Source organism: Pituophis catenifer, unplaced genomic scaffold (assembly GCF_029215685.1).
Source record: "Pituophis catenifer annectens isolate HBS135680 unplaced genomic scaffold, rPitCat1.0.hap2 SCAF_9, whole genome shotgun sequence".
Classification (NCBI taxonomy): Eukaryota; Metazoa; Chordata; class Lepidosauria; order Squamata; family Colubridae; genus Pituophis; species Pituophis catenifer.
The window spans coordinates 5,894,704-6,025,644 of NW_027256889.1; the positions used below are offsets into that span (position 1 = coordinate 5,894,704).

At 45.3% G+C, this 130,941-nt stretch overlaps 8 protein-coding genes across 9 annotated transcripts in view; 6 read left to right on the forward strand and 2 right to left on the reverse strand.

Moving 5' to 3' along the window:
- The window catches only part of CADM4 (cell adhesion molecule 4), a 169,042-nt gene extending 168,241 nt beyond the window's left edge, over positions 1-801 (forward strand). Inside the window, exon 9 of the mRNA XM_070949756.1 lies at positions 655-801. Within this exon, the coding sequence (XP_070805857.1) occupies positions 655-764 (110 nt within the window). The 3' untranslated portion in view covers positions 765-801. The remainder of the gene's footprint in view (positions 1-654) is intronic.
- Positions 802-12,589: 11,788 nt separating this feature from the next.
- On the reverse strand, positions 12,590-23,718 carry LOC139321245 (cell surface glycoprotein MUC18-like). The gene is made up of 8 exons (XM_070949903.1): positions 23,420-23,718; positions 20,113-20,237; positions 19,421-19,622; positions 18,780-18,922; positions 17,810-17,975; positions 14,939-15,074; positions 13,467-13,571; positions 12,590-13,020 (listed from the first exon to the last, which is right to left on the reverse strand). The coding sequence occupies exons 1-7, from the start codon at positions 23,493-23,495 to the stop codon at positions 13,481-13,483; spliced, it is 939 nt and encodes a 312-aa protein (XP_070806004.1). The 5' UTR covers positions 23,496-23,718; the 3' UTR covers positions 12,590-13,020; positions 13,467-13,480.
- Positions 23,719-54,954: 31,236 nt separating this feature from the next.
- Positions 54,955-62,718, forward strand: ZNF428 (zinc finger protein 428). Of its 2 annotated transcripts, XM_070949579.1 has the most exons (4): positions 54,960-55,022; positions 55,390-55,497; positions 60,191-60,289; positions 61,314-62,718. In XM_070949579.1, exons 2-4 carry the CDS (start codon positions 55,419-55,421, stop codon positions 61,883-61,885), a joined length of 750 nt encoding a protein of 249 aa, XP_070805680.1. In that variant the 5' UTR covers positions 54,960-55,022; positions 55,390-55,418; the 3' UTR covers positions 61,886-62,718. The 2 variants fall into 2 exon arrangements, with proteins under 2 accessions (XP_070805681.1, XP_070805680.1); XM_070949580.1 differs by lacking the exon at positions 55,390-55,497 and having other exon boundaries at positions 54,955-55,022.
- A 2,471-nt stretch (positions 62,719-65,189) lies between these two features.
- On the forward strand, positions 65,190-75,100 carry ZNF576 (zinc finger protein 576). The gene is made up of 3 exons (XM_070949854.1): positions 65,190-65,231; positions 71,268-71,472; positions 72,551-75,100. Exons 2-3 carry the CDS (start codon positions 71,274-71,276, stop codon positions 73,069-73,071), a joined length of 720 nt encoding a protein of 239 aa, XP_070805955.1. The 5' UTR covers positions 65,190-65,231; positions 71,268-71,273; the 3' UTR covers positions 73,072-75,100.
- Positions 75,101-76,141: 1,041 nt separating this feature from the next.
- LOC139320951 (interferon-gamma-inducible GTPase 10-like) lies at positions 76,142-81,317 on the reverse strand. The gene is made up of 3 exons (XM_070949511.1): positions 81,101-81,317; positions 79,070-79,771; positions 76,142-78,240 (listed from the first exon to the last, which is right to left on the reverse strand). The coding sequence occupies exons 2-3, from the start codon at positions 79,762-79,764 to the stop codon at positions 77,076-77,078; spliced, it is 1,860 nt and encodes a 619-aa protein (XP_070805612.1). The 5' UTR covers positions 79,765-79,771; positions 81,101-81,317; the 3' UTR covers positions 76,142-77,075.
- Positions 81,318-81,429: 112 nt separating this feature from the next.
- On the forward strand, positions 81,430-87,397 carry LOC139320894 (interferon-inducible GTPase 5-like). The gene is made up of 3 exons (XM_070949385.1): positions 81,430-81,569; positions 83,883-84,525; positions 85,313-87,397. The coding sequence occupies exons 2-3, from the start codon at positions 83,933-83,935 to the stop codon at positions 86,514-86,516; spliced, it is 1,797 nt and encodes a 598-aa protein (XP_070805486.1). The 5' UTR covers positions 81,430-81,569; positions 83,883-83,932; the 3' UTR covers positions 86,517-87,397.
- A 2,723-nt stretch (positions 87,398-90,120) lies between these two features.
- LOC139321377 (urokinase plasminogen activator surface receptor-like) lies at positions 90,121-102,079 on the forward strand. Its single transcript, XM_070950053.1, has 7 exons — positions 90,121-90,166; positions 92,890-93,009; positions 94,159-94,293; positions 95,476-95,616; positions 97,527-97,670; positions 99,496-99,633; positions 101,871-102,079. The coding sequence occupies exons 1-7, from the start codon at positions 90,121-90,123 to the stop codon at positions 102,077-102,079; spliced, it is 933 nt and encodes a 310-aa protein (XP_070806154.1).
- Positions 102,080-112,879: 10,800 nt separating this feature from the next.
- Positions 112,880-122,710, forward strand: LOC139321412 (urokinase plasminogen activator surface receptor-like). The gene is made up of 8 exons (XM_070950111.1): positions 112,880-112,970; positions 115,102-115,215; positions 116,322-116,357; positions 117,619-117,765; positions 119,356-119,493; positions 120,717-120,893; positions 121,463-121,594; positions 122,523-122,710. Exons 1-8 carry the CDS (start codon positions 112,880-112,882, stop codon positions 122,708-122,710), a joined length of 1,023 nt encoding a protein of 340 aa, XP_070806212.1.
- The last annotated feature ends 8,231 nt before the right edge of the window (positions 122,711-130,941 follow it).

The following is a 130,941-nucleotide window of genomic DNA, read 5'->3' on the forward strand; positions in this document are numbered from 1 at the left end:
CCTTTTTTTTATATATATATATAATTTGATTTATATGCCACCCTTCTCCAGAGACTCAGGGCGGCTTACAATGCATTAAGCAATAGCCTTCATACTTTTGTATATTTATACAAAGTCAGCTTATTGCCCCCACAAACTGGGTCCTCAATTTACCTACCTTAGAAAGGATGGAAGGCTGAGTCAACCTTGAGCCTTGGAGAGATTTGAACTGGTGTAATTGCAGACAGCTGGATGTTAATTATGGTGCTTTAGTCTGCAGAGCTAAACCAGGCTCTTATTTCCCCCCGAAAATAAGACCCAACCGGAAAATAAGTCCTAGCACCGTGATGGCAAACCGATGGCATGCGTGCCACAGGTGGCACGTGTAGCCATATCAATGGGCTCGCCAGCTCAGCTCTGGCGTGCATGAGCGTGCCAGCCAGCTGATTTTCGGGGCTTCTGGGCCCACCAGAAGTAGGGAAACAGGCTGTTTCCTATCTCCGGAGGGCCTGGGGGGGAGGGGGGGAGAAGGCTAACGGTTCGCTCAAACCGGCTGAATCCCACCTCTGGTTGGACACCCCTGAACTAGACAAGAGTGGAGCCAGTTTGGGGGACACACTTAATCCACCCCCTCTCTCTCTCTTCCCCCCTCACCCCTCTTTTCTGCCCTCACAGGTTCCTACTTGACGCACGAGGCCAGCGGTCTGGATGAGCACGGAGAAGCCCGCGAGGCTTTTCTGAATGGCGGAGATGGTCATAAACGCAAGGAGGAGTTTTTCATCTAAGCCGGGGAAAGGAAGAGGAGGAGGAGGAGGAGGAGAAGCGGGGGGAAGGGGTGTTGGGTGCTGTGTGGGGAGAAGCTGGCGAAGGAAGGAAGGGGTGCGTGCTGGAAAAGGGGAGAGAGGATTGGAGAAAAGCCGGCTTGGGGTGGGTGGGGAGGGCTGGCTTCAAAAACGGAAAAAACCCGAACGAAAAGATGCTTTAAGGAATACAAAAAAAAAAAAAAACCCCATCGTGTACAAAACCGACCACCGGCAGCTGCCACTCTTTTCCCGGTTTGATTTTTGAAACCGAGGACTTTTTAACCCCTCCCCTTATCCAGGAAGCTCCACCCCCTCCCTCCTCTGCCTTCAGATGCCTCTTTCCACCAAAACCTTTTCATCCCCACCCGGTTAATTTGGTAGGGCTGGGTAGGCATGCTTAGCTCTGTCCCCCACCCCCTCGAAAAAAAAAAAAGCGGGATGGGGGACAGAGCTGCTGCATATTTTTTTCCCCCCTTTGGGGTGGAATCAGTACTTTTGAGGGAGGGGGGGGAAAGGGACTGTTTGTATATAAAGTCCAAATGGGAGGTGGAAGCCCCATAGGATGTTGAAGGTGAGGGACGTCCCAGTGCCCCCTCCCCCCCCCCATTGCTTGTTATATCCGACCTTCCCAGGTATTAGCACTGAGATTCACAGTATCTGGAGAGGGAGGGCAGGGCTAATGGGGGGTAGCTTTGGGGGCCATCCCGGTCTTCTGGATGGATGGAGAACCCTTGACCTTGAGTTCCGGGTTCTGGATGACCATGTAGATACCTTGTGTCTGCGTCCCTCGCCCTCCGCCATCCCGCCATTCAGGAGTGCCGTCGTGATGGCCGTCTGCCCCGCGAGGCGTCTTGGGGATGTCTTTGGGGGGGGAGGGGTGTCTCTTCAGGGTGGGGGGGAAATCCTTTTCGGCTGCATGCTTTTCCCGGTCAGGGCCGGGCTGCTCGAGGACTCTTGGGCTGTCAGAAGCAGGTTTTATTTCTTCAAAGCCATGATAGTTTTGGGGAGGGCGAGGGAGGGAGAGGGAGGGAGGAAGAGGACGGGGGGGGGGTGTCTGTCTGTCTGTCTGTCTGTCTCATCCTTGTTATTGTGACATTCTTGGCCGGACGGCAGGAAATGGGACCCACAAAGGCCACCTGAGCATCCAATTCCCACACCATGTTCACCCCTCGTCATCCGTCCACCTGGACAGCAGCACAGCTTTGTTGGGCCAGCTTCTGCGGAAAGTGGAAGACTAAGTGGCTATTTTTTTATTGTTATGTTTTTAAGTCCGGCCGGCTTAAATATATTGGTGAATGCAGATTACTTGTCTCCAGCTCCTCCTCTTACCTCCCTCCCTTTTGTGTAGGTGGTGATGACCATCCTGCTCTCTGACCCAACACCCCAAGGTAGCTTAGATCAGGGGTCTCCAACCTTGGCAACTTTAAGACTTGTGGACTTCCGACTCCCGGGAATTCTTTCAGCCAGCTTTCTGGGAGTTGAAGTCCACAAGTCTTAAAAGTTGCCAAGGTTGGAGACCCCTGGCCTAGATTACCCTCTCCTCTTCCTCTTTTTCTTTCCTTCTCTCTTCTCCCCCCCTCCTCTTTCTCTTCCTCTGCTTTCCTTCTCCTCTTTTCCTCTCCTCTCCTCATCCTCTCCCCTTCTCCCTCTCCCTCCTCCTCCTCCTCCTCCTCCTCCTCCTCCTCTTCTCCCCAGTCCATCTCCTTCAGAAGAAGCTGATTTTGGCTGCTCTGCAAAATGAAACAAACAAACAAACAAACAGAACCAGAATGTTAGAGACTACTCAGCCCCAGGCTTGGATTCTGTTTCAATGAACTTCACCTTCTAAGATGCAGCTGTGGTAGAAGATGGGTTCAGGAGCCACTCTTAAAAACATCTGCTTTGCCCCACGGAGAATTGCAACGGACTGCTGTGGATTTTTTTAAAAAAATAATAATAATGCCTGGAATAGCTGAATTTTGGGGAACTTCCTTTCCTATCTCACCATTCCCAAGGCAGCTGCCGTTCCCTGGCCCCCTTCTTGTGCTTCGCCCTGGTCTACACCCCCCACCCCCCACCCAAGGGGCATTTCCAACACATTCTCTAAACGTCCTAACGCCTGGTGATTCCCGATGGTTCCTTCCAGGATTTTTGCCGACTTTTCTCATTTGTGCCAGTAAATGCTCACCCTTCCCCTCTTCCCTGCCGTTCTCTCTGCAAATCTCTCCCCCCACCCTCCCCACACCCCTTCCCCCTTTGTCTCTTGTCTGGGGAGAAAACTTGCAAACAAAAAAACAGAAGAAGAAAACTGACCATGTGATTCTGTGTCCGTCTCTGGCTCGCAGTTTTTTTATTTTATATTGTTTGTGTCTTGGAAAGAAGGGGAGATTAAAAAAAAAAAAAAGGAAAAATATAATAATTAATATATAACTGGGGATTGGGATGTGTATAGAGGGGCTTATTCCTCTGCAGCCCAAGACTGTTTCCCCCGTGCCCGAAAGTTAATATATATGTAAATATCTATGTCTGCCTTTTAACCACCTTTGATACTTCAATAAATCCCCCTGATTAATTCTTTTAACACCAGTGGTTGTGCGATCCTTGTTCATGAGCGTGCACAAGCCTGCAGTGAAGGTTGCAGAACGGGGGGGGGGGGGGGCGGAGGGGGGCAACCTGCACATAATGGGATACATCCACTAGGCCAGAAGTTGGGAACAATGGCTCTTTTATGACTTGTGGACTTCAACTCCCAGAATTCTGTAAGTTGAAGTCCACAGGTCATAAAAGACCCATAATTCCCCATGCTGGCTGAGGAATTCTGTAAGTTGAAGTCCACAGGTCATAAAAGACCCATAATTCCCCATACTGGCTGAGGAATTCTGGAAGTTGAAGTCCACAGGTCATAAAAGACCCATAATTCTCCATGCTGGCTGAGGAATTCTTTAAGTTGAAGTCCACAGGTCATAAAAGGGCCATATTTTCCCATGCTGGCTGAGGAATTCTGGGAGTTGAAGTCCACAGGTCATAAAAGGGCCATATTTTCCCATGCTGGCTGAGGAATTCTGGGAGTTGAAGTCCACAGGTCATAAAAGGGCCATATTTTCCCATGCTGGCTGAGGAATTCTGGGAGTTGAAGTCCACAGGTCATAAAAGACCCATAATTCCCCATACTGGCTGAGGAATTCTGGGAGTTGAAGTCCACAGGTCATAAAAGGGCCATAGTTTCCCATGCTAGCTGAGGAATTCTGGGAGTTGAAGTCCACAGGTCATAAAAGGCCCATAATTCCCCAACCCCCCTGCACTAAGCTATTTTCAATTTCAGACTTCACAGGTGCCCACAGTAAACACAGCAGTGGGGTCGTGTGGCACTTGGAAGGCCAGCCTCTGCCCAGCCTGATGCCCTCAGAAAGAGCCATCGCTGAATGGGGGCATTTGACTGCTGCTCTCTTGTGGAAGAGGAGACGGCTTTGAAGGGACCTGAATCCCTTTGAAGTACAGGTAGTTCTCATCTTACAACCGCAATTGAGCCCAAAATTTGTGTGGCTAAGCAAGTCATCTGTTAAATGAGTTTTGTCCCCGTTGTACGACCTTTTTTGCCCCATTTTGTCAAAACGAATTACTGCAGTTGTTATGCCAGCAACACGGTGGCTGAGCCAATCCGGCTTCCCCGGATTCTGACTTTGCTTGTCAGAAGGTCTCAAAAAGGCTCTCACAGGACCCCAAGATACCATGCAACTGTCATAAATACGAGTCAAGTTGCCAAGCCTCTGGACTTCGATCACATGAGCATGTAAGGGTCGTAAGTGTGAAAAAACAGTCATAAATGACGTTTTCAATGCCCCTGGAACTTTGAACCGTCACCTAAGCCCAGAGTACTACTACTACTGTAGTAGTAAGAGATTGCAACAATTTGGAAGAGGTTGACATTGTTACACACAACTCTGCAATACTCTGAGGACTTAGAAAGCATTGGGACTACCTACGTTTTAAAAGAATTAATGACAGCCCGCCTACAAGCTCCAGCACTGTTGGTACCTTATCCATAATTAGACATTACATTTATGCTTGTTGAGTCCTACCATAAGGTTTTAGTGGAATAAAATGAATAAATAAAGGTGGAATAAAATAAATAAATAAAGCAGGAACATCAGCTGTGCCAGATGAGTCACCCTTGGACTTTAATATTGGGCTGTTTCTAGAGATTAGTGCTATTTTCAGAAAGGGAAATTAGAGATTTGCTTGCTTCCCCAAGGATCCACACGGGAGGGGTAGATCACACTACAGAAGTAGATCAGTCTAGATCGGGGGTGTCAAACTCAAGGTCCCGGGGCCCGGATCTAGACGGTGCTTAGATGTGGCCTCCGGGGCTGGCCCGTGATGCCTTTGCCAGCAAAAACGGAGCTTGGGAGGGCTGCCCTCCCGAACTCCATTTTCGCTGGCAGAGGGTTGCAGGATGCTGTCACAGCCAAAAATGGAGCTTGGGAGCCCGTTTTCTCTGGCAAAGTGCTCGGGCTTCCACAGGTGCCTCTGACACAAGTGACATTGAGCTGGCCATGTCCATCCGGGCCATGTCCACCCCGCCTCCCACCCCCCGAGGTCAAGCGCAACCCTGATTCAGCCCTCAATGAAACTGAGTTTGTTTGACACTACTGGTCTAGATCCTTTTTTGCTCCCCGAAGCACCTTCCTGCGCATTCTCTTAATAACTTTGCAAGGGAGTTTGGATGAGTAGCAAGCTGTGTTCCTGAGGAGGGATTCAAATGAGGCCTCCACCACAGGTAAGTCCTTCATTTATTTATTTATTTATTTATTGGTTCGATTTATATGCTGCCCTTCTCCTGAGACTCAGGGCGGCTTACAATGCGTTAAGCAATAGCCTTCATACTTTTGTATATTTATACAAAGTCAGCTTATTGCCCCCACAAACTGGGTCCTCAATTTACCTACCTTAGAAAGGATGGAAGGCTGAGTCAATCTTGAGCCTGGCGAGATTCGAACCTGCAGTAATTGCAGGCAGCTGGTCTTAATAACAGGATGCTTTAGACCACTGTACTACCAAGGCTCAGGACCATTTTTCACACACAATAACCATTGCAGCCATTCCCCATAGTCATGTGATCAGAATTCGGACTTTTGGCAACTGGCTCGTATTTATGACGGTTGCAGTGTCCTGAGGTCACGTGTTCTCCTTTTGGCGACCTGACTAGCAAAGTCAACGGGGGAGGACAAATTCATTTAACAACTGTAGCAAGAAAGGTTGTAAAATGGGGCGAAACTATACTGTCTCGCTTAGCAACAGGAATTTGGGGCTCATTTGTAAGTGGAGGACGCCCTGTAGTATCCTTGGCGGGTCCTTTCCCTGCAACCGCCATGAATGTGCTCTTTGCTCAGACTTTACTCGAGGTCCTCATGTCTTCGCAGCTGCGTCTTAACCATCTTGCGGCCTTCGTCACTCCCCACACCCCTGTGGCCACATTTTGTGCTGCTGGTGGTTCAGCCGAAATCTTGCAACAAAATATTTTAAGTCCGATTCCGCTGGAAATAGAGCCGGCATTCTGGTGCTTTGCGCTTTCCGCTGCCTTCCGTTTCTTTCCTTCGCTCTGATTTTTATTACCCCAGAGGGTTCCTTCCCAGCGTTCCCATCTGTCATCCTGTACAAAACTCTTCTGCTGGAAAATATTTCAGCTGGGAACTCCCAGGAAAAATATATTTTAAGACAATCGGAGAAGTGGGTGGGTGGGGATTTAATGTTAAACAAGATGGCATAAATTCTATGGTTTGCAGCTCTTTTTATGGAAGCAACAACGGCACCGAAATACTGGGGACAAAGCAGCAGAAACTGTCCAACCATGCGGCATGCTTCACTGATGTTGCAACTATCGTTTCCCCACCAGAATTAGCCTCAAACGTCTTTGGCTGAATGTCCGTTCTTTGGATTATGTCATCATCACAACTTTCCTCTTGATTTTCATTCTAGATAAGTCTGGGCCCTTCCAACTACTGTGTTTCCCTGAAAATAAGACCTGTCTTATATATTTTTTTCCACCAAAAAAGGCACCAGGTCTTATTTTGGGGGGAGATGTTGTCCACTGACTCACCTCACTTGCGTGCATCACCCCCAGCCTCCTTTTCGCTGTCAGAGGCCTTACACCCATTTCTTCTACAGAAGGCCTCTGCAGCTGATAACAGTCTGTTAACACCTGTAGAGGCCTTCAGGAAAGCCTTGCCGGCCTTGCCGGCTGCAGAAGAAATGGGCCAGCAAGGCAGGTGTTGGGGTGGGCGAGGCCTGGCTGCAACTGTCTGAAGGTAAGTAATAGGGCAGCTCCATCCTCCTATCCTCACCCTAGCTTAAATTTTACCCATGCACCCTGGAGTGGGCGGGGTTTTAATTAGGGCTTATTTTGGGGGGGTAGGGTTTACCGTATTTTTCGGAGTATAAGACAAACCTTTTTCTCCCAAAAAAGAGGGTGAAAATCTGGGTGCGTTTTATACTCCAAATATATCCCCGCCCAGCTTCTCAAACGGAGGTTTCAGAGGCTGAAAAAAGCATCAGAAACGAAGCTTCAGAAAAGAAGCCCCCAAACAGAGCTTCAGAGGCTATTTTTTTCTGAAGCTCTGTTTTGGTGGCTTTCAGAGGCAGGAAAAAAAGTTTTTTCTGAAACAGAGTTTCAGAAGTTTCAGAGGCAGAAAAAAAAGCAAAAAAAAAAAAAAAAAAGCAAGGCACAGAGCTCACAACCAAGGAACCTGTTGCTAAAATTCACCTCTGGGAACAGCTGATTGGGGGTATTCGGGGAGGCCGATCCACCTGCCAATCAGCTTTTTTATTATTTTCCTACCCAAAAACTAAGGTGTGTCTTATACTCCAAAAAATACGGTATATTGGGCACACATGTAAAAATCAAGCTAGGACTTACTTTCGGAGTAGGTCGTATTTTCAGGGAAACACGGTAGTATCCCATGAACTTCATAATTTCAAGTGAATCTACTACACACAGTACAGAATTTCAGAATAATCGAGTTGGAAGGAACCTTGGAAGTCTTCTAGTCAAATTCTCTCCCAAATCTAACTTTTCCAAGTGATATTCCTTGTAAGTTTTTTCCCTTCCAACTTTCATTAGTCCCAGTCAATGCCAATAGCCCACCCGCAGATGGGAACTGTAGTCCAAGCAATCTGGAAGGCATCGTGTCAGGGAACGCTGCAGTAGCAGTAGCAATAGCAATAGCAATAGCAATAGCACTTAGACTTATTTGCTGCTTCTACAGTGCTTTTACAGCCCTCTCTAAGCGGTTTACAGAGTCAGCCTATTGCCCTCAACAATCTGGGTCCTCGTTTTACCCATCTCGGAAGGATGGAAAGCTGAGCCAACCTTGAACTGGTAAGGGTCGAACTGCTGGCAGTGAGCAGAATTAGCCTGCAATACTGCATTTAACCACTGCACCACCTGGACTCTGCATCCTTAGTTCCTCATTTGGGATTCACAGACTGTGGGTTCCTATTTTTGCTGCTTGCCAGTAAATTTATCTCAGTTTTATAAACTGTTATACACACCATATTGGAGAGGAAGAGCAGCTTTTCTAAATGGTTATTTTAGATGATCACTAAAAAAATAAATGCCAGGAGGATAGAAACGGATCCATCCTCCCTGCCCTTGTAGTGGCCTTTTGATTTGCAACGATTTCCCAGGTTTCCTGGTCCCATTTTGCTCTCCTGCCCTTTTCTGAATCAAAACCAATGGGCCCGTCTGTCCCTAATGCTAAAAATTATGGCAGCTGCCAGAGCCAAGATGGATGATGTCTGCTCACTGGGGCAGCAAAACTCATCTTAAGAAGGAAATTGTTCTTAACGAATCTCATTTCGCTCATTAACAGGTAAGCATCTTTGCAGCCTTCTGCTCTTTGGCTTCATTGGTTTGCCTAATCCAATCTACCTCCAACCTTTCGGTGGGGGTGGGGGTGTGAAGCCTCCAACATGAAATTGTGGAGTACGGGAGCCTTCCCTATCTAAACATGGGCCCCCTTCTCTATGAATCCTCATCAGCTCACTTGTGCCACGCTTGTGGGCATGGCCATGGCAGAGGTATAATAGAGCCATTTGCTCTTCCTCTTGTCATCCAGGATTAAAGTGCGAGGTTGAAACAAGAATTAAACTAAGCAGTGAGGTTGGTTGGCATCAGGGAGGGCAGGAGATGAGATGCCAGTTTGGCCTGGCCTAGAAACCAAGAGATGGTGAGTTCTAGCCCCACCTTAGGCACGAAAGACGAGTGCGTGATTTTTGGCTAAGCACCAGGACTGTGAGTTCTAGTTCCATTTTCAGGATCAAAATCAGCTGGGTGACCGGGCTAACCATCAGGAGATAGTAAGTTCTAGTCTGTGTTAGGCATGAAAAGTGGCTGGGTGGGCCCATCACTGGGAGACAGTGAATTCTAGTCCTATCTTAAGACATGAAAACCGGCTGCATGACTTTGGGTCAATCACTGGAAGATGGTGAGTTCTAGTCCTCTTTTAGGTATGAAAACCAGCTGGGTGACTTTGAGCCAATCATCAGGAGATAGTGAGTTCTAGTCTTGCTTTATATATGAAAACTGGCTGGATGACTTTGGGCCAAATACCGGGAGACGGTGAGTTCTAGTCCCCTCTTAGGGATGATTGGAGATTTTAGGCCAGTCACCAGGAGACAGTGACTTCTAGTCCTGCTTCGGGCATGAAAGCCAGCTGGGTGTCTGGCCTAATCATCAAGAGGCAGAGAGTTCTAGTCCCTCTCTAGGTATGAAAACTGGATGGGTGACTTTGGTCCAATCACCAGGAGACGGTGAGTTCTAGTCCTGCCTTAGGCATTAAAGCCGGCTGGGTGATTTGGGCCAAACACCAGATGGGTGGACGGTGAGTTTTCTTCTTGGTGGCCTCCTGGCAAGATTGGTTGGGCATATATTTTTGAAAAATATATATTCAATCTTAGGGTATTCATTCCTGTTGGGAAGCTGAATCTAGAAGCATGTTATATGTCTGCAGAACAGATCCAGAGTACAAGATGGGAAATGAAGGAGGAACTGAGGGACCTCGATTACGTCTTCTTTCCTGGCAAAGGAAGGGAAGTCTGGCAGATGGATTTGCTCAGGATGGCCTCATGTACAACCCATTCTTAAGTGCCATTTTTGCCAGCTACTATTCTAGCTTCACAATTTGAGAGGACACCCAGGTGGAGGGCGGAGGTGAGCCCAGGTGGCAAGGAACTTGCAATTTCGAGGGGCACCCGTTTCTCTGAATCTGTAGATGTAACCACCGCCTCTTAAAATGCATTGCTCTTTTATGATCTAATATTTTATACATCCGAGAGAAAATTGACCTAGGCTGTCAATCTTTGCTGTTGAAACCATGCCCACCTCCCTCCCGAAAGCTGAAAGGATGCCCTGTTGGGGAAAGGAATTTGGCTGCATTCCATTTCCAGATGACAAGCATGACATGCAAATCTGGTGCAGAAAACACACACACACACACACACACACACACACACACACACTTAACTGGCTTCATTGCTGTTAGTATAGAGCTGTCAAAGCACAGAGCCTTGATGGTACAGTGGTTAATGAACCCTGTTATTAACACAGCTGCCTGCAATTTCTGCTGGTTCGAATCTCTCCAAGGCTCAAGGTTGACTCAGCCTTCCATCCTTTCTAAGGTAGGTGAAATGAGGACCCAGTTTGTGGGGGCAATAAGCTGACTTTGTATAAAAAATATACAAAAGAATGAAGGCTATTGCTTAACGCATTGTAAGCCGCCCTGAGTCTCCGGAGAAGGGCGGCATATAAATCAAAAATTAAAAAAAAAAAAAAAAAAAAAAAAAGGCGCCTTGATAAAAGTGGATAATGTAAATTTCACAATATCCTAGGATAAGCTAAATGAAGACTGGGTAGTTTATGACTCAGCATTGTGGAAATCCAACATGTTGTCTTGTCCTCACATGCTTTACGAATCAGGTTATCACCTTATGTCAGAACGCGGTTGATTTCTCTGGCCGTTTCTTTTTTTACAGCCCAAATATCATGGCAGTTATCAACTCCCTAATAGATCCACATTTTTCTAGCTCAACAACTTTCAGAGGTGTGGACTTCAACTACCAGAATGCTGGCTGGGGAGTTCAGGTCCATGCTTGATGGCTGGAGAATGCTGGGAGTTGAAGTCCACACGTAATGAGTGGGGAATTCTGGGAGTTGAAGTCCGCCTGTGATGGCTGTGGAATTCTGGGTGCTGAAGTCTGCCTGTGATGGCTGGGGAATTCTGGGAGTTGAAATCCGCCTGTGATGGCTGGGGAATTCTGGGAGTTGAAGTCTGCCTGTGATGGCTGGGGAATTCTGGGAGTTGAAATCCTCCTATCTTGTGGCTCGGATTGAGAAACACTACAGCAGTGTATAAGACTCCACTCTGCTTATTATATTCCATGTTAACTTTCACAGGTTCCCTCTTCCCTGGGGATAAGACTCTTCTTAAAACAGGAGTTCATTTTGTTTTAACTATATTGGAAAAGCAAGCAATAGCTCCCCCCACCTTTAAAAAAAAAAAGAAAAAAAAAAGAACAAGAACATAAATTCTGAAAGGCAATCCAGTTATCCTGGATTGTCTATGGATAACTAGGGTTTACCCTAGACCAGGTGGTACACCTTGGCATAAGAGGGGTGCCTCTGGGGAAGATGCAAAACAACCCCTAACCGTAATCACCCCATTGCCCGATTTGTTCTCCCCGATAATGGGAGTACCGCTGATTTGGCATGATGGAGGGGCACAGCTTTTGATGTACCCAGAGATGGAAGAGACGGTGCGGGTTTTTTACGAGGACTGAATATCCAACAGAGGCCTTTTATGATTGGTTTCGGTAGAAGTTGGGGGAAACACCGCTCTGCGCTGTCTTTGGCTCAGCCTGGTTTATAGCCCCCTGGGGCGCCGTAGACAATGCGGGTGATAAAAGGGTGGGGGGGAAGCCCTGTTGCCACTCGCTCCGAACCGCTACCGTGGCAAGATTCTGTTATTTTTTATTTTGATGAAAGGAAGTGCCGGATGGGGGGACATTTAAACTGCATAGTGCGGAGACAGCATGATATATACTGGGTCCTCCGTACACCAACTGCCCTCCCCTTCCTCTGCATGCGCTTGTATGCAAATAATAGCAAAACACCGCTGAAATTCAAGGCATTATCACCTTAAGACTGAACCCAAAGCTCTAACAAAAACACCCCTCTGGGTCAGGGATGGAGAGCTGCAGGACGACTCTGGATCACGGCAAGAGTCTAAAAGGAGAATATATATATATATTCTCCTTTTGTTGGAGAATATATATATATATTCTCCAACAAAATGTTGGAGAATATATATATATTCTCATCCAACAAGATGTTGGACTGAACCACAGGCCAAAGAGAGGGAAGACTTTTTGCAAGGTTCGTAAAATAATAAGCGATTGTTTTATATCCCTCCGTGTTTCCAATGCTGTGTTTTGCAGAACAGGTGAGAATATATTTGCAGTCTCTTGCAAAGGGACTTACCGAGGACCATGCATGAATGAAATTGAGGAGATGGGGTGCAGAATACACTCCAAACAAGAAAAAACAAAACACCTTGATGTGGATACAGTGTTAATCTGCCTTCCCTTCCACCCCCACCCCCACCCCACCAATTTTGGAGGGTCTGATCCTCCTCTTGGTTATGGAATGTCAATTTTGTCTTTCATAATCGGAGTTTTCCTGTCTTCGATAGGATTCATTTTTTTTAAAAAAAATAAGGCTTCTCTCTTTTATTACAAATTTTCTTCTGCTGGAGAACAAGTACGATTGTAAAAAAAAGAGCAAATGTTTGTTTATTTTCAACAAACAAACTGTGTAATATCCCAGTGCCTTATTCTTCAATCATTGACTCGAAGTTAAAAAGTAAAAATATTAAAGAGTCAGCATCTGTCCAAACATGAAAGAAATAATGCTGGTCAGGGCAGATATTGGCCAAATGAGCGACAGGTAGTATTTTGGCCTAGAAAGGGTAACAGAATGGCAGGCAAAGAGCAGCTAATGTAGCCGGAAAGGAGAGATTCGTAGGAACCCCAATATCACTGCTGCCCCCCCCCTCAATTCTTCCAAACAGATTCCCCCCAAAAAGCCAAGATAACAATTCCCCCAAATATACACAAAAACAACCAGTTACTGTACACCAAAGATATTGCCGCCAGTCCATATTCAATACAGGAAGAAAAGTTGGATCTTGAAAAAGTTCGTTTCATCCTACCGAAAAGGGAGGAAAAAAAAGTTAACACAGCTGGTAGTTGTTGCAAAGAATATTTTAACTCCATGTTTTTCCAAATTTGACAACTTTTAACATGTGTGGGTGGACTTCAGCTCCCAGAATTCCCCAATCAGTGTGGAGGTTCTGGAAGTTGGAAGTTCACACATCTTAAACAGTGGTGGGATTCAAATATGGTGGATTTCACCCCTACCCACCACGGCCACATCCACCCAGCAACTGGGCATAGAACCCCTTGCTAAAATTTTTGAAGCCCACCCCTGAATATAAATCCTTCCATATCCCCACTATCCTGTCACAGCTGAAGAAGCTCCTCGGATGAGAAGCGAAACGTCTTCAAAAGGAAAAAAACCCAAGAAAATCCAGAATGAAGAGATCTTCCCCAGGATTTCAGAAGAAAGAGATCGCGCTGTACAAGTTTACTAACCGGGGGTATCTGCTTCACATCACCAGAGGCTGGGTGTCTCCCCCAACGGAAGGCACAGAGTCGAGGCTGCCTTTGTAAATGGGGGTTCGCTGGCCAGATTCCTCCCTATGAAGGAAAAGACCAACGTTAACCGTTTCTGATTCATAAACACACAATCTGAGCAACGCACGGCCTGGTCTGGTCTGAGGAACAGGGGCAAACGATGTTACTGGTTCCTCCGTGCTTGTTTATCCATTCCCACTTCCCAGAGGTAGCTCAGTAAGTCTCTGTTAAACTCAGCAGTAGGAAGACCCAAAGCAAGGGGTCTGGCTAGTCCAGGGGTCTGCAACCTTAAACACTCAAAAGAGCCATTTGGACCCATTTCCCACAGAAAAGAAAACACCGGGAGCCACAAAACCCTTCCCGTGCCTGACTATTTCTTGAGCAGCCACAAAACTAGCATATGTAGTTGAATTAAACATTCTGTTTTCTTCTGAAACTTTTCTTTTCTTGGATTTATCCATGGTTGGCCTACCAGGGGTTGAAAAGCTCAAGAAATCATGTGTCGGCGGGTGTCACACATTGGCGATTGCGACATATATTTTGAGTGAGAGGGAGCCGCAGCAGAGGGGTGAAAGAGCCACATGCGGCTCCAGAGCCGCAGGTTGCTGACGCCTGGGCTAGTCTAAAGAAAAGAAGAATTAGGGGCGACATGATAGTAGTATTCTATTCTATTCTATTCTATTCTATTCTATTCTATTCTATTCTATTTTATTCTATTCTATTCTATTCTATTCTATTCTATTATTATTCCTCATTCCATCCCACCTCCATCCTATATATTCTATAAAACCTTCTGTAAAAAACAATGTTTTGGCTGGAACTGAATTCTCTGCACCTGCAGAATCAACTTTAAGCTCTGCTTAAAGGAGAATTTTTTATTTTTATTTTATTTTTATTTATTTTTATATGCCGCCCTTCTCCGGAGACTCAGGGCGGCTTACAATGCGTTAAGCAATAGCCTTCATACTTTTGTATATTTTATACAAAGTCAGCTTATTGCCCCCACAAACCGGGTCCTCATTTTACCCACCTTAGAAAGGATGGAAGGCTGAGTCAACCTTGAGCCTGGTGAGAATTGAACTCGTAGTAATTGCAGGCAGCTGGATGTTAAATGCTGCCTTAGTAGGAGGCATTAGCCTCCTACGCCACTCAGGCTCCTCAGGTCGTGAAATGATCACGAACAATTCCATCTTCTGTGAGTCCATAGGTTAGATTCCGCTATTTGCGATGAGCCCCTACTAGCACTAACAGGAATGGTAGCTAATGTCCTTGGGTGGGACAGGCCAAATTTTGGGTGCCAAAAAAAATAATAAATTCAAATTTAATTTAATTAATTCAATTTATATGTCGCCCCTCTCCGAAGACTGCCTGGGACCAGAGCAGGCATGTCTCTGACCACTGCAGCCCCAAAAATCCCACCGGACACTCACAAAGCCATTTTCTTCTGGACAGCTGCCCGGTGACGTGGAATGAGGAAGGCGAAGATCAAGATCAACAGCAGCAACAGCACGGCTGGTAGGGCCACCGCCAGGGCCAGCATTGGGGTGCTGAGGGACATCACGGACTCTGGAGAAGACAAAGGGTCAGCGACAAAAATGGGAACCGGCCCCGGTGCCCTCCACCCATCTGCCTCCACCAGAGGACAGAGAAGGGCAGTCAGCCGTGCCCACGGGATCACCTGCAGGGAGACGGCAGCTACGCTGTTATTAAAAGAGGAGTGGCACCAGCAAGCCTTCAAATTAGGCAGGGCTGGTTTCAGAGGGTGGTTTTCATTAGGTTTCTCCCGTAAAGGACGTGCCACACTACATGGAGTGTCTGGATCCTAATAGGTTTGAGGGCGGAGGTTCATCCTCCGAACTTGTGGCTGGGTTTCTGAATGTTTCGTTACCAGGCTAGGTAACATCTTTAGCGGAGATTTAGGCAGGGGTGGGATTCAAAAATTTTAGCAAGGGGTTCTCTGCCTGGTTGCTGGGGGGCGTGACCTACTCGGCCTCCTGCATCACGACAGTGGGGGCATTTTTGCCCTCCCCAGGCTCCGGAGGTCTTTCTTGAGCCTCTGGGAGGGCGAAAATGACCTCCCCCAAGCTCTGAAGGCCCTCCGGGAACTTCCGGGAGGCCCGTTTTTTGCCCTCCCAGAGCCCTGCATCCAAAACAGGCCACGTGGAGACTCCTGGGAGGGGAGGGGCAGGGTGGGCAAGGCCAACCAGTCCTTGCAACTATTGGTTTACATCTGAACCAGATGTCAAATTAGCATCTGGTTTGCCCGAACTGGTCCAAACCGGCTGAATCCCACCCCTGGATTTAGGGGGTGTCAGTGTTCTGACATCCCCTAAATTTCCACTGAAGATGTTACCTAACCTGGTAACTATAAACGTTCAGGAACCAACCCACAAGCTCGGGGAACGAACGTTCACCCTCATCCTACACTCGAGCTACAGATATTCACCACTACTGCAAACCTAATAGGATTATTTATTTACTTAGCGTATGGCATGTCATACACGGGAGCAGCCTCTGTGGTTAAGACACTGGGCTTGGCAGCTGGAAAGCCGGCAGCTCAGGTTTGAGACCCGAGCGTCACTCAACGGGGTGAGGTCCCGTCCTCGCCCCAGCTCCTTCCAACCTAGCAGTTTGAAACCATGCAAATGAGAGTAGATAAATAGGTACCCTTTCTGTGGGAAGGTAATAGCGCTCCGTGACATCACATGCTGGTCACATGACAACAGAAATGTCCTCAGACAGTGCTGGCTCTATGGTCTTGCAATGGAGATAAGTACTGCCCCCTATAATTGGCAACAACTAGCGGACTCCTTTACCTTTATCATGCATGGACTAGCAATATATATATATTAACATTTCACTTAGATCTGTAAAATGTAATAAAATATAAATGTTAAAAAGATCCATGTTCAAATACCGATGTCCAGGCCAGGGGTGTTAAACTCATGGCGTCACGTTGTCGTCATGTGACGTATTGCGACTTTATCCCTTCGCTAAACTGGGGGTGGGCGTGGCTAGCATGTGACGCATCTGGCCTGCGGGCCGTGAGTTTGACATCCCTGGTCTAGGCCATCTAACCATTGAAACGCATCACCGTTTATATTGGGGGAAAAAAAAAATCAGATGCTGGAATAGTATATGCCCTCAGCTTATAGCCGGTCACAATCTACATGTGATCTACATGTGATCCTACGAGGCCTTTATATTTATTGCAATACTGCCATTACTAAAAGAAGGTTGTGTTACAAATTAACTACGTTGCCTGAGGGACACTGATCACTTCGAAAGAGTCAATCTGAGAGGAGCCTTAGGTAGAGATTCCCCTCGCACATCTAGTGCTAGTCGTTTTCGACTCTAGGGGGCAGTGCTCATCTCCGTTTTGAAGCCGAAGAGCCAGCGCTGTCTGAAGACGTCTCCGTGGTCATGTGGCCGGCATGACTAAATGCCAAAGGCTCACGGAACGCTGTTACCTTCCCACCAAAGATGGTCCCTATTTTTCTACTTGCATTTTTTACGTGCTTTCAAACTGCTAGGTTGTCAGAAGCTGAGACAAGTAATGGGAGCTCACCCCGTTATGCAGCACTAGGGATTCGAACTGCTGAACTGCCGACCTTTCAATCGACAAGCTCAGTGTTTTAGCCACTGAGCCACCATGTCCCTCAACGAGAGGAGCCTTAATTGGTCCTAAAAAGAGTCCTACTGAGGGGACTTGTTTTATGACTCTTTCAACTTTCAAGAAGATGAATGAGGAGGCCGGGCTGATGAAATCTAGATCCAAATCAGCCTATTTCCTAGATCATACTAAGTCATTGTTTAATCGTAGTCTGAGCAAACCACAAGAAGTTGGCTGCATGGCCTACTTACCAGGCCATACGAACTATGTTTTACAAACCAACATGGTTATGTCCACACAGCAAGCTAGTCTTAGCTGAAAACATTTTGGCGGCCTCTTTTTTGTGGAAAGCCACCTATGATCTCAATCCCGCAGAAACGTTGTCTGCAAGTAACTCCTACTAAATAGCAGGATTTAATTTCTAAGTAAATTAAGTATTAATTTCTAAGTATGCAAGGCTGGACTGTAAATATTGTTGTTTGTGGCAGCAGGAAATGAGAAATGGGCTTGATTGGGTCAGAGGGTCACTGCTGCGTGGAGAAGCTCAGATGTTCCTGGTTAAAGATGATGGAACTCAACAAGGGTCTCAACACCTGATGGGCTCTTTTCCTGGAAGTTCTCCCAACAAATATGGAAGATACCAAGTGGCCAGACTTCATATTGGACGTCCAAATTCAGGGCTTCTCACCGAAACTGAAGCTGTGCTTGGTGCTCTCCACCAGCAAGCGGATTGATTTGCTCTTGGTCAACTGAGGCAAAGTTGGATGGTGGGCCTGGCAAGTGTAGGTCCCGCCTTGCTCCTGGGTTATCTTGGAGAGAGTTAAGGAACCTGAGGGCAGGATCCAGTCATCTCCCTATTTATAGGAGGGGGAAAAAAAAAGAACCGTTAAGAGAAAGCTTTTGATCTACATCATGAAGCTATCAAACTCCGCTAGCTTTCTGACACCTGAAAAGACGACTTGGGAAAGTGTCTACGGAGATGCTCAATCATCCAGGTTATGGTTGTCCCAAAGGTGCTTTTAAAAAGGCAACTGGAGTTTCTAGGGCAGAGATGGCGAACCTTTTCAGCACCGAGTGCCCAAACCAGAACGTGTGTGCATGTACATGCATGCCATAGGATCGCCATCAAGGTGTTGGTTATTACCTTTAAAGCCCTACATGGCTCAGGGCCAGGCTATCTTCGAGACCGCCTTCTACCGCATAGCTCCTAGCGACCGGTAAGATCCCACAGAGTTGGTCTCCTCCGGGTCCCGTCAGCTAAACAATGCTGGCTGGCGGGCCCGTGGGGGAGGGCCTTCTGTGTGGCTGCCCCAGCTCTCTGGAACCAGTTACCTCCTGAGGTCCGGACCATCCCCACCCTATTGGCCTTCCAAAAAGCGGTGAAGACCTGGCTTTTCCGGCAGGCCTGGGGCCGTTGATCTCACTCTTGTGATCTGTTGAGATCCGGCCATGAATGGTGTGAATGAGTTTTTAATGTTTTTAATTTTTCAATGTTTTTTTATAATTATTTTTTAAAATGTATCGTGAGCCGCCCTGAGTCTTCGGAGAGGGGCGGCATATCAATTTAATTAATTAAATTAAATTAAATTAAGACCTCCAAGGTCCCTTCCAACTCTGTTATCCTACTCCATTCTGAAGTCTTGTTCCGTCTCTCTTACCTGTCGAATCCACTCGTAGAGCGGTGCCTTGGAGGCGTCCGCTGAACACTGAAGTTGCAGGCTGTCGCCTTCAATGACCGTTATGGAGTCTCCTACCGTACCACACCAGGAGTTGGACTGGCTGATGAAGACTTTGTGCAGATCTGAGGAAGGGGAAGAAGACACCGAAAGTCAGTCCTCCTCCTTACCCATCATCCCCGCCCCTTCTTAATTCGGAATGCCAGCCTGGTGGGGGTTCAGGGTCTCCGTTGCTGGGGCTCAGAAGCGGTTTTCCATCGATCCTCCCCCCCCACCCTCCCGCCTACATATATCATTCTGTAAAGAACCAGCATGGCTTCACATCAGTTGCTTCTGCTTTTAAATCTGTCCTGTTAATGGCACCGTGCTGATTGAGAATCAACCGTGCCTAGGAGAGTATTTTTTTCCCTCCGCTCATAAATGTGCTTTTTATTGGCATTTCAAATCCCTCTCTTTCCATTCTCGGTCTTCTTCAGCTAAACACTCTACTGCAGATCTGCGGAGTGTGAACTGCAGGAGCCTAGTCTTCTAAGAGGAAAGGGTAACGCAATCTCCTAGTCCTCATCTCCTGTTTATCTACTGCCCTCTGGTGGCTAGAGGGGGAATCCAAACCCCCCACGTACACTCCATCTGCAAGTCCAGTTCATCCGAGACGGTGGTGTTGTCGGTGGCATTCAGGCTGGCACAGCGGTAGGGTCCGGCGTGCCAAGATTGGATGTCGCTGATGGTCAGAAGGAGGCGCCCGTTGTCGTGACTCACGGCGACATCGTAAAACCAGCAACGCAAGTCGTGAGATTGATCCAAAGAGATCCAAGAACGGAGCCACTGGAGATGGGAGAAAGATCAATGTTGATCGGGAGCCTTAATTGGCAACAGCTCACTGTTTGTGGCTGGGGAATTCTGGGAGTTGAAGCCCACAAGGCTTAAGGTTGCCAAGGTTGGACACTAATAAGCTAAATCGTATTGGTATCGTCTTATGGTTATTATTACTCTGTTGATTTGAATGTACATTGAGAGCTTCTGCACCAAAGACAAAATTCCTCATGTGTCTAATCACACTTGACCAAATAAAGTACTGTATTCTATTCTGTTCTGTTCTGTTCCATTCTATTTTCTATTGTTTTGTTCTGTTCTATTCTATTTTCTGTTCTATTCTATTCTATTCTATTCTATTCTATTCTATTCTATTCTATTCTATTCTATTCTATTCTATTCTATTCTATTCCTAATTCTAATCATTCTAATTCTACGGTATCAACAGAGGCTTGCTTGTTAGAGGCAGGCATGGTCAAAGCAAATTCCTTGATTAACCTACCTTGCTGTATTTTTGGAAGGTGAAGTCCGACATATTTTCCCCATAACTGACCAGGCATTCCAAAGTCACATTGTTGCCCTCAAGGATAGGGCCCTCCTGGTCAGTCAGATGGATGGTGGTGAATCCTGGATTATAAAGTTGGAAAGATGATTAGGGGACTGGAGGTTAAAACATATGAAGAACGGTTGCAGGAACTGGGTATGTCTAGTTTAATGAAGAGAAGGACTAGGGGAGACATGATAGCAGTCTTCCAATATCTCCGGGGCTGCCACAAAGAAGAGCGAGTCAAGCTATTCTCCAAAGCACCTGAAGGCAGGACAAGAAGCAATGGGTGGAAACTAATCAAGAAGAGAAGCAACCTAGAATGAAGGAGAAATTTCCTGACAGTGAGAACCATTAATCAGTGGAACGACTTGCCTCCAGAAGTTGTAGGTGCTCCATAACTGGAGGTTTTTAAAAAGAGGTTGGATAATCATTTGTCTGAAATGCTATGGGATTTTCTGCTTAAGCAGGGGTTGGACTAGAAGACTTCCAAGGTCCCTTCCAACTGTTATTCTATATGGGCAGCAAGCAAATTAGATGATTGATAGATAGATAGATAGATAGATAGATAGATAGATAGATAGATAGATAGATAGACAGACAGACAGACAGACAGACAGACAGACAGACAGACAGACAAGAAAGGAAGGAAAAGATATAGATAGGTAGATAGATAGAAAGAAAGAAAGGAAGGAAGGAAGGAAGGAAGGAAGGAAGGAAGGAAGGAAGGAAGGAAGAAAGAAAGAAAAGGAAGGAAGGAAAGAAGGACAGTTAGAGATAGATACCCTGTTTCCCCTCAAATAAGACATCCCCTGATAATAAGCCCAATTGGGTTTTTGAGCACATGGCAATAAGGCCAAGCGCTTATTTCAGGGTTCAAAAAAATATAAGACAGGATCTTGTTTTCGGGGAAACACGGTAGATAGATAGATATAGATAGATAGATGATAGAAGATAGATAGATAATAGACAAGAAAGAAAGAAAAAGATTAAAAAAAGAAGGAAAAATAGATGACAGAAGATAGTTAGATAGATGGATGGATGGATGGATGGATGGATGGATGGATGGATGGATGGATGGATTCAAACATAGATAGATAGATAGATAGATAGATAGATAGATAGATAGATAGATAGATAGATGGATGGATGGATGGATGGATGGATGGATGGATGGATGGATGGATAGATTCAAATGTTGATTGATTGATGGATGGATGGATGGATGGATGGATGGATGGATGGATGGATGGATGGATAGATTCAAACATAGATTGATTGATAGATAGATAGATAGATAGATAGATAGATGGATGGATGGATTCAAACATTGATTGATAGATAGATAGATAGATGATAGATAGATAGATAGATAGATAGATAGATAGATAGATAGATTCAAACATGTCCCAGCCAGATTGGTTATGCTGTGCTAAAACTGAGGTCTCTGTGAAGGCAGGAAGAAGGTTGCCACCTTCAGTTTTGCTCCGTGGAGGAAAAAGAAAACAGCTCCCCCACCCCTCCACCCCATCTCTAAGTCATAAAAAACTCCTCCTCTCAGAAATGTCAACATTCAACTGTGAGTCCCTTGAAAAAAAAGAAAGAAAAAAAAAAAGAGAGGAAGCGCTGGAGACCAAGATTACACTTGTCCAACGACACAGCATGGTTTCTCACCTGACTCGCCTGACCCTCTTCCAGTGACTAAAGCCGGAGCGTTCTCTGCACGAAACGTCTGTCCTACACCCCCTGCCCCACCCCCCACCCCTGCAAACGGAGTCGGGTAAGCGGGTTCAAAAAAAAAAAAAAGGAAAAAAAAAAGGAAACCCAGCAGAAAATGTTTGGGTTTTGTTTGTTTGTTTTTTGCATTGCAGTCACTGCCCATTTTTTCCCCAACCCCCCCCAGCCCCCCCTCCCCCTTTATCCAGGGTTCATTGCCTTTCTGCACACACACACAAAAGGGGCTTGCCCAATCTTTTTTTGCTCGTCCGTCCAAAGGTTAGTTAGGGTTGCGCAAGCCCACGCACGCAGGGCATTTTCCCTGGGAAAGTCAACGAAAGTGAAAGTCGGGCCTGTAAAAGCTAAAAGAGCCTTGGTGGCGCAGCAGACTAAAGCACTGTTAAGTAACACCAGCTGCCTTCAATTACTGCAAGTTCAAATCTCACCGGGCTCAAGGTTGACTCAGCCTTCCATCCTTCTGAGGTAGGTAAAATGAGGACCCGGATTGTGGGGGCAATAAGCTGACTTTGTATAAAAAAGAACACCGCTTAGGGGCCCCCCGAAAGCCCTACTAAGCAGGTATATACAAAAGTATGAAGGCTATTGCTTAACCCATTGTAAGCCGCCCTGAGTCTCCAGAAAAAAGGGCAGCATATAAATCGAACTAATCAATCAATCAATCAATCAATCAATCAATCAATAGGAAAGAGCATTGGGAGTTTGGGATCCTAAAAAAACAGCCAGAAGGGATCATCATAGCTGGAGTTGCTCCTCTTACTCTCCCGGGTGACTTTTTAAAGGAAACCCCCCCCTTTTTTTTCCCCCTGTGCAAGAAGAAGAAACTGGCTGCCGTGGCCAGATATTCTTATATGCACCAATTTTTTTGCACCATTTCCTCCCACTTATCCTGCCAGAACTGAAGAAACCTCTGGTGATCAGAAGCGAAAAGTCTTCAAAAGAAATAACCAAGAATGTCTGGTTGCCTCTTGGAGGAAAAAAAAAAAAAAAGCACCTTTGGGGACAAGCAGGACCTGGATAACTGAGAATTTCTATAGACCCCAATTTCCATGCTTTTAGCCCAGGGGTCTCCAACTTTGGCAACTTTAAGCCTGGGGGACTTCAACTCCCAGAATTCTCCCAGCCAGCAAAGCTCTCCTGTCGGACTTCAACTCCCAGAATTCTCCCAGAAAGTTGCCAAGGTTGGAGACCCCTGCTTTCGACTACAGGTAGTCCTCGACTTACGACCACACTTTCCACGCTTTTAGCCCAGGGGTCTCCAACTTTGGCAACTTTAAGCCCGGGGGGGGGGGGAGGCTTTGCTGGCTGGGGAATTCTGGGAGTTGAAGTCCCCCAGGCTTAAAGTTGCCAAAGTTGGAGACCCCTGCAAAGTTTAGCCTCCCCCCCCCCCCGACCCAGCTTCTTCTGCCCGCTGGGTTCACACAACCCGCGCTGACCCTCCAACAAGGAGCCTCTTCCGTGGCGTGTGAACCCAGCCTGCTTTTCCTAGGAGCGGGTGGGGGGATGTAGGTACCCCCGCGATCCGACTCACCTGCACGAGAGAAGCGGAGGGTCGCGCTGAAGGCCGCGGCTAAGAGCCAACCCCGAGGACCGAACAACTGCGCCATGGCGCTCCGACGGCTGAGTTTCCTCCTCGGCTTCGGCGCTGGGGCTGCAAACAAAAGCAGGAAAGGCGGGCGATCGCGCGCGGAAGGGCTTGGCCGGGGCTGCCGGGCTCCGGCAGGGCTAGCTGGGCACAAGGGAGGCGAGAAAGTCGGGGAAGCAGGACCCGTCTGAGTGGCCTCGGCGCGTCCTCCTCCTCCTCCTCCTCCTCGTCTCGGCGCTCTGGGGCTTTTGGAGCGGGGGAGGCGTCTGCCGGGCAAGCGCTGGGCGGGAGGGGCGGGGAAGTGGAGTTAATCGCTAAACCGGCGAAACCGGTTCGAGAAACTCAAGATCGGGCAGGGCGCAGAAGGAGCCCGCGAGGGGGCGGACGGAGGCTGCTGCGTGGTTGGGGTTTTTTTTGTTATTGTTGTTGTTTTGGCTTGCTTGGTTTCCTTTTCCTGCCCGGGGAGCAGCGCCTCTACTGCTGTTGCTGCCTGCCTGAGCTTGCTTGGCTGATCTCTCGCTTGGATGGACGGCCGGCTGAGTGGCCAGTTGAGTGTCCGGCCGGCTGAGTGGTTGGACGGCCGGCTGAGTGGCCAGTTGAGTGTCCGGCCGGCCGGCTGAGTGGTTGGACGGACGGCTGAGTGGCCAGTTGAGTGTCCGGCCGGCCGGCTGAGTGGTTGGATGGACGGCTGAGTGGCCAGTTGAGTGTCCGGCCGGCCGGCTGAGTGGTTGGACGGACGGCTGAGTGGCCGGTTGAGTGTCCGGCCGGCCGGCTGAGTGGTTGGATGGACGGCTGAGTGGCCGGTTGAGTGTCCGGCCGGCCGGCTGAGTGGTTGGACGGACGGCTGAGTGGCCGGTTGAGTGGCTGGCCGGCCGGCTGAGTGGTTGGACGGACGGCTGAGTGGCCGGTTGAGTGGCCGGCCGGCCGGCTGAGTGGTTGGATGGACGGCTGAGTGGCCGGTTGAGTGGCCGGCCGGCCGGCTGAGTGGTTGGATGGACGGCTGAGTGGACGGTTGAGTGTCCGGCCGGCCGGCTGAGTGGTTGGATGGACGGCTGAGTGGCCAGTTGAGTGTCCGGCCGGCCGGCCGGCTGAGTGGCTGGCTACCTACCGCGACTCACTGCACCCCGAGTCCGGGACCGTCCGCCACAATCCCCCCCGCTGCCCGGGGAGCAGCGCCTCTGCTGCTGCTGTTGCTGCCTGCCTGCCTGCCTGAGTTCCCGCTTGGCTGGGCGGCTGGCTGAGTGGCCAGTTAAGTGGTTGGACGGCCGGCTGGATGGCTGGCTACCTACCGCGGCTCACTTGAACCCGAGCCCGGGATGCTCCTCCACAATCCCCTCGCTGCTCGGGGAGCAGCGCCTCTACTGCTGTTGCTGCCTACCTGCCCGCCTGCCTGAGTTCTCGCTTGGATGGACGGCCGGCTGGATGGACGGCTAAATGGCTGCCTGGCTACCTACCGCGGCTCACTGCACCCCGAGTCCGGGACGGTCCTCCACAATCCCCCTCGCCTTCATTCTAACCGCCGCCGGGCGACTTCCGAGCGTCTCTCGAGGCGTTGGCGTCGTCCGGTGGGTCGGTTGGTCCCCGCCGTCCTCGCCTTGCCCTGCCACTAGAAAGGGGCCAGTGGCCCAAGCTGGCCAGGCGAAGACCGCGGGGCTCCTCCGGTGGGGATTGCGCTTCCCCCGCCCCCGACAGCAATTCTCGTTGGAATCGGTGGAGTTTGATGATGGTGGCTTGTTTGTCCACTCAGGGGTGGCCGATGGATTCTTCGGGTCCCAGACTGTGGCTTTCTCCCAGATGTTGTGGGGGGCTCCATCACTGGAGGTTTTAAAGAAGAGGCTGGACAGCCACTTGTCTGGAATGGGGTAGGGCAGTGTATCTCAACCTTGGTAGCTTGAAGATGGGTGGACTTCAACTCCCAGAATCCCCCAGCCAGCAGCTGCTGGCTGGGGGATTCTGGGAGGTTTTTTTTTTCTTTAATTTATATGCTGCCCTTCTCCGGAGACTCAGGGCGGCTTACAATGCGTTAAGCAATAGCCTTCATACTTTTGTATATTTATACAAGTCAGTTTATTGCCCCCACAATCTGGGTCCTCATTTTACCTACCTTTGAAAGGATAGAAGGCTGAGTCAACCTTGAGCCTGGGGAGATTCGAACTTGCAGTAATTGCAAGCAGCAGATGTTAATCTGTTAATAACAGTGCTTTAGTCCACTGTACTACAGGCTCTGTCTACTCTAGTACAGAGTTGAAGTCCACTCATCTTCAAGCTTCCAAGGTTGAGAAACACTGATATAGGGTTTCTTGCTCGAGCAGCGGGGTTGGACTAGAAGACCTCCAAGGTCCCTTCCAATTCCGTTATTCTGTTATCTTCGAAGAAAAGCGGAGGTAGGATTTGGAGGAATGCTGGCAGTCCTAGACTTGCAACCATTCATTTAGTGACTGAAGTTACAGTGGCACTGAAAAAGCGACTTACGACTGGTTCTCACACTTGCGACTGTCATCACAGCATTCCCCAGAGTCCTGCGATCCAAATTCGGGCAACTAGCACATACAACGGTTGCAGCATCCTGGGGTGTTGTGATCCCCACTTGGGAACCTTCCCAGCCGGCTTCCGACAAGCAAAGTCAAGGAGGGAAGTTGGATTTGCTTAACGACTGCATGATTCGCTTAATAACCGTGACAAAAATGATTGTAAGATTGGGCACCACTGAGTTAATACCTGCCTTTCTTAACAATGGAAATTTGGGTCCCCTTTCTGGTCATAAGTCAAGGGCTGCCCCTTACAGGTAGCCCTCGACTTACAACACTTCATTTAGTGACCATTCAAAGTTACAACGGCTCTGAAAAAAAGTGACTTACGACCATTTTTCACACTTACGACCATTACAGCATCCCTATGACCATGTGAATAAAATTCGGACGCTTGGCAACTGGTTCACATTTACGACGGTTGCAGCGTCCCGAAGGTCACACGATCCCCTTTTGCGACCTTCTGACAAGCAAAATCCAACAGGGAAGCCCAGATTCGCCTCACCACCGTGTTACTAAATTAACAATTGCTTCACTTAACAACGGTGGCAAGAAAATCCCTAAGGGGGGGGGGTTGGATTAGATGACTTCCACGGTCCCTCCCAACTCTGTTACCGTTACTGTTAAGTCGTAAAATGGGGCAAACCTCATTTCACAAATGTGTCACTTAGCAACGTAAATGTTGGGCTGGGTTGCGGCTGTAACTCGAGGACTGCCTGTCTTATGACTTAAGGAGGCCAGAGAGAGGCCAGCGAATGAGCTGCTGGAATTGAGAGAAGAGAGAAAAACATTGCGGTTTTTTTCAAGGTGAAGTAATTCAAACCCAGACTCCTTGTCTCTGGGAATTTCCACCGGCCTAGAGAAGTTGCAAATTTCCACAACCCTCCCCTCTTCCTCCATTTCTGCTGGCACAAATATTGCACAGCACAAAATTGTAGGTTTTCTCCGTAAGCCTTTCAGATAAGTGAACAGAAAACAAAAGTGATGGCCGCACTTAAGATTTCACAACAAGGCTTATGATTTTTGAGGGATTTTTTTGGCCTTGAAATTGGGACTCCGGTGAAGAGACCAGACCGAATTCTGGCCTGATGAAACGAAGCTTTAGGGAAGCCTCAGTCGGCAAGCTAAAAATAATTAAAATGAGAAAATTATGTGCCGGATGCCGGGGGGGTTTTAACTGCCTCACCACAGAAAAGTCACCACTTCCTTGTTTTGACGAGAGAGACAAAGAAGTCATGTGTGTGTCTTTGTGTTTGTGTGTGTGTGTGTGTGTATGTGTGACTTATTTTGAAATCCCTGTTGGGAAAATGGTAAAGATGAAGAGAAATGCTTAAAGTCATGTTCAACTCCTGGGGATTTCAGGACAAATCTGCTGCATCTTGTTTTCTTGTCCTTGGGTTTTATTATTTCCTCTGGGGAAGCTTTTGGCTTTCCAGATTTTGACTTTTTAAACCTTTGCGGTCTTTTCTCGTGGTTGCCCATCCAGCTAAAAACCGGAGGAATATTGCTTAGCTTTTTAAATCAGCCAAGCTTTGTTTGTTGTTATTATTAAATTAATAAAATCAATCCCGCACCACTTAATTTTTTATCCTACCTTTATTCTTGTCTGTGGAGAATCTCAGTAATCCAGGTCATGGTCATCGCAAAATTGCGCTTTTTCCCAAAAGGCAACTGGACTGTTTTTTTATTTGAATAAAAATAAAACAAAAAAAACAAACAAACAAAAAATAATCCAGTTGCCTTTTGGGAAAAAAAAAAAGCACCTTCTGTTCTTGTTTATAAACAATGCAAGGCAGTCAACATACCGAATACTCCTTCCTCCTCTTATTTTCCCCATGACAATCACCCTGTGAGGTAGTTGGTGCTATAATGTCTTTGGTTTTGTCTAATGTCTTTGTAGCAGGAATGTTTGCAAAATACAATTTTTTAAAAAAAGAAACCAAAATGGCTGTGATGATGAAATCAAAGTGAGAAGCGCTTTAATTGCATTGTCGTGACTGCCGCCATCTTGACTTTTTTGCATGCATGAGGCATTAAAAATGTGTGGGGCTTTGATTGCATCATCCCATCTGTCAACTTGAGCTTTTGTATTATATCTTGCAGATCCTCTATCTTTTTACTGCGGTACAAATCCTGGGAAATGAGCCAATTCGGTGTAATGGTTAAGGTGCTGGCCTAGAAACCAGGAGGCTGTGATCTACTCCCGTCTTGGGCATGAAAGCCAACTGGGTGACTTTGGGCCAATTACCAGGAGCCTCTGAATTCTAGTTCTGCCTTAGGCATGAAAGCCAGCTGAGTGACTTTGGGCCACTTGCTCTCTCTGAGTCCAACCTACCTCACCGGGTTGTTGTGAGAAAACAGGAGAAGGAAGGAGCATTATGTATGTTTGCCATCTTGAGCTACGTGTAGTAATAAAGGCAGGATAAAAAAATCAAATAAATAAGCAAGTAAATAAGCAGATAGATAGATAGATAGATAGATAGATAGATAGATAGATAGATAGATAGATAGATAGATAGATGGATGGATGGATGGATGGATGGATGGATGGATGGATGGATGGATGGATGGATGGATGGATGGAGGGATAGATAGATAGATAGATAGATAGATGGATGGATGGATGGATGGATGGATGGATGGATGGATGGATGGATGGAGGGATAGATAGATAGATAGATAGATAGATAGAGAGATAGATAGATAGATGGATAGATGATATAGATGATAATGATGATAGATAGCTTGATAGATGATAGTTAGGTAGATGATAGATAAATAGATAATAAATAGTTGATAGATAGATGATAGATAGCTTGATAGATGATTGATAGATGAGATGATAGATGATAAAGATTGATAGAGAGAGAGAGAAATGTAGATAGATAGGTAGAGATAGATAGATAGGTAGGTAGGTAGGTAGGTAGGTAGATAGATAGATAGATAGATAGATAGATAGATAGATAGATAGATAGATTGTAGACAGACAGACAGATAAATAGATAGATTTATCAGGTTCATTAAACATTTCAGAGCTTTGTCAAAGAATGCTCACTTTTTGCTTTGGTTCAAGAAGCATCTGCCCCACCGTTCGTCATACGAGGAAGTACATACGGTATTCTATTAAAACGCAAAGCGGTTTGAGACCGGATCTTTAAGAACAAGTTGACTCAACTGTCTGGATTCTGCCTTGGGTGGGGAATTTTAGAGGCCAAAGTCTACGGATCTTAAAAGTTGCCAAGTTTGAAAAAGAGTGAGATGGGAGAAGATTGTCCACCTGACTCAAAGCAAAATATAAGAATCTCTTCCTGATTGAGCCAAGCACTTGAAAAATAATGCAGGCTCCTCCCGTATTCCTCTTGGCGTCTCCCAGCCACCCCATTTGTGGGGTTTTTTTTAACTTAGCAAAGTTTTTCTGCCTTTGATCATTTCACATCAAAAATACAGCACAGCTAGACAAAGGATCAAAAGCATGTTTAAAAACCAGGGTAGAATCCGAAAGCATATATAGCTGTTGGTGTGTGTGTTATCTATGAAGATAAAAATCTAGATATATGTAGATTCGTGTCTGTGTTTGTGTGTTTATGCATGCCTTCCAGATAATCTTGACTCCTAATAACTGCATAGACAGTTTTCTTGGCAAGTGATTTGCCATTGCCACCTTCCTAGGGCTGAAAGGAGGTGTCTGGCCCAAGGTCACTCGTCTGGCTTTGGGTTCAAAGAACTAGAACTCAGGATCTCCCAGTATCTAGCCTGGTGTCTTTAACAATTGCACCAAACTGATATAGAATATGCCGTAGCTATTTCTTGCCATACTGTAATTTCAGATTTTCAAAGTCAGTCTCGCCAAATACTACCAAGGATTACACCAAGCATTATGGTGCTGTTGTATAAATTATGTGTGAATCAGGCTTATTCAACAAACCATGGTAACCCTAACAATGGTTTATTGCTGCATATGAAGCTGGCTGCTGCTCATTCACACACAATGGACAATATAACCAAAAGGGAACAGAAAATCTAATACAGGTAGTCCTTGAATTACGACCATAACTGAGCACAAAACGTCTGTAATCTACTGAGACAATTGTTAAGTGGGTTTTGCCCCATTTTACGATCTTTCTTGCTACGGTTTTTAAGTGAATCACTGCAGTTGTTAACTTAGTCACACAGTCATTAAGTGAATCTGGCTTCCCCATTGAGATTGCTTGTTGGAACGTCGCAAAAGATGATCCCGTGACCTGGGACATCCATCATAAATATGTACAAGTGGCCAAGCATCTGAATTTTGACTGTAGGGATGCCGCAATAGTCATAAGTGTGAAAAATGGTCATAAGTCACTTTTTTCTCCAGTACCATTGTAACTTTGAACGGTCACTGAATGAGCTGTTGTAAGTCGAGGACGACCTGTACAATGATGTCTAAACGGTGGCTCATTCAGCAGACCATGGTAATCCTAACAGTGGCTTATATAACTGTTATTATTACTGTAATAAAATTATTATAATTTTGTGAAGGTCGCTGAGCTGCTCCTCATTTGCACACAATGAACGATATAGCCAAAAGGGATCAGAAAAATCTAATATATCTATAATTATACGGCAGTCTTTCTATCTAATGTGGCAGTCCATTTTAGACATTATGAAAGTGTTAAAATAGCTTTGGTTCTGTTATCTGGCAGTAAATCAGCTCCAGATATTAACTTCGGGCTAGCGAAAAAAGGAACTAGGCGATGGTGAAATCTAAAATTTGTTCCCACCGATTCTGTGGGCGTGGCTTGGTGGGGGGGGTAATGTGACTGGGTGGGCGTGGTCAATTTTTTTTTTTTTACTTTTAAAACCATTTTTTTTACATGTAAAACCATGTAAAAAAATGCTTTCAAAAGGCTCTGACGATCTCAGCTGATTGGCAGGCAACTCAGCTGGGATCGTCAGAGCTTGGCTCGTCAGAGGCATTTAAAAGAAAAAAAGCCTCTGATGATTGCGCAGCTCAGCTGCCTTCACATACAGGGATGGGGGAGCGGGGGCAAGGATTTTTGCTACCGGTTCTCTGAACTGCCCGCCGCCATCGCTACCTACTCGCCCGAGCTGGTCTGAACCGAGAGCATTTCACCCCTGGAACTGGGTTTGTTTAAAGTATTATTAACTTTACAGTGTCAAGGATCAACCGATGCAGGCCTGCATCCATCACCATTAGCCATTATCCTTTAAGATGGTCTCACGTTTCCAATTTGAGATTACGTTCCAAAGTGCTTCTTTGCAGTAAGAAACAGAACAATCCGTTTAAGACGTCTTAATAAACAGCATACTTTGTTGGTTTGTTTTTTAAAAAAACCCCACAAAACAATCATTCCATCCAGCTTATTGAGTTAGCGAAAAGCCACATAAAAAAACAAAACACAAGAACACGATTCCATAAAAACGGCACTTAATCCCATTCATTAGAGTTGCCGTTCGATCAAACCAGACTCCCATGATATTGCAGGGCAAACCAGAAGTCGTAACCCAATGCTTACAATTTAATATTAAAAAAAAAAAAAAAGCATTCGCTGCCTTTGCCAAGGAAGAGCGTTATGGGACGTAATAATAGTAGAAGAGGTAGAATTACTGGAACATAATAATAACTTGCTATTTCGCTTCTGTAAGAATTGCTTTGCTCCTGTAAGAATTAGAATTGCCTCTGCCATTTGCTTCTGCCATTTGACCTAACTCCTGTTATCTTGTTTTTGTGTACAAGTCGGTGCCTGGTGCGGGGTATGTCATGGTTTGGCAGGGTTACATCGGGCAAATACCTGTGTTGCTAAGCACTCAGCCCCCCTGTTCCTTGCTGCACGGCCAATGGGGCTATAAGGAAGGCATGGGCCAGGGGCAGAGGTGGGTTTCAGCAGGCTCTGACCAGTTCTGGAGAACCGGTAGCAGAAATTTTGAGTAGTTCGGAGAACCGGTAAATACCACCTCTGACTGGCCCCACCCCCATCTATTCTCTGCCTCCCGAGTCCCAGCTGATCGGGAGGAAATGGGGATTTTGAAGTAACCTTCCCCTGGAGTGGGGAGGGAATGGAGATTTTACAGTATCCTTCCCCTGACACGCCCACCAAGCCACGCCCACCAAGCCACACCCCCAGAACCGGTAGTAAAAAAATTTGAAACTCACCACTGGCGAGGGGGCCAGAATTGGGTACTACTCCTTACATGCATTATGTCTGTATGTTCTGGCTATAGTTTCACCCAGTGGTGGAATTCAATTTTTTTTACTACCAGTTCTGTGGGCATGGCTTGGTCGGCTTGGTGGGCGTGGCTTGGTGGGCATGGCAGTGGAAGGATACTGCAAAATCTCCATTCCCTCCCCACTCCTGGGGATTGGATATTGCAAAATCTCCATTCCCTCCCCACTCCTGGGGGAAGGATACTGCAAAATCCCCATTTTCTCCCCACTCCAGGGGGAAGAATATTGCAAAATCTCCATTCTCACCCCACTCTGGAGCCAGCCAGAGGTGGTATTTGCCGGTTCTCCGAACTACTCAAAATTTCTGCTACCGGTTCACCAGAACCTGTCAGAAACCCCTGGTTTCACCCAGTATTTTGTTTTGGCCAAAAATAAAATCTTCTTCTTTTTGCAAGCTTCGAGTCACATTCTCTTTGGCATCTCAGTGGCTCAAAGAAACTTTGGGGACCTTACAATGCCTTCTTCTGCCCACTATCATCACCCACTATCTTCTTTCAAGGGATGGTCACACAATCACTGGTGTGTCAGTACAACAGCGGGGAAGATGGACTTGGATGTTTAATAGTAGTGGAAAATACTCTTAGGGAGGTGGCTTTAGACCCCATTCTTTGAATAACTTGTCGAACCTGCTTGCAACAGAGTCAACAGTCAAGAAGAATGTTGGTACCAACACCAAGAATGATGATTTATAGCAGAGCCAGAAACCAGGTCTCGTTACAAGGTCGATTTTGTGAAGATTTAAAAAAAAAACCAAGATATTTGTAGATTGCCATAATCAGAAGAAAGGAAAAAACAGATCCTGACCTCTTAGGTAGGGAAGAAAAGAGACCATCCATCGGTGACCACAGGTCATGACAGTAGAGCCAAAGGGTTCCTGCATCTCCCTTGTCTTTCAGAAACCCTGAGCTTTGATGACATCACAGAGCAAGTGGGGTGGGTTGCCAGTGAGGGCTTGTGACCCAGATGTGGTCAGTTGCTGATGACCACACTGTGGTCATCATAAATTAAATCAAGAGACCACAGGATGGCCCGTCTAACAGAGGCTGCTGGAGGAAAGTAATGAGCAAATTCCACTGGATTCTTTTTTTTTTTTATAGTCAATTATATCCTGTTAATTCTTTTTTTTACTTTTTTTTTTGCTCCCCGTAGAATAACATGGTGAAAGAAGGAAGTTGCACATTGGATTTTTTTCAGAAGACGGGGGACTCTGATCTCCTAAAAGACACACTGTCCTTTTATACGTATCGTGACTCAACATATAACTGAATGTCTCAGTTTTCATTGTGGAATCGTCAACAAAGGGCAGTGTGTGCCTGATCTTGGTTGATCTCAAAGGCTTCTCCTGGAGAACACGTGGAGAGAAGGAGAGCACAGGAAGCCCCATGGGAAGATGGGGTGGGACGAAATGTCAAGAGGCAGATCAGTTGCCACCTAATTTGACCTTTTGTGGGAGCAGTTGGAAAGTCCAGAGTTGTATTTCCTGGAATGAGGAAGTGGACAGGGTCCTCACGATGTGAGCTCGACTCAGCGTTCAATCTTGTCAACATTCAGATGTGTGGACTTCAACTCCCAGGATTCCCTTGCAGACTGGCTGGGGAATTCTGGGAGTTGAAGCCCACCCATCTAAGATCCATGTCCCTCCTAGCTTGTTAAAGCATCTTGGAGAATATAGTGTGAGGGGGTTCTAGTTGCAGTGAATTCTTTGAATGAAGGAAGCCTGGGAGAAGGTCTCCAGGAAGGCATCACTGAACCTTACTATACTGGACAATTTTTGTCTAGCATCTAACCTTCCCTTTTTGGGGACAGGTGGTTGAGAAGGTAGGTTGCTCTACAGCTTCATGGGACCCTGAATGAAGTGGATTATCTGGATTTCTTTCAATCAGGAATCAGATCTTGTATGGGACAGAAATGGGATTGGTCTCTGGTGAGAGTAGCATAGGGGTGCATCCATCTTGAACTCCATTTGACCTTGATGGCCATAGAAGATGGTAGGGGGCTGGGGGCTAGGACGTACAAACCACAGTTACAGGAATTGGGTATATGTGTTTCCCCGAAAATAAGACCCTGTCTTATATTTTTTTTTTGAACCTTGAAATAAGAGCTTGGCCTTATTGCCATGCGTTCAAAAGCCCAATTGGGTTTATTATCAGGGGATGTCTTATTTTGGGGGAAACAAAAGGATTAGAGGTGACATGATAGCCACTTTCCAATATCTAAGCCATAAAGAAGAGAAGGTCAACCTAGTTTCCAAATCATCAGGTAGAACAAGAAGCAATGGATGGAAACTCGTCAAGGAGAGAAGCAACCTAGAACTAAGGAGAAATTTCCTGACAGTGAGAACAATTAACCAGTGGAACAACTCGCTTCCAGAAGTTGTAAATGCTCCAACGCAGGTTTTTGAGAAGAGATTGGAGACCCATTTGTCTGAAATGATATAAGGTTTCCTGCTTGTGTGGAGGATTGGACTAAAGTCCCTTCCAACTCTGTTATTCTGTTATTCTATATCCTTCTGGATTGACTCAGAGCATCGGAATGGGCTTTTCCAGTCTAATCATAGACTTCCCGAGTCACTTCTTTGTGAGGTAGGCACAGTCATATAAATTTAACAAAAATTAAATAAGAATAAATAAAACGAATTGACGCTTCTGATTATCTGGCAGGGCCCTGAGGTGTGAGTTGATTTACCACTCCATTTCAAAGGAGATCTGAGGAGTTCCAACAGAACCAAACATCAGTGAGAATTTAAAGGCAGTTAAAAGAATCTCATTAAGAGGAACGAAATTTCCGAGGCTGAGAAAGTAACATCTAAACTCAGATGGAGAGGGGGGGGGAAATCCCTTTGCTTTCAAGAAAAAAGGAAGGATTTTTTTCCCCTCTTTTTAAGTTCTGAGAAACAGTGAGACACAATGAAAATGCCCTGCTTAGTATAAGGTTAGCAAATATTTTATTTTATTTTATTTTATTTTGGAAAATGCAGACTTCCTGTCAGTGGAAGGTTTTGTCTAAGACAGGGGTGGGTTCTACTTACCTTTACTACCGGTTCGCAACAGGATCGTGCACGATCCCGTTATATTATTATATATAATATAAATATTATATTAATATTTATAACTTGCCCAGCTCAAGACTGCTGGGAGCTAATATCTCACTATGGAGCTCCCCTTGAGAAACATCTGCAAACTTCAAAGGGTTCAGAATGCAGTGGTCCATGTGTTACTGGCCAGTTGCGCTATTCCCACCTACTGAATACCAGTATATTTCTAAGTGCAGTTCAAAATACTGGTTGCAGCAGTTTCCAAGTGTTGGGAATTCATAGCATCCCAATCCTGGATGAGGAACAATTCTCAGATCTCCTAATCATTAGCCATTGTGACTAGTCCAGGGGTCTGCAACCTTAAACACTCAAAGGGCCATTTGGACCCGTTTCCCACAGAAAAGAAAACACCAGGAGCCACAAAACCTGGGTGGGCGTGGCCAACTCGACATCACTCACTTCCACCAGTCACATGACACCACCCCCCAGCCACGCCTACCTAGCTAGTCATTAGGGCAGAGAACCAGTTGTTAAAAAACACGGGGAACCACAAAACCCTTTTTTTTTAAAATTATTATTTTTTTATTTGATTTATATGCCACCCTTCTCTGGAGACTCAGGGCGGCTTACAATGCGCTAAGCAATAGCCTTCATCCTTTTTGTATATTTTTATACAGAGTCAGCTTATTGTCCCCACAAACTGGGTCCTCAATTTACCTACCTTAGAAAGGATGGAAGGCTGAGTCAACCTTGAGCCTGGCGAGATTCGAACCTGCAGTAATTGCAGGCAGCTGGTCTTAATAATAGGGTGCTTTAGACCACTGTACTACCAAGGCTCCTTTTGACACCTCCCTCTCTCTCTCTCTCCCCCCTCTTTCTCCCTCTCTCTCTCTATATCTCTCTATGTCTCTCTCTCTCTCCCCCTCTCTCTGTATCTCTCTGTCTTTGTCCTGGCCACTTCTCCATCCCCCACTGTCACCCTTACCTTCTCAGGCCAGGTGAGGAGTGACTGGGAGGGCGAGGGGCGGGCCCAGTCAGCGGTGGGATCACCCGACGGAGCCACAGCAGAGAGCCCAAAGAGCCGCATGCAGCTCCGGAGCCGCAGGTTGCTGACACCCGGACTAGTCCATTAGGCTTGTCACTCAGAAATCAAGATCATTAGTGTCTTCTCTGTTTTCAGACGTTCTTGTGTTTCTGGTTAATTTAGAATCTACAGGACAGGTACCAAAGTAGGAGGTACACTAAGGCAGGTGCCAGGGCTGAGATAAACAGACTCACAATTTTAAAAAATTGTCCCAATGAATAATTTACAGGACCCGCATCAGTGGGTCCTTTTTCACTCAACCGTGGTGAGCCCAGAGCAGTGAGGATGGTATTCCATGGAACTGGACTCGCCAAGGAGTTGTATACCTCTTCAACCTGGCTCTCTTCCTCCAGGCTTGAAATTGCTAATCTCAGGCAGCAAGGGAAGGTTAGATATTAATGATGATTAAGTGTCTAGCAAGTTATTGGGTGCCTGCCAGGATAAGAGAGGGAAATAATTATCTAAGTGGGATTAGAACAGAAAATTTGTTATCTCGCAACTCGTAAGAGAAAATAGAGCATCTCCCTCCCTCCCTGGTGTTAATTCAAAAATCTGGGTCATTCAATCTGTCCCCGGCAAGATTGGCCAAAATGTTTAGCAATATGTCCCCAAACTGTTAGAAATGTAAACAAATACCTGGCACATAGTACCACATGTGGTGGACAAGGCAAGGAAAATTTGGATACAAATGCATATGTGATTAGAACAAATGACCAGACAACATATAGAGTTTAAGCCAGAATTATTTTTTTACTAGGTATATCAGATGGTTATGATAAAGGGACAATACACCCAGAAGTGGGTTTCAGCAGGTTCTGATCAGTTCTGGAGAACCGGTAGCGGAAATTTTGAGTAATTCGGAGAACCGGTAAATACCACCTCTGACTGGCCCCGCCCCCATCTATTCTCTGCCTCCTGAGTCCCAGTTGATCAGGAGGAAATGGGTATTTGCAGTAACCTTCCCCTGAAGTGGGGTGGGAATGGAGATTTTACAGTATCCTTCCCTTGCCACGCCCACCAAGCCACGCCCACAGAACTGGTAGTAAAAAATGTTGAATCCCACCACTGAATATACCTAGTATTACACCTCTTGACTGCCGCAAGAATTGTGTATGCGCAGCAGTGGAAGTGCGAAAACACCCCCTCAGAGGAGGAGATGATAAGGAAGATACTGGTCTGTGCGGAGATGGACAGACTAATGCTAAAAATAAAAGAGAAAGGAGATACAGAATTCTATGCTACATGGGATAGTTTCTATCAATGGTTAGAAACACGAGGTAGAAGTTGGAATGCGAAAGAATTAGGTTAGGTGGACTTGGAAATATACCAGTAGGTATTAGAATGATAGTGTCAGGTTTTCAGGCCGTCTTCAAATAAATTGCGTCTCAAACAAAGTCTTTTTTGAAACAAACTTCCATTTTATTTAGCACGGCAACTTTTACACTGACTCCATGCAACCAGCACTAACGTGCTGACCCAAAATCCCTCCTCTTCCTTCCCCCACTCCTCTGCATTCATTGGCCATCTTCCCAATCATTCACCCCTAATCTACTGCTCCAACTCAAAGAATTTCCCCCCTCCCATCCATCTCCTAGGGGACATTATCTCCAGCTAAAATAAGTAGGTGAAAGGCAACCGTCCCGTTGCAGACACTTGCGTTCTCCTTCTCATGTCAGCACTGGGATAAATGCATCTTGACGTGCTGACAGATAGATAAATTGACATACTAGAATATGATGGTCAGAAATTACTGTACAATACTCGCACTGTTTAAAATAGTATATATGTTATTTTGTTTTTAGCTTTGTTTCACGGCAAGTGGAACTCCAGGACAATTACACTGTATTCAATATATTTATATGTAAACAATAAAAATATATTTTTTTAAAAAATGTGGATCACTCACAGGACATTTGTCCTGGACATAAATATTGATAGACGCAAAAACTCTTTAGAGTGGGTGTGTCCAACTTTGGAAACTTTTAAGAACTTGTGGACTTCAACTCCCAGAATTTCCCTTCCAAGTTTAGCCACCCTCGTCTACGCTGTTTTTCCTACTGTTTGACATCAATGGCAGATTGCACCTCCTTGCTCTATACTTGGGTTATTATTCTTCGGTCTTCTTTCTTTTAAATAAAGACTTAGTGGGCCTAAGGCGATCAGGAGTGGAAATACTTGCATTTTAAAACCCAGCATGTGCTTCTTGGGATTCTGGAATTCGACTGGTTTTCAATAGAAGGCAATCTCTCTAACTCAGGGTTGAACAGTGGAGTTCTTGGTCCTCCCTGAACTTGGTTATTGGCTTGCTGATTTTTCCTTCCCAGGTAAACCTCTCCAGTGCTAGAAGGCACATAAACAACATATACAAACAAAAGAGGCAATAAAAAAAAAGCGACAAAGGAAACAAAAAGATCAAAACGCCTCTTGCTTGCCAACAAACAACATGCAGATAAACGGGGATTAACTCCAGGATTAACACGAGAACAGACAGTCAAGAGGAAACCAATACTTTAATGGAGGAACTACCAAGGAGAAAATAACCCTCCTGCCAACAAGGACGAAGCAAACTACCAGTGGTGGGTTTTAACCGGCTTTACTACCGGTTCTCTTCGTGCAGATGCTCCGCGCAAGCGCATTATGAATCTGCCCGGCTGAGGTGCGGCAATCCACTCTGCTGCACTTATCAACTGGGCTAAAAAAGAAGAAATAAAAGGTAGGAATAATGCAGGGGTGGGCGGGAGAACCGGTTCGGTGACGTCATATCGTCACTGCTACCGGTTCGGTCGAACCGGGCCGAACTGGGAGAAACCCACCACTGCAAACTACTATATATAAATAGGGAGCGAACTCCAGTCTCTTCTAGCTCACTGCAGTTGTTGCCTAGCTGTATAAAGAAACATAAAGTCATAAATTATAAGTCATAAGTTTATTTTGTCAAGCACATATAGGATAACAGGTAAAAGTATAAACATAATTTGAATACATGAAAAGAGTAAGTAAAAACGAATATTAGGACAGGGACGGTAGGCACGCTGGTGCGCTTATTGCACGCCCCTTACAGACCTTAGGAATAGGGTGAGGTCAACAGTAGAAAGTTTAAGGTTAAAGTTTTGGGGGTTTGGGGAAGAAACCACAGAGTCAGGTAGTGCATAAAGGAGGTTATGTGACCCTGGAACACTGCAACTGTCATAAATATGAGTCAGTTGCCAAACTTCCGAATTTGGATCACATGACCATGGGGATGCTGCAATATGTCGTAAGTATGAAAAATTGTCACGTCATTTTTTTCAGTGCCGTTGTAACCTTGAATGAATTGGTGTAAGTCGTGTAAAGTAAAGGTAAGGTTCCCCTCGCACATCTGTGCTAGTCGTTCCCGACTCTAGGGGGCGGTGCTCATCTCCGTTTCAAAGCCGAAGAGCCAGCGCTGTCCAAAGACGTCTCCGTGGTCATGTGGCCGGCATGACTCAACACCAAAGGCGCACGGAACGCTGTTACCTTCCCACCAAAGGTGGTCCCTATTTTTCTACTTGCATTTTTTACGCGCTTTCGAACTGCTAGGTTGGCAGAAGCTGGGACAAGTCACGGGAGCTCACTTCGTTATGTTGCACTAGGGATTCGAATCGCTGAACTGCTGACCTTCTGATCGACAAGCTCGGCGTTTTGGCCACTGAGCCACCGCGCTCCTTGTAAGTCGTGTACCACCTATATATTCCTCCCCTTATAAACCAGCATGACCAATGGATAGGAAAGTTGCAAACACCATGTCTAAAATGCACTAGATTTGAGATAAGGATGATACAGAACCTTGGATGCAAAGTCTAATGCCAGAAATCAAGTCGGAGCTGATTGAACCTGATGACTAATTCAAATCCCCTTGATTTTAGTTGCTCCCTGTAAGACTGATGGACACGTCCCACTGAACTTGACTGACTGATTGATTAAAACATTGATGTATTGCCTTGCTTCAAAAGCCTTAGGAGGTTGGAAGTACAACAGAAATAAATCAGTAAAATTAACAAAACCAGACCTTGACCCACAAGGTCAGCCAGCTGAGGTCCATCATCTGTATTTAAAGCTGCTCAGAATTATGCCCTGTTTACAGCTTTATGGAAGACGAAGAAGATTCTCTTCCAACTTCTGGCCTCAGAGTTTCATAATATGCCCCCCCCACCATTCTTTTCATCTCATGTGGGCTGGGGACCCATAGAAGACCCTCTTGAGATCCCAGGAGGGCCTGATTCTATCATTAGTACGTGGCTCCACATTGTTGTATGCTCCAGGTTTTATGTCCAGGAGAGTTTTTGAATCTAACCAATGTGGTCATTCTATACAGCCGTGATGGCGAACCTATGGCACGGGTGCCACAGGTGGCACGTGGAGCCATATCTGTGGGCATGGAAGCATTGCCCTAGCTCAGCTCCAGTGCGCATGTGCATGCCAGCCAGCTGATTTTCGGGCCTTCCGGTCCCACCGGAAGTTGGGAAACGGGCTGTTTCCGACCTCTGAAGGGCCTCCAGGGGTGTGGGGAAGGCTGTTTTTGCCCTCCCCAGGCTCCAAGAAAGCCTCTGGAGCCTTGCGAGGGTGAAAAACGGGCCTACCGGGCCCACTGGGCCATCGTGTGCCAAAAGTAGGGGGAGTTGGGGGGGTGTCACACGTGCATTGAATTATGGGTGTGGGCACACGCACGTGCGACCCCACTGTGCTCCCCCCGCTTTTGGCACACGACGGCAAAAAGGTTAGCCATCACTGCTATACAGTATGATTGTCAAGTTTCTGAAAACTGCCCTAATTAATTCATGAGCCATGATCCAAACTTCAAAGGAAATATAGTCATTTATTAGGAGCACCATTCCGGCAATACTGGGATGCAGTTAGGACTGATCCTGCGTAGATTTACGTTCCCCTATGACCCTGTCTCTCGCCTCCTCTCTGGCCATGTCATAAATCACATTCTCCAATTACCCACTTTGGCTGGCTGTGAAACCTAACACCCTCCTTCTGGTTGCGGTCGGAAAGAATGTATGGAATTCACTTCAGTTCTCCCTCCCTCCTGCTCATGGCAACTTGAAAGCTTTGCAAGTTGACATTGGTTTCACACTTCTCAATCAATCAAGGAAAGAGCCGGAAGGGACCTTGGAGGTCTTCTAGTCCACCCCCTGCTCAAGCAGGAGACCCTACCATTTCAGACAGTTGGCTGTCCAGTCTCTTCTTAAAAACTTCCAGTGATGGAGCACCCACGACTTCTGGAAGCCAGCTGTTCCATTGGTTAATTATTCTCACTGTTAGGAAGTTTCTTCTTAATTCCAGGTTGCTTCTCTCCTTGATTAGATTCCATCCATTGTTTCTTGTCTCGCCTTCTGGTGCTTTGGAAAATAAATGGACCCCCTTCCTCCTTGTGGCAGCCCCTCAAATACTGGAATACTCCTATCATGCCACCTATTCTGCACCATATAAATTGAAGGGAGAAAAAGATTAAAGCCTCAGAGGGATTTTTTCTTTTTTTTAAAGGATTTGGGGGAAACGAGAGTATAATATTTAGAAGTCCCCTTCAACATCATTTTAAGAGCGGCTTATGCTCTTAAAATTAGAATGCCGTTGATTGGCAGTTTTTGCTCCCTGTAATCCTATTAGTCTATTTGTGTTTTATATTTCTGTTGTTTTGCTTTGAGTTTGGATTCTCTGCCTCTTTTGGAAAATGCAAGCAGGCCTTTTTTTAATAAAGAGAGACGGATGAACGCGAGACACAGTTGGAGAGCTTCGCGTATTTCATTTAGGATGAAAATGCACAAAGTGAGAAACTTTCACACCAGAAATAATGTTTCTGGGTGAAATACCAAAGCGGGAGCAGCAGATAAGAATGCATTAAATTCATACTGAGGAGAGCTGGGTTCGAATCCTAGTGCAGCTCAAGACAGGTGGTTCTCGACCTGACCTGGGGCCAGAATTTTCATCGTTAAGCAAGGGGGTGGTTGAGCGAGTCACGTCCGATTTTATGACCACCATTTTTTTTTTTGGTCAAGGTTGTTAAGTGAATTGTTGCAGTTGTTAAACGAAGCAGGTGGTTTGCTAAGCAAATCTGACGTCCCCCCGTTGGCTTTGTTTGTCGGAAGCTGGTTGCGAAGGTCGCAAATGCTGATCACGTCACCTGATCCTGGGATGCTGCCTGTTCTGACCCAGCTCCCCAGACACCACAAACCCTCTGAAATGAACTCAAAGATTCCTTTATTAGGAACGCCGGCAGCCCCGGCAAAAAGTTTCTCCTTCACCTCAGGCTAACAAGTCCGTCTGGCCGGGAGATGAATAGTTGTCTGGCACATCTATTCATCTCTGCCCCCTGCCTTTTATCCCTAGAGCTAGCAGCGGTGGCTCTTCCATCCTGAGGACCGGCCCATAGATTTCCACTGCTCTCCTCTCCTCTGCCTTCTGTGCATCGGCGCGTCAGGAACTGGACCCATCTGTTCCTCCTCCTCCTCATCAGCCACCTCCAGACCTGGGGGCTGTTGACTCTCCATCTGAGGGCTGACGGGCAGCCCAGGCTCCACCTCTGTCTCTCTCTCTCTCTCTCTGACAACTCCATTCCCACTTTCCCCTTGGATCTCTCAGGTTGCCTTGATGCTGACTCTAACTCCCACACCTCCTCCTCCTCATCTGATTCGGCTGTTGGAGGGACCGACAGCCAACAGGCCAAAACACTGCCACTTAAGTACGTGCCAGTTGCCAAGCACCCACTGGCCATGAGGACGCTGCCACTTAGGACATGTCATAAGAGCGAGGATTGGTCAGAGCCCTGGTGGCGCAGCAGACTAAAGCACTGTTATTAACATTAGCTGCCTGCAATTACTGCAAGTTCAAATCTCACCAGGCTCAAGGTTGACTCAGCCTTCTATCCTTTCTAAGGTAGGTAAAATGAGGACCCGGATTGTGGGGGCAATAAGCTGACTTTGTATAAAATATACAAAAGTATGAAGGCTATTGCTTAACGCACTGTAAGCCGCCCTGAGTCTCCGGAGAAGGGCGGCATATAAATAAAAAAAAAAATAAAAAAAAATAAAAATGGTTGTAAATCAAGGACTACCTGCAGTTTTTTCTAAGCCTGGCACATCCTCTCTAAGGCTACTGGGCTTTGTTAAGCTGCTGTAAAAATAAAAGCCAGATTTATGCTGCTTTTCCTGGCAGCTCAGAACAATTTGCAACTGTAAAAAAAAAAAAAAAAAAAAAAAAAAAAACCTCAGAAACCTCAATTAGAGATAACATAAAAAAGAACAATAACCCATAAAGGGATTTATGGGGCAGAAGAGAAGGGAACAGTTCATAATCCCACGTGTGATGCCCGGGGCAAAGATGAATGAGTTGAAATATGATTAATCATATGATTGTTATATCCCAAATATTTTATTGCTGCTAGGCCAAAATTTAACAAGGGAAGCTTCTCCTGTTGCTCTATCTGCTAATTTTATCCGGTTATTTTTTGCCGAAGGGATGGGAATGGGGTGGACGAGAGGGAAACGGGGTAGGGGAATTGACGTCCCTGGTGCTCCTGCCCAGAAGGCTTTTTGAGGATTTAGGTCTCACGTGGCTTAAACTTGGAGTGGGTATTGTTGGCAGCTAAGCCATGTTGAAAAACTCAAGTGGTTTGAAGCTGGAAGGCGCCAAATGCAATCTCCCGGCTTAGTACTGCCAGCAATTAACCCGGCATAATGGAGACCAAGGCTTGGCTGGCAAGCGAGGGAGGGAAGACATGTTCCCTGGCTCCCCAGCGAGGAAGACCCTGGCATGGAGAAAGAACCTGGGGTAGCGGAGACGACAAAGTGAGGACTGTTCAAAAGAGAAACCGATCTGCAGGCTGAGTGAGGTTGCGTCTCTAATGTCATCCCCGAGCAACATTTAGATTTCACGTGCTTTCTGGCTCTCCTTTGACACGAGATCAAATTCCCACCTTGACAAAACGGAGCTTCTTAGATGAGTTGTTTGAGATACATTCCCCCTGTCGACTCGTCTTTTTCTTCCTGGCAGGACTTTTGATTTGTTTCATCAGCAGAACGGGAAACTTAAGAGGAGCTCCCTTTCATACGCTGAAATGTTCAAAGCGCTTCTCAAGCTTCCTATCATTCAGTCCTTGATTTGGCACAACGCTGGGGTCACAAGGACGATTTAAGATGGATTTTTAATCTTTCAAACGCCTTTCTCCAAACTGGTGCTTTCCAGATAGGTTGAAGGACAGCTCCAATTTCCCCCAGTTAGCTGAGTCATGTCCAATGGACGCTGGACTGAGTTCATTTAGCAATGGCCACATACAACTAGTCCTCAGCTTACAACAGTTCGTTGAGGCACCGTTCGAAGTTACAACGGCACTGAAAAAAGTGACTGTTGTCCACACTTAACTTGTATTTAAGACGGTGGCAGGGTCCGCCTGAGGACAATAGGATCATGTTTTTGTGACCTTCTGACCGGCAAATCAAAGCCAGATTTGGTTGTTAAGTGAAGCCAGATTAACTTAACAACCACATTGCCAGAGGTGCTATTCAGCAGGTTCTGACCATTTTTGGAGAACCGGTAGCGGGAATTTTGAGTAGTTTGGAGAACCGGTAAATACCACCTCTGACTGGCTCCACCCCCATCTGTTCTCTGCCTCCCGAGTCCTAGCTGATTGGGAGGAAATGGGGATTTTGCAGTAACTTTCCCCTGGAGTGGGGAGGGAAAGGAGATTTTACAGTACCCTTCCTCTGCCATGCCCACCGAGCCATGCAACACCCACCAAGCCACACCCACAGAACCTGTAGTAAACATTTTTGAATCCCACCCAATGCGCGTTGCTAACTGAACGACTACAGCAATTCACTTAGCCGCCATGGCAGGAAAAGGTTGTAAAAATGGGGCAAAATTCATTTAACAACTGTCTCGTTTGGCGACAGGCATTCTGGGCTCTAATGTGGTCGTAAATCAAGGGCTCCCTGTAAGAGGGAGTTCTTGAGTTATGATTGCAGATGGGACTGGAATTGCCATTGTTAAGCAATGCACGACAATATCTGACCACATCTTTTAGGGACATAAATCAAGGCAGCTCGTTCAGTGGAAATGTGGACAATCCCAGGTGAAAGCGTGTGTGGGTGCCACATGGTGGGGGAGGTCCTGGGTGTCCCTGCATTGGCAGTGCACAAGACTTCTATATAGAATAACAGAGTTGGAAGGGACCTTGGAGGTCTTCTAGTCCAACCCCATTTAGGCAGGAAACCCTATACCCGGGATGGCGAACCTATGGCACGTGTGCCCGAAGTGGCACATGGAGCCATGTCACCTGTCACGCACTGTGTTGCCCGTTCCTCTTCCAGGTTTCTGGCGTGCATGCATGGCCTTTTTGCATGTGGCAGTGCTGGAAACTAGAAGAGCTGGTCTTCCTGCGTGAGCATGCACGCTGGCCAGCTGATCTTCACATGCGCATGTGCGCCAGAAACCCGGAAGAGTAGTTGGCTGAAACAGGAAGTTCAGTAGCTGAAACCGGACGTTCATTTTCAGGCGCGCACATGTGCCCTGGGCAGCTCCTCTTCCGGGTTGTGGCCCAGACATGCGCGAAGCGTGTGTGCGCACTCCCTTTTTGGCACTTGGTGCTGAAAAGGTTTGCCATCACTGCCCTCTACCATTTCAGACAAATGGGTCTCCAATCTCTTCTCAAAAACCTGCGTTGGAGCATCCTCAACTTCTGGAGGCAAGTTGTTCCACTGATTAATTGTTCTAACTGTCGGGAAATTTCTCCTTAGTTCTAAATTGCTTCTCTCCTTGATTAGTTTCCACCCATTGCTTCTTGTTCTACCCTCAGGTGCTTTGGAGAATAGCTTGACTCCCTCTTCTTTGTGGCAGCCCCTGAGATATTGGAACACTGCTATCATGTCTCCCCTGGTCCTTCTTTTCATTCAACTAGACATACTGGGCTCCAGCATCCATTCTTTATGTTTTAGCCTCCAGTCCCCTAAAGTATCCTAAGTCTGAGGGAAGAAGGGTGCTGCAGTGGGGTGCAAGCTCAGGAAGATTGGGGAAAGGGGGTGCAGGGTGCATACCAGCAACTGGGAGACTCTTGAAAGAGGGTGCAGGATTCGGGCGTGCATGTGTACAAGCGCATGAAGGCAGGGGAAAGAAGGCATGAGGTATGGAATCTGCTCACAATCCTCATAATTCAGTCATTGCAGATCTATTTCTCTAAAAAAGTTTTCAAGCAGGACATAAAGGAGTCATTGTTCCCAGCATCTGTTTCTCAAAAAACAGATCTAGGCAAGTTTGGGGTAAACATCACATTGAGTCCTGTTTTTTTTATTTTATTTTTTTTATCTTGCATGAATATTTTGGTAGTCTGCCAAACCTGTGACCTCCCAAAATGATAAAGAAACGTCAGAGCAGGAGAATGCGTGGAATTGAAACTCAAGTTCATCGTAACCTCAGTGAAGGGGCTTTCAAGATTTGTTTGAGTATCTCTGCAAAAGAGGAAGATACCAAGTCAACAGGAAGCGATTTAGTGCCAGAACTGAAAATACCTCCATCTTTCGCCCACCAGATTCTCAGGAACGGAGAGCTTATGGAAAGACCCCTGAAGAGGGAGTTGGGAGGTGAGAAGAAGAGAAAAGAAGAATGGGAAAAGGAGAGGAAGAAGGGGAAAGAAGAGCAGGAGAGAGGGAAGAGGAAAGGAAGTAGGAAAGGAAAGGAGAGGAGGAATGAGGAAAAAAAGAAAGGAGGAGAAAGAAGGGTAGGGAAAAAGGAAAGGTTGGTAGTAAAACAAAAGAAGGAAATGGTAAAAGAGCAGACCCGAACAAATAATTAATTAATTACCTAATGGAAGTTAAAGAAGAAGATGAACGAATAATGTATAAAGATGGATAAAAGACTGTACATTTAAACATGTTGATGAAAAATAAAAATAAAACACTTTTTTCAAAAAAAAAGAAAAGAAAAAGGAAAGACCCCTGAAGAGGATCAATACAGGTAGTCCTCGACTTCCGACCGTCGTCCAGCCACTGTTCAAAGTTACAAGAGTGCTGAATGAAGAAGGGAACCGGTCCTTGAAGTTCCTGCCGTTGCAATGTCCCGCAGTCACGAGAACAAAATTTGAAGCACTTGGCAAGCAGATCCCACAGTCACGGGATCTGCCACTCGGGACTTTTTCCCTGCTGACTTCCCACATGCAAAGAAAATGGGAAAGCTGGCAGGGAAGGTCAGAGGTCGCTCAGATCAGTCTCCCCTCCCCAGGTCTTTCTTTACTTGCTTTGACTTTACAGGACAATTTTTTTTTTTTTTTAAAAGCAGAAACATTACCTTCTTTGGGGGAAAAAACACCCCAAATATTGTTTGGAACATACTGCCTAGCTGAGCCCTTTTTTTCCTCGACGGAAGTCTGGAGCCTACACAAGCACAGGTAGTCCTCAACTTACAACCACAATTGAGCCTTACAACCACAATTGAGCCTTGATAGTACAGTGGTCTAAAGCACCCTGTTATTAAGACCAGCTGCCTGCAATTACTGCAGGTTCGAATCTTGCCAATGCTCAAGGTTGACTCAGCCTTCCATCCTTTCTAAGGTAGGTAAATTGAGGACCCGGTTTGTGGGGGCAATAAGCTGACTTTGTATAAATATACAAAAAGGATGAAGGCTATTGCTTAGCGCATTGTAAGCCGCCCTGAGTCTCCGGAGAAGGGCGGCATATAAATCAAATTTAAAAAAAAAATAAAAAAATTGAGCCCCACAATTCTGTTGGAAAGCCAGACATCTGTGAAGTGAATTTTGCCCCGTTTTATGACCTTTCCTGCCACGGTTGTTAAGCGAAACACTGCAGCAGTTAAGTTAGTAAACACAGTTGTTAGATGAACCTGGCCTCCCCATTCACACTTTGGTTGTAAGAAGGGCGCAGAAGATCCCTGGACACTGCAACTGTCGTAAATACGAGTCAGTTGCCAAGCATCCAAGAATTTTGATCATGTGACCCTGGGAATGCTGCGGTGGTTGTGTTGGGAGAAATGTCCATCTGGGTTCAGTGCCAAATGGGAAGAAAGACACCGCAAACATGCAGACTGCTTGGAAAGATGGTTTAATGGTGGACAGGACCACGTGGATTTTTTGGGTCCTGGGCAAAACGAGCACATGGGTGAGAGAGATAGATTTATACCCTCTCTTGGGCCCCGCCTTGGAGCTTCCTGTTCCTGTGGCAAGCTATTGGCTGCTGTAGGTTTTCTGAGTCAAGCTTGGTTGAATCTTGCTGGGTGATGATGTAATGAATGGGCTTTGGGCAATTCTTATTATGGCTTAATGGCTATGCCCTGGTTTGGATCTTGAGTGAGGGCTAATCCTATTATGTCCTGAGGGTGAAGGTCTTTGTGTTGTAGATAAGCTGGCCCAGCCTTTTGTCTTGTAAATAACCAAAGTATCTGCTGGGGGCAGGGAGCTGGGGCTGAGTTTCTGTCTTAAGATTTCTATTTCTCTTTTAGGAGAAATATTCTGCCTTTTTAATAGAATATTTCATTTTCCTAGGAGAGGGGTGGGTGCTAACTTCTCACAGCTGTAAATGTGAAAAACGGTCGTATGTTACTTTGTTCAGTGCCGTTGTAGCTTTGAACTGTCACTAAATAAATTATGGTAAGTCGAGGACTGCCTGTACAAGATTTCTCCCGTTTTCCAACAGCTCCTACAAAAATCTTTCTTTCCATCCTGTCCCAAAGGTGCTTTTTCAGGAGGCAACTGGACTTTCTCGTTTTTTTTTCTTTTGAAGACTTTTCGCTTCTCATCCAAGAAGCTTCTTCTGTTCTGATAGGATAGTGGGGAATGGAAGGATTTATACTCCTTGCAGACAGCTGGTCGTTTGCATCCTTTCAGAGGGTCCTTGAAGCACTTGGAAGTTTATTTGTGCCCTCAGGGTCACCTGAGTGGCGCTCCTGGTTTCTGTAGTCTTGTTCTGTACCCCTTCCTCACACAGGCAAACGTAATACCAAGCACGCCTGCCAATATTTTATTAGGTAAACAGATTAGAATTCCTGGCAGACCAAGGTTTTGGCAGCAAACTGCCGAATGCCTGCCAAGACCGTTTTCACTCCCATAAAGCAGAAGAGGACTTATCTTCAGTCCGTTCCAGGAGCGACAAATTATCCACGAGACAAGAGTTTAGTCAATGTTCAGTCCAAAATATATTCAAGCCGAATTTCAGAGAACACAATGTGACTTTCAGAGCTTAACTTTGTCCGTCACAAAGCCTGAAGAGCAATCCCACCCACTTTTATTCCTGTTGGGGCATAGCTCCGTGACTCAGCTCAATCTCTGACCCTCCCACGCCTCTTCTGTTGCTGCGCACGCTTTTCCCTCCGACGCTGCCTGGGATCAAGCCAGGATTCATTATCCTCGCTCCCTATCAGTTGGTGCTCCGATATGCCTTCTTCCTGGCACATCCCAGGCTGTTCCTCCTGGCCTTCGGATGGAACCTGAGGCATTGCCAGAAAGGAGGGTCCTGGAGAGGGAGGCCTTGTCAGTTCCTCCCCATCACCTTCTGAGTCCTCCTCCTCTGTTAGGACAGGCTCGGGAGTCGGGGTCACAACAAGTCTGCATTTTTTCCCTCTGGAACTCCATTCCTACTCCCACACCATTCCAAGGGCGTTAGTCCCAAATTGCATAGCTAAAAGTCTGCAGAGATTCTGTCATCCAGGTCGTAGTTGTCCCAAAGTGCTTTTTTCTTTTGAATACGTTTTGCTTCTCATCCAAGAAGCTCCTTCAGCTCTGACGGGATCGTTCTTTTTTCCATCCTCTTCAGCAGCATGAATTCTTTCTGGTTTTATTTTTTTTTATCACAAGGGTCATGTGAACCCTGTGTAGGAATAGGAGACAGGGGAGGTAAGGTTAGCCTCGCACAAGGCATGTATTGGCGGATTAAATTCCATTTCTCTGCATGGGAGAAGAAACGAAATGAATCTGATTTCACTGATTAGCAGAGCTGCATGCTAGCTAACTAGAGGAAGGTGACATCGTATTTATTTATTCTGAAACCATCTTCTTCTTGCTGGGTTCCTTTTTAAAAAGGCAGTTGGAAGCCCTCATGCCTGCCTTCCCTGAAGCTTTTCTCTGATTCTGAAAATCAAGTTAGAGGAAGCTTACAAGGTAATTCTAGGCAGGCGTGTGACTCAGTGGAATTTGCTCCCAGAAAATTGGATAGAAAGGTACAACTTTCTTTTAATGAAATCTGGCTGGGCCAATCACCAGGAGACGGTGAGTTCTAGTCCCGCCTTGAAAGCCCACTGGGTGCCAGTCACACAAACTCAGTCCAACCCACCTCACAGGGTTGTTGTTTTGGGGGAAATAGGCGGACGGCGGTGTATGATGTATGCCTGCTGCCTTGAGTACTTCTAGTATTATATTTATAGTATTGCGTATTAAAGGTAGAATAAAAATCTATTAATTAAATGAACAAATACTGATAAAGAAGAATATTTGTAGCTCAGGCATGAAAAGAGGGGTCCTTGGTTTTTATTTTTTATTTTATTTTAATTCAAACAATCCATCTTCCATTAAACAGTGTGTCGTCTGGGTACAAATGTCTTGTGCAATAAAAATTAAAATTTACAGCCATATTCATTGTTTGTCTATTCTTAACTTAATACTGATATACATAGCATATCTAACACTGTGACAATCCTCTTCTTAACTTACTTAATTCTATTGATATATTTTCTATATTTCACTAATCTACTTTTATTTCTAACTTTCATATTTATTCTCTAGCCATCGGTAGAATAGTTCCCATATAATATAATATTCAGTTTGTTCCTTCTCTTTGATTGCAAGTGTTAACCTATCCATTTCTGCACATTCTAATATTTTCCTCATCACATTCTCATCCGTAGGAATCTCTTCACTTTTCCAATTTTGTGCAAATCTTGCAGACATCTTCCAGAAAACAACCCAGGTCAGAGAGCACCCAGGGGGTCCCTCAAATAAAAAAAATTAAATTATCCTATTTATTTACCAACATCATTCTTACATTTGTCTGTATCTGTATGTGCAAAACATCCGTTCTGGGTAGAGAAGGGAGCTATGAGCATTTTAGCAAGCTTATTCTATGCCCCGGACTCTCACAAGAAGGGCGAGTTTCTTGATGGCAGGCCTTTTGAAGGACTTGTCTTAAAAGCTTACAAAATTAAAAATGCTACCTCATTAATTAGGGATGTCATTTTGATTAACTCAAAGGTTAATCGTTTGATGTTTGTAACAGACTAATCAGCGAAAGCTTGCCATGCTAATTTTGAGATAGATTCCTAAGTAGGGGTGGGGTATTTTTCCACCGTGGCTTGTAGATGCACAGTGTGTAGCCCCTTCCGAGTCATTCCCAGACTGCCTGAAGGATGCTCAAAGGGCTACCCTGGAACAGCCTATCATCCTTCCTCAGGTGTTATTACACAAGCCACTACAGTGTGTTTGTGAAGAGGGAGTCTAGTGATTAAGGCAACAGGCTAGAAATTGGAAGATTATGACTTCATGTCTCATTTTAGGCATGAAAGCTGCCCGGGTGACTTTGGGCCAATCACCAGGAGACTGTGAGTTCTAGTCCTGCCTTAGGCATGAAAGCTGGCTGGGTGACTTTGGACCAATCACCAGGAGACAGTGAGTTCTAGTCCTGCCTTAGGCATGAAAGCTGGCTGGGTGACTTTGGGCCAATCACCAGGAGACAGTGAGTTCTAGTTCTGCCTTAGGCATGAAAGCTGGCCGGGTGACTTTGGGCCAATCACCAGGAGACTGTGAGTTCTAGTCCTGCCTTAGGCATGAAAGCTGGCCGGGTGACTTTGGGCCAATCACCAGGAGACAGTGAGTTCTAGTTCTGCCTTAGGCATGAAAGCTGGCCGGGTGACTTTGGGCCAATCACCAGGAGACTGTGAGTTCTAGTCCTGCCTTAGGCATGAAAGCTGGCTGGGTGACTTTGGGCCAATCACCAGGAGACAGTGAGTTCTAGTCCTGCCTTAGGCATGAAAGCTGGCTGGGTGACTTTGGGCCAATCACCAGGAGACTGTGAGTTCTAGTCCTGCCTTAGGCATGAAAGCTGGCTGGGTGACTTTGGGCCAATCACCAGGAGACAGTGAGTTCTAGTCCTGCCTTAGGCATGAAAGCTGGCCGGGTGACTTTGGGCCAATCACCAGGAGACAGTGAGTTCTAGTCCTGCCTTAGGGTGACTTTGGGCCAATCACCAGGAGACAGTGAGTTCTAGTCCTGCCTTACACATGAAAGTAGCTGAGTGATTTGGGCCACCAGGAGACTGTGAGTTCTAATCCTGCCTAAGGCATCAAAACAATCCTGCCTCACAGTTATTGTCATATGGAAAAGAGGAGCATTTGGTAAGTTGGCTTCCTTGAATCGGCTAAAAAAAAAGATGTAAAACGGCAGGATAAAACATTTAATAATAATAAAAAGCCATTGTTTTTATTTCTTAGAAAGCTGTTATTTAATCAAACAATACATTTGTTTAATAATATTTAATAATATTTATTTATTTAATAATAATTGAGTAATGAAATTCTGCAAACAAATAACTGGAGATCTGCAAGCCAATCACCGAGGCCAGAGGACATAAAATAATTCAATACAACTAGTCTAAGTGATTGCATCTGGCTGCAAAAATCAGGGCGACCAAAGGGGGCAGCAGGGAGTTTTACTGTAGCTTAGCTCTGTTTCTGTCCGCTGCCCCCTAAACGGTGACCCCTTCTTTTTCCTCTCGAGGACGCCCTCTGCTGGTAGCTACCACCTCCGGCGGCAATCTTGATGTCTGAGCGCCCTCTAGAGTCCCTGACGGAAGCTTTTCCTCTAGGTCTTCAGTGCTGCAGGACCGTCTCACGAATGCAGCCGCCTGACTGCAAGGCTCCAGAGGGAATTTCTCCAGAATTGCTGCTCTTTAAGACACTTTTGGATGTTTAGGCTTGGGGAAAGAAAAAAATCCCACCAGCCGATGGAAAGGAGGCCACGCAGCAATTCTGTCCCCGCAGCCTTCTGCTTCTACGGGAGTGCTAGTACCGCAATTCCTAGAATTTCAATTCCATTTAAAGCTGTCTAGGGATCTTCAAAAATTAAAACAAGTAAGTCCAGTTGCCTCCCTAAAAAAGCACCTTTGGGACACCCATGACCTGTATGACTGAGAATCTTTACAGACTTTTAGCTATGCAATTTGGGATGAACACCCTTGGAATGGTGTGGGAGTAGGAATGGATTTCCAGAGGAAAAAATTGCAGACTACAGGACCCAGGAGTGCCACTCAGGTGACCTGAGGATAAACCTCCACCTGCTTCAAGGACCCTCTAAAAGGATGCAAACGACCAGCTGTCTGCAAGGAATATAAATCCTTCCATTCCCCACTATCCTTCCAGAGCTGAAGAAGCTTCTTGGATGAGAAGCGACACATCTTCACAACTAATTTTAGTCGCTTTTCTCTCGCCGCCCTTCCACTTTAGACCAGGGGTCTCCAACCTTGGGAACTTTAAGCGTGTCGGACTTCAACTCCCAGAATTCCCCAGCCAGCAAAGCTCTCCTGTTGGACTTCAACTCCCAGAATTCCCCAGCCAGCAAAGCTCTCCTGTCGGACTTCAGCTCCCAGAATTCCCCAGCCAGCAAAGCTCTCCTGTCGGACTTCAATTCCCAGAATTCTCCCAGAAAGCTGGCTGGGGAATTCTGGGAGTTGAAGTCCGCTAGGCTTAAAGTTGCCAAGGTTGGAGACCCCTGCTTTAGACTACAGGTAGTCCTCGACTTACGACCACACTTTCCACGCTTTTAGCCCAGGGGTCTCCAACTTTGGCAACTTTAAGCCTGTCGGACTTCAACTCCCAGAATTTCCCAGCCAGCAAAGCTCTCCTGTCGGACTTCAACTCCCAGAATTCTCCCAGAAAGCTGGCTGGGGAATTCTGGGAGTTGAAGTCCGCTAGGCTTAAAGTTGCCAAGGTTGGAGACCCCTGCTTTAGACTACAGTCCTCGATTTACGACCACAATGGGGCCCAAAATGTATGTTGGCTAAGTGAGAAATGTGTTAAGTGAGTTTTGCCCCATCTTAATGACGACCCTTCGTGCCACATTTGTTAAGCCAATCGCTGCAAGTTGTCCAACGAGTAACATGGTTGTTAAACGAATCTGGCTTCCCCTTGACTTGGCTTATCAGAAGGTCGCAAAAGGGGAATCACGTGACCCTGGGGCACTGCGACCGTCATAAATACGAGTCAGTTGTCAAACACCCACAATATAAATCACGTGATCCTGGGGATGCTTCGGTCATAAGTGTGAAAAAAACCCTAAGTCACTTTTTTCAGTGCCGTTGCAACTTTGAACGGTCACTAAGCGAACTGTTGTAAGTCGAGGACTACCACCTGGGCTGGGCAACCTCTCCCTCTGACTCTTGCCGTGCGCATGCGCGGAACGATTCGAACAGCACACCATGGGGAGAGGGGGGGGAGAGAAAAGCAAAACTCCCGTTTAGAGCGACTCGCCGCCCGCTCATGCGCAGTGCCGGATTGACGAACCCGACCCTCACGGCGCACGCGCGAGGCCTGAGGGTTGGTGGGCGGGCCCTGCCTATATATATTTTTTTTAATCCCCCCCCATCTCTCTTTTTCTCTGCGCTTGCGCAGCTAGGGGGGGGTTCTGTGGCCGGAGGGGACCGGGCTGCCCCTCCCCAAATCCGGAGGAACCGGTGAGTGGTAGGCTGTGCAAGGCATTGTGGGAAAGGGGTAGCTTCCCTCCCCTCCCCCCCCCGCTTGTACTTAATCTTGGCTCGTGGGCCCTCTTTTTTTTTTTCCCCTCCTCTCTCTCTCCCCAGCCGCGGTGCATGATGGGATCGTAGACTCCGCCGTGGTCCGCTAGCCGCAGAGCATGCTGGGAAAGAAAGGCCCGGGGCCGGTTTATAGCGCTTGGCTTGGCTTGGCTGGCGGGGAGGGTGGGCAGGCCTGACTATTATGGGATGGGACCCCGGGAAAAGAGGGTGGGGTGGGGGGGGTGCAGGCTCCCCGCCATCTCCCTCCCTCTCTCTCTTTCGTGTCCCGGTTCTGCTCCTCTTGCAGGTTGGGCCGCTGGCTTGTTTTGAGGGGTGATGTCCGAAGTACCCAAGCCGGTGGAAGTGGGCAGCTCTGAGGACATTGGCTTTGAGGAGGAGGATGGGACCTCGACCGGTGAGCGCACGGGCCAGGCGGAGCTTGGGGCCGGGGGAGTCCCTGAGCTCGCCCCGTGGGGGTCGAGCGTGTCACGGACACGAGTGGCCCTGGCTCTGCGTGTGAGTGCGTGTGTGTGCGCGCGCGTGTGTGTGTGTGTGTGGTGCGTTTCTGGTAGGCCGCCTCAAAATCTCCCGACAAGCTCTTTGGAATTGGGATAGGAATAGAATTGGAATAGAATAGAATTGGGATAGAATAGAATAGAATAGAATTGGAATAGAAATACAAATAGAATTGGAATAGGAATAGAATTGGGATAGGAATAGAATTGGGATAGGAATAGAATTGGGATAGAATTGGAATAGAAATACAAATAGAATAGGAATAGGAATAGAATTGGAATAGGAATAGAATTGGGATAGAATAGAATTGGAATAGAATAGAATTGGAATAGAAATAGAATAGGAATAGGAATAGAATTGGAATAGAATAGAATTGGGATAGAATAGAATAGAATAGAATTGGAATAGAAATACAAATAGAATTGGAATAGGAATAGAATTGGAATAGGAATAGAATTGGGATAGAATAGAATTGGAATAGAATAGAATTGGAATAGAAATAGAATAGGAATAGGAATAGAATTGGAATAGGGATAGAATTGGGATAGAATAGAATAGAATAGAATTGGAATAGAAATACAAATAGAATTGGGATAGGAATAGAATTGGGATAGAATTGGAATAGAAATACAAATAGAATTGGAATAGAAATAGAATTGGAATAGGAATAGAATTGGGATAGGAATAGAATTGGGATAGGAATAGAATTGGGATAGAATAGAATTGGGATATAGGAATGGAATTGGGATAGGAATAGAATTGGAATAGAATAGAATTGGAATGGAATTGGGATAGGAATAGAATTGGAATAGAAATACAAATAGAATTGGAATAGGAATAGGAATAGGAATAGAATTGGGATAGGAATAGAACAGAATTGGGATAGGAATAGAATTGGAATAGAATAGAATTGGAATAGGAATAGAATTGGAATAGGAATAGAATTGGAATAGAATAGGGATAGGAATAGAATGGAATAGAATGGAATTGGAGTAGAATAGAATAGAATAGGAATACAAACAGAATTGGAATAGAAACAGAATTGGAATAGAAATAGAATTGGAATAGAAATAGAATATAATTCTTTATTGTCCAAGCATGATTGGACACACAAGGAATTTATCTTTGGTGCATAAGCTCTCAGTGTACATAAAAGCTATAAGGGATAAATCATGATCATCGTCATAAAAATACATCATAATAAATCATCATACAACAGTGATAAGTGTTCACACACCGTTAGCTTTCCCGTTAATTGCACATCTTACACCAGAGCACCAGGGGGTGGCATTGTGCAAGGAGAGGAGTTCAAAGGGACAGCCCTGGAGACTTGGAGCAAAAGCATCGCTTAAAACAGTGGTTCTCAACCTTCCTAATGCCGCGACCCTTTAATACAGTTTCTCATGTTGTGGTGACCCCCAACCATAAAATTATTCCTAAGACCATTGAAAATATGTGTTTTCCGATGGTCTTAGGCGACCCCTGTGAAAGGGTCATTCGACCCCCAAAGGGGTTGCGACCCACAGGTTGAGAACCACTGGCTTAAAACAATTACATGTCGAAATTCCAAGTGGCACTTTGCTCTCATTACAGGTAGTTCTCGACCTAACCACCACAAGGAAGCCCAAAATTGCTTATTGCTAAGCGAGACACATTGGTTAAGTGAGTTTCTGGCTCTGTTCAACTTTTTTGGCCATGGTTGTTAAGTGAATCACTGCAGCAGGCGTTTAAATCAGGTTGTTAAGTGAAGCAGGCTTCCCCGTTGACTTGGCTTCTCAGAAAGTGGCAAAAGGCGATCAGGTGACCATGGGGCACTGCAACTGTCGTAAATATGAGTCAGTTGCCAATTGTCTGAATTTTGATCTCGTGACCATGGGGATGCCACAACGGTTGTGAAGTGTGAATAATGGTTATAAGTCACTTTTTTCATTGCCGTTGTAACTTTGAACGGTCACTAAATGAACTGGTGTAAGTCGAGGACTACTTGTGTTCTGCAAGGGCTCCTGCAACCCCCATGTTCTGAATGGGTTGTGAGGAATGTGTTGTCTTGGGAAATCATGGATAGCTGTTAACTGGCACCCTCTGGATAAGTTGGAGTATGATCATGAACATTTTCAGCATGGTAGAAGTTTAAATTTAAAGAATCCTCTGCACAATTAATTGAAGAGTTTCTGCTTTTGGAGTGGGGGCAGAGAAAGCTATACTTGTGAATCTTTTTCTTCTTCTTCTATCTATCTATCTATAAAAGCCAAATACCATTCACTCGTCACGAAATCTCCAGAACTGTAAAGCCTACAAACCTGAAATTTGGCACATATGTTCCTCTTGGCTTCTAGGTGCTCGCTAAGAAAGGATTTTTCGAAATGACCATCCGATCATTAGTATTACTTATACAATATTAACACGCTCTGATGCAATGGAGTTAGATATTCTACTCCCCCTCCCCACCTGAGAAGAACTCTGTTCCAACTGCCAGTTGCCTCACATTCCGTTATCTCAATTCAAACCGGCAGACGTTCCATTCCTTCACTCAGGAGCAGTCGGGCTCCTTACAGTACTAAACGTCGCTACCTCACCAAAATGTCTACGCCTTCCACCTATGGAACTGCTTCTGAACTCAAGGCGGCGGGAGAGAGATTCCCTTATGAGTTTCAATCACTGACCACCACTGAGCCAGCAGATTGTGAACCGAATTTCTCCTGCATAGTGTCCCAGCCCCAACTCAGTTCTTACACTGACCCACTCATTCCAGACGCATCTGTTCCATCTACTGTAACACCAGTGAAAGGGAAAAGAGGGAAAAAACGCAGGCAAAGATTTACAGATGTGATTAGGAAAACACAAGTAAGGGAAGCTGCAAAAAAGTATCGTCAAAGTCATCCCGAAGTCAATAGAGAGGCGGTAAAAAAGTATGCATCTAATAACCGCTACGTTAAATGTGAACCTCAGAGTGATTACTCCAGGGAAAAGGTTGTTTATCTCGGACCTCGGTTAACCTGTGCCTGGTGCCATGCCCTGAAGTGGCAGGATGAGACTCCCGGGATATGCTGCAGTGGCAGTAAAGTCCCAACTCCCTTCCCTTGAGCCCTACCCTGAACCCTTACACAGCTCAATCACGCCCGATCACATAATTTCATAGCAAAGCATGGGTATCCAGCTAGTAGAATGGAATTGGAATAGGAATAGAATTGGAATAGGAATAGGAATAGAATTCTTGTCCAAGTGTGATTGGATACACAAGGAATTCGTCTTCAGTGCATAAGCTCTCGTACAAAAAAGCTATAAGTGATCAAATGATCATCATCATAAAAATACATTTGTCATAAATCTTAAGATACAACACTTAGTGATAAGTGTGAACATACCGTTAACTTTCCCGTTAATTGCACAACTTGCACCAGACCACCAGGGGGTGGCATTGTGCAAAGAGTTTATTGTCATTGCACGTGGTACAACGAAATTAAATGCCGTATTCAGTGTACATTATAAGTATAAAAATAAAAACACACACACACATCCTTTACATTCTATATAATTGAAATTGAAAACCCGATATTGCACTATATTATAGAATTCAATATGGTTATTGCCCTGGAATAGAAGCTGTTTTTCAGCAGTTCAAAGGGACAGCCCTGGAGACTTTGAGCAAAAGCATCGTGTAAAACAATTACATGCCAAAATTCCAAGTGGCACTTTGCTCTTATTACAGGTAATCTTTGATTTAAGAACACAAGGGAACCCAAAATTTCTTGTTGCTAAGCGAGACACATTTGGTTAAGTTAATTTTTGGCCCCGTTCTACTTTTCTGGCTACATGAATCACGGCAGCAGATGTTTACATTAGTAACATGGTTGTTAAGTGAAGCAGCCTTCCCCATTGACTTGGCTTGTCAGAAAGTGGCAAAAGGGATCAGGTGATCTCGTGACTGAGGATGCTGCAATGGTTGTTAAGTGTGAACAACGGTCATAAGTCTCTTTTTTTCAGTGCCGTTGTAACTTTGGTCACTAAATGAACTGTTGTAAGTGGAGGACTACTTGTGTTCTGGAAGGGCTCCTGCGACCCCCATGTTCTTCTGAACGGGTTGTAAGGGATACGTTGATTTGGGAAATCGTGGATAGCTGTTATCTGGCACCCTCTGGATAAGTTGGAGTATGATCATGAACATGTCCAGCATGGTAGAAGTTTAAATTTAAAGAATCCTCTGCACAATTAATTGAAGAGTTTCTGCTTCTGAAATGGGGGCAGAGAAAGCTGTACTTGTGAATAGCAAATATCTATAGGTCATACACATACAATAGCCATTATTTGGGACCAGACTGCAGCACTGAGAAACTTGCATGTGATCATCTTGATCTGCCTTTGAGGCTTAACGATCAAAAATAGCTTCTTGATTCATGACTTAAGCATATAAACTTCCATGGTTTTAGAGCAGGGGATGATGGCCATTTTATGACTCGTGGGCTTCAACTCCCATAATTCTGGGAGTTGAAATCCAGAAGTCATAAAGGGGCCATTGGTCCCCACCTCTGACTTAGACTATGGTAGATAACGGTGAATTTTAGCACTTAACTCATGGGTTTTAATTGTGGCAGGTATCTCAGCCATGCAGGAGGAAGAGGAGGAATCGGAAGCAACCTCGGTATCTTCTGGAGACAGTAGCCCCGCGACCCCATCTGCCAATGGCTATCCAGGTAAGCAGATCTGTCAGATCATAGGAAGGAGTGTTACCTAACAAACTTTGGCGCAGCAGTAGAAGAGATGTTCAGGTTTGATGTTGGGCACAGACTCAGCTATTAAATTTATTGTGCTTGGGGCCGCACTCTGTAAAAAGGCAATCAAAATACTACTTTTGCAGATATGAAGAGTATTATTTCCAGCACCACTGAATAGCTGTAGTTCTTGTCTCTTCTTAATTTAAGGTTTTTTTCCTGCAGGTTGCTCTCCTCACATTCCTTTACGATTCCAAAAAGTTACATAAAACGTGACCTCTTGATTTAGTAAATTATCCATGGGTCTGGCAAAAGAAAGTCCCAAAAAGGTGCTTTTCCAAAAGCCGAACAAAACTGAAGAAGCTTCTTGGAATGAGAAGTGAAATGGTTTCAAGGAAAAAAAAAATCAAAGTCCAGCTGCCTTTTGCAAAAGCACCTTCGAGACAACCCACAGATGAAATCCAGCAGGTTCTGACAGGTTCTGGAGAACTGGTAGCGGAAATTTTGAGCAGTTCGGAGAAACGGCAAATGCCACCTCTGGCTGGCCCCAGAGTGGGAGGGAATGGGGATTTTGCAATATCCTTCCCCCAGGAGTGGGGCAGAAATGGGGATTTTGCAGTATCCTTCCCCTGGAGTGGGGTGGGAATGGAGATTTTGCAGTATCCTTCCCCTGCCACACCCACCAAGCCACACCCACAGAACTGGTAATAAAAAAAAAATGGATTTCATCACTGGGACAACCATGAGATGGATGATTGAGAATCTCCATAGACCATAGGTATCAAACTCGTGGCGTCACGTTGCCATCATGTGACATATCGTGGAGCTGGGGTGGGTTGGCCTGCGTGTGACGCATCTGGCCCACGGGCTGCTGGTTTGACACCGCTGGCATAGACAAATGTTCCCCTCCCCTATGTTAGAACTGTGAGTTGTAGAGTGGGAGACAAGCCAAGGGTGCTTTATACTTGCATACTTCACTGTGTTTTCTCTCTTTTTGTTTTCCTAGGTCCCCAGAGCAAAGAACCCAAACTGGCCACTGGAGGGGAACAGGCGGATGATGTTGGAGACGGAGGGCAGGATCGCCTCAGCTCTTCCCAGGCTCCTAGCCCCGAATGGCACGAATGCCCTGAATGTGGGCGTGGCTTCGGCACATCTCGGGCCCTGAAAGTGCACCGTAGCTACCACGTGGGGCGCAAAAGGCCACACAGTGGTTCCTCTTCAACCAAGCCACCTCCACCTCCACTGATCTTGCCGGGAAATCCTGACAGCCAGGAAGGGCGGACGGCCCCGACCTCCGGCCGGGGCAGAGCTTTTCACTACATCTGTGCCGAGTGTGGCGTGGGCTTTACCTCTCCTGCCACGCTGGAGGGCCATCGCTGCGAACACAGCTGGCGCAGAAGCCCTCCAGCCCCTCCTCGTAATAAGCTGGCTCCTTCTCCTGCTCCCAGAGAGGCTAACGGGGATCAGGACACAGATGGGGCTGACGGACCATACCACTGCACCGAGTGCCCAGGCGAATTCGGCTTGGTATCCGAACTTCACGAGCACTACATGCTCCATGCTCGCGGAGAGCTGTAGATCGGTCTTCAGCCCCTTTACCCCCACACCCCCCCACTCCACAGTCCGCTTCCATTTCCCTGTTGTCATAGGTGGCCCCCTGCTAAGGGATTCTGTCCTGCTAGGATACTCAAAAGCGAAACCTCCTTTATCTTTAGTTCCTTTAAACGACAACAAAAAAGAAGACACATTTCTATATACCTGAGATGAATTTAGCTTTGGAACGAGGAAAGAGAGATGACCTTGGGAGCAATTGCTTTTGTATCCTGCCTCCCTGGCGGTGAGTGCAGTGACTTAAAAGCCCATCTGCAGGAAGTGAAGTTTTCCCTTGTCCCCTGCCCTTCAGTGATCTGGATCTGACGATCTCTAAAATATTCTAACCCTCACCCAGCCCCCCCCCCCGCCCCCCCAAAAGGGGATCCTGTTCATGAACTTTTTCGAAAACAGTAGCACTAGCAGGATTGCCCTCTACAAGTCCGTTTCATTAACAAGAATCAGGATTGTCTTCGGCCAGACCCCATCCCAAATGGGGAGATGGGGCCCCCCGGGAGTTAGTAAGAGATGAATTGGAATCGCTTTGTCCTAAGTGTGCAGAGATCCTGCTTTCCCAGACAAGTTCCTTCTCAGTCAGGGTCCTGTTTTCATTGTCGTCAACGTTGGCACTTGGGCGGCCCATGCCAAAGTACAGAAGCTGTATTCCGTTTTGTGTGTGCGTGTGTGCGTGTGTGTTTGGCTTTTAAGGAAACGGCTCCTGGGAACGGCACCTGATCCGCCATAACTCATGAATTCTAACAAATATCTCTTCACCGTGATTGGGAGAGAACGGTTTAATAAAAACGATTCTGTATGTATGACCTTTTGATTGTGCCCCATCTCTGTGTTTGCAAATGGGGGAAACTGAGGGGTGCTGATTTGGTGCAGCTCTTGGCTGGTGGTCTCTCTTATAAGGAAGCCGGTTCTAGTTTGAAAGGCACCTATCTGTGCAAATGAAGCTGCCTGATCTTCTCTTGAGTTTAGCGATGCACAGTCATTCTTTACAAATTAAGTTCTCTTTTATGTCCTTATGAGAGTTTAGAATAAATAGATAAGATAGAATTCTTTATTGGCCAAGTGCGATTGGACACACAAGGAATTTGTCTTTGGTGCATAGGCTCTTAGTGTACATAAAAAGAAAAGATACATTCGTCAAGAGTCATAAGGTACAACACTTAATGATAAGTCATAGGGTACAAATAAGCAATCGAATCGTACTAGGAAACTATAAATTGTAAGGATACAGCAACAAGTTTCAGTCATAAGTGGGGGGAGATGGGTGATAGGAATGACGAGAAGATTAATAGTAATGCAGACTTAGTGAATAGTTTGACAGTGTTGAGGGAATTATTTGTTTAGCAGAGTGATGGCGTTCAGGAAAAAAATTTGTGTCTAGTTGCTCTGGTGTGCGGTGCTCTAGGATAGCAAACATTCTGCCATCACCAAAGAAGCAGTCCTTATGGTGGTTTGCCAGGAATATTACAGGTTGTCCTCAACTTACAGTGGTGTAGCAACCAGTTGAAGTTATAATAGACTTCCCCAGAGATACTTACGATCCTATTCCAAAGATCTATTGCAGTGTTTCTCAACCTTGGAAGCTTGAAGATGGGTGGACTTCAACTCCCAGAATCCCCCAGCCAGCGCTGCTGGCTGGGGGATTCTGGGAGTTGAAGTCCACCCATCTTCAAGCTTCCAAGGTTGAGAAACACTGATCTATTGACCATTTCCCCCTAGGTCATGTGACCATATTTCTGGCCCTCTGCAACTGGCCTGCATTTATGGCTGTAGTGTTGTGGTCACAAAACCACATTTGACAATGTTTTTCATGAAAACTGGCATTTGCCAGCCCATAGTGAACAATTTATTTATTTTATGACTGCAGTGGTCACTTAAATCCTACCAGTTGCTTAATAATCGCCATAAAATTGGTGATACAATGAGGTTAGTCATATGACCCAGATTGTTGGGGGCAATATGCTGACATTGTAAACTGTTCAGAAAGTGCTGTAAACATTGCTATTTTTGCACAGATATGCCAAAGCCAATCCCTAAATCTAGTTTCTATAGATCTGTATTAACCAAATCTCCCATAACTGCATAAATATGCATATACAGCTACGTAAACAGTTTTCTATTTTTTGTCTCTGGAAAGTTCCATTGCATTTAATGCAACACAAACCATGAAAGTAAGGTTATCCAGAAATATTATTTAACTGCTCAGTGAGAAAGTTGTTGCCGTGCCTATTAAGGCTTCCACCGTTTCAAAAGGCAACAGCTAGAGTAATCCCTCACCCTGCCTGGAGGAAAATTCAGTCGAAATGTATCACGAACAAACCTCTGCAACAATTCTAAATAAATAAATAAAATAAATAAATTCGATGCCAGTCCCATGTTTACAAATTAACTGGGCTAGATCTCTCCTGCTTCAGATCTTCCAAAAAAAATCCTGCAATTCCTTCATCATCAGATGCTGATTCTTGAAACTATTTCTTCCTAATATGTGACCAGACTCAAATATTCCTGAAAGATAGGAAGATAACTGCAAAATTACTGTTACTATTACTTCTTATTCGTGGCTGTACAGGAAAATTGCCTTGGCAGATAAAATGACATAATTCCCACTGGAGAATATTCTTTCCAACACGTGACATCATGACGTGCAATCAAAAACGCAGGAGAATTGATGGAAAACTGAACAGAAAGCTAGAGCGGACGGCGCCTGCGTCCCTCGTTTAAGGTTCATAAATGGCTGGGAATCTTGCTAGGAGCATGCGCAGATACAACTAGCCAGTCTTTGAAGCCCAGCCGCATCCCACTCCTACAGATCTACGGGTGCCTTGTAGAACGCTTTCTGTAGTGCGCATGCGTCATTTCTCACGTGTGTTTTTTTGTGTGTTTTTCTCTCCCTCCCTCCCCCTCTCCGCTTGAAGCTGTCTACGGTATTGCCTGAAACAAATTAACAATAATTTATGAGACCTGGCTCAGAGATTGGGCTCTTGGGAGGCTTCCGCATTTTCCCTAATTTGTCTGTGTGACAAATGTCACACAGGCGGCAGTCTTTAGGCATACGGCCGAAATAAGAGTATGAATTTCGTGCAGGCGTTCGGAATGGCTCGACCTACGGGAAGAGCGGTGGTGGTGGTGGTGGTGATGGGGTCCTTTCTGGGAGAAGGAAGGCCCCCTGACAGAGGCCTAATGTGGAGTGCAGCGGAGAGGGGAGGTGGCGGTGGGGTGGCAACCGAGGCTATCCGGAGGGGATGACCGGGGGAGTCAGCGGCAGGGATTTGGGGCACGTTTCCTGGTTCGGAGGGCCGCAGCTGGAAAGGGGGTCCAGGTGGAAGGCTCCGGGGGCCGCTGGGGCATCGATGGGAGGGGTAGGCCGCAGTGGCAGAGGCAGGCGAGGCAAGGAACAGCAGCAGCTCCGGCCTGGCCTAGCTGTGGGGAGGCAGAGGGGCTCGTCTCGGGCTTGAGGCCTCCACCCCAGAGGAATCTCCAACCTTGGCCTCTTTAAGACTTGTGGACTTCAACTCCCAGAGTTTCTTTGCCAGCAACTGTCATCTCTGTCCCTCAGCGGCTCCTCAGCCTCAACTAAGCTCCCGTTTCATGCTGAATAAACTAAATTATCAATAGAAAACTGTCTTTCGAGACAGTTATATATATATAACTCCAAAAGCATTTTATTAAAATAAATTTGATTTAAAAAAAATCCGATTTAAATTTTTTAAAAAAATCCGATTTAAATTTTACAGAATCCGATTTAAATTTTAAAAAATCCGATTTAAATTAAATCCAATTTTTAATTAAAAAAAAAATCCCAGTTTTTATCCACCCTGGTGGCTAATGGCTTTCATCCTGTGCTAGATCTTGGGTCAGAGCCTGCTGTAGTAATCCTTACCATTCTTGCTTTTTGTTAGTTGGTCAAACTTTGCGGGCAAGGAGTTTCGAAATATCCTGTCTTGAAAGGATTTCTGCCCGCAGTATTTGCTTTGCTTATGAATAGAGCCATCTAGATAGTTGGCTGCTTCTTTCAATTAAGCTCTTTATCTCCTTAAGTGCTGGCATCTGCTGTGGGCTCTTAAGAAAGACTTGGGGGGCGGCTTTCTGCCTCTAAAAACATGTTTTTCTTTAGAGAAATATAATCTGCCTTTTTAAAAATATTTCCCAAAATATTTCATTCTTCTGGGGGTGGTGGGCTTCCCACAGTGGGAAAAACAACACATTTACCTTCTGGGTCTCCAGTGCTGTGGAGTCGGAGTCGGAGTCGAGGAGTCGGAGTCGGAGGAAATTTTGGGTACCTGGAGTCGGAGTCGGAGTCGGCAAACAATGCACCGACTCCGACTCCGACTCCTACTAAATTTAGATTGGAATTTTAAAAAAAGCAAGTTTAAATGTCCCAATTCACAAAAAGTTATAATTAATGACTTCTCTACTGTAAGAATAAAGACCAATGCATGCAGTGCCTCACGTAACCGCAAAATGAACACGTTAAGTGACCGTGAAGAAGCATGCTTTTCATGTGCTTCACTATAAGGCACGCAACGCACAATTAGGAGTGGCAATACTTATACTTTCCATAGTGTTGTGTTCTGCTGTTACAGGGAACGCAGCGCCCATGGGTAACCTAGCCTCTCACTGATAAGGGATTAAGTAAATATGTTTTTTGCAGGACTAGAGACACTTGCATAAGTGAAGGGAATGGAGGGTCAATAGTTCAAGACTGAAGCTGTAAACCATTGGAAAAACTGCTGTCATTCAGCTAAGGCTATAAAAACTTGTAACTCTGATTGTTAGCTTAAACTTTAAACATGACTAAACACTGTTTAAATTTATGAACCGGCCAAATACTCTGTTCAAAGAAAATACATTGTATGTTTGTATGTGTGTTTCTAATTATTGTTATTTATTCATATTTGTTCTCTTTTATTCTTTAAAGTTTAACAATTCATTCTTTATCTTAATATCTTTATATTTGTTTGGGGTTGGCTTTCTTCCCTTTCATCTTTTTTATTGTACAGCAATCTTTCTCCTCAAACCTACCACCTCTCTCTTTTCTTTCCTTCTTACTTTCTCTTCCTCACCCTCTTCTTCTCCTCCCTACTTCCTCTTCCTTTCTCCTTCTCCTCCTCTCTTCCTCCCTCTCTTACCCTCACTCCTACTCTAATTTCCCTTCCCTTCCTTCATCCCTCTCTATTGCTGTATCCTTTTATGTATATGGACTACTCAGAGGGCTGAAAAAGTTATTTCTGACTGGTCCTCTCCCTTTTGACCAGTCCTCGAACTTACGACTGTCCTCACATTTTACGTTTTTGCCCTATCTTGTCACCATGGTGAAGAGAAGCAGTTGTGAAATGAGTGACATGGTTGTTAAAAATGCTGCACGGGCATAAATGTGAGGATGGTCATAAGTGTGAGGACCAGTCAAAAGTGCGAGGACCTGTCAGAAATGACTTTTTTCAGCCCTCTATACACATAGCCATGGCCACCCGGTCACATGACCAGCTAGCCACACCCACCCAGTCACATAACCTCCAAGCCATGCCCACAAAATAAGCCACGCCCACAGAACCGGTAGTAAAAAAATTTAGAACCCACCCCTGGTTGGGGGTCACCACAACATGAGGAACTGTATTAAAGGGTCGCGGCATTAGGAAGGTTGAGAACCACTGGCTTAGAAGAACTTGGTGGAACAGCTTCTTGGATTCAACTGTAAGTGTTTATATTGTATAGGACAAATCATGTCTAGGTTTAGTGCTGGGATATATAGCTTATTTGTTTGTATAAAGCCATGTACGTACAACTTACAAGACTGTGTATGTTGATATTAAAAATCTAATTATATGCCAGTTAGTATAACATATTTTATATTTTAGGGAAAGAGGCATCCTAAACAATGGCAAAAAGACTGCTAACAACAAACACAACAAAGTCTACTGTTTATGAGCACTTTGCATTATCAAGTGATGGAAAACATTACGTGTGCCAATGTATTAGAAAAGATGATGATGGTGAAAAACAATGTGATGCAAAAATTAGCAGTTTCAGTGGGCCTGATAAAAATGCACCTACAAGAGCATCAAATTTGAAAAGACACTTACAGCGTTTTCATCCCAAAGTGTTAGAAGCCGTGAATGAGAAAGATAGCAATGAAAACATTGCATCTACTTCTGTGACAAAAAACGTTCAGAAATCTACTGGAGAACAATCACAAATAAGAAAATTCTTTATATCTGACAAAGTTACCATAAGGATGACACCAGAAAAATTCAAACACCACATTATTGAAATGGTAGTAAAGAATAGTGTACCACTATCCTTCTTTTCACAGACAGCCTTTTTAGGCCTAAATGGAGAAATGGCAAAAAAACTTGGTGTTTCTCTGGAAAGAGAAAGTATAAGGAAACTTATAATTGAGGAGGCCAAATGTAAAAAGGAAGAACTACAGAAAGTTATGAAAGGACGTTTTGTCTTCCTTAAAATGGATGCATGCACACGTCACAGAGTCAATTATTTCGCTATTAATGTTAGATTTGTGGATGAAAATAACAAAACAATAACACGGACCCTCGGAGTAAAGGACACTCAGGCACATCACACCAGTGATTACCTTCAGAAGTTAGTGGAGGGTGTTCTAGAAGATTTTGAAATTAAAAAGGAACAGATTTTATGTGTTGTGACAGATAACGCTTCTAACATGTTGAGCACAATTGAGAAGATGAAGGCAGATGAAGAAGGTATCAAACAGATATTAGACTTAGAGGAAGACAGCTCTGCAAGTATTAGAGAAAGTTTAGAAACTGAAGAGAATGCTGACATTTTTTTAGACAACTTTGTTGAAGAAGCATTGAAGCTTGCTACTATTCATCATATGCGATGTGCTGTTCATACACTGCAACTTGCCATAAGAGATGGATTAAAAGATCGCCATGCAGCTACATTAATTGGCAAATTACGGCAAGTAACTGTTGCAGCCAGGGCCCCAAAAACAGATGCAATTTTGAAAAGACGTGCAGGAAAAGGAGCCATTTTGGATCAAACAACTCGCTGGGGAAGCACTTATTTAATGGTGAAGCGTTTGCTTGAACTTAAAGACTTCATAGAAGAAATGGACAATGAAAATCTTGCATTAACTGCAAGCCAGTGGACACAAACAAAAGAGCTGGAGAACCTTCTTTCTCACCCCTTCACTGTCACCAAGAGGTTGCAATGTGATGATCTAACCCCGGGTAAATTCCTCTTGGAATGGAAGAGCCTGTTATATCGCCTGAACAAAAATGGAGGGTTAATAGCTGAGGGCATTGCATCTTCAATGATGAAAAGAGAGAGTCTTTTGCTGGAAAATGAAATCTTGTTAGCGGCTATTTATGTCGACCCAATGAGCCGACTTTTATTGAACAGTAAACAGATTGCTACTGGGAAAAAGGCCCTCTATGATGTAGCAGTTCGCATGAAGGGATTACGACCTGAAATACCTCCACAGGAGGATGGAGTTCTTTTAAGCAATAGTGGTAACTCAGAATCATCTTCTTCAAACGAAGAATTAGACTTTGATTCCTTCTTAGACAAAATGGAAGTTGCTAAAGGAAAGCGACGTCGCATAAGCGTTACAGAACCAGTAAATGTCCAAATAAAAAAATTCCAACAGGAGTTTTATAAAGCACTAAAAGAAGTTGAAAAGTATGATCGCTCATCAAAACTTACTGTTGAAGAAGCCATCCTTGTTTATCCAGAGATCGTTAGTGATGTGGCCAGAATAGTTACTGCAATGCCACCCACCCAAGTCAGTGTCGAAAGATTATTTTCAGCCCTAAAAATAATAAAGTCTGACTTAAGAGCCTCTATGAAAGAGGATCTGGCAGAGGCAATTCTCTTCCTTAGAACTCTACATTGAATTGATTTGCATTTGCTAAGCCTATAACTACATTTCAAGATTAATATAAACCATTTCTAGGTTTTACAGATTTTGTTTTTGGTTCATATAGATAAGCTTTGTTTTTGTTCTAAAACAACCAAATAATGTGGTTTGTATTTTTGAACTGGTAAAGTTCCTGTTCCTGATGTTTATGCCTGCTGCTACTATCCAGCAACTTGATTAATTAAATTAATAAAAAAAAATTAATAAAACTTTGTTGTTTTCATTGTGTTTGTCTTTTGCTTAAACTGTTCAATACAGTAGACTGTTGGCTTCCCAGCCAGTAGTCCTGTGGTAATGACATGTATGTTGCCTTTCTTTCCTTCAAGGAATGTATAAAATACATTCGCATATTAATACAGAGGAGTCGGAGTCGGGGAGTTGGAGTCGGGGAGTCGGAGTCGGAGTCGGAAGTACAAAAAACTGAGGAGTCGGAGTCGGAGTCGGAGTCGGAACATTTATCTCCCGACTCCACAGCTCTGTGGGTCTCATACGTTGACCTTGCTTGTTTTATTGACCCAAGAAGGTGTCGTAAAAATATCCCAATAAAGAGGAACACAGACAAACCACAAGCAATAAATCTTACTTTTAAGATTCAGAGGTTTATTTCATGAGCAATTTGGAAGATGAGTAGCCAACATAGAAATGCAATTTCACAACAAAACGTACATTATTAAACCATTGCAACGGGGTCCAATGACACATAGCAGATCCTACAAGGACTGCTATTGGGCAAAGGACACCATTCTCATTTCAAGCCACATTTCTTATACCTTTTTTATTGACATACGAATTCCATAGTTTTACTTCCTTGTTCTTTCTTACAGTCTTACTGACTGTCACTCTCTGCAAATAACTGTGTACATTTGAAGCTCTCAGCCATTTGTTATTTTCAGTTCCTCATTTCCCACCATCTCATTCTTCCTGCTCTTAAATATATCCGCACAAGTACCTACTTTGCAGAAAATGCAGCACACAAGTCAGCACATTATAGAAATATGCCTGGTACATTTTGCAATTATGTTAGTTTAAAACTTTGGTTCAGTCCTAGATCTTATTACCTGCAACTTTCCAATGGATATATTTCTCTTCTCACAAAGGACTTAGAATAACTTCATTGTCACTTTAAATGTACACTAATTGGCATACATTAAAATGAAATTTGCTTTAAAATGAGAAAAGGGTTCTTCAAAGTTGCTGCCAAACTTCTTGTAAGAGAAAGGTGTGAATCCAAAGGGTCTTAAAAGGGGTAGGCTGTCCTTGGGCTGGAGCTGAATTATGCAGGGAGAAAAACTGGGAAATGTGGATATTTGGGGGCTAGAATTAGCACAGTTTCCTCTTATTGACCTGAAGGCAGAGGGAGATGAAGTCCAACATGCTTTTAGAAGTCACGGTTTGTGGTGTGGTGTGAACTGGATGGGCCTGGATGTTTTTGCTCACTGCTTGATTTCGTTGTTACAGGAAGCGATGGCTGAATCTTCTGCAATTGGCAAGTTAACATTGGCTGAACCGTTCCTTAAAAAGGTGTCAAACTGTAACAGCGGTGTGTCACCGTCCCAGAAGCATCTCTCAGCCTTTAAACCCGAACCTCTCTGGATAGATGGAAACCCTGCAATAGTGCCGGCAGAGAGCAAGGACAAAGAATGGACTAGAAATACTGCCATTTGTGAGTGTTGAGTCTGGTCCTTGATTTCAGAGGATTTCTAGGGGGTTACAGTTACATTAAGAGAAGGGTGGCATGGAGATGGAGCTCTTGCCTCAAATCAGTAGGCTGTAGTTTGATCCTAGGTAGCAGCAGATATTTCTCTTTCTGGGCACAGAGAAAATATCTGCTGCGAACTCTGCATAGGCATCAGGCAGGGCATCCAGCCAGTAAATGCTTAGCTCCATTCAATCTCCCTACTTCACCCCGATGCAAAGGATTACAGGGTTTTTAAAGGAAAAAGAAAGTTACATTAAGAGAAACGGTGTAGTGGTTAAGGCAGGGGTGTCAAACGGATGTCCCCCGGACCGGATGCATCACATGCAGGCCATGCCCACCCCAGCTCCGCGAAGGGGAAAAAACATCGCAACACATCACGTGATGTCAACATGACACGGTGATTTTGACACGCGTAAGTTAAGGCATCAGGCTAGAAATCAGAAGACTATGACTTCTAATTTGACTTGGGCACAAAGCAAGGTAGGCGACCTTGGGCCAGTCACTCTCTCAGCCCTAGAAAGCAAGCAATGGCAAAACATTTCTGAAATCTTGGCAAGAAAATTTCAACTTGTCCAGGCAGTTGCCAGGTGTCAGCATTGATTTGAAGACACACAGACACCTTAGTTACAAGTTAAGCAAATCACCGCATTTGTTCAGTGAATTACATGGTTGTTAAGCGAATCAGGCTTCCCCCATTGATTTGCTTGTCAGAAGTTACCTGGGAAGGTAATCACAAATGTAGATCACATGACCCAGGGATCTTACAACCATTGTAAACATGCTGGTTGCCAAGTGCCTGATTTTTTTATGACGTGACAGTTGCGTGAGGATGAACGTAAGTCTCTGTTTTTCAGCGCCCCTTGTAATTTTTAATGCTAAACCAATGGCTGTAAATTGAGGACTTCCCTGTAGATTATTCAGTTGTTTCTTTGTTGTGTTGTCATACCGTCATACCATTGCTTGTCTTGCGATCTGTAGATTAGTTATCTGTACCTCAATAACCTTATACCCACTGCTGCCTCTCTTCCCTCTCCATTTCTAGATAGCCTGGGTACCAATCAGTGCTTTCACTGCCTGATTACCTTCCCTGACGAGAAATTCAAGGAACGGCATATGAAGCGAGAACATCCGGAGGACTTTGTTCAGGCCAATTTGCGGGATGCCCTGTTTCTCTGCTTCGTCTGTAACAAGGCTTTCAAGAGTTCCCAAGCGCTTATCGGCCACCAGCGAGGCCATGCCTCGCCCTCGCTCTCCGATTGCAGCGACTGCTTGCGGCCCCCCACCTTTGACTGTGCTGACTGCGGCCGCCGTTTTGATCAGCTGGCCAACTACCAGCATCACCGCCTAGGTCACATGGCCGGCCATAGCTTGCCTCATCAGTGCCCCGATTGCAGCAAAAGTTACCGGCAGCTTTCCATCCTGCGTCAACACCAGGTTTTCCATCGGCCAACCCAGGTGCTGCTTCCCTCCCGACCCTATTCCTGCACAGAGTGTGGGGAGAGCTTCAGGCACGAGGCAGGCCTGCACGAACATTACATCCAGCATGCTCGCGGGGAGCTCTAGCGCGGTAGCACTAGCCAATCCCTCTGCTTCCTGAACCTGGGTGGGGAATGGAAGGCCATGGGCATTGCTGTCTGGGATGGGGAGCCAGATTCCTTTTTGGGGGTGGAAATACAGGGCAAAATCTTTGTTCTTTGGAAGTGCTGCGGCTGCTTATGTTCCCCTTAGAACAGGGGTCAGCAACCTGCGACTCTGGAGCTGCATGCGGCTCTTTCACCCAACATACAAATGACCAAGAAAATAAAATATTTAGGGATTTGTCTTACTGCAAGATGTTCCTCAATTAAGGAGGACAATTACGATAAATTGCTACAACAAATCAAAAAAGACTTCGAAAATTGGAAAAACCTACAGATCTCGCTATCGGGGAGGATCGCCACGATTAAAGTGAATATTTTGCCAAAAATACTATTTCTCTTCCAAGTTATACCAGTAAAATTAGAGAAAAACTTTTTTGAAGCTTTAAATAAAATAGTTACCAAATTTATATGGCAGGGAAAAAGACTGAGAATTAGACTTAAATTACTATAAGACACAAAAGATAAAGGAGGAGTAGCACTCCCAGATATATATATATATATTATCAAGCCTCTTACATAACCTGGCTAAAAGAGTGGAGAGAGTTAAGGGATAAAAGAACACTAGCAATTGAGGGAAATGATCTACAAGCGGGATGGCATGCATTCTTTTGGGATGAAAAAGATAAAAATAGCTATTTTAGAAGATATATACTAAGGAATGCATTGCTACTAATTTGGTTAAAAATAAAAAAAACAGCATTACACAAGCATTAAAACATCCAAATTTAACTGAATGGGATAAGATAAGATATAGAGATATACTAAAAGAACAAGGAAATTTGAAATCGAAACAGGAATTGGAACATGATCTTAATAGAGGAATTAATTGGCGGACATACATGCAAATTTAGTCTAAATATAAAGAAGATACAAAATTATATGAAGTACAAAATGAGCAACATGAATTGGATAAAATTATAGAAAGGGACAGGAGAAATTAATTAGTAGGATATACAAATTTTTACTGCGATATAAAATGGAAGAGGAAGTAGTTAAAGATACAATGACCAAATGGGCAAAAAAATTTAATCATACAATAGAATTGGAGAGATGGGAAACAATGTGGCAAATAAATACAAAATTAACTATGTCCATGGCATACAAGGAAAACCAGTTGAAGGTGTTCTACAGATGTTCCACCTTAGCAGCTCTTAAGGTGTGTGGGCTTCAGCTCGCAGAATTCCTCAGCCAGCCTATAAGTAGTCCTTGACTTAACAACAGTTGAACCCAAAATTTCTGTTGCTAAGCAAAACACTTGTTAAGTGAATTTTGCCACATTTTATGATCTTCCTTGCCATAGTTTGTGGCAAGAATCACAGCTGGGAAGGAAATCACTTGCAGGTGTTAAGTCAGTAAAAGGGTTGTTAAGTGAATCTGGCTTCCCAGTTGACTTTGTCTGAAGCTCACCAAAGGTGATCACATGACCCCAGGACAACCCCCCCTTACACCTGTTCAGGTAATCCATCAGCGCAAGTAACCTTGTATTATAAAATGAAGGGACCCCGGAACTCTGCATTCTCACAAAACTACATTCTCTAGCATCTTTTTGGCCATTTAAAGTGGTGTCTGTCTTGAGATAGTCCTTGTGATGCTGAAAATGGTAAAACGAACTTGAAATTGTTTTTGCAACGGTGTGAGTGAATCTTCTAGATCTTAAAATGAAGGAAACCCAAGCACTGTCAATTTGACCCCCATGCAGGACTGTTTCTACTGGCTGTTCTTCTCTGGATGCTCGAGGTGGAGAATTTTAGGGAAAAAGATCTTTTTAAACTGTGATGTTGCTGTGGGTTTTGCATCATGTAAATGACACATTCTGCAGGCGAATTGTGATTTATACACGGACTTCTGTATCTTTTGAGGTTATGATTCCTGGCACTTTATTTTTCCTTTGATATTTTATTGTATAATGGACTATTTTTAAAAAGTAGGAAGAAAATAAAACAAAAGAATAACTCCTTGTTGGAAGCTGGCTGGGAAGTTTGCAAATGGCAATCGTTGAGACTTGGGGTGCCACAATTGTTGCCAATGTGAGCTGGTTGCTAGGCCTCCAGATTGTCATCATGGGGACATTGCAATCATATGTACAAGCACTGGTTGTAAATTGCTTTTTCCAGCCCTGTCATAACTTCAAACAGTAGCTATATGAACGATCGTAAGTCGATATTTATACATATTTTCTAGTAATAGTCTTGACTTCCCATCTAATAGAGGAGGAAGATAGGATAAGTTGCTATATTAATTTCTACCCCAAGTACTGGATGTACCATATTTTTCGGAGTATAAGATGTACCTTAGTTTTTGGGGAGGAAAATGGAGGGGGGGAGGAATCTGCCTACCAGGTATTCATCTGGCTAGTCCAAGCACATTAATTCGCTCGCTGGTTTTGAGGTTGGGGCTGTGCTTCTAAAGCACAGCTGAAAATCGGAGGGAGCAGCAATTAGAAAAGCAGGCAAAGCACGGAAGATCACTTTGCTCGCGTTGGGGCTGAAAAACAGCTTCAAAAGCACAGCTGATCCTTGGAGGGATTTTCAGTGACTTAAAGCTGGCAAAGCGCGGAAGGGGTAAGAGAAGGCAGCAGCTGTTCCAGGTAGCCATTTTGGGCACCACGTGGGGTTACATTCGGAGTAGAAGACACCCAAATTTTCAGCCTCTTTTAGGAAGGAAAAAAGTGTGTCTTATACTCTGAAAAATACGGTAGTTGTCAATTACCAAATAGACAATTTTGTCATCCAAATGAGATTCTCCCCCAGCACCCGGTAGTCACAGAAACCACAATGCCCTTGCATCACTCTGAATACAATTTGCTTCAGGCAGGCTGGACAAATATTTGGTAAGGGAATTTGGACTTTGGATCCCGCACTGCCTGGCAAATCAAATTAAGATAAACAATAAAAAAAAAAAATTAGGCAAAGCCTGACTGAGGGTGAAGATTTTGGAAACCCAGTGAGTTGCATACTATAAACAAGGATGATGTTCGAAACAAGATTGTACAACTATTTTAATTGGTCATGCAGCAAATTACAAACAGGCAACCGTTTTCAATTAACTTGTGGCATGGCTAAATGTACAGCGTGTAGAACTTTTCATTGCAGTTTGCATTGTGCAGGCAATCTACCCCTGACCAGTGTTTTTAATAACTCTGTAACTTGACCTACTTCCAGGATAAACAAATTTAAACAATGACTCTTACAATCGACAGAATTCGAATTCTCCTGGACAGAAAACAGCTCTCTTTTTAAGCATGTGTACATCTGGGGAATTCAAAGAGGTTTTAGGCACAGGATGCGCTTTCCTGAACAGGCCAAGCTGTGTGAAGCCTGTACTAGGATGAGATGCGTTTGCTCTTTTTCCCTCCCCACAGAAAAATAAACTAGCTTCCCACTATATAAAACCAGTATTGTAAGCCAGGATCCTAGCGAGTAAGCAAGCGTTTGATTCCTCTGTAATAATAGGAATTGCTTCATACAAAGAACGTTGATTTCTCTGTAATAATAAGGAACTGCTTCGTGTAAAGAATGACTCACCAGTATCCTCTCAACCGTACCAAACTTTTAAGATGTGTGGACTTCCAACTCCCAGAATTTCTGGGAGCTGAAGTCCACACATCTTAAAAGTTGTCAAGGTTGAGAGACACTACAATGTGTGAATGAGCACTGCAAAGGGGTACAGGCTTAGTTAGCACTGACTTTCCATTTCTTTAAGTTTCTACAGCCAAATCTTGCTTGGGTCCTTCCAAAAAAACATCGTCGTTGCCGCCACCACCACCACAGGACACTATGCCAAGCAATCTTTGCTCTCGCCTCATGGTGTCCTATTGCAGGGACGCTTCCGTGACTTTTCCTCTCCACTGCTTTTAAAGTGGGGCAAAAAGGTTGTTGGCCCTTCCTCTCTCCCCCACCTTCCCCAAATCAATCTATTCCACCATCTCTAGTCCTTCGAGAAGGCTGCCAGCAGCAGCCTCTCTGCATCCCCGGACAGTTCCATGACAGCTTGTTTCAGCAGGTTGTAAACCTTCTCCACCGAGATCGTGGCCTCCACTTCGCCTCCTCGGCCCCAGTAGGGCACGTAGCTCCACGCCCAGTTGCTCCACGAGGGAGACTTAACTATGAGGGTGAGCACCTCGGTGGGTTCCATTGCCTGGGCAAAACGACTTTGGATCTGTTCCTGAAGCCGGTCGGCTACTTTGCCAGTACACCGGGCCGTGTTCGCGACGGACATTTCATTCAGGCCAAGGTGGATGCAGAAGCTGGCGATGATGGCCAGGAGCTTCTCAACCACAGTCTCATTGAGATTGTCCACAGAGGAAAGGCCAACTTGCAAGGTCTTCCCCCACACGTCTTTCATCAACACTTTGCTCTTGAGCCTCACCAGCTGGGAGAAGACGGTCGGGATCGCTCTCCTCAATGCCTTCCTCTTCAACTCGGAAGCCTGTTTCTGGAGCTCTTCCCGAAGGAGAGGGAGGTCGTAGGCTTCAGCCATGAAGGAAGAGACCAAGAAGACCGGACAGTCAACACCATCGTTCTTCAGAGCTTCTACGCAGTTCTTCCGGATCTGTTCCTGAAGTTTCTCCTTCAACATGGGTTGGTTTTCAGCTTGGGCCTCCACGTCTACGTCTATCTTGTTCCTCACAAAGAAAGACTGTTTCCCTTCCGAAGCAATAATTTTGGCCAGACAGCTGTGGATGTGCTTGTAACGCTCCGAGGCCACCAGCAGGAAGGCGCTGTAGCGGCTGAGGTCCAGGCGCTTCACATCACCCTCCATCAATCCCACTCCCGGCAAATCCCAAAGGAACATGTTAGGGACGGATGGGAATGGGTAGGCTGTGACTGTCCTGGTGGTCTCGGCCACTCCGGTCGGGGCCGCCCCTGTCTCTTCAGAGCCTACTCTTCTCAGCGCATTGATCAGGGAGGAGTTGCCCGAGCCTGTTTCCCCAATCACAGCTACATTCAGATGGATTTGCGTGGGTTTGGCCAGCATATCCTGGATTACCACTGGGACTTCAGCCAAGCTGTTGAACTTGCAAATTTCAAATAGCTCCTTGACTATCTTTTGACTCACTGCGTGGAAGTCCTTCAGATTTCCCTCATGGTGCCTAGGAAGAACCAAAAGCAGAAATATACTGTAAGCATAATACATTGTCTTCCTAAAGTCATTAGTTGCAGTTACTACACTGGGCATGTCCAATAATAATGTCCCTGCTATCAGAGGACTTTTCTCCTCTTTTGATGTTTGTCATTCTTTAATTTTAATTTTTTAAACCCTAATTTAATTCTAACATTATTTTAATACATTTTTATTGGTCATATTATACTGTACACCACCCAGAGCCCCTCTTTGACACCCAGGTGGGTGGTCGGAGCTTTGCTCTGCCATCGCTACCGGATCACCGAACCACCGGCCAAGATCGCTACCAGATCAGGCGATCCAGTCTGATCCGGGAGCATTTCACCCCTGCTTGAGATGTATATTTCTCACTTGTACGTCTGCCTAATCGCTTGTAATCCCTAATTATTCCACCACCAGGAGAAGCATTCCAAAGGGCAAGGGACCAGGGGAAAAGGAAAACATAGTCACAGTCCCATAATTTCCCTCTTAGCAACCTTAATAGTTCACTTAATAACAGCTGCCAGTCCCAATTCTGGCTCCTAAGCAAGGATGCTAAAGAAAGTCAGCGTGTGAAAGTTTTATGCTAAATTATAGGATTTTTTTCCTACTTTCCTTGATAGTGTTCTGTTTTAGCATGTTTAATTGACTTCCATATAGAAAACAACTAAGGAAAAAAGGACATTAGCTCGACAAGACAGAATGGCATTGTACGGAGATGCAAGAGCCGGACAACCTCTTCTTTTCCAGTCCTGGCAGAGAAGTCAAAATGTTCTGATCTAAGTCAGACCCCTACTTTACCCCCCCTCCCCCTTTACCTTTTCAAGTTGAGCACTTCTCCTTCCAAAGTATCCTCGAACCAAGCAAAATCGTATCTCTCCGTCTGCAGCCCAGACACCAGGAAGATCTTCTTGGACTCCAACCCATCCTTGGTCAAGGTCTCGGATAATTCCTTCCGGATCTGATTCATCTGCTCTGCAGGATTGTATCTGTATTGAAGGCGCCTTGCAGCTGTGTGCAAATCCAGGTCGATCTTGGTGCGAACCACGAAGAAAGCTTTCTTCTTTTGCTTGATCGCCTTAAGGACTTGTAGGTGAATGTCTCTGAAGCCCCCGGTTCCTACCACCATCACAAAGCAGCTGAACTGCTGTAGGTCACCCAGCTTCTTGAGATAGGCAGCCGGTTTCTCGGAGGCCTCAAAGCCGGGTAGATCGTGCAAGATGAGGTGAGGGAAGGTGGGATGAACGTGGGGCTCTGCGGAGAGCGTGGGCTGTTGAGCTTCCCGGAAGTAAGCATAAAGGTTTGTCACTCTGCGGGGCTTGCTCAGGAGAGCCTCAACCAGCATGGTCACCCCCGCACGCTGCTCTCCTAGGATCCCAACCTGGACCTTGAAGGAATTCAAAAAATCCAGCAGTTCCTGGATTTGAGAGGCAGCTGCGACGGAGTTCTGGGCCAGATATTGAGCCTTGCGGTTCCTCAACTGTGCTTTGTCTAAATAGGGAAAGCTGGCCATGGCTGAACTGCAGGAAGAGAAGAGAGGAGGTGAGTGTTGGCCCCGGCAGGAACCTTTTGGTGAGAATCAAGGCTTCACACAACCACGGATTGCAGGTGTTTCTCAACTTCGGCTATTTGATGATGGGTGGACTCCGACTCCCAGAATTCCCTAGCCAGCATGGGGAATTCTGGGAGTTGAAGTCCACAAATCTTAAAAAGTTGCCAATGACACAACGATGCTCCGGTCCCATCTCTGCTTTCCTACGACTGCCCTACGCAGCAGGCCTTCCGGCATCACAAGTGTCACAAGCAGAGGAAAAAAATCCATCCCTGCAACTTTTTAGGATTTCTGCCTAGTTCCCTGCTGGCTTTCAGGTTGGGAGACCAGACCCGGCAACTCACTTCCATCAAAAGCCACTGGACAAGCTGGATTGGTGTGGGGTGCGGCAGAAAAATATTAATATTTATTTAAATTTTAATCTGTTTTTAAATTATTGGGGTGTTTTAATCTGTCCGGGCCAAAATGATTTAATTTGATTTTATCTGGTTTTTAAATTTTGTGTATTTATGTATTTTATTGCTTGGCTGTTCACCGCCCTGAGTCCTTCGGGAGTAGGGCGGTATACAAATCAACTAAACTAAACTAAACTAAACTAGTATTTTTAATATTCAAAGTTTAAATTTGTTTTAAATTGATTGGGTTTTAAACCTGTCTGGGCCAAACTATTTAAATTTGATTTTATCTCTGCTTTTTAAATTTTGTATGTATGTATTTTATTGTTGGCTGTTCACCGCCCTGAGTCCTTCGGGAGTAGGGCGGTATATAAATCAAATAAAAGTAAAGTAAAGTAAAAAGAGGGACCCCCCCCCAATAGACGGAGCTTAAAAGAAGTTCTCCCTTGAGAGGGGTTCAAAGACCCTCCCGCTCCAGACCCTGCTTTGTCTTTTGCCCGGTAGCCCCCTCCCACCCCCGTCCTTCCTTCCTCCCTCCCCGTTCAGCCCGGGATCAGCAGGAATCGAAAGCTACCGCCTCCCGACCGCGCCTTAGCGGGGCGGGGGGGGGGGGGGGCTGCCATACCTCAGACGACCTTGAGGGGGCAGCAAAGAGATTAGGGAATAACGCCCATCCTTTGGGTCGCCCGCAGTTATGCAGCTCACACCTGGCAGGTGGTCAGCGGGGGCTTAGCAAGTCTTCCTGCCCGTTGTTGTTGTTGTTGTTGTTTTTTGGGGGGGAGGTCGGGGATTTCTTCCCCCCCCGCTCTGCCTTTCCAGGTGAACCCCCCCTCCCTCCCTGCAGCCCCCCCACCCCACCCCCTTGGCCACTTGCCCGGATTTGCAGGGCAGGAGCCGCTCACCTGTCCTCCCAAAGGGGATCCAGGCGCAGCTGGGGGAGAAGAGATCCTTGGCCAACAACAAGCCCACGCGTGGGCAGTCCTTCCCCTCGGGCTGTGTGTGTGTGTGTGGGGGGGCTTTCCTCCCCTCCCCACTTCTTCCGCGCCGGGGAGCCTCCGACGCGCTTCCCGAGCGAACCGTGCGCGCGATCCAGAAGCCGCTTTTGGCAGCTTCCCTTCCCTTTCAGTCCTCCCCCGCGTCCGCCCCCGGTTCTGTGTGCTCGCACCGCGGCGCCGCAGAAACCGCCCCTTGTGACGCGCCCGGGGAGGAGGAGGAGGAGGAGACCCGAGAAAGCAAAGACCCCACCAGCCCGGGAGACCCAGCGAAGGGGGGGAAAGGGAGGGTCGGCTCGCTTGCCCAGGGAATCCGGACTGCGCTGCGCTGGGCGCCCGACCTGCTCTCCGTCCTTCTTAAGGGGCGCCCGCTCTGCAGGTAGGTGGGGAGGAAAGGCGGTTGTTTGCAAAGGGCCGGATGCAAAAGGCTATTGGCCACTCCTTTCGTCCAACCTGGCTTGAGCCACCTAGGTTAAGCCTGGCTAGGTGGCTCCAGCCTGGCTAGGTGGCTCAGTGGCTAAGGCGATCCGAAAGGTCGGCAGTTCGGCGGTTCAAATCCCTAGTATAGGTCTCCTGCGTGAGCAAAGGGGTTGGACTAGATGACCTCCAAGGTCCCTTCCAACTCTTATTACTGTTATAACCCCAACCGGAGTTGTTGATCGTCTTTCCGCAAGGCAGGATGGCTGAGCCGGCAGAACCTGGACAGCTCCCTTTTCAGCGCTTGGCAGCCCCAGGAACAAACCTCCGTCTTTCCAGCTTCCCCCCCAACCCACGTTACAGAACAGGGTTTCTCTGACTTGGCAACTCTGAAGAGGACTTCAACTCCCAGAATTCCCCAGCGAAGCATGGAAGCCCGGAGGGAAAAAAATAAATAAAATCTGGTCTAGCTATTAAAACACCGGGCTAGAAACCAGGAAAGGGGGAATTCTAGTCTGATAGGAAAGCTGGGCCATTTATTGGTAGACTGGCAACATAAATGAACGTTTCAACTAGATGAGTGGAACCCAATAAATAATAAAAATAAAATAATAAAATAAAATATAGTAAAATAAAATAAAATAGTAAAATAAAATAAAATAATAAAAAATAGGCACCTTCTTTCACATGTGGTGGACATGCCCGGAAGCGAAAGGATATTGGAGTAAGATCAGGAGATGGTTACACGAAATAATTGGGGAAGATATTGAACTAACACCAGAGATTTTCCTCCTGGGAATAATAAAGAAGCCATATATAAAGGAAATGACACATTTAATGATCCACATAATCACAGCCGCTAGATTGGCATACGCACAGTTTTGGAAAGAGAAAATTCAACCACCAGAAGAGCTTACAATTAAGAAAATACTCGAGTGCGCAGAGATGACTAAATTAACTTATGAATTAAATGATGAAAAGTCAGTATACTATATGGTGTGGGAAAGGTGGTACAAGTGGTTGCATGACAAAATGGAAGAAAGATCAAAGGTGTGTTAAATATTGGTTAAAAGTGAGTCAAAATATCAACAAGTATTATTTATGTAAATAGTTAAAACACTGCATATCCGATACAAATTGAAAATGTTTATTATATTTATGTGTTCTATGTTATTGTTTGTATGATTGTTTTGTTTGTTTGTTTGTTTGTTTTTCTCATTTATTTCCTTTTTGTTCTGTAAAAAATCTCAATAAAGTCTATTAAAAAAATAAAATAATAAAAAATAAAATAAAAATAATAGAAAGTAATAGAAAATAATAAAATAAAATATAAAATATAAAGTAAAATAAATAATAAAATAAAATAAATAAAATAAAATGAATAATAAAATAAAATAGAAATAATAAAATATAAATAATAAAATAAAATAAATAGTAAAGTAAAATATAAAGTAAAATTAATAAAATAAAATATAAAACAAATAATAAAATATAAAATAAAACATAATAAAATAAAATATAAAATAAATAATTTTTTTAAAAAATAACAAAAAATAAAATAACAAAAATAAAAATGTGAAGGGTATGTAGCCATTTCGCCCCCTTGTGGTGCACCCTGGATAGCGCAGACAGTGTGAACTAAAGGAACTAGCAACTGTTGGCAGCCAGACTACTCCCGTAGACTTTCCTGGCTTTCAAAATAAATGGCAATGAAACCTTGGGCCAATCTCCAGGAGACGTGAATTCTAGTCTTACCACAGGTGTGAAAGCCACCTGGAGGACTTTGGGCCAGTCATTCTGTCTCAGCAAAACCCAGTATGTAGAGGAGTTGTGGGGGTAAGGAGGAAGGAAGGGGTATCAGGTATGTTTGTCACCTTGATTTATTTGCAAAAACAGAAGAAACAAGATAAAATCTTTTCTAAAAACCCCTGATTTTTTTTGTGGCCATGTCTTGCTTGCATCATGACCTAATTTTGATTTGTTGGTCTTGCTGAGCAATGAAAAACAGAAGAAGCTTCAACAACAACAACAAAGAACAATAAGCACTTTGTTGTAAGAGAGGTGAAAATGTACCCATCCCAACTTTTATGGGCATGCAGTGAAATTAAAAGAAATTATGATGATCCTTGTCGTGCTCTTGGCCTGTGGCCAACTGTGTTCAATTCGATAATCGATATTTGCGACTGAGCGCTTCTTGAAATATTGATTAGCCAAGTCTAGGATTTGATTTTAGCTTAAAATCTCCCCCTCTGACCTTTTGTCTTTTTCTTTAAAGGTTTTCAGCCTGCTCAGAAGAAAAGTTAATCTTTGTCAACACGTCCAAACATGTCCGTAAAGACCTCTCCAAATTCCACTCCGGGTTCCCCCGATTGCGGGGATGTTTCTATCATCTTCGTGGGGAAATCCGACGTCGGGAAATCAGCTCTTCTTAATGCCGTACGACAGATGACTGAGGATGATGTCGGATCAGCCCCTGTGGGGGCTCCAGTGAAATCTGAAAAGCCCATCATGTACCCTGACCCGACTTTTGATAATTTACTGCTGTGGGAGCGGTCGATGGAGGGCAAAGGCCACGCGGATCAATGGATGAGAGAGGCCGACCTGATTGTGTTGGTGACCGACGACAGGTTCGAGGATTCTCACGGCCGCCTTGTGCTGGAGGCTCGGCAAGCTGGCAAAAAGGTTTATTTTGCCCGGACCAAGGCTGATCTAGAACTTCACACTCTCAAGCGGTTGATGGGGCAGCGTTACGATCGGTCGGAAGTCATCCAGGCCCTCCGGGGGGCGTGTACTGAATCCCTGGGGACCCTCCCTCTCGTGGATCCCTTTGTATACCTGATCTCTGCTTTTGAGCCTGGCGCCCTCGATTGCCCCCGGCTGCGGGAAGATTTGCTGAAGGACCTGCACCACTATGAAAGGTTGGTATGACAGCTTCGAAACGGAAAAGCGGAGTTGCTCTCGAACGAAGGCGAATAAAGGTAGCCCTCGACTTAACGACTACAGTTGAGCCACAATTGCTGTCGTTAAGTGAGTTTTTGCTCCGTTTTACGAGCTTTCTTTGCCGCAGTTGAATCACTGCAGTTGATGAGTGACTTAACCCGGTGGTTAAGGGAATCTGGCTTCCCCATCGACTTTGCTTATCAGAAGGTCGCAAAAGCGGATCACATGACCCCCTTCCCCCCTGGGGACGCTGCAACGGTCATAAATATGAACCAGTTGCCCAGCATCTGAATTTTGATCACGCGATCGTGGGGATGCTGCAAAGGTTGTCAGTTTGAAAAACGGACATAAGTCACTTTTTTCGGTGAGGTTGTAATTTTGAACGGTCTCTAAATGAATGGTTGTAAGTTGAGGACGACCTGTATATGTCTCCCAGGATAATGTTGCAGGATTCAATCTGAGTCGGTCACCAGGTCCGGAGGTTTTCTCTTGTGAGCTTTTGGACTCGTGCTGGAGCCCATCGTCAGGGAACTTGTGATGACCCGGGGCGTGACACAATGGCAACACAGCCAGAGAACCGATATGAGTCCCTTTATTATCACCAACTGTGCCCCCAATGTCCCTTTCAACTCTCCGGCCTGGAGAGAGCTCTTCCACCAACCTTTAATAGTGGTTTACCTTTCTGGCATTGAACATAAACACGTGTTTTTAAATCCAGGTTCTCCATCCATGCCTTTTGACCATCCCTCTTATCTTTCCACACAGGGTGCAGAAGCCCACTCGCTTCGGCTTCGAAGAGCCCAGCGAAAAAGAGATTGCCGAGATCCAGGAAGCCTATGAACTTGGGGGTCTCTCCGAGGTGGTGACCCGAATCCAGTGCAGTTTGGAAAACATCTGGAATGCCCAGCTGGATATTGCGATCACAGGAGAATCGGGCGCCGGGAAATCCACCTTTGTTAACGTCCTGAGAGGCATGGGTGATGAAGAGGAAGGGGCGGCCGCAACAGGCGTGACAGAGACCACAATGAAGCCCACACAATATCCTTATCCTGGGCATGCCAATGTCATCCTGTGGGATCTCCCCGGTATAGGAACGCCCAACTTCCAGGCCGATAAATACTTAGAAATGGTAGAGTTTTCCCGTTACGATTTCTTCATCATCCTGGCTTCCGAACGGTTTAAAGAAAACCACGTCCGTTTGGCCCAGGCCATTGTCCAAGAGGGAAAGCAGTTCTACTTCGTACGCACCAAGATAGACAACGATTTGGAGGCTGAGCGGAGGAAGAAGAACCCACCCACGGAAGCCGAAGTTCTGGAGGTGATCAAAAAGGATTGCCAGAGCAAGCTTTCCAAAGCTGGGCTGAGCGATGCCAAGGTGTTCCTTCTCAGCAGTTTTTACCTCGACAAGTTTGACTTCCAGGCTTTTGAGGAAACTCTGGAGCAAGAACTGCCCGCCCATAAGCAACAGGCTTTTCTCCTGTCTCTGCCCAACGTCTCCACGGTGATCATAGAGAAGAAGAAGAAGGTCCTTCAGCAGGAAATCTGGAAGGTGGCTTTGATTTCCAGCTTGGTAGCTGCTGTCCCTTTGCCGGGCCTGGCCTTCACCTGTGACGTATCCATTTTGCTCAAGAAGTTGTCCAGTTACCGGCAAGATTTCGGCCTCGATGCAGCATCTTTATCCCGTCTGGCTGAACGATCCGGGAAGTCCATGGAGGTCCTGAGAAAAGAAGTGCAGAGTTGTCTAGGCCGTAGCATCAACAAGGATTTGGTGATCAATTTGCTGGGAAAGGCCACCGGAACAGGCCTGATGGTGGCCAACCTTTTCCTCCATCGGTTCCCGATTTACGGCGCCCTGGCCTCTGGAGGTATCTCTTTTCATACCACCTATTCCATGTTGAGACAGTGCCTGGAAGAGCTGGCTGCAGACTCCCAACGCGTCCTTATGAAGGCCTGTGAAAGTCACGTCTGATGTGGCTTAAGACAGTTTACCCATCTGGTCCCCTCCAGCTACAGTTCCCATCATTCTCAGCTGGTCCGGCTTTTGGCTGCAGTAGAAGGACTTCCCTTGTTCCCATGCCTGATCTTCCCTTGTCATGGAGGCTTCCTTCCTCTTAGCTTCTATCACTATAACAAGCTACTCAGCGCTGTGTGGCCTGAAAAATCTTGAGGACTAGAAACAAGCATTTGCTTTGGCTTTGATGTTCTGGAAACAAGATTTAGACGAACCACTTTGTCTGGAAAGGTTCCATCGGCCCTACAGTTATTTATTATTTTAAATGTATTTGTTCCTCTCTTTTCTGGCATGGACATACTGAGTTTGAATGAAATGTAAGGTTTTTATGGCAAATTGCTGCCCTAGCCTTAGGATGATTAACCAGAAATGTGGAAGGAGGAGGGGAAAGGAGTGGAATGACATCTAATCATATTTTCCAGAGTTAGATCCAAATGTAAGCCATAGAGCTGTCCAATGGGAAGGCTTAGTTGGAGCACAAGGTTGAATGTAAGATTCCCCTGTTGCTTTATTTATGATGACACTCCCTTGGCTGGCCACTAGGGGGAGGTGCTGTGTGTTTATTGGAATTAAAAAAAAAACAGGTCACATGGCTGGCTGAGGAATTCTGGGAATTGAAGTCCACACTTGAGGTTGCAAAACATTGATTTAGAATACAGGTTGAATTGCAATTGGTGTGTGTCTGTTGGAGGGGCATGCGTGCGTGCATCAAATATATATATATATAAAATCACATGCTGTGCAATGGATCAAACAAGATCTTTCCCTCTCTGTTTCTTCCCATGCTGTAGAAATGTTTCCCAAATGCCATTAATAAAAAGATAGTAGAGAAATAACAATTATGTCTCAAATAATTCTTTGAAGTGCCATCCCGTGTGGACATCCCTGGAACAGTTTAGTCGTGTCTCCTAGATCAGGGGTCTCCCACCTTGGCAACTTTAATACTTGTGGACTTCAACTCCCAGAGTCACCCAGAGAACTCCACAAGTCTTTTAATTAATTAATAGAATAACAAAGGGACCTTGGAGATCTTCTAGTCCAGCTCTCCGCGCAAGCAGGAAAATACCATTTCAGACAAATGGTTGTCCAATGTCTTCTTAAAAACCTCCAATATTGGATCACCCACAACTTCTGGAGGCAAGTAGTTCCACTTGATTGTTCTGTCAGGAAATTTCTCCTTAGTTCTAGGCTGGTCTCTCCTTGATTAATTTCCATCCATTGCTTCTTGTCCTGCCTTCAGGGGCTTTGGAGAATAGATTGATACGTCAATCGAAACATTTCCTCCTCTGCATAGAAAACGCAAAAATTAACTTTCTCAAGACTTTATTTCTAGGCCCAAAGATATAAAATATTTCCTGTGTTATGATAAACTTTCATTCTGAGGAGAATGAAAGTCTCCTCAGAATGAAAGTTTATCATAACACAGGAAATATTTTATATCTTTGGGCCTAGAAATAAAGTCTTGAGAAAGTTAATTTTTTTCCATTTTGCTCCTCGCACAAACATTTTCCTTGGATGGCTAGGTGGCTCAGTGGCTAAGACACCGAGCTTGTCGATCAGAAAGGTCCGCAGTTTGGTGGTTCGAATCCCTACTGTAGGTCTGCGTGAGCAGGGGGTTGGACTAGATGACCTACAATACTCTCCAATCATAGCATGACTCAAAGCAAGCTATAGTTAGAGTTCATTGCGGTCTGAACTTATGGAAATTGTTTGGACTGGAACCTGGGACTTGTTATGACATCCTAATTCATAAAATTCTTCAATTTGGTGGTGTTATGGATTGAACTTCTATCACTTGACATTTCGAGATGGAATTTTGACCAGCCCTAAAGGTTTTGGAATCTGGTGGGATTGGAGAAAACTCCTAGGGAGACATTCTGGTTGGATTCACACAACCTATTTAACCTTACACTCCAGAGAAGAAAGTGTACTTGTATTCACCTAATATGCTGTGGTCAAGCAAAACCATAGGATGGTTTAATGTAATATCTGGTTTATTTATTTACAACTATTTGAACTGTATGCCTCTTACTCACTAGACTAGACTAAGTCACTCTGGTTCACTAAAGGACACCAGACTGGTGCTGAAGACAGCACGTAGCTTCTTGGGCCCAGCTGAATCACAAATGACTCAACATCAACCGTTTTAACTCAGTTGAGTTATGTTGTCTGAACCTCAACTTCCTTGTGTTAAAGTTTCAAATATCTAGTTAAAAGTTAGGTTTCCAGAGAAGGTGCTGTGAAGCTAAACTTGACTGATTTATGCTTTAAAAGCCTTCTAGGAGTTATTCTGGAGAAGATCTGAACCTTAACAGAGCAGTCGAAGGGGCCAACATTGATAGACATTTACAAGATTTCTTGCTTGTTGGCCAAGCGGTTGAGTGTGTTGCAATTTAACCGCCTGTTGTCTGAAAATACTGTGTCCTGTGGTCTAACTGAACCTAAAGGTTGACTCAGCTTTGCATCCTCCTGAGGTTGGTAAAATGAGGATCCAGACTGTTGGGGTGACGGGTCCTTTATATTAAGTTGCAATCTGTCATTATTCAATTATTCCATGTTTTCTCTTATATTCCCCCTTTTCTTGCTTCAATCACTTATTCTAACTTTTAATCATGTCGCCCTTTATTAAAAACGTTCTCCTACCTAACTTCTAGTCATGTCACCTACCTAAAAAAAGAAAAGAAAGAGAGAAAAGAGGAAAGACAAATCAGAACAACAACAAAAAAGAGAAATCATCTATCCATCGTGTCTTGCCCACTTCAATACTTTAATTGCTATGCTTTTTTTTGACTTGCCTTGAGAGAGCTCTTTTGAAAGGGTATTTAAAAATATAGGAACAAATTAGCATGGCATTGAAATTGGATTATTCATTGAATGCTGGAGAAGCAGGAAACCCCACCCCTCTGCTTATCCCTTCAAAGGAGGGGCAATCCAACCGTCCTCCTTGGGTTGGCCATATTTCAGTAGGGATACGTTCCAGGAGATCCCTTTGTCTCATCAAGATCATCAGTTGCTGGTAAGTTAATACGAACGGGCGCCTTGCCAAATCATTTTCTCTAGCTTCTTCTTTTGAGCAACCTGAAATGCTTTGCTCAGGTTTTAAGCCTTTGAATGTCTTTTCTTAGAGTTTGTTTGGATGTACTTGATCCTGTTTTTTTTATAAGGAATGGTGGGTAGATGGGGATGAAGGAGGTTAGGGGTGGTTTGTCTCCAGCAGAAAAGTAATGAGGTCAGTTTTGAAACTCTTAACTTCTTTCTCCTCGCTCTTCATGGACAATTAATTTGCTATGGATCAGGGGTCTCCAAACCTGGTAACTTTAAGACTGGTGGACTTCAACTCCCAGAATTCCCCAGCCAGCTGGCTGGGGAATTCTGGGAGTTGGAGTCCACCAGTCTTAAAGTTTGGAGACTTTTGCTATAGATTCTACTGTCAAGGTCCTGGGGCAGAATACGGCCCCATCCAGTAGATACTTATTCCCGAAACCGATTGTGGACAAATTCCTTGTCTCTGAAGCACATTATAATTTGCTGCATTTCCCTCTTCTCTGATAGAGTGGCTGTGATGGATAAAGGATCCATTACAATCTTCATTTTTTGTCTTGGGATGGGTAAGTGCAAATTATTTCTCCCTGTTGTTTAGTCTATTTTAAACTAAAGTTGTCTGGATGGTTTATTTAATAAAGGTGAAGATAAAATCTTCATGTTGCTTTCCGACAAAACTGAAGAAGCTTTTTGGATGAGAAGCAAAACGTCTTCAAAGAAAAGCAAAAGTCCAGTTGTCTTTTGAAAAAGCATCTTTGGAACAACCATAGCTGAGAATCTCCATAGATACTCCATTTAGGAAGGTTGCTGCAACCAACCAGACCTTAAACATTCAGTGAGACTCCCCATATATACAAAGCAGCATCTTCTGTATCAAGCTCAATATAAGAACACAGGAAACAAAATTCATATTAGTCAAATCAACTCTCTGCTGGTTTATGGATGACTGTAATCAGAGGTGGTATTCAGCCGGTTCGGATCGATTCAGCTGGTTCGGACTGATTCAGCTGGTTCGGACCGGTTCACCTGAACTGGTAGCGGAAATCTTCCCCTGCCCACCTGGCCCAGCTCTATGTCATCTTATTTAGGCACGTTTTTGCGGCTGTGCGCATGCGTAGGAAGGCGCATGTGCCAGCAAAGCACATGTACAGAAGGTACATGTACAGAAGGTCAGGTACATGTATGGACATGGTCTTGCTCACATTTGCGAACCGGTAGGGAAAGTAAGTGAGTATCACCTGATTGTAATGCACAAACCAGAAAAAAAAAAGATTATTTCAATGGTTAGTTGAACTTTATTTGGATTTGAAAGCAAAATATCAATCATATTACAATAGGGTAGAATTGAGAACAAGGAAAAAAAATAGGTGATTAGCGAATTATTGACTGTTTCCTAATATGATTTGATTGCTTATTTGTACCCTATGTCTATCATTCAGTGTTGTACCTTATGATTCTTGACGAATATCTTTCTTTTCTTTTATGTACACTGAGAGCATATGCACCAAAGACAAATTCCTTGTGTGTCCAATCACACTTGGCCAATAAAGAATTCAATTCAATTCTATTAGAATTGGAATGTTTTAAAATGAAATTTTCATTGAGGATAAAGCATAGAGCAGATCTAAGACATTATGTATTAATGCAATCAGGGGAACTGGTGAAGAATATTAAAATGGAAACACAAATCAGCTTGGGGAAACTGAATTAATGGCCAGATAATTAATGGTCCCCTAGCAATAACGATACTTCTTGTCATTTCAGTCAACCACAAGCCTAGGAGGTATTCCGATCAGTTGGTTTAACTCACTTCCCCAGGGAAATTATTGCGTGAACCAAACCAAACCCCTTTCTCCTCAGAGGATGAGAAAATAATGTCCTAAAACAGTGTTTCTCAAACTGTGGCAAGTTTAAGAAGTATGGACTTCCAACTCCCAGAATTCTTTGCGCTGGCTGGGGAATTCTGGGAGTTGCAGTCCATACTTCTTAAACTTGCCAAGGTTGAGAAATACTGTCCTAAAACATTTTGTAGATATAGATCTCCCGAGAAAGCCTGCATGACAGCATGATCAGCTTATTTATTTATATTTACAATAGTGGCTAAAATTGTGGAAACCTTCTGGGAAAAGTGTATTTTTGAGGGTTTTTTTTTTTTTTAAAATTTGATTTATATGCCGCCCTTCTCCGAAGACTCAGGGCGGCTTACAAAGTGCTCAGCAATAGCCTTCATCCTTTTGTATATTTATACAAAGTCAGCTTATTGCCCCCACAACTGGGTCCTCAATTTACCTACCTTAGAAAGGATGGAAGGCTGAGTCAACCTTGAGCCTTGGAGAGATTCGAACCCTGCAGTAATTGCAGGCAGCTGGTCTTAATAACCAGCTTAATAACAGGGGTGCCTTAAACCCCTGTACTACCAAGGCTCCAAGGTTTGATGGCTAATAACACCACTTTTTTTTGGAGTTTCAAGATACTCCTATTCCACTCCTGGAATGGCCTGGGAATAAACCAGACCTTCGCCCAATTGAAAACCGATGGAGCCAACTAAAGAAACTGGTTAGTCAGAAGCGACTCAGCAATAAAACCCAGTTAATAAAAGCAATCATTCAATCAATCTTGGTTTCACATTAGAACAGCTGCAGAATTAAAAGACTTGATTCACTCCATGGGAAGATGTCGTAAGGCCGTAATTCATGCTAAAGGTTACCCAACGAAGTATTAACTGACATGGGGATCATTTTTGTATATCTCATTTTTTCTACTGTTTCCCTTTTCTTCTTTATACTGTCACTGCTATTCTAATAGCAAATCCTTCATAAAAGTTATTGCATTACATTCTTGATTAAATGATCTTTCCATTGATATATCATTTTATGGTACTACTCCAAAAAAAGAAAGTGTTGTTATTAGCTAGTTTTAGAAAATACACTTTCCCCAAAAGGCTTCCACAATTTTGGCCACTACTTTAGGTGTATATAAAATTGATTTGCCTCCCGCCTCTTAACCAACGAACCCGAGAGGCTAAATGCACCACTTAGCAACACATCCTACGAATGTTATCACTGCTTTAAGAGGGCTGCTGCATTCTTCCAAATTGGTGCGGTAGGAAAGTATGGGAAACTGTCATTCCTAAAATTCTGAGTTTGGAAAGACCGGATTACGCAAGGCAGATAATGAAGCACCCAGCCAAGAATTCTTGCAAGTCCAGTCCCGCCGTATCTGGAGAACGTCACTTTGGAAAGATTGTGAAATTTCATTGTTCGGTGGAATGTTGATTCTTCTTCTTCAGCCAATAGCTTGGAGTGCCATAAGTGCTTAATTAACGAAGGGAACTGCTCTAAGGCTCCAGTGGAAGTTTGCAGGCCCAACCAAAACGCCTGCTTCACAGTGATCAAGAAGTACCATGGATGTAAGTCTTCTTCTTCAAAGGGTGGTGTCTGTGTGTGGGGGGAACTCTTGAGTCGGTTTGTGACTCCTGGGATCTTCCTGAGGAGATTTCAGATCTTCCTCCTAGGTTGAGAGAGAATGACTAGTTTAGACTAGTCATCCAGCTGGCTTCACGAACAGGCTTGATCTGGTTGGTTTCCAGATCTCAATCAATCAAAACTCAATCAATCAAAACAGAGCTGGAGGGGATCTTAGAGGTCTTCTAGTCCAGCTGCCTGCTCAAGCAGGAGACCCTATCCAGTGTTGGCGAAACTTTTCAGCTCTGAGTGCCGAAACAGGAGCACGCACATGTGGGCAAGCCCCGGAAACCGCAAGAGCAGCTCCCCGGCGTGAATGTGCGCGCCGGGAAGCTGAGCTTCCGGTTTCTGGTGTGTGCATGCGCAGCGGTCACATGATCTTCCAGTTTCTGGCACACATATGTGCACGAAGGCCAGCTGGTCAACTAAGGAGACTTTTTTTGTTGACAGTTACAACAATTAATCAGTGGAACAATTTGCCTCCAGAAGTTGTGACTGCTCCAACACTCTGCCTAAGCAGTGGGTTGGACTAGAAGACCTCCAAGGTCCCTTCCAATTCTTCTATTCTATTCTATTCTATTCTATTCTATTCTATTCTATTCTATTCTATTCCATTCCATTCCACTCCACTCCACTCCACTCCACTCCACTCCACTCCACTCCACTCCACTCCACTCCACTCCACTCCACTCCACGTTCTATTCTATTCTATTCTATTCCATTCCATTCCATTCCACTCCACTCCACTCCACTCCACTCCACTCCACTCCACTCCACTCCACTCCACTCCACTCCACGTTCTATTCTATTCTATTCTATTCCATTCCATTCCACTCCACTCCACTCCACTCCACTCCACTCCACTCCACGTTCTATTCTATTCTATTCTATTCTATTCTATTCTATTCTATTCTATTCTATTCTATTCTATTCTATTCTATTCCATTCCACTCCACTCCACCTTTACGACCCAGTAAATCACATAGTAGATTGCAACCAACTGCACAAGATGATTGTGCAACTCCAAATAGACTCTTCAGAAAATACTTCCATCCGATGGTAAGTAACCTCATGATTTATTATTTTCCTTGCAGTGGGCGCAGATACAGCAAAACAGGGCTGTGGATCCTCAAACGATTGCCGTAGGTACCCCATGGGCACGAAGGGCTCCTTGTTCCGAACCATGTGGTGTTGTTCTTCAGATCTTTGCCAACCCATCCATTTGCCTGGTACGTCAAAGGGGAAAGCCACAGAAGCGTGTCTGGAACCCAGAACGCAATACTTCCTGTGTCAGCCCTGAAGCCATTTTGGGAGCATCTTCCGGGCTGCCACAGCGAGGCCGGTTGGCACTGTGGGAACGTGAGGGGGGAGGTAGAGATAGTTGGGGGTGACGTGTAGCCAAAATAACACTCTTCCCCACGAGAGCCAAGGACGTCCTCACCAGGTGTTTGAAAGGCGTGGACTAAAGCCAGCTGAATTGGGGACTGTGACCTGATTGGACCAAGTGATGGACATGTGACCTGGGGGAGGCAAGAACTTTGGGTTTTGATTTGGGTAGGGAAAACCTCAGGTCCTTCAGAGTCGGGTTTTCCCCAGCTGTGCCAATATGGCATTCCTAATAAACTCTTACTTTGAGGAAACGTCAGGTCAACTTCAGAGTTTTGATTGTGTTGGATCTGTTACTTGGAACCCTGACATCTTGAGGAGGTCTAGGCGAGTTGTGGGTTTGTGATTTTATAGCACAATGATTTGGGGACCATGAGACCTACAATAGAACACGTCAACTTTGGTGGCAGTGAAATAACACAAATTCAGTCCAAGATGCTGTAGGTCAGGGGTTACCTGACCTCTGAGCTGTGGCCGGTGGTGGGATTCAGCTGGCTCAGGCCGGTTCAGGCGAACCGGTAGTTAAATTGCTGGCTGGCCCCACCCCTTCCCACCCCGCCCCTTCCAGGAGTCCCCACGCGCCCATTTTGGCTCCGAGGTAAGTGCAGGGAGGCCTCCTAGGCCCAAAACAGAGGGTTTTTTTGCGTAGGTTTTTTTTTTTTTAATTTGATTTATATGCCACCCTTCTCCGGAGACTCAGGGCGGCTTACAGTGCGTTAAGCAATAGCCTTCATCCTTTTGTATATTTATACAAAGTCAGCTTATTGCCCCCACAAACTGGGTCCTCAATTTACCTACCTTAGAAAGGATGGAAGGCTGAGTCAACCTTGAGCCTGGCGAGATTCGATCTTACTTTAATTGCAGACAGCTGGTGTTAAATTACAGTGCTTTTGTCTGTTGAGCTAAACCAGGCTCCTAGTTCTAGTACATTTGCCCGTATTTTGGGTGGTATTTGGATTGCTTCCAATGATGGAATTGGATGAGTGAATTGAGCAAGTTCTCTCCTTGCCTGTCATTTCAAACAGTCAACCAAGATGGATCGCAAAATGGGCTGGTGTGCCAAAGTTGCATTGGGGGCCCAGCCGAATGCGGCCTGACGGCCCCTTCGCAGCAATGCTCCGGGAGTGCAGATCGGTGCGTGCAAATTTCCCAGCGTTTCTTTCCAGGTACAAGTGGGTGTCAATTTGAGATGACGTGGCAGGGCACACCACCTTCTCTCTTCCAGTTGGTGGATGGGGGATGGGGTGGTGGTGTTATTCGTGGTTTCTGTTTGTTGCTTAGAATTTTCTACCATTGTGAAAAATAGCTACTTTCCTACTGAAGAAAGAAAAGAAGAGAATTAAAAGAAACCTCTCCCCTTAAGGCAGGGGTGTCAAACTCAATTTCATTGAGGATCGCATCAGGGTTGTATTTGACCTTGGGGGGAGGCGTGGGAGCGTGGCCAGGGTGGGTGTGGCCAGCTCAATGTCACTCGTGTCAGGGGCCTCTGTGGTGGCCTGAGTGCTCTGCCAGCGAAAACAGGCTCCCGAGCTCCGTTTCCGGCTGCGACGGCCTCCTGCAACCCTCTGCCAGCAAAAACGGAGCTCAGGAGGGCTGCATGCAGCCCTTGTGAGCTCCGTTTTCAGCTGCAACAGCCTCCTGCAATCCGTTGCCAGCAAAAATGAAGCACGGCCCTCCGGAGCTCTGTTTTCATTGGCAGAGGCACCCTGGTCCGGTCCATCACTGTTTCCCGGGTGGCCCCACAGGCCAGATCTAAGCACCCCATGGGCCTGTGGGCCTTGAGTTTGCCTTAAGGTGCAACAGTTTGTTACATAAATGTAGCTCATAAACAGTTCAATCCCTTAGCCGCACTGAAAAAAAAGTAGCACAAATTTAGCAGGAAGCTTTTAATTAAAAGTACAAGAATTCAAAAGTTTTATTTTATTTAACTGGCCAACCTGTGAATTTACTTCTGAACCTGTGTGTGTGTGTGTGTGTGTGTGTGTAAGTAAAATCACAAGGTGGCCAGTTAAATATATATAAAGAAGAATATATGGAATCATTTTTAGTAGAATGCTTATGGAAATCTTCCCAAATTAAAGAAGACTTCTTGCATCATAGAACTCTGGGAACTATTAGGGAGGTGCCGTCTTCACCCGCTTTTTCTCACACAAACTGTTTTCTCTTGCTCCTCTGGAATGCAGCCCCTCCCTCCTGGGAATCCAGACTACATTCCATCCCATTCTGTCACACCGTAAGAGAGAATGATTGAGGGAATTAGGTATGTCTTGTCTAATGAAAAGAAGGACTACATGGTGACATGTTAATAGTCTTGTAGTACTTGAGGGGCTGTCATAGAGAAGAGGGGGTCGACATAGTCTCCAAAGCATCAAAGGGTCAGGAGAAGAAGTAATGGATGGAAGTTTATCAAAGAGAGATCCAACCTAGAAATGAGGAGAAATTTCTGGACAGTGAGAACAATTAATCAGTGGAATGGATTATCTCCAGAAGTTGTGAATGCTCCATCACTGGAAGTTTTCAAGAAGAAACTAGACAACCATCTCTCCAGAATGGTATAGGGGAGGGGTGAAATGCTCTGAAATCTGCTACTGCTTCGCTTCGCGCATGTACCAAACACACACTTCGTGTGCATGCGCACCACAGACGTTAGCACGCACCGCTGAAAAAAGAGGATTAAGAAGCCTTTTCTGAGTCTTCAAAGGTTAGTAGAACAGCAGGGGCGGGGAAACAGCTGTGCCACGCGATTTAGATTAGCTAGAAAGCAGGATTTCCTGCTTTCTAGTGAATATAAATCATGCGGAACAGCTGATCGTCGCATAGCTGATTGTCGGAAATACCAGTTCGCCAGTAGCAATTTCTTACTACTGATTTGGGCGAACCGGTCCTAACTGGTAGCATTTCACCCCTGGTATAGAGTCACCTGTCTGAATAGTGGGGTTGAACTAGAAGACCTATATTAAGATCCCTTCCAACCCCCTTATTCTATCTTCTACAAGTATTGCTAAAGCACTTTGAATAGACTATGATAAATTATAATCCTGGTGCGTAAGAATCATTGGATGATTGTTCTCTTCAGGAGAAGAACTAGAGCCCATCATAAAGGGATGTGGAAATAGCTCCTTCAAAGATCTGCAGGTGCTCTACCAGATTGGAAAGGACTTTGCTTTCCTTGACCAAAAAGTCTGTGGCCAATCCAACTGCAATAATAGAAGTTTTCCAGGTAAGTCCATCAAAGTCATTGTCCTTTTTTTCATCTTATTCTGTCATATTGTCAAGTGCCCTGAATCTTTTGAACTGGAGCGATATAGAAATAGAGGCATGAATAAATGTAAATATAAATAGCTACCTCTCCCTATCCAGTCCACCACGAGATGGCAGTAAAAAGGTATGGAAATGTAATGAATTAATAATTTACTCCAGTGTTTCTCAACCGTGGACTTCAACTCCCAGAATTCCATGCTGGCTAGGAAATTCTGGGAGTTGAAGTCCACCCATCTTCAAATGGCCCAGGTTGAGAAACACAGATTTAATTCTACTCTGCCTGGAATCGTTACTAAAGTCAGATGGAGGAGTAATGATTGTGCAATCTCAGCAATGAACAATTTATTTACAGATAATATCTTTTTGGAAAATGTGCCTTTGTTTTAAATTATCGTAAAACAAGCAGAGAGTGTTGCTGAGAGGGAAGAGGGGAACGACTATCTCTGTTTATATATCTGTATATGCTGTGTCATTGTTAAATAATGTTTTTTTTTTTTTTAATGGAAAAGAAATAAAAATAGAGGCAGGAAGGCAGTTCAAGTCCATATAGTTTAAGGAAATGCCACTTTTTGGCAAAAAATCTTGTAAATCACCATGGGTTGACCCAAAATATGGGTGGTATCCAAAATACAGTCACATGACCACAGGAATGTGACCTGGCCCATGGAAACAATTACAGTGAGAACAATTAATCAGTGGAATGATTAATTTGTGGGTGCTCCAACAAGTGTTTTTAAGAAGAGATTGGACAACCATTTGTCTGAAATGGTATAGCGTTTCCTGCTTGATCAGGAGGTTGGACTAGAAGACTTCCAAGGTCCCTTCCAACTCTGTTATTCTGAAACTCGAGAACCGTGTTATAAGTACCTTTTGGGAGGGGGGGTTGTCAAAACTTTGAATGGTTGCTAATCAGCTGTAAGTCGAGAACTCCCTGTACTGAAAAGCAGCAACTGCATCGTTTTTTAGAACATTTTCCTAGAAAGCAAATTCATGGTTTTGGTTTTGCTTCATTTTAATTGGCTGTAGGCGATCTTTTGCGGCACCGTTATGTGTTTGCGTTTGTATATTCGTGCCTTTTAATTTATCAATCCACCTAAAGTTATTTGAAAAGAAAATGTGGGAATGGATGAACGAAGACAATAAAGATCAGCTTTTGTACTAGGATCGGGTTATAAGCTAACCGCAAGTAAAATCTCTACAAATTGTTTAACTATCTTAACTTTCTCACTTCTTCCATTTCATCTGCTTTCCTTCAGGCTTCCTGGTTTAGAATAGAATAGAACTCCAAAGGACCTATATTGAATAACCTATATTATTTGAGATAAGTGACTGTCTAGTTTCTTCTTAAAAACCTCCAGTGATGGAGCGCCCACAATTTCTGGAGGCCAGCTGTTCCACTGGTTAATTATCCTCACTATTAGGAAGTTTCTCCTTAATTTCAGGTTGCTTCTCTCCTTGATTAGTTTCCATCCGTTGTTTCTTGTCCTGCCCTCTGGTGCTTTGGAGAATAATTTGACCCCCTCTTCTTTGAGGTATTGCTATCATTGTTACCCCTAATTCTTCTTTTCTCTAGACTAGCCAAACCCAAATCCTGCAGTCGTTCTTCCTATGTTTTAGTCTCCAGGCCTTTGATCACCTTAGTTGCTCTTCTCCGAACTTTTTCCCAAAGTCTCAACATCTTTTTTGTAGTACAGGGACCAAAATTGGTTGCAGTATTCCAGTTTCTACTTGTCATTGGTAGAAACCATGATCAACTCCTTTATTATTTTTTTCCCTACCTACAGAGATCCTTACGGGACAGCCCAATGGGTTACAGTGCTATAGTTATAGTGGTTCGGGCCGTGAAGAGAGCACCCTCCAGAAACAGCAAATTTTGAGGTGCACCGGAGCCATGAACCGGTGTGTCCGTATCATAAAAGGAGGTAAGGAGGAAGACTTACAAGATTGAGCCGATACAAAAGACAGAGAAAGAGAGGGGGAAAAAAATACATCTCCATACAGGTCGCCCTCAACTTATGACCATTTGTTTAGTGATTGTTTTACATTATAGCAGCACTGAAAAGGTGATTTATGACCAGTCCTCACACTTATGACTGTTGCAGGATCTCCATGATTAAAATATGGGAGCTTGGTAACTGGCATGTATTTATCATAGTTGCAGGATCTCCCTGTCTATGCCAGCCAGCCAGTTAGCCTCTCCTTCCATCTACCCCATCCTTCCATCTATCCATCCATCATCCACCCCATCCTTCTATGTTTTCATATATTCCTCCAGCCATTCCTCCACCCTCCCCCATATCACTCCATCCATCTATACATCCATATATCCATCCATCCATCCATCCATCCATCCATCCATCCATCCATCCATCATATCACCTCATCCATCTACCGGTATACATCCATATATTTCTCCATCCATCCATCCATCCATCCATCCATCCATCCATCCATCCTATCACCCTATCCATCCATCCATCCATCCATCCATCCATCCATCCATCCATCCATCCAATCAATCAATCAATCAATCAATCCATCCATCCATCCAACCACCCATCCCACCATCATATCACTTCATCCATCTATACATCCATATAGCCATCCATCCATTCATCATACCACCTCATCCATCTACTAGTATACATCCATATATTTCTCCAGCCATTCATTCATTCATCCATCCATCCATCCATCCATCCATCCATTATATCACCCTATCCATCCATCCATCCAATCCATCCATCCATCCATCATACCACCTCATCCATCTACCGGTATACATCCATATATTTCTCCATCCATTCCTCCATCCATCCATTCATCTATCTATCCAACCACCCCATCTCTCCATCATATCCCTCCCTCCATCTATACATCCATATATTCATCCATCCATCTATCTATCCATCATATCACCTCATCCATCTACCAGTATACATCCATATATTTCTCCAGCCACTCTATCCATCCATCCATCCATCCATCTATCTATCCAACCACCCATCTCTCCATCACATCACCCCATCCATCTATACATTCATATATTCATCCATCCATCTCCAGATATCAAACAGGCACTACCATTTCTGTTAAAATGGTGCAGCCAAATGATTGTGTGACTTGCAATTTAATGCTTCTTTTCCCACCTTATGTGGCTCACTAAATTTTCTTGAGATTCTTCTTCCTCTCTTTCTGTAGCGGCTATAATTTTCACAAGGTTGCTAGCCTGACTCTCAACCCTCCTCCTTTCTCATCCGGGCTTGGGACCGGCAATGGCAGAGTCAATATTGAAGATCCCTTGCTACCCAATATATTACACAGCATGGGAGGATCTAATGCTAAATGCTTTCCACCTCTGGCATCCATCTTCTGCAGAAGCCTATGCAATAGGTTTCTTTGAGAACAAGGAATTCTTCTTTTGATGCAATGTAAAAATTTCTCCTGTTGCGGATGGATCATCTCCTCAGCCTCCAGCAGCACTCTGCTGGCCAAAAATGGGTCACACGGAAACCTCACGAGATCCTGCACAGCGCGTTTTCAGCCTCCCCGGCCTCTAGCAGCACTCTGCCGGCCAAAAACGGGCCACGCAGAAAACTCACGAAGCCCTGTGCGTCCTGTTTTTGGCCTCCCTGGCCTCTAGCAGCACTCTGCCAGCCAGAAACAGGCCACGCAGAACCCTCACGAGGCCCTGCACGGCCTGTTTTTGGCCTCCCTGGCCTCTAGCAACATTCTGCCAGCCAAAAACAGGCCACGCAGAACCTCACGAGGCCCTGCATGGCCCGTTTTTGGCCTCCCTGGCCTCTAGCAGCACTCTGCCAGCCAAAAACAGGCCACGCAGAACCCGCACGAGGCCCTGCGCGGCCCATTTTTGACCAGTAGAGTGCTGCAGGAGGCCAGGGAGGCGGAAAAGGGGTCCTGGGGAGACCACACTCAGCCCATTTTGGCCAGCAGAGGCACCACAGGCTGGTCCTTTGTCATATTTCCAGGCTGGCCCCATGGGCCGGATTTAAGGACCCCGTGGGCCGGATCCGGTCCACGGGCCTTGAGTTTGACACTCCTGGTGTCTAGGTTCTCTTGGTGGTTCGATCAGAATAATATGTTTTTAAAAAAAGGAAATGTAACCCCTGCTACATAAACTTTTGTTATTGTTTTCCAGAAAATAAAAGCACAGCCGTGACCGTCCAGAAGGGCTGCGCCACAGAATCCATGTGCTGGAGAGACACAGATATATACCTCAGACTGAAGGGAGAAAATTCTCATGCCGAATGTTGTAAAAGGAATCTTTGTAACAAAGCCCACAGTCCCACCAACCCAGAACTGGTGACAATTCTCAGTTTATGCTTGGTGTTTACGGTCTATCAATAACCACGCCTGTTTCATCGATGGGTTCAGAAATAAATTTGGGACATTCTGGTGGTGGGGTTAGTTTTTGGTTTTGCCCCTGCCGTTCAAATGCATAAACTTGGTTGCTTTTCTAAAAATGTTGCTTTTCTTTCTCCCATTTTTGCCCCCTGAGGAGGTGAGGTCTCCTTTGAATTGACCTCGGCTTCAGGTGAGGTACGGATATGCAGATTTCTGGGCATCCCAAAAGTGCTTTTTCAGGAGGCAACTGGACTTTCTTGTTTTTTCTTTTGAAGACGTTTCGCTTCTCATCCAAGAAGCTTCTTCAGCTCTGACTGGATGGTGGGGAATGGAAGGATTTATAGTCCTTGCAGACAGCTGGTCGTTTGCATCCTTTTAGAACAGTGTTTCTCAACCTTGGTAGCTTGAAGATGGGTGGACTTCAACTCCCAGAATTCCCCAGCCAGCGCTGCTGGCTGGGGGATTCTGGGAGTTAAAGTCCACCCATCTTCAAGCTACCAAGGTTGAGAAACACTCTTTTAGAGAGTCATTGAGGCCACTTGGAGGTTTATCTGTGTCCTCAGGGTGACCTGAGTGGCACTCCTGGTTCCTGTAGTCTGCAATTTTTCTTGGTTTTTTTTTTTTTTAAGACATTTCGCTTCTCATCCAAGAAGCTTCTTCAGCTCTGGCAGAATAAGTGGGGAATGAAAAGAACAGTATAGTTTCTGGGCAACAGTACAGAAATAGGTTGAAGTTGTCTTTCTCCAAGATGTCCTGGAGAAACAACGGTCCATTTAGTGACCATTCAAAGTTACAACAGCACCGAAAAAAGCGACTTATGACGTTTTTCACGCTTACGACCGTTGCAGCATCCCCATGGCTGTGCGAACAAAAATTCGGACGCTTGGCAACTGGTTCATATTTATGATCGTCGCAGCAGCCTGGCGTCACATGATCCTCTTTGGTGACCTTCTGACAAGCAAAGTCAATGGGGGAAATCAGATTCACTTAACAACCGGATTACTAACTCAACAGCTGGAATGATTCACTTAACAACAAGTGGCAAGAAAAGTCGTAAAGTGGGGCAAAACTCACTTCACAAATGTCTCCCTCAGCAACATAATTTGGGGGCTCAATTATATTCTCATCTTTCCAGTTGAAACTAAAAGCAATTTGGTCTCCATCCAAATATTAACCAGATCCTGAGCATTGAAGTAAAACTATAGAGCACCGATGGCTAACCTTATTGCCGTCGCGTGCCAAAAGTGTATATTACATAGCATGGGAGGATCTAATGCTAAATGCTTTCCACCTCTGGCATCCATCTTCTGCAGAAGCCTATGCAATGGGTTTCTTTGAGAACAAGGAATTCTTCTTTTGATGCAATGTAAAAATTTCTCCTGTTGCGGATGGATCACCTCCTCAGGCTCCAGCAGCACTCTGCTGGCCAAAAATGGACCACACAGAACCCTGACGAGGCCCTGCGTGGCCCGTTTTCGGCCTCCCTGCCTCTAGCACTTCACAAATGTCTCCCTCAGCAACATAATTTTGGGGCTCAATTATATTCTCAGCTTGCCAGTTGAAACTAAAAGCAATTTGGTCTCCATCCAAATATTAACCAGATCCTGAGCATTGAAGTAAAACTATAGAGCAGCGATGGCTAACCTTATTGCCGTCGCGTGCCAAAAGTGGGGGGAGCGCGAGGGGGTTGCGCGCACGTCTACCCACACCCTTAATTTAATGCCCCCCACCCCACGCATGCATGCGTGACCCCCCAAGACTCCCCCCTCCCACTTTTGGCACACGATGGCAAAAAGATTACCAGTGGGCTCGGTACGGTAGGCCCGTTTTTCGCCCTCCTCAGGCTTCCAAGGTTTTCTTGAAGCCTGGGGAGGGTGAAAACGGCCTTCCCCACCCCCTGGAGGCCCTCCGGAGGCCGGAAACAGCCTGTTTCCTGACTTCTGGTGGCCCCAGAAGGTCTGGTTTTCACTGTCCCCAGGCTCCAGAGGCTTTGAAACGGAGATGAGCACCGCCTCCTAGAGTCGGAAACGACTAGCACATATGTGTGAGGGGAACCTTTACTTTTATGCACGGTGTGTAGCACACACAGCCAATAATCTCCTGACTATGTGATAACATTCATGGTATTAGTCTTGGAAAGATTATAGGACGATAAATGTGTTTATCTCACAAGTGGCCAAAAGTCCTTTTTTTTTTTTCTGCCTCCTGCTGCAAACTCTCTGAATATGGGAAACCCTTGCTTGGGGAACAGCTGCAACCAGATGTCCTGATTCATAAAGAGGCAGGCTAATTACAATAATGAAGGAGGTGCAGTCAACTCAGGGAGGGGCCTTTGATCTGCAGAAGACGAGTAACAACTGGAATTCCTGCTTGAATGTTCAGCGGGCAAGTTGTATTCACAGGCAAAGTCCTCTGGCCTCCACATACCAACCATGGAAGCCCAGTTTGGGATCTCAAAGAAGGAATGAAGGGACGGTCCTACAGAATGGTCAACTGGCTGCCAGTAGAAGAAAAGAAATTCACGTAGGGACCCTGGCTGCCTCTCAACCTGTGTCCAAGGTAAGGCTTCTTAGACTGATATCTGAGCTGTTGCATTGTGCGGAAACATCTAAAGGAGACACGTAATCTCGGAGGCATCTCTTCATGTTAGAAATCTCTCCCAACTTTATTTTCTGTATTTTTCTTTTGATTGGGACAACCCAGAAAGTGTCCCAAAACTTTTGAGGAACGGGATAAACCATGTTCTATAGTGGCCCACCGTGGAATTTCTCCTCTCCCCATATGCGATGGGTGATTCCAAGAGGAACTGCAGTCTGCACCTCGTTCTCACTTCCGTGAATTGAGATGGGATCTCAAAATATGCTCCGGGTTATCCTCAGTTGCGCTCTTTAGGGGAAAATAGATAGCCTTCAGAGAAGTTGGTTTGCCATCATTGATCTTATTGAGGTCTTTCTGAGGACTTTTTTTTTTTTTTTTGGAAAGTCACACTTGGAAAATGATGATTTCTTTGGCTTCAACTTGCCTCACGAGGTCTATTTTTAAATCGTTGAATGCCTGCTCCTTATAATATTGACTCTTTCTTTCTCTCTTCCAGCTTTTCTCTTCTTTATTCTTGCTTTGTATTTATACGTTGAATCGTATTCATACGAAGAATTGAGAACATATAGCTTGATATATCAAGTTTTCAATCTGATCATCAGAACAAATCAGTGAAACAGTCAAGAGTAGTTCACCTCAACAAAGGACAGTTCAGCTTGCACCTCGGTTCCCAACTAAGATTATTTCTTCTTTTTGGGGAAGGAGGGAGAGAGGGAGAGAGAGAGAAGGGGAGAGAGAGGGAGAGGGAAAGGGAGGGAGGGAGAGAGAGGGAGGGCGGGAGGGAGAGGGAGAGAGAGGGGAGAGAAGAGTGAGAAGGGGAGAGAGAGGGAGAGGGAAAGGGAGGGAGGGAAAGAGAGAGGGGGAGAGAGAAGGAGGGAGGGAGGGAGAGAGAGAGGGAAAGGGAAAGGGAGAGAGGAGAGGGAGGGAGGGAAAGAGATTAAAAACAATTAATAAATCATAATATACCAGTAGGAGAAGGTAGTAGGAAAAATGAGAAGATGGCATAGAGGGTAAGTCTCACCCCCAACTCAACCATTCCGGGCACTCTAGAGCCACCCTGTGCAATGGGAAAATCTTGGCCTGGGGAACCATCCTTCAACTGCTGTTGGAAACAAAGAAATGTATGTCACTCCAAGATCCCACGTTTTATGTTAGTTGTTGCAGGCTGGAACCTCAAACAGAGAGGAACTTTTAAGTATTGGCGAGAGCATGGACAGGGCAACAGCTACTGAAGTGGTTGTGGGCTGTGTCAGTGCTTCATGGGTCACACATTATTCAGGCACACTAGTTTGGAGTTCAGCCAAGACTCCGCTTTTATGTCAAACCTTTGCATTTTTAGAACATTCCATCGCTCGCCTTGACTAAGTTGTTTTGCCTCTGGGCAAAGGTAACCAGGTGCAGATTTAACAGCTTCCACCCTTGGATTTAATATTGTTATTTGTTGCTTCTGTGTTTTATGTGTATATTTGGTTAAAAGGGTAGATTTCCATGCTCCCAACAATCAAAGGCTGATACCCGGGCAGGGTGAGCTGTTATCTCCATCTCTTGCACTATCCCCAACCTGGTACAATAGTGATATAGACACCTTGGGTGCGATCCCAAAACATCCGGAGCGCCACTGGAACGTTGTTGGCATTGACAAAATCACCATCAGTCAATTGCGAAAGGCAGCTCTGCTTGGAAGGGCCTTCATCCTGTGAGGATACCATCAACATTGTTAAAACAGAAGTATCTGCCTATCTCAGATGCTTGGGAAGGACTCAAAACGACGGATAAGAAAAATGCCAAATCTAGTCTAAACATGTGGCTGATGGCACAATGAACCCTAAATCATACTTACTCCCAAGATGGACTGCCAACTTTTCAGCTGACTCAAAAGCGATGATACATGAAAGCTAGCAACCGATAACATTAGATAGTCTTCGCCCCTGATTTCTGGAGATCAAGTCACTTCTAAAGAATTTGGCGATTCCCTTAGCAATTCTGTTCTCAGGCCACTTACCAAAAGTAGCTGGTGTTTCTTTCAGGTCTTACTCTCTGTACAAATTTACTCCAGGTTGGTGCCGTTTTCTCCAGTCCCCAAACGTTTGTGACCAATGAGGCCTGAAGCTGCCGAATGCAAAATTAGAAATTAATTAAAATTAAAAATGGCATTACTGCAGAAAACTAACCAAGCCCTTTTCAAAAGAAAATCGATTTATCCAGAGCATGGCAGAGGACCAATCCATCGTCCCTATTGCTTGCTTGTAGAATTCTTTCCTTGTTTAAATGGAGAGGAACTTTTCCTAAACTGGGATATACTGTGTTTTCCCCAAAATAAGACTGGGTCTTATTTTAATTTTTGCTCCAAAAGACACATTAGGGCTTATTTTCTGGTTAGGTCTTATTTGGGAGGAAAATACAGTACTAAATGCCTCTGTCTACTGACAATCTTAACTGGGGCTTATTTTTGGGATAGGGCTTATATTACAAGCATCCTGAAAAAATCATGCTAGGGCTTATTTTCTGGTTGGGTCTTATTTTCGGGGAAACAGGGTATCTACCACTGATTAAGCATCATGCGATGTAATGGTAAATCTGAGACGCTCCATGCTGAATCCCATTTTGCAGGAAAGCAAAACCATAGTTAAGCAAAGTGAACTCATTTGTCCCTGGACCATCCCTTGATTTACAGTTAGAGGGAAAAAAAAATAAGTGGAGCCCTCGCTTATTCTCAAACAGGTTGGCTGGGATTTGGCTGAAGTTAGTTCAGACAATCTTATGTTCTATAAGAGGGGATGTAAGATGACAGTCTAACAAAGCTGCATGATGTTGGTATAGCTGTAAATCCATGCCTGCACAGCATGGGTGCATGTGTGTGTATGTGTGTAAGGTGGGGGGGTAGCAAGAGGTGTCAGTGGAGGAATTTGCCATATATGGGTCTCAACATATTTCTCAGCAGCTGCCATATATATTTAATTTTTCTTTTTTGTATTATGCTAATCGACTTAATTGATTTTACCATTGTTTGCTACGCACATTCTCTTGTTTGAGATCAGTGGCCAATACAGGTAGTCCTCAACTAAGGTCCACAACTGAGCCTGAAATATCTGTGGTTAAGTGAGTTTTGCCCCATTGTACGACCTTTCTCGCCACCGTTGTTCAGTGAATCACCGCAGCTGATAAGTTAATAACCTGGTTGTTAAGTGAACCTTGCCTTCCTCCTTGACTTTGCTTGTCAGAGGGTCGTAAAAGGGGGTCGCGTGACCTTGGGACACAGCAACGGTCATAAGTATGAGTCAGTGGCCAAGCGTCTGAATTTTGATCATGTGATCATGGGGCTGCTACAAAGGTTGCAAATCAAAGGTAGGCTTCACGTAATTTAACTACTAGTTTTCCCAGCACCGAAAATGTGAGTGCGCGCTTGCACGCATCTGCTTTGCTCGTGCATGCGGCTTGCACACGTGTGTGTGCGGCTTAGAAAATGTGTCTAAATAGGATGGTGGGTGGGGCACATTTGCAGGTTGCAACTACCGGTTCTCCCGAACCGGTCAGAACCGGCTGAATTCCACCACTGTTGCAAATGTGAAAAAACGGTTTTGTAATCTCACTTTTTTCAGTGCCCTTGTAACTTGAATAGTTGCTAAACATACTGTTATAAGTCGAGGACTACCTGTACAAATTGAATGAATAAAGAAAGAAATGCCAAAGCCCAGAGCTGCTGCTTGGAGCATCTGAAAATGTTTTTATCTAGGCACCGGGGTTGGCATCAGAGCGGACAAATATAAGTTGTCAAAAACTGGCATGTGTAGCTCTGTTTCTAACCCAGCATACCGTCCTTAAGAAAAGAAGAACTGGCATAGGAGATAATAATGCCTGCTTTAAGATGAGAAGAGGTCAGAGCTGGGGTGTCAAACTCGATTTCATTGAGGGCCGCATCAGGGTTGTGTTTGACCTCAGGGGGGGGCTTGGGGGCGTGGCTATGGGGTGTGTGGCCAGCTCGACGTCACTCCTGTCGGGGGCGCCTGTGGCGGCCTGAGTGCTCTGCCTGCAAAAACGGGTTCCCGAGCTCCATTTTCAACTGTTATGGCCTCCTGCAACCCTCTGCAGGATTGTGCAGCCCTCCTGAGCTCCATTTTCACTGGCAGAGGACTGCAGGAGGCCGTGGCAGCCGAAAACGGAGCTCGGGAGCCCGTTTTCACTGGCAGAAGCACTGCAGGCTGGTCCTTTGCTGTTTCCAGGGCAGCCCTGCTGGCCAGATCTAAGTACCCCACGGGCCAGATCCTTGAATTTGACACCTCTGGGTTAGAGTAATTCGTGCCATGAGCTGGAAACAGATTCAAATCCTCCTATTCTGGATAGAGTAGCCAGAGCTATCCTGCTGTAGATGCAAAGGAACGCATCTTCTTCGTTCTTTGCAGAGAAGAAAGAATTTGGGCAAATGGATTTTTTCCCCTCTCCGCCCTGGACCAGAGTGACAGAACAAGCGAACCCCTGCTGAAATTGTACCACTTCAATATTTAGAATTTCTGCCTCTATTGCAGTGTTTCTCAACCTTGGTAGCTTGAAGATGGGTGGACTTGAACTCCCAGAATCCCCCAGCCAGCGCTGCTGGCTGGGGGATTCTGGGAGTTGAAGTCCACCCATCTTCAAGCTTCCAAGGTTGAGAAACACTGCTCTATTGCATCTGATCTCCCAACCCAGGGAGCTGGACATATCAGAAGGACCCATCCTAGCAGAAAGGATAAAATATTATTTACTGTAGCAAGGAGTTCCCCTGGCAACAACCCACCTGTGGCCAAGGAGGCGAGTAGGCATGGTGGTGATGAGCTGCTCTGGAGCTGCTTTCATTGTCTTGTTTCTCGCTTCACCAGTCGGTCCTGTTCTCCGGCTTGGCTTGGTAAATTGTACCTTCCTAGTTCTTCGAGTCTCGGTCCCATCTGATTGAGACAGCCAGCTTGGCCTAAAACCTGCTCGGCAGCTCCAGGAGGAAAGCAGCGGGTGATGCAACCAACCCATCCATTACTAAGGTGGTGTTGTGACCTAGGCCCAAGTAGTTATTACCAGACACAATCGGTGTCTAAACAAACATATTTTATTAGAACAGCTGAGAATTACTTCATTCTCAGCTTAGTCCAAATTAAGTCCAACACAAATTCTTCGTAAACAGTCCTTCGGCCTTATCACCAACCTTTGTCTTCTTTGGCACCCTGCCAAAGGCTTTTCTTGGCAAAAGTTCAGAAGCAAGAGATGCCGACAAGAAACAAATGTAGCAACGTTGCTTTCCTACAAAGATCCCAAGAGCCGTTGCTGCTCTTTTAAGCCTTCTGGGAGGGGGCCAATCATCTCCTGGCCTTACTCCCAAGTTGTCCTTTTTGCTTTAGCTGCTCTTGCCTTCTGACAACTCTGCGCATGCATGCACTAGGAACAGGCTCCTCCTGTTCCTCTGCCTCTCTGCTGTCTGCCTCTGGAGGCTCCGGAGTCCGCGCATCCCTCCCAGATGGCCCTGACTCCATCTCTGCCTCCAACGCAGAGCCCTCGTCTGGGCCTTCCCCTGACTCCAGGACTGACCCATATTCCTCCCCAGCCTCCTCATTGTCTGACTCTGCTGCCAGCTCTGCAAGCTGGTGGTGGACCACAACAAGTGGTGCCCGAGAACAAAATCAATAACCCTTTGTCACCGATGGCTTTGGAGGAGAATTTTGAGGACTGGTAGTGACTGGGAACTACTGAGGCAGCAGAGGCAGGATAAGGCTCAGCCACAGGGGGAGTGAATGTCTTTCTAACTAGGATGGGTGCAAATTTCTGAAAATTAGTCTGCACATGGCAGAGAATAGATTAATTAATCGGAATAGAACTGGAAGGGGCCTTGGAAGACTCCTAGGCCAACCCCCGGCTCAAGCAGAGGACCCTACACTGCTGTCCAGTCTCTTCTTAAAAACCTCCAGTGATGAAGCACCCACAACTTTTGGTGGCAAGCTGTTCCACTGGTTAATTGTCCTCACTGTTAGGAAGTTTCTCCTTCATTCCAGGTTGTTTCTCTCCTGGATTAGTTTCCATCCATTGTTTCTTGTCTTGCCTTCTGGTGCTTTGGGAAAATAAGTTGATCCTCTCTCCTTTGTGGTCCGTGTCTTTGACCAGCTTTAAGGACAGAACGATTCGGCATTAAATGCTGGTATTAAACTTTGTAAGCTGAGCAGTTCAGCGGCTACTTGCATAATTTATACATCACATTTTCAAGAATTCCTTATGCTATTTTCAGGGAGTACAAACACATAAGAGAGTCAGTTTGGTGTGGTGGTTAAGGTGCTGGCCTTGAAATCAGGATACTTGTGAGTTCTAGTGTTGCCTTAGGCATGGAAACTGGTTGGAGGACTTTGGGTCAATCACCAGGAGATAGTGAAGTCTAGTCCTGCCTTAGCTATGAAAGTCGGCTGGGTGACTTTAGGCCAATCACCAGGTGTCTCTGAATTCTAGTCCCACCGTAGGCATGAAAGCCAACTGAGTGACTTTGGGCCAGTCATTCTCTCTCAGCCCAATCTACCTCACAGGGTTGTTGTTTTGGGGAAAATAGGTATGTTTGCTGCCTTGAGTTATTTATAAAGGCAGAATTTTAAAAATAATCTAATAAATGCATTCCTACTAGCATGCAGTAACAGCCACGGTATCCACCGCACATTTTTTTTTAGAAAACACTTTGGAAGCAGGTGCATAAATTTGCAGAGTGGAAAAATTTGCTTGCCAACGGTTTTAGGGAAGGCACGCCTCGGATGGGTTCAGCCTCTGGCTCATTTTTACGACCCATAACTTTAGAAATATCTCTCTGGTATCCGAGGTCACGTTTTGCTTCGTTGCTCACGAGGCTTTTCCATTACTAGCAAAGTTTCCTTCCCCTACACAGCATTGCCCAATTTCTCTGGGTTGTAAAGAATGTCAGGCAGCACGTTGGAGAATATATCATGTTGATGAAATGGCAATGATGGCCAAGCATCGGGGGTGAAATCCAGCAGGTTCTGACAGGTTCTGGAGAACCGGTAGGGGAAATTTTGAGTAGTTCGGAGAACCGGCAAATGCCACCTCTGGCTGGCCCCAAAGTGGGGTGGGAATGCAGATTTTGCAGTATCCTTCCCCCAGGAGTGGGGAGGGAATGGGGATTTTGCAGTATCCTTCCCCTGGAGTGGGGTGGGAATGCAGATTTTGCAGTATCCTTCCCCCAGGAGTGGGGAGAGAATGGGGATTTTGCAGTATCCTTAACCTGGAGTGAGGTGGGAATGGAGATTTTGCAATATCCTTCCCCCAGGAGTGGGGAGGGAATGGGTATTTTGCAGTATCCTTCCTCCGGGAGTGGGGAAGGAATGGGGATTTTGCAGTATCCTTTCCCTGCCATGCTCACCAAGCCATGGCCATCAAGCCACACCCACCAAGCCATGCCCACAGAACCGGTAGTAAAAAAAATTTGGATTTCACCACTGCCAAGCATCATATATATAAGTTTGACTCAGCCTTCCATCCTTCCGAGGTGGGTAAAATGAGGACCCAGAGGGAGCTGTAAAGCACCATGAAGCAGTATATAAGTAAGTGCTACTGTCTATTGCTATTTTTGCTCCCTGAAATGGAAATCTTTGCAGCTGGAGACCCAACCAGGAAATTACAAACCATTATTTTCAAAGCAAAATGAAAATATCTGGAAGATATTTTTCCAGATATACGGAAGTGCCACCGGTTTGATGTGGCATTCTATTGATCAATTACAATTCTGGTCCTGGTGACCGACCCAAATTCGATCTTGCATCATTATCCTGGGATACATATATTTGCCTTCCTTCGTAATGAAAATTCTTTTCTACTTTACAGGTGATTGATGGTTATTCCAGAGGTGGAAGGAACACTGCCCCGAGCATATTTCCAGAATCTGAACTCGGCATTGCAAAAACCAAAACATACACCAAATAAGCCATAAATCGCAACCGCCAACAAAATTGCACATATGCTGTCAGTTGATTAATCTTGCTACCATTGGCCAATTCAACACCACTGAATGCTGGCCAACTTCTCAAGAAGAACAGAGAATATTTTTTTTCCCATCCTTTTTTTTCAGCCAAACACGGCGTCTTTTGCTGTGGATCGTAGATTGCCTCATTTGTCTCTTGCCTGCTGAGCAAGTTTGTAAATCAAAGCTCGCCGGATTGCTTATTCCACCGACTCTTACTACAAGGTGTCCAACATATGAGGAAGATGGCAGTGTGGGAAGAATACTGCCAACAGATCAAGAGCCTGCTGCTGACTGTCATATTTGTCTTCTGTCTATTGGATGCAGGTAAGAATGAGCCTGTCGGGATGGGTGAGCTTCTCAGTGGGATTCAACCGGTTCACACCACTTTGGCTGAACCGGTTGTTAAATTGCTGGCTGGCCCCTCCCCTCCCCTTCCAGAAGTCCCCATGTGCCCCGTTTTGGCTCCCAGGTAAGTGCAGGGAGGCCTCCTAGGCCCAAAACGGGGCGAGGGAGTGTGTGGTGCGGACTCCCATGGCCTGTTTTTGCTCCCAGGGAGGTGCAGGAGGCCGAATGCTACCTGTCGCATCCCCTGTCCACACCCACCATGGCCACGGTCACCAAGCCGGTCATTAGGGCAGAGAATCGATTGCTAAATTATTTGAATCCTATTACTGTGGAGAACCATGGAAAGAGCTTCTCCACCACTGTGGAGAACCATGGAAAGAGCTTCTCCACCACTGTGGAGAACCATGGAAAGAGCTTCTCCACCACTGTGGAGAACCATGGAAAGAGCTTCTCCACTACTGTGGAGAACCATGGAAAGAGCTTCTCCACCACAGTGGAGAACCATGGAAAGAGCTTCACCACCACTGTGGAGAACCATGGAAAGAGCTTCAAGATTTAGACAAGAAGGAAACAGACACAGGGAAAAACGTTGGCTTTCTCCTGATTTTTGAGCCCCATATTTCCTCTTTATTGGTCAATACAGTGTAAATATGTAGCAGAACCAGTTAGATAAATCATCTCCATTAAACTCAGAAGGACAAAAGTGAGGAAATGGTGACCCTCAAGGTTTGAAGAAACTCCAAGGTGGCAAGCATAGCTCATGTTTAAACTGGTTTTTTGGCGGGAGGCGGAGTAGTTTAGGGTATTGTATGAACCAACTACTTAATAGCTGGTAAGTAAGTGCTGTTCAATCTCTTAACTGTGCAACTCCAAAACAACAACAAACTCCCCACCACCAGTTAATTTAGTAATCAGCGTTGTGTTAGCATCGCCAGCTAGCCCTAATTATCTCCCCTTGAAATGATTGAGCTATAAATTAACCAAAGTGAATGGTTGATTGATTTGAGAGGTGTTTCTCCTAATTTAGCTGGAAGGTCACAACAAACAATTATGAAATGCAATTAAAATAAGAAAACAGGTAACGGGAAATTCTCAATCACATTATATAGGTGACAGGTTAAATTGAAATGGCTTTTGATACGTAAAAATTCAAACTAAGAAAAAACCCCACACGTACAAGATGCATTCCATGTTTGCCTGAAAAACAGCTTTGTGTGTTAGGCAGTGTTGTGGCTCCGTTACCTGAGCCTGTGTCATTGGCAGGAGAGGACTCCGAGAGTGAAGGAGAGGAGTTGGCAAGGCCTCCCACTCCAGGACTCTCCTCTCTGGCAATGCCTTCGATGTCCGCCGAAGGTCAAGAGATAGGGCTGGGGCCAAGCACGTCCATGCAGCCACAGTTGGACAGTAATGAGGGAGATGAGTCTTGGCTGGATCCTCGGCAGTGTCGCAGAGATAAGCGCGTGCAACAGAAGAAGAGGCGTGCCAGAGATTAAGCTGAGTCACTGGACCACATCCCACAGGGTATAAAAGGGGGTGAGGTGGCCATTCAGACTCTGTGGCGGACAAAGCTAACTACTATCGAGTCACATTGCATCTTTGGAAACAACATTATCTGCCTTGGATTTAATTACGGACTGGACAATTCTTGAACTGTGTGTATCTTGTTTATGAGTAAAGTTCTTGGCAAGCAGCTATTGGGTTGCTGCCAAGCCTCTTATAGAAAGAATTGGTTGTCTGCCAATTTATTTAACCCCCAGATGTCTGTTTGTGTGCATGTGTGAGACGGGGACAGAACAGGCAGTGGCCAAAACACTTGACAGGCGGCTTTCAAAATGTTATTGTCAGATGCAAAAAACCAGAGCTGCTTGTGAATAACAAAAGTCAGTAACTTTATCATCTACCAGCTATGTTACAAGAATCTTACCAGCCTTCTTCTCTTTTCCTGGGAATGACCAGATAAGGTTTCAGGTATCTTGGGGGAAGTCAAGGTTTTGTTGCTTGTGATGGCACAAGGATTCCAAGCTAGGTCTCACTTGACCCCTCCTTCCAGGTTGGCTGACAGTTTCCCCAAGAGTTATTGCCATTTATCGATTGTTTTCTTTCTCTGTAGTGAGTGGCCTGCAGTGCTACCAGTGTGTGGGGATGTTCCATGAATGTGTCCAGTCAGAGCAATTGTGTACGCCGAGGGATCGGTCCTGCTTCTCATCTACCATCAAACTTTTCTGTAAGGAGACTCCTCCCCAGGGGTGAAATCCAGCAGGTTCTGACAGGTTCTGGACAACCGGTAGCGGAAATTTTGAGTAGTTTGGAAAACTGGCAAATACCCCCTCTGGCTGGCCCCAGAGTGGGTTGGGAATGGAGATTTTGCACTGTCCTTCCCCCAGGAGTGGGGAGGGAATGGGGATTTTGCAGTATCCTTCTTCTGCCACGCCCACCAAGCCACACCACGCCCAGCAAGCCACGCCTACAGACGGTAGTAAAAAAACTGGATTTGATCACTGCTCCTCCCCCAATTTTATGCACTTACTACAATACTTATTTACTTCAATTATATCGACCTTTTTCTTCAAAATGGACCATTTTTGTCTGCTTGCAATAAGTACAGGCTAATGGCTCAATGCTTTCCGCAGGGAGGGGATGACCTAAAATTTGTTAGCAGTTAACAAGCAATTAAAAAATAATTAGAAAACAAAGTATTCAAACAATGTCATTTGGAAAGCGTTGACTGCAATTTGACCAAGATGACTATTCTCTTGTCTCCCAGAGCTTTAAACCCAGGGTTGGGCTGCTGGCGGTTTGCGGGGTTTCGGAGAACCTCTAGCTAAGATTCTGTGCAGTTCGAAGAACCCCCAAATCTCACTCCTGGCTGGCCCCGCCCACCCTGCCCCTCCCCTCCCAGGAGTCCAGAAAATAATGCTTTTAGAAGCCTCTGATGATCAGGCAACTCAGCTGGGATCGCCAGAGGCTTTTAAAGGCATTTTTTTTCCTACAGCCTCTTCGGCCGAAGAGGTTGCAGAAAAAAATGCTTTTAAAAGTAAAAAAAAAAAAAAAAGGCTCTGATGAGGTGGGCGGGGTAAGCGAGCGGCGACCGGGCCGGGGACCAGTTTGGGGGGCATGGCCAGCCAATGTTATTACCGGTTCTCCGAACTACTAGAAATTTTTACTACCGGTTCTTGTGAACCGGTGCGAACCGGGAGCAACCCACCACTGGTTGATTCCTAGAATTTTTAGCTCAACTTGGCCAATTTGGGAACATTTACAATATCTGAATTTTGAGGGTGATGAACTCCTGCATCCTTTACTGACCTTGTGGCTTCCATTCTTTTCCAGATTCAAACAACTATACAGGAGTATTTTTGCTTCCAGGTAAGTTGGGTGGCACTTATTAATTTTTTGATCCAGGAAGACAAGGTTCAACCTGAACAGGGAACATTTTAATTTTAAAAACACCAATCCATGTGTTGATTGATTGTGACTGTTTTACCATGAACCTGGAATCCCCTCTACACATGCTCACAAACAACTTCTTAATTTATTTCATATGCATATGAGAGGAAGTTGGGCCAGAATCGAAAATGACCTCATTCAAGGACAAAAGGGAAGACAGGCTGAATTTGAATGTGCCTCAAGCCATATAAAACTCCAATCTTTATCTAATTTGGTTAAACATGTATGAAAATAGTAATTATTTATAAATAATAAATATTTAGAGAATAATAAATAAACGTTTAGAGAAAAGTAAATGTATTTTAAGGCAGAAAAACCAGTTAGTGGCATCAATTCTACAGAAATTCTATGTGGCTGACTTTAGCTCAGAGATGGGTTTCAGCAGGTTCTGACCAGTTCTGGAGAACCGGTAGCGGAAATTTTGAGTAGTTTGGAGAACCGGTAAATACCATGTCTGACTGGCCCTGCCCCCATCTATTCTCTGCCTCCTGAATCCAAACTGATCGGGAGGAAATGGGGATTTTGAAGTAACCTTCCCCTGGAGTGGGGAGGGAATGGAGCAGGGTGAAATCCGGCAGGTTCTGGAGAACTGGTAGCGGAAATTTTGAGTAGTTCGGAGAACCGGAAAATACCACCTCTGGCTGGCCCCAGAGTGGGGTGGGAATGGAGATTTTGCCAATATCCTTCCCCCAGGAGTGGGGAGGGAATGGGGATTTTGCAGCATCCATCCCCTGAAGTGGGGTGGGAATGGAGGTTTTGCAGTATCCTTCCCCTGCCATGCCCACCAAGCCACACCACACCACGCCCGCCAAGCCACGCCCACAGAACCAGTAGTAAAAAATTTTGGATTTCACCACTGGAATGGAGATTTTACAGTAACCTTCCCCTGGAGTCGGGAGGGAATGGAGATTTTACAGTTTCCTTCCCCTGCCACACCCACCAAGCCACACCCACAGAACCGGTAGTAAAAAATTTTGAAACCCACCACTGCTTTAGCTCATCTTCTGCTATCTCTGACTGCCCTCGACCATCATGTTCAGCTTAGATATTTAGGGTTATGGTTTGTTAATCAAATTAAAATGGCCTAATTCCCATAACTCTAAGCCACGATAGAATGGCTTCAACATGAATTCAACTGATTTTCTTGGCCTACTTCATTCCATGTATTTCTAAACCCCAGATTTAGAAATCGCCGAGTATGTGATGAAAGGCTGTTCAGGGGAAGGTGTATCCAACCGCACAGCTAACATCTATTCAGAAGACGATCATGAAGTACACAACACGTATTACTGTGACTCTAATCTCTGCAACATCCGGTTCACGGGCGGTAAGTGCAGAAGTTACAACATCAACCTGTTGAGTAAGTGAGAAGTGTAAGAACCAATAAGAAACAATATGATGGAACATTTAAGGTGTTGGACTAGGGCAGGGGTGGGCAACTGTGGCCCTTTTACAACCTGTGGACTTCAACTCCCAGAATTCCTGAGACAGCTTGGCTGTCTCAGGAATTCTGGGAGTTGAAGTCCACAGGTTGTAAAAGGGCCACAGTTGCCTACTCCTGGACTAGGGAATCAATCCAATGTCCCTTCCAACTTTGCTGTTTTATGATTCTGGGACTTAATTCTGGGTTGACTTAAATATTAGTCCACTCTCAGCCATTAAGTAAGTGTTTTGGGGCCAATGTCTCAGCCCAACCTATCTGGCAATATTATGGTGGAGAAAAATGGTGGGAGGACAGGAAGGTTTCTGACGTCCTCCAAGTTCCCAACACTTTGAAGCAAGGAAGATAAAATAGAATTACCGGAGTTTGGTTCTGTCTGACAGAAACACATTCAAGCTGAAGAGTTTTAGCTTTTCTGAAGTGCAAAGTGATTTTGGACACTTCACTGGTTAGCAAAAGGCTTCCAAAAATCAAACCAGAGAGCTGGTTTTATCTCCTAAAACTCTGCATGCTGAAGTTCTAGGATATCTTAAATTAACCTTCCTGCAGAGGGATTCTATTCGTTTTATGTGATCCCCTAGGGAGGAGATCCTTAAAGTTCTGATCCTTCAAGAGGTGAAGGAGACATGGACTTGAAGGCAGATTTTCTCTGTGGTGGTGTTGTGGCTCCGTCCTCCAAGCCTATCTTATCGGAGGGAGAAGGCTCCGAACATGAAGGAGAGGAGTCGGCCAGGCCTCCCTCTCCAGGCCCCTCCTCTCTGGCACTGCCTCAGGTGCCGGCCGAGGAAGAGGAGATTAGCCAGGAGCCAGGTGTCTCCGATGATAGCGATGGAGGCGATCTGTCGTTCCTGGATCCACGCCAACGAAGGCGTGATAAACGGTTGCAGCAGTTGAGGAGGCGTGCCAGGGATTAGGCTGAGTCATTGGACCACACCCCAGAGACTATATAAGAGAGTGTGGTGGCCATTTAAGACTCTGTGATGGACAAAAACTAACTCTGGCTAGTCACTTTGAACAACGCTTAAATCTGCCGAAGGTTTCTTGTTTGGAACTAGACTATTTGCAAACTCTGCCGAAGGTTTATTGTTTTGAACTGGACTATTTGCGAACTGTGTGTATTTCTGTTTATCTGGTGAAGGGATATTAAGTAAAAAGCACTTGGCAGTCGGTGCTCGTATTACTGCCAAGTTTTTGATAACAAACTGTGCGTGCCAAGTGCTTCCTTTAACCCTTGGCTGGCTGTGTGTGTGTGTGTGTGGAGACGGGGACAGAACAGGTGGCCATGATGCTTTAAAACACTTTCCCAGAACTATTCGAACCGCTGAACTGCCGATCTTTCGATCGACAAGCTCAGTATCTTAGCCACTGAGCCACTGCGTCCCATTAAAATGTAGGCATGCTATATAAACAAGTGCAATAATGAAAGAAATATATTTTTAAAGAACCGTGACCAGCGACATTCTTCTATTTTCCCAGCTCCAGCCAGCAGTACTCAAGCAGCCAACGGCATGGAGTGCTACAGCTGCTTTGATCGTGGCACGGGAGACTGTGCCGAAGGAAACGCTACTCGGGTCAAGTGTTTAGGAGATATGAATCAGTGCATGGATTTTACTGGTAAACTGAGATGTTTCTTGAATACGTTCGGGAATGATATTAAAGGGATTGAAGAACTGATGAGTGCAGATACATGAAATAGTATATCTGTGATCTTTCTACTCATCTATTTGAAAGGGGAACACAGATTAGCAAGTACGATTTTCTGCTAGCTAGACGTGACTAAACTAGACAGCACAGTGCAGTTCAGAAGAAGCTGAAGAAACAAAGGTTGGAGAAATAGGAGCGGCAATGAGGGGAGAAGATAAAAGAGAGAGAGAGAGAGAGAGAGAGAGAGAGAGAGAGAGAGAGATGCACCATGGCCAAGAGAAGACTGCAATGCAGCTTCCTCCTAAGACACGCCGAGTACCATCAATGTGGGCTTCAACTCCTAAACTTTTCAACAATGACTAGGCTAACTGGCAAATCCTGGAGATTCCAGAAGTGGAAGTCCACATTTCTGGAGGATACTCAAATTGGGCAAGGCTGGCCTACAGGGTTGCTGAAACTTGAACTCTCCCTCTTGACATGAAACAATGAAGTTATGAATGGGGAACATGTAGGATCAGATCTTACTGAACCATAAATTCCAGCTTTGCTAATCACCAGGCTAACCGATCACATCTGAGAGTTGTAACTAAGGAACATCCTCATCCCTGAATTAGGTCCTGTTGTGGCCTGTCGGCCGCCGGCCCCTCCAGCAGCCAAATCAGAGGACGAGGAGGAGGCGTGGGAGTCAGGGTCAGCATCAAGGCAATGTGAGAGCTCCGAGGGGGAAGAGGGAATGGAGCTGGCAGAGAGAGAGACAGAGGTGGAGCCTGGGCCATCTGTCAGCCCTCAGATGGAGAGTCAACAGCCCCCAGGTCTGGAGGTGGCTGATGAGGAAGAGGAGGAACAGCTGGGTCCAGTGCCTGACGCGTGGATGTGCAGAAGGCAGAGGAGAGGAGAGCAGTGGAAATCCATGGGCCAGTCCTTGGGATGGAAGAGCCACCGCTGCTAGCTCTGGGGATAAAAGGCAGGGGGCAGAGATGAATAGATGTGGCAGACAACTATTCATCTCCCTGCTGGACAGACTTGTTAGCCTGTGGTGAGAGAGAAACATTTTGCCGGGGCTGCTGGTGCTCCTAATAAAGGAATCACTGATTTAAATACAGCGGATTTGTTGTGTTTGGAGAGCTGGGTGAGAACAGGTGCCCTGCCTACAGTCTGATGCATTGTGTTCCATCATGTTCTTTGATTCCTAGTGATTAATGGTGCCTGGAAAATGACATACCGGACATGTGCCCTGGAGACCTTGTGCCGCCGGCAGTATATGCTACCGGAACTCTCGGGGAGACTGGAGATCAGCTGCTGTTCTACACCTCTCTGTAACGATGGGCGACCTGGCCTTAAAAGCATCTGCAGCCATTTCTCAGAGCAAGGTAGCTTTCTTTTTATCCATCAGGAAAAGTACACTGAGATATGAGTTGGGGGCAGGGATGGGTTCTACTTACCTTTACTACAGGTTCGCAACGGGATCACGCACGCGTTTACATGCACTGGCTTCTGCGCACACGCAGATTGCCAATGACGACATCCGGGGCAGCGGGTGGGGCCTCCTGCCGGTTTTACTACCGGTTCTTCCGAACCGGTCCGAACCAGGGGCAACCCACCACTGGTTGGGGGTCAAGCAACAGGGAAATCAGGATATTCAGGCAGTTCAAACGAGTATAAAGATTTACTCAATTCACTTTCTGAAATTGTGCTAATGCTTCCACATCAGCAGCCCCCAGCCTTTTGGCCACCAGGGAACAGTTCCGTGGAGAGAGGTTTTTCCGTGGACCGGAGGGGGTGTGGTTTCGCGTGCTGCCTGCATCCTGTGGATGGGGCTTCGCTTGTTTGCATGGCCTGGTTTCTGGCATGCCACGGACCGGTGCGGATCCACAGAGTGTGGGGTTGAGGACCCCTGCTGCACATGATTGATTGAACTGATGGATTGATTGCCCTCCAGGAGTCAAGAAGAAGCCTGAGAATGGCTTGGAATGTGCCAGTTGCTGTGATACGGGCCAAGGGGAATGTGCCCATGGGAACTGGACTCATGTCAAGTGTGTTGGGGAGCAGACCAAGTGTGTGAATGTCACAGGTGAGTTGTGTGAGCATATATGTTGGTGGGTAATGGATGAAATTAAAGCTGCACCCACAATTCTCTTCCCCGAAGGGAAAAATGGGATGTGAAAGAACAGTATTCTCTCCCCTCTCTCTCCCTCTCCCTCCCACTCTCTCTCCCTCCCTCGTTCTCTCCTCCTCCCTCTCCCCCTCTCTCCCCCTCTTTTTCCCTCTCTGCCTCTACCTCCCTCCTTCCTTCCTTCTCTCTACCTCCCCCCCTCTCTACCTCTCTCTCTCTCTCTACCTCTATATCTCTGTAACTGCATCTGTATCTGTCTATCTTTTAACGAAGAGATCAGGAATTAATATTTAGAATAAAGAGGAAAAGGGAAAGATAAGAAAAAAAGAAAGCCAAAATTGCAGAAAGAAGACAAACAAAGAATAGAGCACTGACTTCTGATTTTCTTCAACCACAGTTATAAGTAGCAAATTAACTTCTTACTCTATGATTGGTATAATTTGTAGATACCAAGCACTGCTCTTTGTACCAACTGTAGCTTCTCAGTGGTCTTTAAAGGCAACTCTGTTAGTGTGTTGCAATAATCTAGAGAGGTAGTAGGAAGGGTGTGAGTTACTATAGGAAGGTCTCTCTCTCTGCCCTCACTCCAGCATCCAGGTAGGGCTTCAAATGGCTCACCATCCAATGGTGAGTGAAGGTACCCCTGGTTGCAGTTTCCAGGAGCCAGGAGGACCTGGTTAAGATGTGGCCTTGCTCCTTCAGGGACATGATCACACTTGTCAAGAGTCAGAGAACCCCAGTGGGTAATTTATTATTATTTATTATTATTATTATTTTTTCTCCTCTCCACCTTCTCACCTCTAGAAATAGCTTCACTATTAGTGATTTCCTCTTGCAGGCACTTTCAGACATTTGGTCTGGTTACAGCTGTGTTTGTTTTCTCTAGAGAAAGGCCATACATTGATGCGTGGCTGTAGCTTGGAGAAGCTTTGTTGGGAGAAACCACAGGTGTTGGACCTGGACCGAAATTCTTCGATCAACTGCTGCTCCAGCTCTCTCTGCAACAGAAGTTTGGCCCCAACTGGAGATGCTGCCTTGGTCCTCCTACTCCTGCTTTTCTGGCTGCTCCGATAAAAGTCCGGAGTGTCCAAATTTCAAGGAAGCCAAAGAAAGCTGGAGAACAGAGAGCCCAGTGTCACAAAGACTGATGAACTGCAGCCACATACTGTCCCTCTTGCCTCCCAGCATCCAACATGACAAGTGTTGCACATAAGGTGGTTTTAATTATTCCAGCCTACGTGACCACATTCTTTGTGATTCTCTCCACTGTCTTTTAAGTAGGAAGCTTCAAAGAAACAGGTTTAGTGATCTATGCAAGGAAGAAGGTTCTGGTTGCAAGCGAAGGTGAGGGTGGCATTGGGGCAGAAGTTACAGTCCTGAAATATTATCGGCCTCTCACTGCCTTGCAGCTTCTCAAGGCTAACTCCTGCCAAGGGACCCTAACATCTTAGCTTCCTTTCCTTCACGGGGTGAAAAAAAAAATGCCCCTTGTTCTTTTAGCATCAGTTGCAGGGTACGGCACCACGGGTATTAGTTATGCAAGACTTTTGAGTTGGCTCTCATGCCTAAATGGAAATCGATGATTTGCATAAACAAAAAATCTCTAACCGGTATGATTTCCTTGTTGTTAGAGAGAGCCAATTTTCACCCGGACTGTAAGAATCATCTCAAACCATAGTCCCACATGTGCTGAATGTTTTCTGGAGAACATGGTCCTCCAGCGAGGGGAGTGGTGCGGTGGCTTAGAGGTGGAGCTCTCGCCTCACAATCGGGAGGCTGTGAGTTTGATCCTAGGTAGAGGCAGATATTTCTCTCTCTGGATCCACACTGAGAATATATCTGCTGAACAAAACTCCTCATTGGTGACAGGAAGGGCATCCGGCCATTAAAACACTCTGCTAGCTCCGTTCAGTTGCCCAGACTCCACCCCGCAAGAGATTATGGGGTCGTTAAATGACAACAATGACGATGGTCCTCCAGCGAGGAACAAGAGATTGTTGTCCCTGCCCTGCCTGTGGACTTCAAGATTGTGGACTTTATGATCCTGGCACCTTCATCCAGAATTGTCCAGTGGAGTTTCCTCCAGGCTTCAAAGACATCGAACCGGGGAAGGCTGTCCCAAAACATTTTGTGCACACCAAGCTGATGGCGATTTTAGCCAACCTTGTTGCAAGGAATCAAATCACACTCCTTGCATTTCATTGCACAAATACTGGTTGGAATTAACTCCTTTCATTCTCCTAAGAGAACTAGAACCAAGGATCGCTGTAAGCTGCCCAGGGTCACTTGGATAGCGAGATGGGTGGCGTATAAATGTAATAAACAAAAATATGAAAAGATGGGCCAGTCAATACAGAGCCATGGGAGAATCTGTTCTCCAAGTTGTGGAGGCTGACTAATGATTGCGGTTGTTGCCTTTTTTCCTGGGTGGTTCTCCGGTATAGAAATCTGTCAACGTCCTTGAATTCCTAGTCTGCAAAAGGATGTTCAGGATCCTTCAATACGAGGGATGCAGGGGAGACAAAGAATAGATCAAAAGACATCTTATTCAATTAAAGAAAACACAGTTTGCAGGGATGTTGTGTTCTGATGTGTGAGTCTTTCTGTAAAATGGCGTTTTGGAGAATTCCATAGCTCTGGTACCTTTTGCAGGAATTAATTTTGGAGGAGGCAAATGCACCCATGAGCCAGGGATGAAATCCAGCAGGTTCTGACAGGTTCTGGAGAACCGGTAGTGGAAATTTTGAGTAGTTTGGAGAACCGGCAAGTAACATTTCTGGCTGGCCCCAGAGTGGGGTGGGAATGGGGATTTTGTAGTATCCTTCCCCTGCCACGCCCACCAAGCCACACCCATAGAACCGTAGTAAAAAAAATTGAATTCCACCACTGCCATGAGCCCATCTCTACCCAAGACTTTTTTTTACCAACGCTCTAGATTTTGGAACTGGCATAAAGATGTTGTATCCAAAGAGGAGTAACCTGAGTTCCAAGAACTTCATCTGGTCCTCAAAAATCTTGTGTGGGGCTCTTAAGAGAGAGTCAAAAGTTGTGGTAGCTATGCTCCTTACACTGACCAGAAGGGAAAAATTAATAAACACACGACCAAGGAGTAATTATGTGAATTAATGTTAATGAAAGCCACATACAAATGAATTGAAATCCTGTTTAATTTTGATCTCCATTAGTTTGAGAAGGGCAGTTCCTAGCATGCCACAGCTGAATGGGGTTCTCATTCCATAAGACATGGGTCTTCAAACTACGGCCCACGGGCCGCACGTGTCCCACCAAAGCCCTTAATCCAGCCCGTAAGGACCATGAGGCTGCCCCGCCCATCCTTCGGCCGAGTGCAGGACTTATCTTTGCTAGTCCCGCGAGGTTGGAACTGAAAGGTAAGGCCAACAATTTTGGCCTGCAGACTTTCTGGAGGCGGGGGAAGTGAAAAACGGGGCTCATAGATGCCCCAGGAAGTCAAAGAACAGGCAAAAACGGCCTGTTTTTTTACCTCCCTCGCCTTCAGAAGATAGATAGATAGATAGATAGAGCGAGAGAGAAAGAAAGAGAGAAAGAAAGAGAGAGACAGACACACACACACACACAGAGAGAGAGAGAGAGAGAGAGAGAGAGAGAGAGAGAAGGGAGACAGAGATTTCTCAAGCTCCTTAGGGCTGAGAAGAATTGCTGCAAAACTGAGTTTTCTGAAGTGGACCACTAGATTCCTAAACAACTGAAAAAATGATCTAGTAAAAAGAATAGTCAACCAAAAGAGCAACATGCAAACAAAAGCAAATAAAACACCCCCCAGGAGCAAAACAAATTAAAGTTTAATTTGTGTGCGTTGTTTAATGGACTGTTAAATTGGCCATGCCCACTTAGTCACATGACCTAGCCATACCCACCCACCTGGTCCGGTCCGATCCCCCAACAGTCTGAGGGACCGTGAATTGGCCCCCTGTTTAAAAAGCTTGAGGACCCCTGCCATAAGAGATTCTAGGTTCTTGTTCTGAGGAATGCAGGTGTGGGAAGGAAAAAGGACCGTCCCTGGGAACAAAACAGTAATCTTTATGCGTCAACCAACCTCAGAGAACACCAAGGACCCCTCGTTTCAATCCCAGCTGCAAATATTCTCCTTTATTGCCAATTTCTATTTCATTTAGGCACCATTAGAACAGTTATGCCAGGTCTATTCAAATCCTATTTCGCTCCATTAGCTGAGTTCACAGAACAAATGTAACCTGTCCCCCATTCATTTAGCCAACGTTCCTGACTGTTGATTTGGGCGATCATGCAGCCTGACTACAGATGAGGATAGAAGTTATAGACGTAGGCTGGAAATAGTTGATGGATTAGGAGCGGTTAGCTAATCTTGGTAGAACATCACTGCTCTCTTGTGGTAAATGAGAGGAGTTGTGAGGAGAAAACAACCAACTATTATTTTTTGCCCTCCTTTCTTGGTTCTGTCGCATTAGCTCCCTGGGTATGACATGCAGAGGTGGGCTTCAAAATTTTTACCAAGGGGTTCTCTGCCCGGTTGCTGGGTGGGCGTGACCATGGTGGGTGTGGCCTAGTCGGCCTCCTGCATCATGGCGGTGTGTGTGTTTTTGCCCTCCCTGGGCTCTGGAGGTTCTCATCGAGCCTCCGGGAGGGCGAAAATGGCCTCCCCAGGCTCCAGAGGCTGTCTTCCTGAACTTCCGGTAGGCCCATTTTTCGCCCTCCCCGAGCCTCCGCACACGCCCTGCACTTACTTGCACCCAAAATGGGCCACGTGGGGACTCCTGGGAGAGGTGAGGTGGGGCCAGCCAGGAGTGGGATTTGGGGGTTCTCCGAACTGCACAGAATCTTAGCTAGAGGTTCTTCTGAACCCCTGCGAACCTCCAGCAGACTACCCCTGATGCCTCATCCTGGGGACCCATAGGCAGACTCACACGATCCTCATTGTGGGAGCTTGTGGCTTCACTTGCACGTCGCTATGAATGTTGCGGTGTGCATACACGCATGCACACATGTTTATGTTTATGTTTACGTTTTATGTTTTATTAAATTTATATACCGCCCTGCTCCCGAAGGACTCAGGGCGGTGAACAGGCACAGAATAAAATACATAAATACAAAAGTTAGAAACAATTTAAAACCAAATTAAATAATTTAGCCCAAGACAATTAAAAAATCCCAATAATTTAAAACAAATTAAAATTTCAGTTGATAAAATTAAAAGAAAGGAGAGAAACATGCGCTTCTCCTCCCACAAAATCATCCCCTCTTTCCCCCCTCCCCCGACTCCGGGCCGCCAACCCAGATAAGATTGGGGACCCCTGCTGTAAAGCACTATGAAGCGGTATATAAGTCTAAGTGCTATTGTTGCACTTAGCAATAGGCACCACCGGATGCGTTGAAAAGCCTATGGGAGACATGACTATTTCTTGCACTTGTTCCTCATCAGTTTGGGAGAATTAAATGCTTCCACTTTCACCCCCCCACCAACCCTCTAGGAAGCATAGCAGATTGGTTGGAAGTTGCTCTTCGGCTTGCAGATATGACCTTAATTTCCCCAGGTGGCACAGGATGATCTTTCTGGATGGACCTGTCCATCCACATTCTCTGCATCACTCAATTATATGGGATGGAGTGTTTTCCTTTCGGCACTGAACAGCAGGTGGAGGCGAAGGGCCCATAGTTTATCATCTGAAATCAGGAGCCGGCTTTTGCTGATGGACAAATATCTTTGGTCGGGCCGTTCCTCAGGGCCAGCTTTCTCATTTGAGAACCCGTATATCAAAGTGGCAGAGTGTGTGAAGGCATTGTTCAAGAGACAATTGACCTTTGCTCCAAGAAATCTAATCTCTCTCTCTCTCTCTGTGTATGTGCACGCACACACGTGTGTAGCCTGGAGGAACTACACAACGTAAGTGAATGAGGGATGCAATTTATAGCTTTGTCACTGGCAGCTAAATGTCTTGGGACATTTTGCCTATTTATTTATTTGATTTACTTGATTTTTATACCGCCCTTCTCCAACAGGACTCAGGGCGGTAAACAGCCGAGATAAAACATAACATATAAAATTTAAAAACAGTTTAAAAGATATTAAATAATTTTGGCCCACAATTTAAAACAACCCAGTTAAAACCAATTTCAAATTAAAACCGAAAGGATGGGATCAAGCCAGCCTAGATGCTTGTCCTTTCCAGGTATGAATGCGTTTAGCCAAGCTCTGTTTGCTCTCACTGGTTTAAAGGGCCTTTTAATGAGGTTCCTGTTTGAAATATCTTTTCTTAAAGGTAAAGGTTCCCCTCACACATATGTGCTAGTTGTTCTCGGCTCTAGGGGGCGGTGCTCATCTCTGTTTTAAAGCCAAAGAGCCAGCGCTGTCTGAAGATGTCTCCGTGGTCATGTGGCCGGCATGACTTAATGCCAAAGGCGCACGGAACGCTGTTATTTTCTCACCAAAATGATCCCTATTTTTCTACTTGCATTTTTTACATGCTTTCGAACTGCTAGGTTGGCAGAAGCTGGGACAAGGAATGGGAGCTCCCACCGTTACATGGCATAGGGATTTGAACCGCTGAACTGCCGACCTTTTGATCGACAAGCTCAGCGTTTTAGCCACTGAGCCACCGCGTCCCTGATCTTTTCTTGGGAAGTGTCAAAAAGAGACGTTCTGGGTTAGGCCACCTGGAATGTGAATTTGGGGCTGGGTTCATGTAGAAGAGATCTTAAGCAAAAGATTAGCCATGGGAAAAGAAACCCAATGGATTCTCTTAATATTTATTTTTTTTTAAAACAATGACAGGAACTGCATTACATGCAGAAATAAAAGTTCAACCTATGTATTTTTGTGTGAATCTGATCTTTTGAAATGATCGCTAGTGCTTGGTTCCCAGTCATGATTTTTTCAGCTTTGTCCTTATTTTGCATTGCAGAGAATGTTGAATGCCACTTATTAAAATGAATGAAAATGATTGTCTTATGATTTGAGCTTCTGTTTCGCTCAGGAGATAAAATCAGGCATGTTGTAGATGTAGATCTTGATTCAAATACTAAATTAGGCCCATTATATTTCTCCATGAATATGAACATTGCATTCAACCAGCTAAAAATAGAGGGGAAATATAGGGTGCAACTAGTTGAGACACTAGAAAGAGTGCAGAGAAGAGCAACCAAGATGATTAGGGGACTAGAGGCCAAAACATACGGTGAACGGTTACAGGAATTGTCTATGTCTAGTCTAATGAAAAGAAGGACCAGGGGTGATCTGATAGCAGTATACTCCAATATTTGAGGGGCTGCCACAACAAAGAGGAGGTCAGCCTATTCTCTAAAGCACCTGAAGGCAGGACAAGAAGCAATGGGTGGAAACTAATCCAGGAGAGAAGCAACCTGGAACTAAGCAGAAACATCCTGACAGAGAGAACAATTAATCAGTGAAACAACTTGCCTCTAAAAATTGTGGGTGCTCAACCACTGGAGGTTTTTAAGCAGAGATTGGACAATCATCAAGTGTCCTGCCTGAGCAGAGGGCTGGACCAGAAGATCTCCAAGGTCTATTCTATTCTATTCTATTCTATTCTATTCTATTCTATTCTATTCTATTCTATTCTATTCTATTCTATTCTATTCTATTCTATTCTATTCTATTTCTATTTCTAGTCTAGTCTAGTCTAGTCTAGTCTATTCTATTCTATTTCTAATTCTATTCTATTCTATTCTATTCTATTCTATTCTATTCTATTCTATTTCTATTTCTTATTCTATTCTATTTCTTATTCTATTCTATTCTATTCTATTCTATTCTATTCTATTCTATTCTATTCTATTTCTAATTCTATTCTATTCTATTTCTATTTCTATTTCTATTCTATTCTATTCTATTCTATTCTATTCTATTCTATTCTATTCTATTCTATTCCATTCCATTCTATTTCTATTTCTATTTCTATTTCTATTTCTATTTCTATTCTATTTCTATTTCTTATTCTATTCTATTCTATTCCATTCCATTCTATTTCTATTTCTATTTCTATTTCTATTTCTATTTCTATTTCTATTTCTATTTCTATTCTATTCTATTCTATTCTATTCTATTCTATTCTATTCTATTCTATTCTATTCTATTCTATTCCATTCCATTCCATTCCATTCCATTCTAATTCCCAGAGGCCATGTGAGAACACAACCCATTCCAGTGCAGCCAGCGCAGCTTCTGAAAATTGCACAAGAACAGGGCGTGCTTTTGAGAATAGTCGTCGGGTGTTGGTGAACACCCGCCTGTCACCCAAAACCTTGTGGCGTGTCCCCTTTGACAGGCGTGTCATAAATTCACCATCATTTTCCCAGGGTCAGGGCTCAGCTCTGTCTCCCTTTGAGTCCACCTCGCTTGTGCTAAAGCAAGAGAGATTTAGTTTCAGCAGCTCTTGAGACTAATCCCCAAGGCACACCTGCGTCTCTTGTGGGGAGGCTGCTTATGGGACTTAAGAGGCGTCCTGTATTTTCTGGCCACGTTGGAGGATGGTGAGTAGATTTTGCAGAAGACTCACCTTCAAGGCTTCAACTACCTGATTGTCTGATCAAGAACAACCTCAAGTTTTATGGAAATCGCTAAATAGATTCCATGCCGGGGTAGGAAGATCAAAGGTTCATCTAAGAAAAGGGGGCTTCCTTCCCTATAGAAGATTCTCTGTATGAATTTGGAGAAGAGCAAACCATCTCGCACATGCTATGGTGCATACCATGCCCTACCACATGTATGAAGACCTCATGCTGGTGAGAAAAAAAATACTGTAAACACGGCCCAATACTGGGCATATGTCATTTAGTTTTAATCCTATTTGTGTTACATGCTTTTTCCACGTGCTACCCTTTTATCATCAAGTTTATTTGCTCAGTATTGAAGGTTAAGGTAAAGGTTCCCCACGCACATATGTGCTAGTCGTTCCCGACTCTAGGGGGCGGTGCTCATCTCCATTTCAAAGCCAAAGAGCCAGCGCTGTCCGAAGACGTCTCCGTGGTCATGTGGCCGGCATGACTCAATGCCAAAGGCGCATGGAGTGCTGTTACCTTCCCACCAAAGGTGGCCCCTATTTTTCTACTTGCATTTTTTACGTGCTTTCAAACGGCCAAGTTGGCAGAAGCTGGACAAGTAACGGGAGCTCACCCCATTACACGGCACTAGGGATTCGAACCGCTGAACTGCCGACCTTTCGATCGACAAGCTCAGCATCTTAGCCACTGAGCTACCACGTATCCCTATATGAGCCACTGCATCCCTATTGAAGGTCATATGTGTATAATTTGAAGACACTTTTAACAGG

Bases quoted from the DNA above. Each gene is read 5' to 3' on its own strand.
- LOC139321245 (XM_070949903.1), bottom strand. From the start codon at position 23,495: ATGGCGCAGTTGTTCGGTCCTCGGGGTTGGCTCTTAGCCGCGGCCTTC. The intron at 17,976-18,779 runs GTAAGAGAGACG...TCCTATAAATAG, and splicing joins TCTACGAGTGGATTCGACAG to GGAGATGACTGGATCCTGCC. The intron at 13,572-14,938 runs GTGAGTGTCCGG...TTTCCTTCATAG, and splicing joins GTCCAGAAGAAAATGGCTTT to GGAGGAATCTGGCCAGCGAA.
- ZNF428 (XM_070949579.1), top strand. From the start codon at position 55,419: ATGTCCGAAGTACCCAAGCCGGTGGAAGTGGGCAGCTCTGAGGACATT. The intron at 55,498-60,190 runs GTGAGCGCACGG...TAATTGTGGCAG, and splicing joins GGAGGATGGGACCTCGACCG to GTATCTCAGCCATGCAGGAG. The intron at 60,290-61,313 runs GTAAGCAGATCT...TTGTTTTCCTAG, and splicing joins ATCTGCCAATGGCTATCCAG to GTCCCCAGAGCAAAGAACCC.
- ZNF576 (XM_070949854.1), top strand. From the start codon at position 71,274: ATGGCTGAATCTTCTGCAATTGGCAAGTTAACATTGGCTGAACCGTTC. The intron at 71,473-72,550 runs GTGAGTGTTGAG...CTCCATTTCTAG, and splicing joins GACTAGAAATACTGCCATTT to ATAGCCTGGGTACCAATCAG.
- LOC139320951 (XM_070949511.1), bottom strand. From the start codon at position 79,764: ATGGCCAGCTTTCCCTATTTAGACAAAGCACAGTTGAGGAACCGCAAG. The intron at 78,241-79,069 runs GTAAAGGGGGAG...GGTTCTTCCTAG, and splicing joins GAAGTGCTCAACTTGAAAAG to GCACCATGAGGGAAATCTGA.
- LOC139320894 (XM_070949385.1), top strand. From the start codon at position 83,933: ATGTCCGTAAAGACCTCTCCAAATTCCACTCCGGGTTCCCCCGATTGC. The intron at 84,526-85,312 runs GTTGGTATGACA...CTTTCCACACAG, and splicing joins GACCTGCACCACTATGAAAG to GGTGCAGAAGCCCACTCGCT.
- LOC139321377 (XM_070950053.1), top strand. From the start codon at position 90,121: ATGGATAAAGGATCCATTACAATCTTCATTTTTTGTCTTGGGATGG. The intron at 97,671-99,495 runs GTAAGTCCATCA...CCCTACCTACAG, and splicing joins CAATAATAGAAGTTTTCCAG to AGATCCTTACGGGACAGCCC. The intron at 99,634-101,870 runs GTAAGGAGGAAG...ATTGTTTTCCAG, and splicing joins TGTCCGTATCATAAAAGGAG to AAAATAAAAGCACAGCCGTG.
- LOC139321412 (XM_070950111.1), top strand. From the start codon at position 112,880: ATGAGGAAGATGGCAGTGTGGGAAGAATACTGCCAACAGATCAAGAGC. The intron at 116,358-117,618 runs GTAAGTTGGGTG...TCTAAACCCCAG, and splicing joins AGGAGTATTTTTGCTTCCAG to ATTTAGAAATCGCCGAGTAT. The intron at 117,766-119,355 runs GTAAGTGCAGAA...CTATTTTCCCAG, and splicing joins CAACATCCGGTTCACGGGCG to CTCCAGCCAGCAGTACTCAA.